This window comes from Mercenaria mercenaria, chromosome 8 (assembly GCF_021730395.1).
Source record: "Mercenaria mercenaria strain notata chromosome 8, MADL_Memer_1, whole genome shotgun sequence".
Lineage (NCBI taxonomy): Eukaryota > Metazoa > Mollusca > Bivalvia > Venerida > Veneridae > Mercenaria > Mercenaria mercenaria.
In genome coordinates, this window is record NC_069368.1 from 1,114,253 (window position 1) to 1,244,713 (window position 130,461).

The 130,461-nt window shown below is 34.0% G+C and overlaps 2 protein-coding genes across 9 annotated transcripts; both read right to left on the reverse strand.

Annotated features, from left to right (window-relative positions):
- Positions 1-15,134: 15,134 nt before the first annotated feature.
- Positions 15,135-87,178, reverse strand: LOC123523218 (protein amalgam-like). Of its 7 annotated transcripts, none has more exons than XM_045300927.2 (7): positions 87,042-87,178; positions 23,498-23,631; positions 22,653-22,881; positions 21,936-21,956; positions 20,796-21,089; positions 20,016-20,045; positions 15,135-18,741 (listed from the first exon to the last, which is right to left on the reverse strand). In XM_045300927.2, exons 1-7 carry the CDS (start codon positions 87,100-87,102, stop codon positions 18,617-18,619), a joined length of 894 nt encoding a protein of 297 aa, XP_045156862.2. In that variant the 5' UTR covers positions 87,103-87,178; the 3' UTR covers positions 15,135-18,616. The 7 variants fall into 7 exon arrangements, with proteins under 7 accessions (XP_045156862.2, XP_045156860.2, XP_045156857.2 ...); XM_045300925.2 differs by lacking the exon at positions 87,042-87,178 and adding an exon at positions 62,485-62,641; XM_045300922.2 differs by lacking the exon at positions 87,042-87,178 and adding an exon at positions 55,221-55,651.
- Positions 34,557-39,699, reverse strand: LOC123528851 (uncharacterized). Of its 2 annotated transcripts, XM_053549232.1 has the most exons (6): positions 39,553-39,699; positions 38,750-38,849; positions 37,257-38,387; positions 36,702-36,818; positions 36,161-36,263; positions 34,557-35,824 (listed from the first exon to the last, which is right to left on the reverse strand). In XM_053549232.1, the coding sequence occupies exons 1-3, from the start codon at positions 39,565-39,567 to the stop codon at positions 37,687-37,689; spliced, it is 816 nt and encodes a 271-aa protein (XP_053405207.1). In that variant the 5' UTR covers positions 39,568-39,699; the 3' UTR covers positions 34,557-35,824; positions 36,161-36,263; positions 36,702-36,818; positions 37,257-37,686. The 2 variants fall into 2 exon arrangements, with proteins under 2 accessions (XP_053405207.1, XP_053405208.1); XM_053549233.1 differs by lacking the exons at positions 34,557-35,824; positions 36,161-36,263 and having other exon boundaries at positions 36,700-36,818.
- Positions 87,179-130,461: the final 43,283 nt, after the last annotated feature.

Below are 130,461 nucleotides of genomic sequence, written 5' to 3' on the forward strand. Positions count from 1 at the left end.
GACAATAACATGTAAATATGAAATAAATATCGTACGATGTACAAAATGAACCGACGTCTGACATTTCTCTCCTCTATAAAGAATATGGATACATATTGATACTGTCGCATGTATATATTATCTCAACGACATTCACGATGTAACAGAGTGACGAATGACTGTATTCTTATCGTTTAAATTATTTGATAATGTCTGAAAAATGTCTATCATTGGGTTTATATTTCAGATGGGTATATCTGTCAAATAAGTGCCACTGTTGTTATAAGCACAAAATGTAGTTTCTGTATTACGATAATATATAAATAAGTATCGCATGATGTTCCAAATATTACAGTCTTCTATAAAGAATATGGATACATATTGGTACTGTCGCATATATATGTTATCTCAACGACGTTCACGATGTAACCGAGTGACAAAAAACTTTATTCTTATCGTCCAAACAATTTGATAATGTCTGAAGCAATGACTATGAAAGATCTGGAGCCATATAGACTGAGGAAACTATTCTGGAAACTTATAAGTCTGTATGGTTTCCATCAGAGGATAAAGTGGAGTCACGTAACACATAATCAATTGATGTTTGACAGAAACTTGGCATATCAACATAATCTGTTGAATGAAGGTTTATGGCTGGAAGCTACATCCTAAACTACTAAAGAGCAAAATCACTTGATAAAATTATGAGTCTTGTTACACTTTATATGTATAAAAAAAAATGTGATATAGTGGATATCTGTATGCTTCAGTATAGTTAGCACAAGATCCTAATATCTTCGACCGAGTGCCCACCACACGTATTTTTTTACACGGAATATCATGCACAATGTCACGACGTTGGAACACCTTAAGTAGAAATATACCTCAAAGAGATTTAAAAATTTCTGTTGCAATTTTATATGGTTGTCATACATTTGATTCATGGCATGTATATAATATAGGGATAATAAGTGTTTATTTTTCGTGTTATAACATCTGCAGAATCAAGAGGGATTAGTTGATGCCCGAGTCCGATTTGTCGAGGGTATCAACATATCCCGAATATTCTGAAGATGTCATAACACGAAATGAACACTTGCTAACGCTATTCTAGCATAAAACGTGTAAAACTAATAAATCAGTATATCATCCTTCAACGTTATTAAATTTCTACGAAATGCACGGGAATGTCTGCGTTGTTTTATCAGATTGACATCATTTCATTTTGAATTATCCGTTTTGGGACCGTAAAACGTTTACACCTTGCCACAGAACGTGCATGTATAAAAAGATGTTAACATCTCGTGAGCGCATGGATCTTTTTGTTAACACACGTTTACTTTCCTGTCATTTAAAACAACACCGAAAAGTGACAAAAATAGCAGTTTTATTCTAGAATATACATTTATGATTTTATTGACTTTCATTTTAAACAAGGAATTGCAATCATAGTTCAACTTCAATAATTAAGAAAGCATGGCAGAAATTTGAAATACAGTTACATATGATGTTTAAAATGGACTTTTAAGCTACCTTAGAATTGAATGAAATAGGACGTCGCTTGAGCACTGAATTAAGAGATTTTCACTACACTTTAATTTCATTTCTGTCGTTGGAAAGCTAGTGTGTCATGCCTAAAGACATAATACGCGTATTTTACACTTAAATATTTTATCATTAGATATAAACTTTAAATGTATAAAATCATCATATACTGGAGGTCCTTCATAGCGAAGTGTTTCTCATCGCTGACCTCCACACACATGCTATTGAATAATATGGTTTTGAAACCTCGTTTTAGTTGTAGAATATTTCGTGTGAAGAAACCGTTCATTGATAGTTTGATCCAGGTGCCATCTACTCCTAACGTTATCCAAATAATGATAAACAAAAAGAAAAAAATAACAGTCATCAAATTGGCTAAATATATAAATTAACCACAGCTTTGGCACTTAGATGTTATGCAGAAACAGTCATTTGCTGAAAGAACTGCCGGATTTTTAGTGGTTTTGTATACATGTTCGCGTTTATTTCATGTTAACATGAATGTCATGTAGTCATTGTTCATTTAATTGCAATTTTGAACTTTTAACATCAGATTCATTTAACGACCCAATTATTACAGATTACAGAACTGACAATATTTTTTCAAACATGTCACGGGATTGTATGATGCCTTCTGATTCTTTCCAATGAGAAAAAGTCGATCAACATGTTCTAAACGTCAACTTATGTTGGATATTTGAAGCATTTCTGGCAGAAAAGTGCCGTCTATTGGATAAGACAATTCTTGTCACAAATCATATGTTGAACTTTACTGATAAGGCGCTGATGAATTCCATCTAAGACAGAATTTAAAGTGTCTGAGATCTTATTTTCAATCTCGTTTCAATTATTTTTATGTTGCTTTGGTAACAAATCGTTGACAAGATGGTATTGATTGATGTGTCACAATAATTTGAGCCGCGCCACGAGAAAACCAACATAGTGCGTTTGCGACCAGCATGGATCCAGACCAGCCTGCGCATCCGCGCAGTCTGGTCAGGATCCATGCTGGTTGCTTTCAAAGCCCATTGCAATTATAGAAACCATTAGCGAACAGCATGGATCCTGACCCTGACTGCGCGGATGCGCATGCTGGACTGGATCCATGCTGGTCGCAAACGCACTATGTTGGTTTTCTCATGGTGCGGCTCATTTGTATTGCTTCAGAAGAAATGTTATTAGCTTGTGACAATTCTAGTCAGCTTTTCTTAGATTAATGAACTCCATAAGATCAGCAATTCTACAATTGCTAGACGTATGGAACCTCAAATTAAATTATTTGGAAAACCATTCGAAGGCATAGAACGTAATCAGCAGACACTGTTTGATAAAACAAGGCAGTCTGAAAGACAGCTAAATCTCCCGCCACTGTTATGGATAGTGAAATGGTAAACCTTTGACCTTTAGCTGTGACCTTGACCTTGAACTGATATGTCTGACTCATGAGCTCTTGATGAGGTGATCATTTGACCCAAGTTTCATGAAAATCCTTCAAGGGGTTTAGGAGATACAGAGCTAAAACCTTTGACCTTGATTGTGACCTTGACCTTGAGTTGACATGTCTGACTCATGAGCTCTTGATGAGGTGATCATTTGACCAAAGTTTGATGAAAATCCTTCAAGGGGGTTAGGAGATACAGAGTGGACACAAAATGGAAGGCTCAAACCTTTGACCCTCAGTTTTGACCTTGACCTTGAGCCGGCATGGCAGACTCATGGGTTCTGCACATCCTCTTGATGAGGTGATCATTTGACCCAAGTTTGATGAAAATCCTTCAAGGGGTTTATAAGATATAGAGCGGACACGAAATGGAAGGCTCAAACCTTTGACCTTAAGTTGTGACCTTGACCTTGAGCGGACATGGCTGACTTATGAGTTCTTCACATCGTCTTGATGATGTGATCATTTATTCCAAGTTTCATAATTATCCTTCAAGAGGTTTAAGAGATATAGAGCGGACACGAAATGGTAGGCTCAAACCTTTGACCTTGAGTTGTGACCTTGACCTTGAGCCGACATGGCTGACTTAAAGGTTCTGCACATTGTCTTGATGAGGTGATCATTTGATTCAAGTTTCATGATTATCCTTCAAGGGGTTTAGGAGATAGAGAGCGGACACGAAATGGAAGTCTCGAACCTTTGACATTGAGTTGTGACCTTGACCTTGAACCGACATGACTGACTCATAGGTTCTGCACATCGTCTTGATGAGGTGATCATTTGACCCAAGTTTCATGAAAATCCTTTACGGGGTTTAGGAGATACAGAGCGGACACAAAATGTTACGGAAGGACGGAAGGACGGACAGAGACCATTCCTATACCCCTCACCACTTGTGGCGGGGGATTAAAAATAAAAGGTAAGGGTAGATTTTCCGGAAGCAAAGAACACTCCAAACACGGTCACAGTGCCATGCATCGCAAAGTAGGCCCGCAACAAAGAGAAACGGAAATGGAAAAATATAGCAGACGGATTGCCTTAAAAATCAAACAAGAAGTACATTTTAATTACATGCAAAACACTGGCACCAGAACAGAAAGAAAATGCCTCTGTACATGTTATACCCTACCCCTAGGTATTCTATAAGAACCATGGTCATGAACGGAAAAATATACTAACCCGTTTCAATCGTACCATTACCAACTTTTAGTAATGTTGAGCGCAAATAACCAATCTGCGCTATTTACCAAACGCGCAGCGCATATAACAAATTTTTGTACGTTGGTTATATGCGCAACGATTTACCAATCGTTGCGCAGGATAAATTTAATCTGCGCGATTTACCAAATGCGCAGCGCAAATAAAAAATGTAACTTTATATATCAGAAATTTGCATTTCGTGTTTGATAAATCATGTAGTTGGTCAATTTATTAATAAATATAGATGTCAAATGCTGAATATCTTGGTATATAAATTATGTGTCATAAATTTGTTTCTACATCAGTAAATTCACGGCAGTCGGTCACCAGGTTTCAATACCTCCGATCTTATACAAGATGCAATAAAACCCAAACATGCGTGAAGGTGTGATTTTCTCCAGCTTGCACACGTCGTCCTCTGGTATGTTTAATGCTATTTTTATAATTTTCTACTTCACCCGAGCACACACTTAGCAAAATATCGTTTTTATTATATTGAAATATCTTGAAATTTCACAATAATATTCTTTTTACCAACGGGAGCATATCTCTCAACATGTCTAAGATAAAAGATGAAATAAAAAAGTCACAGAATTAAAAGAAAATTCTTACAGATCTTATCTATATTATTATTTTATAGTATAAAATCGATAGAATAAAGAGTAGGCCTAATTTTCATCAAAACGTAAACGAAATTTTATATTTTGTAGCTGCACAAGATATGTGTTTGGTGCCCTGCGCTAAATGAAAATCTGGAAATTACTTTGATAATTTAAATATCTTTTATAAATCATATTAACTTTTACTTAGATTTGCGATTACAGACTAAAACTATAGTTTTTTACCAATCTAAAGGGATCTATAATGTTACACATGTAACTTGCGTGGGAGGTCGGTCCTGCGCTAATAGCAAAGTTTGAAATTACACTGTATTTCAAATATATTTCATTCATAAAACATACTATTTATGTAACTTTTAAATGAATACTGTAAAAGAATGATTAGAAAAAGAGTGATTTCTGTCATAACGAGAACGAAATATTACATTTTTTATCAGCGCAAGATGTGTGTCTGCGCAAATAATAAATCTGGAAATTACTCTGATAACTTGAATATCTTTTATAAATCATATTAACTTTTACTTTGATTTACGATTACAGACTAAAACTATAGTTTTTTTAACAATTCTTAATGGATCTATAATATTACACCTGTAACTTGCGTGGGAGGTCGGTTCTGCGCTAATAGCAAAGTTTGAAATTACACTGTATTTCAAATAAATTTCATTCATAAAACATACTATTTATGTAACTTTCAAATGAATACTGTGAAAAAATGATTAAAAAAAGAGTGATTTCTGTCATAACGAGAACGAAATATTACATTTTTTATATGCGCAAGATGTGTGTCTGCGCTAATAATAAATCTGGAAATTACTCTGATAACTTGAATATCTTTTATAAATCATAATAACTTTTACTTTGATTCACGATTACAGACTAAAACTATAGTTTTTTTTACAATTCTTAATGGATCTATAATGTTACACATGTAACTTGCGTGGGAGGTCGGTTCTGCGCTAATAGCAAAGTTTGAAATTACACTGTATTTCAAATATATTTTATTCATAAAACATACTATTTATGTAACTTTCAAATGAATACTGTAAAAAAATGATTAGAAAAAGAGTGATTTCTGTCATAACGAGAACGAAATATTACATTTTTTATCTGCGCAAGATGTATGTCTGCGCTAATAATAAATCTGGAAATTACTCTGATAACTTGAATATCTTTTATAAATCATATTAACTTTTACTTTGATTTACGATTACAAACTTAAACTATAATTTTTCTAAATGGATCTATAATATTACACCTGTAACTTGCGTGGGAGGTCGGTCCTGCGCTAATAGCCAAGTTTGAAATTACACTGTATTTCAAATATATTTCATTCATAAAACATACTATTTATGTAACTTTCAAATGAATACGGTAAAAAATAGAATAGAAAAAGAGTGATTTCTGTCATAACCGCGCGGGTTACAGAATTAAAATTACATTTGTCTTTGCAAAAGCTACAACTCTAGTCTGTAACCATAAAACAAAATTAAATTTAGCATGGTTTATGAAAGATATCCAAGTTATCAGGATTATTTCCAGATTTTTTATTAGCGCAGGGCCGATATCCCGCGCAGGATACAGATGTAACAAAATATTCATTTGGCAAAAGCTACAATTTCAGCCTGTAATCACAAAACAATGATAAAGTTAGCATGGTTTATGAAAGATACCCAAGTTATCAGGATTATTTCCAGATTTTTTATTAGCGCAGGGCAAACACATCTTGTGCAGATAACAAATGTAATATTTCGTTCTCGTTATGACGGAAATCACGCTTCTTTCTATTTTTTTTTCTACTCCCAAAACATTTTTATGAAGTTACATAAATAGTATCTTTTAGAATTGAAATATGTTAGAAATATCGACGTCAGTTCATAATTTGCTATTAGCGCAGGAACAACATCCCGCGCAGGCTACGGATGAAACATTATATTCAGATTTTCAAAAGCTACATTTTTAGATTGTAATCGAAAAACGAAGTAAAAGTTAAAATGGTTTATAAAAGATATTCAAGTTATTGGAGTAATTTTCGGAGTTCTATTAACGCAGGACACACATCTTGCGCACCTACAAAATGTAAAATTTCGTTCACATTTTGTCGAAACTTATTAGTTATTCTACCTGTCTCACTATAAAACATTAATAAATGATATAAGTATAAAAGATCTGTAAGAATCGTCTTTTAATTTAACTTATTTTTGTTTTTTGTTTTTAATCTTGGCCATGTCAAGAGATACGCTCACGTTGGTAAAAAAGAATTGCGCTTTTTCAATATGATGAAAAAAGCGATATGGTGAATTGTGGTAAGTGTGTGGCAATTCAGTCTTTTATGTAAGTCTCCTTTATGTTCTATATCCGGTATAAAATGACTGCGTGTGATCGAATGAAATAAAAATACTTTAGTTATAAAAAGAATAGAGAGGACGATGTGGCTATCAGAAGGAAATCACACCTTCACGCATGTTTAAGCTTTATTGCATACTGTATCATACTGCAAATATTGAAACCTGGTGACCGACTCCCATGAATTTACTGATGTTGAAATAAATTTATGACACATTTTTAAAACCGAGATTTGCAGTATCAGTCTGTAATTGTTAAACAATGTAAAAGTTAGCATGGTTTATGGCAGTTATTCATATTATCAGAGTAATTTCCTGATTTTCTATTAGCGCAGGACACATCTTGCGCAGCAACAAAATTTCGTTCACGTTCTGGCGAAAATTACTCTTTTGTACTACAAAACATTAAAAAATATCAATACGATCTGTAAGAAATGATCAATATATATTTAAAATATCGGTGTCATTTCAGGATTTGATATTAGCGCGGGAACGACATCCCGCACAGGCTACGGCGTTTAAAAGTTAAAAAAATAAAATAAAAAAATAAATGAAAAAACTTGCGTTATTAAATATACTTTGGATATTTTGTATCATTTTAAAGTTTTTTAACACCTATTACAAATGACTCTTAATACCGTCGTCAACAGAAATTTTTAGTCCATAAACTACCAGGGACGTGAGCATCTCATTGAAATTACCGCATAAATACGCTCATTTACTTTAAAAAATGTTTTTCTTGTTCTTTACAAATTAAGCACAGTCAATTCACACATTTACGCGTGCCTGATCACCGTCAGTTTTAAAATCAAACTGTTTTATTTAGGCCTACAGGTCTAACCCTCTAATGATATTCAATTTTACCGGGAGATATCATCCATATGTTAAAAGCGCAGACTCATTTACCAAACGCGCAAGACAGTTACCCTGCGCATATAAGAAATATATAAGGTTGCCCGATTTACAAATCGTTGCGCAGATAACAAATTGGTTATTTGCGCTGCGCGATTTACCAAATGCGCAGATTGGCTATATGCGCGTAACAGTAACATCTCGAAACCGATAAAGCGGGACAGATCTACCTATCATAAAAATCAATAAAACCAATAATCCGATATCATCGCTACCGGACGAATTCGTTGATTTCCGTACTAACTGTTGCTGTTGTAGTAACACGGGGGAAAATCGATAATTAAGAGCTTTAGCATTATCTGATGCATTTACAGGCGGGAGGTTTACTAAACGATATACTTGAATTTAATGAAGTTTAGATAATTATTTAAGTGAAAATCGGAACAAGTCGAAAATTTATATAATACTTTATTAATACATGGAACATCATGCTAACGTATATCTATGTACAGAAAAGAAATATTTACGCACAAGAAACTGTCTGTAAATAAAATAAATATTCAAGAATATGAATGTTTTTTCTAGAAAATTTAGAAAGCGTATATACTTCCTCTATACGCGCTTTCTTTCACATATTATGAACATTAGAATATAAGCTTTTGTTTCTAAATATTTTCAAAATTCTGAAGCACTAACGTTTTTCGATTTTCATCGTAAAAGGTAGTAAAACAGCAAATTCTCATGTATTTCCATAACATAAAGTTTGCCGGTAATTAGTTTTGAAACCTTCATAAGATAAGAAATATAGCTTTTTTCAAGATATCTAAAAAGTATTTTTGTTGCCGAACGATCTGGCGGCCGGTCGCTTTAAAGAAAAATATGTATAGAAATAAGACTTATACTTTTAAAAGGGAATACTTAAAGCTTACCATGCTAGACACTATTGGTTCTTCCTTTGCAATCAGTGTAGATCATGATCAGCCTGCATATCCGTGCAGACTGATCATGATCTGCACTGTTTGCCATTCAGCCAGTATTTTTTTTTTTTTTGGGGGGGGGGGGGGGGGGGGGTTGGGTATGCACCCCTTTTTCATAATTAATAGTACTGTCCAAATTGAAAGATAGACAAGTTCATTATTGTAGTTTAGCATGGTAAGGATTAAGTTTTTTATATCGTGCCTAAATAGAAATATCATATTTGAGCGACTTGAAGTACTGCTGACAAATACTACTACCATAGTATACTTGAACTATAAATATATTGTTACAGGAAAATTTTTTTAAAAAATTAAATAACTTCATCAATATCTCAATTTTAGAATAGCAGACTTATCTAAGAAATAACTTAAGATTTTTCGTGAAATTTGGGCTCGGATCTTTACTCAGTAAATATGTACGGAACAACTCTACTAACGATCACGGTGAATTCTAAATTTGTACTGATTCCTCCTACTGTCATACGATTCATGAAGTAAGGGTAAAAATCGTAAATAAAAATCCTGAAAGAAAGGGGAAAGACTATATAAAGACAGAAAAAAGTGAAAGACATATATTACAGCACAAAAACCATAAAACCATAAAAATACCTATCACTTATAGTAAGTGCGGTAACATATCTTTTATGACCCGGTGTAACAGCCCAGTTTTTCCCCCAGTCAGTTCTTTCCCCGGGGAAAAAACTGACTAGTCAATTCTTTCCCCCGGGGAAAAAACTGACTAGTCAGTTTCTTTCCCCCCTAGTCAGTTTTTTCCCCCCTTAGAATTAGTTTTCTGAAAGGGGAAGAAACTGACTAGTTAGTCAGATTTTTCCTTGGGGAAACAACTGACTAGTCAGTTCTTTCCCCCTAGTCAAGTTTTCCCTTCAAGTACTGGTTTCTTTCGATATTGTTATTAGGGATACAAGTGTCTATTCATTTTCCATTTAAATTTCAGATGAAATAGGTATTGTTTTTCATTTGCATAAACCTATATGTTTCTTTTTTTGTAACTTTTAATCATGTTTTTTTTTTTGGCAAATCAAATTTTTTAACTTCTGTTTGATTGCCATTACTATTCAATATCTGTCAGGTGCGGGAAAGAAATTGACCGGTCTGTTCTTTTCCCCCTAGCATATACTTTTTTCTGACCTGTTAAGTGGGAGAAGAAATTGACTGGTCAGGTCTTACCCCTTACCTATCAGGAGGGGGAAGAAACTGACTGGTTAGTTCTTTCAACCCTAGCCTGTACTTGACCTGTCAGGTGGGGGAAGAAATTGACCGGTCAGTTCTTCCCCCCCTAGCCTGTACTTGACCTGTCAGGTGGGGGAAGAAATTGACCGGTCAGTTCTTTCCCCCCTAGCCTGTACTTGACCTATCAGGTGGGGGAAGAAATTGACCGGTCAGTTCTTTCCCCCCTAGCCTGTACTTTATCTTCAGGTGGGGGAAGAAATTGACCAGTCAGTTCTTTCCCCCCTAGCCTGTACTTGACCTGTCAGGTGGGGGAAGAAACTGACCGGTCAGTTCTTTCCCCCCTAGCCAGTACTTGACCTGTCAGGTGGGGGAAGAAACTGACCGGTCAGTTCTTTCCCCCCTAGCCAGTACTTGACCTGTCAGGTGGGGGAAGAAACTGACCGGTCAGTTCTTCCCCCCCTAGCCAGTTCTTGACCTGTCAGGTGGGGGAAGAAACTGACCGGTCAGTTCTTTCCCCCCTAGCCTGTACTTTATCTTCAGGTGGGGTAAGAAATTGACCAGTCAGTTCTTTCCCCCCTAGTCTGTGCTTGACCTATCAGGTGGGGGAAGAAATTGACTGGTCAGTTCTTTTCCCCCTAGCCTGTACTTTATCTTCAGGTGGGGGAAGAAATTGACCAGTCAGTTCTATCCTCCCTAGCCAGTACTGGCTCTGTTAGGTGGGGGAAGAAACTTACTAGTCAGTCCTTTCCCCCCTAGCCATTAATTTACCTATCAGGAGGGGGAAGAAATTGACCGGTCAGTTCTTTCCCCCCTAGCCAGTTCTTGACCTGTCAGGTTGGGGAAGAAATTGACCGGTCAGTTCTTTCCCCCCTAGCCAGTACTTGACCGGTCAGGTGGGGGAAGAAATTGACCATTCAGTTCTTTCCCCCGTAGCCTGTACTTGATTTATCAGGTGGGGGAAGAAACTGACCGGTCAGTTCTTTCCCCCCTAGCCAGTACTTGACCTGTCAGGAGGGGGAAGAAATTAACCGGTCAGTTTTTTCCCCCCTAGCCTGTTCTTGACCTGTCAGGTGGGGGAAGAAATTGACCGGTCAGTTCTTTCCCCCCTAGCCAGTACTTGACATGTCAGGTGGGGGAAGAAATTGACTGGTCAGTTCTTTCCCCCTAGCCTGTACTTGACCTATCAGGTGGGGAAGAAATTGACCGGTCAGTTCTTTCCCCCTAGCCTGTACTTTATCTTCAGGACCAATGTGATGATGTCTTTAGGCAAGGCATCATAGCTACCACATGCCTCTACTTGAGGTTTGTTCCATCTGGAGTGAGTGTTGAGAGCGTTTACGTAAGTCATAGGACTTACTTTCTTCCTCCACTTGATAGGTCAAGTACAGGCTAGGGGGAAAGAACTGACCTGTCAATTTCTTCCCCAACCTGATAGGTCAAGTACAGAATAGGGGGGAAAGAACTGACTGGTCAATTTCTTCCCCCACCTGACAGGTCAAGTACTGGCTAGGGGGAAAGAACTGACTGGTCAATTTCTTCCCCAACCTGATAGGTCAAGTACAGAATAGGGGGAAAAGAACTGACTGGTCAATTTCTTCCCCCACCTGACAGGTCAAGTACTGGCTAGGGGGGAAGGAATTGACAATTCAATTTCTTCCCCCACCTGACAGGTCAAGTACAGGCTAGGGGGAAAGAACTGACCGGTCAATTTCTTCTCCCACCTGACAGGTCAAGTACTGGCTGGGGGGGGGGGGGGGAAAGAATTGACCGGTCAATTTCTTCCCCCACCTGACAGGTCAAGTACAGGCTGGGGAGGGGGGGGGGAAGAACTGACTAGTCAATTTCTTCCCCAACCTGATAGGTCAAGTACAGAATAGGGGGGAAAGAACTGACTGGTCAATTTATTCCCCCACCTGACAGGTCAAGTACTGGCTAGGGGGGAAAGAACTGACTGGTCAATTTATTCCCCCACCTGACAGGTCAGGTACTGACAAAGGGGGAAAGAACTGACTGGTCAGTTTCTTTTCCAACTTAATAGCCTATGCAAAAACGGCTTGGGGGAAATAACTGACCGGTCAATTTCTTCCCCCACCTGACAGGTCAAGTACTGGCTAGGGGGGAAAGAACTGACTGGTCAATTTCTTCCCCCAGCTGACAGGTCAAGTACAGGCTAGGGGGGAAAGAACTGACTGGTCAATTTCTTCCCCCACCTGACAGGTCAAGTACTGGCTAGGGGGGAAAGAACTGACCGGTCAATTTACTTCCCCCACCTAACTGGTCAATTACTGGCTAGGTGGGAGGAGAACTGACCAGCAGTAATTTCCTTACCTTAGAAGAAATTGAAACAGGAAAAAGGCCAGCAATTAGAAAGAATATTTAACAGAAATTGAAGTAAGTTCATTTAAAAACATTTCTTAATTTACACAAAATATGAAACCTATTTCTTATTTTATATGAAATTTAAATGAATACAGACTATTGGAAATAAAAAAGCAGTCTAGTTAAGAATAACCAATATAATACCCGTTCCAATTCACTAACAGGAGAAATAATTGACTAGCCAGGAAAATCGAGAAGGGGGGAAAGAATTGACTAGTTAGTTTTCCCCCCCCCCCCCCCCCATAAGAATGATCAAAAGTAACCAGTTGCAATTGGGGGGGAAAAAATTGACTAGGGGGGGAAAGAACTGACCAGTCAGTTTCTTCCCCGGGGAAAAAATTGACTAGTCAGTTCTTTCCCCCGGGGAAGAAACTGACTAGTCAGTTTTTTCCCCGGGGAAAAAACTGACTGGGGAAAAAACTGACCGTTACACCGGCTTGAAACAACACTGACCGGATATTGTTTACCCCTAGGCAATATTGTAATACACAATAAAAGTCAAAGGGTAATTTTAAGATATTTGTTACAATAAAATAATTTTATGCTTAATGTGATTGTGTGCAATCTTGAGACTAAAACAAATAATAGATATCGCAATTTTATAAAACGAATGATTAAAGAATGTACCAAAAAACACGCATTAATTTAAGAATACAGAAAAATATATAAGTAGGTTCGGAAAGAAGCAGAATTATCAGTTCATCAAGGCTATCTTTCAAATTAAAGTTTGGTCATATCATGAATAATAAAAACTGATTTTTTGGGTTTCAAAATTATCAAAAATTCCCATATGAAGAAAAAAAAGATGACCACGTCGGAGATCGAACCAGGACCGCCACGGCAATAAAAAAAGTCTCCAGATCGATCGGCAAAAAATAATATACGTATCTGGAAATTAATCATCGCTATATTTCTTAAGAATACTTTGAAACTCAATTACTGACAGACTATATTTTATGGAAACACGTGAGAAATAGTTGCTTTAAGTATTTTTTGCGATGAAAATTAAAAGCATTTGTATATTAAATGCGAATTGAACACTAAATCCTCCATAGCATTATTTTAAACGACAGCGGATCTAGGTTTCGGCGTTTCTGAGTTCAACAATTAATTTGTTTTAATCTGTCTAATTACAATCTCAGATTTTTTTTCAATGTGAAGCTGCCTACAATTCATACACCGACAAAGTCAGACTAGCAGACGACAATATTTTCCGTAACAGCTTCCGAGTACTTACGGATAACGGCGGAAAAAGCCGGAATTTTTTAAGAAATGTTCACTGTACACACTAAAATGCAAAAAGGACCAAACAAACCATTTTAAAATTTAAAACAAATCACACATAACGAAAATTGAATAATTTTTCTACATTTTTAGGGGTATCGATTTTTTGATTATTTGCCGAAAATATCTCATTTTATCTGTTATATTTGAAAAAGTCAGTTTTTTTACCCGTTTCCTACAGAGTCTATATGAACTGAGGTGGGTCTGTTTAAAGTCAAAAAGGACCAACCAAATATTAAAATATTTTTTTCAAAAAATATTCCTAATATCCGGAATAAATTAAACTTTAATTTGTGGGGTATCGAATTTTTGATTTCCAAATAGAACTTTTTCTATTTAAGTTTAAGTATTTTTTTCCTTCTTTGTTTATATAGGCAAATTTATCGATTTTCCGATAGACCGATGTTACTAAAAGTTGGTAATGATTTCTCAACTTAAACGTGCGGTTCGGTGAATGGGTACCAAGTATATTGAACAAGCGATTATTTATCTTCCATCGTGCACCAGTCGCATTGTCTCAGTATTCCATATTGCTGAGATTATCAACATATTTTATGCTTTCGTCATCGTTACAGAAAAATCTTGCGTGACCTTCCCTAATGAATATCCGGTCTAGAGGTCACGGCAGTGTGCACATGTTTGGCGAAATGTAAACAAACAAAAACAGAATTTAAAAAAAAAATCACAATTTTACATTAAAACTCGAAATGATGAATGAAAGTCATCTTGTATATGATCTTTAATTTGAAATCGTACATTGTCTGCATCTGTTCGTTACCCTTATTCATTTTGCACATTTTATGCTACATTTTCACCATTTCAGCGAACACGTGTATAAAATACGATTGACATACATTTTCACAACAGCCAATCAGAATGGTTTGTAACCCTAGAAGGGAACTTCAAAAGGGAAAGTGAAGCAAGTTTTTTGTGTAACGTTGAAATAACAAATAAACTATGCCGTTGTTTTCTAAGATAAGTTTAAATTGAAGAAATGTGACCGGGTACTCAAATGAAAAAAATTACCACTTGTTTGATATCCATAGAAACACTTTTTACCGAACTGCGTGTTTTAGGTATGAAATGCGCGATTGAAACGGGTTAGTATATTTTCCCGTTCATGACCATGGTTCTTATAGAATACCTAGGGGTAGGGTATAACATGTACAGAGGCATTTTCTTTCTGGTCTGGCGCCAGTGATGCAAAATACAAAATGAGGGAGGGTGGGGGTGTTTGGAAAAGTGGAAAAAGAAAAGGACGAATATTCAACAGGGAACACCACGTTTTATATACTAAGGAATGTATAAATAAAGACAAAAGTGCATCTGAATTCTTTTAATAATTAACAATATTCAGCTGAATATATTTTAACAAATAAATAAGGTATAACATATAATAAAATGAATAAAGCAAAAACTCTGCAACGTTTCCGTTTTATAAAGTATACGTTTCATTTTGCAAATCTATCTTTTATTTTTACAAGAATATCAACGCTTTAGATATCTTCAAGATATCCGATAGTAGTGAAAATGTTGTAGGACAACTGAATGGCAGAAGATATCTGAACTGATTTTAATCAAGATTCTGAAAGCTACCTGTAAAATAGTTCTAATCAATTGTTTTCAATATGCTAATTATTGTTTATAAACTCATTTCTCCAAACTTAGACCTCTGGTCGATCGGCTTCTATTCTTGTATATTATATATATTTACAATTAATAGCGACATGACGAATCTATATAGCTCCCCAGAATTTCACAGTTCAAAAAGGTAGCAATTTTAGTTTGAGTCATCCAAGAATACTCTATGAAGATTCAGAGGAGAACATTTTTGTTCAAGTTTACAGTACAGTCAAATAAAGACAAAAACTAGCCCCTCTTCTTGTAGTAAAGTTTTTAACAAAACATAGGGACTTGAATAGTTGTGATAAAGGGTCAATGAAAGTATATTTCTATGACAGAATTATTAAGAAGGGCTTGTAGTGTCTTGCAAGAAGAGTTTTAAAGTGACCACGCTTTCAAGAGTGGGTTTTAACAAATATAAATCATTTGAACATTCTTCGTGAATGGTCACCTAACAAACATTTCAATGACATTATACTTAACTTCGGACCATTAGTTACAGAGCGGCTATTTGAAGATATGTGTATATGTAGCCGAACGGAATCGATTTAATATTTTTGGAGAGGATCATCTTAGGGGCATCTAGCAAACACGATATTTGGGTAAAAATAGGAAATAAAGGGACAGACGGGCGTCAGCCAGTGAATTTTTACAATGAGATAACAAGGAGACCTTGTGCTGAGGTTAGGCCTCAGAAGTTCTGAAGTTTTAGAAAGAAGTCCTTGTGCACATATCGGACACTCGAGGTTGATATCAAATTTTGAATGTTTTTTCAATATTGCATTATTACAGAACAGAAAAAAAGAACAACACAAATTAAGTTAAAAACTGTCATTACATTATGAATTAAAACTTACTTTTTTAACAATTCAAAACTGTGATAACTGCCTAATAGCTTTATTGAAAACAAAACAGTCAGTCAGTAAAAAAACATGCGGAACAATGTCGGGTATTTTCAAAGCATGATACACCTGGAACTGAATTCAGATATGGAACTAACAGAACTGGTTATGATTAAATCAACTGTCATTATGGTGATATTACGTTCGATAAATTCAGATAATTACATACTAGTTTCTATTCCCCGTTATGTAACAATGGTACCGGAAACGTCAATATTTTACCATACACTGACGCTTATCGGGTGCGTGACATAATTTAATGTGTGACGTTGCATTTATTATTTTATTCAGTTCAGTATTGTCATTCTTATTCAGGCTATTGAATAAATTAATTAATTTAAGTTATTAATTCATCCTTGTAAGCAAACATATTTTTTAAACACAATCTATTCTGAGAGCTCAGACGTGTTGCAAAAAAACCCCTCAAAAATACATAGTCTACAAATAATAAAATTAAGTAATATTCTAACACAACCAGAGTTGGTTCCCTATTAAACAAAAATGTCTAAAAATATACGTACATGTAAAAATATTATTTTCGAAGCAGGCACTTGCATATTGCATCCAAAAAGCATGAACATTGATAACTCTTATGTACATTAATAGGTAGATCTTTATACAAAATACCAAACACAAAGTATTTTAAATTGCCTGTTCATAATATACAGAATAAAAACTAACGGCATAGTATGAAAATGTGTCTGAAAGCGAACATGTGCCTATCAAACATGCATACTTTTAACCTGACTTACTTGAAAGGGACTCATTTCTTACTTTTTCTGAAGAACTATAAGACATATTTGTGTTTTGGAGGACATGTATTATGTTCAACTGCAACGATACAATTGCAATACAATCTGAATACATCTTCGTAGCTTTGCATGTTTAGAAAAAATAAGACTGGTCTCGTGGATAGCAATATAGTTACACAACATTGCAAAATGTTGTTCTTCCCTCTAACATTAAATAAAAATCACAACACCATTTAACGTGTCTTATACAGTCATATATACATAAAAGAGCAACATGTTCTTAACAAAAAGTGATATTAAGCTCAACAGTGTGTGTTGAACTCTGATAAAACACACTTAAAGCTGTTTTCAAGCAACTGCAAAAAATGAAACAACATTGAAATTAGGCTGAGGATGTTAACGAATATGAATGCAGTAAATCATACTGAGGTAATCACGATAAAAGTAATAGAAATTAAAATTGATGGTGCTCAAAACTGGACATTATTTCCTGAAATGATACATGTAGTCAAAAAGTAAACACCGATATGAATAATATAAAACTTCAGACAAAAACAAAAACAACAGAACTTTAAGTGTTACCTATTTGCAGCCTTAAAGTTTACATAATACATAAAACATCATTTTAACTTACAGTATTGCATGTTATTTTAAATGATATGTTAAGAGGTTTTGAAATATAATGGTATAGGTGAATGATAAACGGATTATGTAATGGACAGCTGCAAATGCATCAAGACAGCGTGCATTCGTTTGACACATCAAATACATAGAATAGAGATGATCTCGACTGTCATTAATATGGTTCATAATTTCAAGCACTTGGTCAAATATTTCAATGCCAGAATTATTTTGGACATGTCTTACTGACACAGGCTACCGGTATTAAAATAAACAGTCGTAAGTGACGTCATTACAGTCATCTTAAAAGGTTAAAAACATCATGTACATTATACAGTATTAAAACATTACCACCAGGAGATACACTTCAACTCATTAACGTTAATATTTAAATCAATATCTAACATATATCACATCGTTTTTGTAGAAACTAAAGAATCGTTTTGAGATAAAATGATATTACATTACATAAAAACTAAAAACTTGATCAAACAGTATTTGAGAAGCTTCGTCATTATGCAGCCATTTTCGAAGTCAATGCTACAGGATATTTCATTGACAACAACTCTCCTACCACATCTAACACATGACGTTCCTTAGGGTTGAAAACGTTTATATCAATATATAATATATAAGTTTATGTAAAATGCATAAAGGCACTGTCCATTAATCAAACAATAAGTGTAGTTTTGTTTTCCCTTTTCCTCGCTGCATACTACCATTTTCGAAATACTCCCATCTTACAGCTACAACATTTATCAATTATTATAGATGATTTATGATGGAACGATAACTCGCTAGCCGCTGTGTGTGCGTATTGTATAGTTCAGTAAGTGATTTCCCCGTAGCTAACGCATTGTCATAAAATGTCTTTAAGTATAGCTTTTCAAGATTTTTTCGTTTATTCACTGCTGTGTGATAAAGGATATAAAGTAACACAGTGTAGTAATACACGAAACCTGTAAAAAGTTCCAACACGAAGCACCGCTGTTCTGTTTTGAGTAAGATGAATCTAGCTTTTCTGTGTTATCTGAAACATAAAAGAAATTTAAAATCAATGTTAAAGTATAACCATTAGTTTTGCGTTGTGTTGAGAAATGAACTTTGTTCCAGCCAATTGTATCCCTTTAATCTTTAATATTTAAAGAAAAAAAAGGAACTGCTGAATGACTATTTCCCGTTCTGCAATTTTTGTTCAAAAGGTGGTCAAAACGGATAAAATGCGAACAATTCAGTGAAGAGAGACGATAGTGGTATGCTTCCTGCACAAAACAACTCTTTTTACTGTCGTCTATATGAACTTTGAACCAAAATCTCTTTGACTGTCCGCACAAACATAACTGAATAGAAAATGGGAAAATAAAGAAAAATGGAAAAAGCAGCTATATGTTTATTAAACTTTGCCGTTTCTTTTCTGCCCACTATTTTAACATTGCTTTAAATATTTACATAAATACAATACAGTTTTAGATTTATTTAGAAAAATAAGAAATTACAAAACAGAATATTTTAAAGATGATTTCTTAAACACTTAATGCCTTCAATTTTGTATGCAGTTTGAATGATTGTACATCACCTTTGTACCATTGCATAAAGACATACAACAAAATATGGTTATTTTTTTGCAATCTGCTGCACTTCCGTGTTAATATAAATGTCTTCATTTTGTAAAGATTCAGAGTCTTATACCATATCCCATTCAACTCAGGCGGGGCAATATCTGTAAGGTGTCTTTCTGCTTCTTTCTGTGTTTTCGTTAGGTTTAACGTCATACCGACACAATTATAGGCCACATGGCAATTTGCCAGCTTTTCATGGTGGAGGAAGACCCGGGTATCCTTGTGGGCATTATGTCATCACAGGCGGGCACTTTGGTGGAACCACCGACCTTCATTAAGCCAGCTGATGACTTTCACTCACGACGAATTCTACGACTCAAGTGATGCTCGAACCAACATCGTTGAGGACAATCCCCTTATGAATATCTTCACCAATATACTGAATCGACCATATTAGTGTCTACTTGCCTGAATACCGTCTGACTGTTAAAGTATTTTTTCTTCTGACAGAAACATGTGATAATGAGCAAAGAACTGAACGATATGCTAAAACTCAGGTGACGATAGCTACCGATGTGATAGACAAATGATCACGTCTTCAAATGATCGACGACAAGATTCCTGAACTCAAGAACGAATGATCCCCTTATTAAGCAATATGGCCCTATACGGGGTAAGATTACAGTGTAATATGACAATTAACAAATTACTGTAAACAAACTCTAAACAATTTCTATTTCTTTACCTCTCTTTGGATTCTTGTAATTCTTTTTATCTGCAAAATGAAAAATAAACATATTCACAAAATTCATATATTCTGAGTGAGATATAAAACAGCGATTCTATTAAAAATAAACAGTTAAGGAATACTTGAAAAATACTCTCAGGATTTTTAAGGACACACAATTCATTTCTTGCGTAGGGATTCTTCGGCGCAGGCCTACAGTTTTGTTACATCAGAGGGAAATTTTTTGAAAGTTTTTGCATTTCTTGACATGATAGAACTCGTAAAATATTTCAAGAGTACATATTGAAAGAAAGCGATACGTTTACATGCGTTTTCAATTGATGTATACAGGGTATATAACTGAGTCAAATAAGTTAAAATACTTAAATGCCAACACTTATTTGCGATCCACGTTAACCGAGATTTGAGTGTATATACAAAGATTGAACCAGTTCAATAAGTAGGTACAAGGTACAAATACATATATTTGTAGACCGATAAATATATAGGTCGATGGAATTCATACGATAATTTACCAGACCAAATACGGCAAAACGCCTAACAGTACAAACGAATGTACATGTACATCTACCAACTCAATAAATTGGTTTTATCCCTGCTTTATGTATAGTCCGAACTGCACACCATACCGAGACTGGTTCAACATTTGAATATAAACTCAAACCTCTATTATCACATCCTACAAATCAGCTATTTTGTGATACACGATAAAGAGGTTTGGGCATATATGCACTGCATTTTTTTAAGCAATACAGTTTGAAATGGAAAGACACTTACCATTTAAGATATGAACTTTTAATCCATTAGCTGAATGTTTTGTAAGGCGGCACACATAATGACCTCTATCACCGATTGTTGCTCTTTCAATTATAAGTTCACTTATTAAGGATCGCCCTGGAAGAGGCTTTTTGTTTATTTCGACTAAGCGGCCCTGCCAACGAGGATTCATTTCAGTTATGATTTCTCCGTTAAAGAACCAGTCAACGCCATCCGGCGTCTTTGTTGTCCCTGTAGCATTACATGTTAAATGTATATTCTCCATTATACTCACATACTGTGTACCGTACAATTCTGAAATTGGTAAAATAATTGGATAAATTTTTACACATCTACAGAAATGGACGTATACTCACGTACGGTGTACCATATAATTCTGTAATTGGTAAAATAATTGGATTAATTTTTGCACATCTACAGATATTGACGTATACTCACGTACGGTGTACCGTACGGTTCAATTATGAAACTAGTAAATAATTTGATGACTTATTTACATAACTACAGCAATGGATCGTGCACAAATCATGTCATATTTTTATCCATTTCGACAGCTGTTAATACTACCAAATATACAGTGTTTTTTTTCAAATTCGTTTAGTATGTAATCATTTGTTTTATGTTGATATACCGACAGGCAGACCAGTATGAGACAATTCCCTGACCTGTGTTTTAGCAAGCTGAGTTTTGTGTTCGATTCTTACAACTATGGTGTGATCAAAGGCATCACAGCTCTCGTTGACGTTGACAAATAACATTTTATTTATCATGTTTATGGAAAGTGCAAAGAGCAGATTCACTGAATGATACTGTAGAAGTACAGATTATAGATTCACTGAATGATACTGTAGCAGAACAGATTATAGATTCACTGAATGATACTTTAGCAGTTCAGATTATAGATTTACTAGTACTACGCAATTGAAAGTAGTATTATATACAAAGACAAGAATGAATATCCAACAGGTAAAGCCACGTTCCAAAAAAATCAGCCTCCCCAAAGCGCAATCCACAGCACGCGGACGCGCTCAAGACCAGCACACACATAAAAACACATGCACAGACAAACACGAAGCAAACGCGAGGAGAAAACAAACAAATAAAAGAACACAATTATCCTTGAGAACTAAGTAGTCTTACCTGGTTTGTATTTTGCCGGATCTGCAAAATATAAGGAAAGGTATATTTTCAAATTTGAATTAATATCGCATCAATTATGAGTGGTAAATCCTACTAGGCAACTGACAGAGAAATACTTACAGTTGACACTGTGCTCTTATATAGAAAAAAATCTTCCTCATTAGACTTTGTATATGTATGAAAATATTCATCAAATTACACATTTTATTAAAATATATCATTTTATAATTGCGGTAGATTCTGGCGATTCTGTGTTATGTTGCGTTATCAATGTTGTATATAATAATCATTAACATCATTGAAGCTGCAAGACTCAAGATTTGCGTCAATTGTTTCCAAATTTAGAATAGGGTTTCTTAAACTAGAAATTGCAAAATAAAATAAAGTCTGTTTTATGAACATTAACATAGAAAATAATACTATTTTAATCATTAAAGTTTGAAGAAAACTTTCAGAAAATTCCGTACGTTTTAGGAACCTTTTATCTAGAAAATAATACTAGTAGTTCTTGAAATATGAAGAAAAGATATATAAAATAATTCAGCTGTATGCTGCATATAATACACATTAAAGTATTTATTTAAACAAAACTGACTCGTTGTCTACAATGTCTTATATCTATTAGTTTTGTTAAAAAAGATAAGAAATTTTGATATTCATCTTAGGTGTATCTCTTAAAGCCCAATGGATGTGTATATATTACTGACTTATACCTACCCAAAACATGCAATGTTATGTTTTTGGTGTATTTTTCTGTTGCACTAACTTGACACTCGTAAATTCCGGCCTGGTCTTCTGTAATGTCCTTAATAATGAGTTCATATCTGTCTTCATCGACTTCTGTGCCAGTAATAGCCTCTGTTTCAATTTTTATATTTCGACTCGGCGTGAATAACCTTTTCCCTACTGTTAAAGGAAATTCTTCAGTTATTTTTCTCCACACAACCTGGAATCAATTTATTATGAAATATTAACCGTCTTGCAAATAATTTTAAGTTGATCCATTACGAAAAGGAAGGTTCGGTATGTTTAAAGAACGAACAGTGGCCGAGTGTTGAAAGGCTCTTACAAGTTTGCCCCCTTTTGTGTAAAATAAACACATTTTTACTCTCCCAGTACCTTCTACAAAGGTTACAAAACAGAGAAAATATAAAAGATTGACAACATGTTTCTGTCGTTGTACGGCGTATAAATTATTTTTGGTGTGTTGATAATTAATGCGAGTTCCTAACAGTATAATGGTAACATAGATCATATTAGTTACAGATACATATATGTGCTTGTTCAATGGCACAATTACTGAAAAGCTCCGCATTTTTTCCGTGTTCGACGGTAGTAATTCATATGATGCTATCCAAACTTAAAATTGCTGATAATATGCCGAGATCCCTCTAATCCCCAATGAAATATTGTACAAAATAATTTTGATCGGACATGCTTTACCTAGGTAGTAACGCTTTATGGATAGCCAGATCTTCCAACAATAAAAACTTTTGAGCGTAATGACATCAAGGAGGGTGATATTATAAATAACTTTAAACACACAATATTATAAAATTTACCGTTTTTGTTCCTAAGTTATGGATCCGACATCTCAGATGTGCTGTTTCTCCTTTTTGGACGGTAATACTTGTAGGTACAGGCAGAAAACTCGGGATAGGAGAAGGAAAGTGTCGGTAGTAATCTTCTGTCGAATCTGAAGTGGAAATAATATTAGCCGTAAAACTTTACGTTACATGCTGAATTCAGTCTGTAAGTTCTTCATATTTAGGATTTTTCACCTAAAATCATGATATAAATGGCATTGAATGAACGTAAACCAACTGTAAAAATATTATAATATAATAGTTAGTGACCTATACTTTTCTGCGGCCACTGGTAATATGATCTGTCTTGTTTGCATAGACATCTATGTTACGTTCCAGAATATACAGGTTTTAAAGTCTTGCTAAACACAGCGTAAAAATAACTCACCGCAACATTAATTGATAAGAATTATATTGATTTTTTTTAAATTGCAGCACTGATAGAACTCTAAACATTAACGGGACTTAGTTATTTTACATAATAACCAGGAAAAGCAACACTTTGTCAGCAGTTTTTTAAGGAAACATGTATTTGCCAGCTAGAAACACTGCTAATTTATGTTGGTGTCTTTTCAATGTAATTTAGAGTACATTTACACCTCATTGCGTATCTGGCAAGTATTGTAGATATTGTGTTTCGTATTCCATACACAAAATGCATCATTTGTCGCAAACGGATGGGTCCGCAAACCCTCTTGAGATTTGAATTGTATGACTGTATAGAAAGCCTATTAATAATTTTCGTTTCAAACAAACTTGTCTACATGAACGGTTATATGGTACAGTTGTGACATTATGGTAGCTATGGAGCACATCATGCAGTTTTGCCATAAACCGTTACATGTAAACATATCCACTAAACTTCAAATTTGTTCATTCATTTTGTGGCTATTCTCTCCAAGACTAAACTTTCTAAGATTGCGACAATTGACGTGAAATCAATTGACTGTGTTTACATTAGGCTATTCATATGTGAATTCGTTTAAATTGCAAACAACTTCTTGATCAACTGTTTGATTCATCCATCATGTATCACGGTTTACCTTGATTTCAATGAAGTGTAAGACAATATCATTGATATATTTTGTAAATGTTCAGAGTTCGGGGGCAGTAAAAGCTGATTTATGATTTATGTCAGCTATTTATCACACTAAAGTTAAAAATTACAATTTTTACTCTTCTAGCAGTTTGATTTGTATTCGTACAGCTTAAGTAAAAGAAATGGGATGGTAAGGGTAGATCTCCTTCAGCACAGCAAGTACAGCTTAAGTATGAAAGCAGCATATATCTATATATATGTGACATAAAAATTATGATGGCATTTGGAATTTCCTTTGGCGAAAAGAGGCTTTGGTTTTATAACAAAATGTCTTTGAATATAAGTATATAACACCATCCTTATAGACCTGTATATTGATGCATAACTTATCCATAAATGTTCCCATATATAAATCTATCCATTATTAGCTATTCTACTTTTATTGATAAATAATCAGAGGGTTTATTCAATATAAAGAGAAATGATTTATCTTACCAATATTGTATTTTAAATGAAAACCTACCAATTATGAGCAGATTACATAATTTCAAAGCATACAAACGTTTTTGCTATCTATACAGTGTCGTTTTACAATGATAAAAGGGTTTTAGAAGTGTATAATCAACTAGAAAACTAACCCTGATGCCTACTCTCCCTTGTTTTTAATAAAAATGTTTTGTTTTGGTTCAGTAGATATTGATCGTTCTAAATATGTATGTAAACTTGCATTGTGTGTGTGCTTTTAATGTAATGATATTGTTCTAATAAAGTATCATCTATATTGCACTGTAACGTAATTGGTCATATTGCCATTCTGTAATGTAATTGGTCATATTGTCATTCTGTAATGTTATTTGTCATATTGCCATTCTGTAATGTAATTAGTCATATTGCCATTCTGTTATGTAATTGGTCATATTGCAATTCTGTAAAGTAATTGGTCATATTGCAATTCTGTAATGTAATTGGTCATATTGCCATTCTGTAAGTAATATGCCCTATTGACATTCTTTTAAGTAATTAGTCCTATTGCCATTCTGTTATGTAACTGGTCATATTGCAATTCTGTAAAGTAATTGGTCATATTGCAATTCTGTAATGTAATTGGTCATATTGCCATTCTGTAAGTAATTAGCCCTATTGCCATTCTTTTTAGTAATTAGTCCTATTGCCATTCTGTAATATAATTAGTCATATTGCAATTCTGTAATGTAATTAGTCATACTGCCATTCTGTAATGTAATTAGTCATATTGCAATTCTTTTAAGTAATTAGTCCTATTGCCATTCTGTAATGTAATTAGTCCTATTGCCATTCTGTAATGTAATTAGTTATATTGCAATTCTGTAACGTAATTGGCCATATTGCCATTCTGTAATGTAATTAGCCATATTGCTATTCTTTGCCCGACTTTCATTTCTGCATTCAAGTTTATGTGCCTTGGGATTAGTAATACTTTTTTTAGTTCTAGTTTTTATTGCTTTGATCGAAGAATATACAATATGCTATATGTAATGTCATTAATTGAAAATCGAAATATCTACTACTATTAAAATACCATTTGCTGGATAGTAATTATGTATTTCAAAACAATTTATTTTCAACTCATAATAAATTGACATTTGTTTTTTGAGTCAGAATATTCTAATTAGAAAACAACTGTCTTCAGTTTTTCAAATGACAGATTTGTTTACAACATTTTAAAAGCATAAACGATGATCACATCAGTTACAACTAATGTTTTTGTATTAAGTTCTACGAATTTACATATATGCGCATGCATGAGCGCGTTTTGCCTTTGATATAACGTAAATATAAGAGATTAATGTCATCTTATAGAATTCGCAAAACAGAATGTTACGGCTGAAAAATCGATATAGTTACTGTCCATCCATTTGATCTTACTGCACTCATAATAGTCATTTCTTTTACATATAATCAAAATTCAAGTTTGAGTTTTTGAACAAATTTATGATGACTAATTCTTATGCAAAAGAACTTATGGTATCATTGCAAACTCTAAAAATTACGTGTCTCTCGAATTACTGATTGTACTTAAGTTGCCATTGTAACATTGTTCATTAATTAGGAAATAATGTATAGAAAAACGGTATTTTAACGTTATTAATGCACGAAAAGAGGTCATACGTCCGCGGAATAATTTCACGAGGGCGTAAGCCCCAGTGAAATTTTCTTGGGATGTATAAACGATCTGAGTGTATTAATTTAAGTAAAACACGATTTTGCTATACATTATTTCGATTCTAATGTGCTCTTTATATAAAACAGTAGATAAAATATAGCAGCGCTCTTTCTTGGTCGCAACACAAATATTGACGCCATCACACGTTAACGTGACGTCATTTAAGCGTTAGCGTGATTTAACAGAAACAAGCATATTAGAATTGTTTAATAAATGTTGCCTGTCCCTACAGTTCACAGTGTCTCAAAGTTCAACAACTCTTAAAATAAGAGTTCATCCATGGTGCTGTTGCAATCCTAAAGACAACTTTTCAATTGTCTATATTTATTACTTTAAACTGTTTATACGCTATCTAGGTTCAAGCTGAGTAAACTTATTTGATAACATGAAAGCAAACACTTCCTATTTACGGTTTATAAAAGACTTGTTGGTATGATAACATCAATATTTCATCTCTCCGTCATTTGTTACGATACATCTTTTCATCGTCTATGAATTATCTGGTAAATAGTTAAGTGGTAATGTTTTGAGTAATGTTTTGAGAAATGCTTTGAGTACAACAGACAAGGCTTCTGCGAATACCTCTCAGCAAATTGTTTAAGAAATAATATATCTCATTCAGTGATTTGTCGTTGAATAAATTATTGTTTGGAGTTCAGATGCGAAGGAATTATATCACGAGGGCGCAGCCCGAGTGATATAATAATACGCATCTGAACGACAAACGATGATTTATTCAAGAGCAAATCACTAAATGAGATATATTATTTCGATTCTAACACGTTACCAAGGATTTTTAATTAAATCCTTGACGACATTCATTAAATAGTTGCCCGGTCTCAATCGGTTTCTTTTCCAGCGCGCCGCTATGCCGTTTGACGCCATGACGTAATAATTGTGACGTCAGAACAGTGATTTGTTGTATAATAATTCACTGTTTTCTGCCTTCTTTGTTTAATACGAACATAATCGGATCGTGTTAGAATACACCCTTTTTGCAGTGTTTATTCTTTTCTTTTCAGTCAGTAAATTAAGAGTGATAAGTAAATTATACTTTCTAATACCATATAATTGAAAAAATGATTGCACATTATGGTAATAACTTAATTTCTCTATTCTAATGTTACTGTCTACAAGTGATCAGTTCGTAGTACGTGTTAAATGTAACACCGTATTCAATATTGAACATATTTATATAAACATTTTAACATTTTAATGAAAATCTGGTATGAAAAATAAATAATGCACAAATAAAGCCGTGATAGGTGATGGAAATTAAAGATAGAACAATTATCATTTTAAATCACTAATCGACAGTATTCGAATAATTTTCCACACTAATCTAGAGAAACGTAGAAAAATAATCAAAGAGAATAACTTATTGCACTGTAACGACAACTGTCACTGATTGATTAGATACCTAAGAGAAATTTATAATTAATATTGAGATGCTGTAGCTTCTACAATACTAATACTCTTTTTCTCATGAACTTTTTTTTCCCGAAATACCTATCAGGTTATTTATACGCCAGAAACCTCTTACAGCAAAATAAGCTCATCTATTGGCAAAAGTAATTCCTATGACAATTTGAATGTTGAGCTGTTCTGTAGGCGATGATGAATTCCTTATTAGAAATAATTGAAATGTCTGGTGCCGTATGGACAAACGTGAGATGTCAAAATAATTTGTGTTGCTTCATACACCACGGTTTAATTTCCGTCAACTTTTCAGTAAACAGAAATTGAACACTCCCTAATCAGCAATTGTAAGATTTTTTCAACGTATGAAAGGATCAGACATCTCGTTTATCAAACGGCTAAGTGCACATGCACTTAATATAATTAGATATCTAAGATTTGCCATTGTTCAGTCTTTTACGATGTTGTTGTTGTTGGCACGAATTTGCAAATGTGTAGTGTGCTTCAGATTTACGTCTTGTTGTTATAAAATAAAAAAGCCTTTGCACTTGATATGATATTATGCATAGCATATATATAGTAGTAATGGAGGATGATGTCGTAACTGGAGTGGCATAAAAAGTGGCAGGTGGATGTATGCACGAAAGAGAATGTAAGGACATAAGGAGAGGCAACACCGCTAACAAAAAAGACAAAGTACATAACATATAAATGGAAACAGACAAAAAGCACATTGAAATAGAGACACCGCCTTTGAACAGCCAGATATCTGCATAACGAAAACTGAGGGGTGTGGGGAGGGCATTTTTGGTATGGTAACCTTATACTTCAACTATCATTAATGGCAACATACCAGTCGTAAAGTAAACATACACATACGGTTAATCCGATGTAACAATACACCAATGTATTCAATAAATAGTCTCATGTCAGAGCAACAAGAGTATAACTTATAAGGACACGACTAGGCAGGCAAGCTGAAACACGTAATCCACTCCCTCTGTCCGTTTTTGAAGAACGTAGGAGAAAAAATGCATGAAAGAGTCTCACACTTATGCTTTAGTTTTGCACTGTATCCTCGTGTGATAATTTTTCTAACAAATATGCTTTTAGATAAACATAAGTATGTTGAATTTGAAGTAGTATTAAACACCGTATTATACAGAACAATATTGCATAACCTAGAAGTATTTAAATTGAAATAGTAGTAAGTCAATATCTAACAAGCAAATTCGATGAATTGGAATCCCCCGCCGAAAGGGTCAGAGTTGAGGAACGGCAAAAAAATATATCCAGCAAAAAGTTAAGAATGTTACCAAGAAGCAAATAATTTCATTAGTCAAAATCAAATTAAAAGAAAATGAATGGTTTGTTTGGGTGGGGCTGGGGGGGGGGGGGGGGGGGTGAGGACACAACAGTTTACATGTTGATTATAAATATTGATAGAAAATGAAAAATGAAAAAAAAAAAAAATGGTGGGGGTGTGGGTGGGTGGGGTGGGGGGGGGGGGACCAAGGTAAGGTGGTGACCAGGTGTAGGTACACAACATCACATGTTTATAATAAATGTTCATGGAAAAGAATGAAAGAAGTTTAATGAAATTCTTCCAATTGGTTGGTTTGTTATGTACAGATCTGTGGATTTTTAAACAATTAAAGGGCAATAACTATATGGAAAGTTGACCAATCGAAAAAAAACTTGAAGGGCATCGTCGCAGTATCTTGGTTCATGTCTGTTTCAAGTTTGATGAAATTCTACCTGCTAGTTACTGAGAAATGGCTGCAGACGGACATTTTTCATTAAATCAAGGGCAATAACTCTGACGGAAATTGACCTATCAAAAAAAAAACTTGACGGGCATCAGCACAGTATCTTGGTTCATGTCTACTTCAAATTTGATGAAATTCTACCTGTTAGTTACTGAGAAATAGCTGCAGACGGACATTTTTTATTAAATCAAGGGCAATAACTCTGAGGGAAATTGACCAATCAAAAAAAAAACTTGACGGGCATCATCGCAGTATGTTGGTTCATGTTTATTTCAAGTTTCATGAAATTCTACCAAGTAGTTACTGAGAAATGGCTGCAGACGGACGGACGGACGGACTGACGGACTGACGGACGGACTGACGGACGGACAACGCCATTTCAATACCCCCCTCCCGATTTCATCGGCGGGGGATAAAAAGATGTAGAGAAATATACGTCCACGATTATATACCTAAAGACGGTCAGGCATGAAGAAATAAACATCGTCTTGTCATATGATTTAATTTTTTACGTCTTTTAAAGTTTATTGACTGTTGATTCTGCTCTCACACAGACGGATTATCACATACGCATCGCATAACTACGTTTAAAGTCTTTTAAACAACTATTTATATATATAATATTTACATCTTAATGCTAAATCGAGGACTGTTCATAAAACGTATAGTGATGAAAAAATATTCATATTAATTGTTGTCGATCCCCTTCAGCGGATATTTTTACACAGGTGTGGTTCACGTCGGTGGATGATACACAATATATTTGATAATTGCAATATGGTTGATTACTTGGAAAATAATCTGATCGGAAAATATGTATTAACTGGCGTTTGATAAATATTATTATTACCTCATTGTATGTTGAAATATGTTTTAAATATCGTATGTATTTGAAGCTTTTTTTTTTAAGTTCGAAATTCTATTGTCTATTGCTCGTGGTTCTGCTTTTTTTTATGCAGACAAATACATCAAAAGGGAAATTAATCATTTTAAAGTTTTCACCAGCAGTGATTTCAAACCCAATGTACTAGCACATGAAAACGTTTTCAGACACAGGATTTTTGCAAGTTTACGAACATTTTCGTTGCGGTACAGAATCTGTATACACATATATAACTTATGTCTATAACGATCTAAATCCCAAAATAGCAAACCATCATGAATAGAATTGTATTGAATTGTGGATTCAGAACAAACACACCATTTTGGCAGGAGCTGATTCTTTGTTGAAAATCGAAATGGATTTATCACATGTAACTAAAACTAATTTATTTGATTAAACGCCTATGACATATTCAATGACGTTGTGTATAATAATAATAAAAATAATAATAACAATAATAATAATAATAACAACAATAATAATAATAACTTTATCTAAACAAACAGTCATGACCGCACCCTGCCCCTTGAGGTCATTTTACCCCTACTGCCGAATACCAGTGCTTAAAACCTCACATGGTACGCCCAGACGGGCTGCATATAGAGGTTCAAACACCCTGGTTAATGATGCCATTACTTATTCTTTTAGAAAAAGAAATACTACACACTACCCTACCCATAGAGCCTGTACCAGCAACATGAATCACGGAAGCTTTAATACACATCACAAAAATATTTTTGTAAAGTTTAAATCATTCAAATGAAAGTTTACCTAATATATAAAGGTCCATGTACTTAATTTTTTGCTATTCCCCGAATTTCAATTGGAGTCTTTAATTATATTACCGCTTATTTTATGTTAATAATTTTAATTATTTGACATCGAAAGTACCAATTGTCAAAATAAACCTTCAGAAAGACAAGATCCTGCCTGTTTATCAACGAAAACACAGGATACCAGCGCTACCAGAAATTATTCTAGGTATTCCTGATAAATGATGCTACGTCGTCACTTCCGGTTAATCAAACGCACATAGCTACCAGAAGCGGGCATGTACAAAGCACCATTACAGTTAAATGTAGGTATATCCATTTTTTGTGGTGGTGGTGGTGGTGGTGGGGGGGGGGGGGGGGGGGGGGGGGGTGTTTAACGTAGGTCATATGTAGGTCATATGGCGACTTTCCAGCTTTGATGGTGGAGGAAGACCCCAGGTGCCCCTCTGTGCATTATTTCATCACGAGCGGGCACCTGGGTAGAACCACCGACCTTCTGTAAGCCAGCTGGATGGCTTCCTCACATGAAGAATTCAACGCCCCGAGTAAGGCTCGAACCCACATCGATGAAGGGCAAGTGATTTGAAATCAGCGACCTTAACCACTCGGCCACGGAGTCGGTTTTGTCGTTCTCAATTAAACTTAGGACGGAAGCAACTGTTAAAAAGTATTCACGCATGTCAGAGCTATGATTTGGCACGAAACTGTATACAAACTTCAGAAATATACCAATACAAGGATAAAAAGTCTATTTCAAACCTGATGAAAACCGGGCCGTGACATTTTTCATTCGCTACAACGTCTATCCAGTAATCTTTCTCATTAACATTCCCACCTTAACAATCCCTGAGTTTGGACTAGTATGTCCAGAAAGTATGTCCCGTGACAGGAATAATGGAATGATAAGTCGATGGCGCTGACGTTTATTTTCATGAAAAGGCTTGATTGTTAAACGTATCCCATATGTATTAGTAACCGTTCTCATCAGTGTTTTCACTTCAGTATATCCGCAGTTTACATAGAAAAAATATGTGGTTTAACACTTTACAACTTCATTCAGCTCATTATGATCACGTTTATTTCTGAATGAATCGCGGTTAAGTGGGAATAAAATGCGTTGGAATGTCAAGTTCGCAATCCACGCGTATGGTTTTCCCAAGTAGAATTATTCATATGTTATATTTCTATCTTTGTTTTCTTTTCAAATCACGTTGTTGCTGTCAGTACATTTAAACAGATAATTTTGAAAACAGTCAACGTAGTCTAGTAGTAGATCGCCCACCTCGAGTGAGGGAGGTTGTGGGTTCGCTCCTTGGTCACACTTAAGACGTAAAAAATAGTACCAGTATTTATTACTCTGGGCATTAAGAGAATAGTATTTGGACTGTGTTAGTATAAAATGGTTGGATAGGATGGACAATCATGTCAAGTGTCTTCAGCGTGATATTGCAATGAGACAAAACTAAAAAATTGGGCATAGCGCTCAAGACTACAAGGAGACGACTGAACAAAAAAGTTGAATAAAGATATTAAAACCCGTCAACCAATGTCTTGTCTGGAAGTCTGGACACAAAGCAGTCTTTCGACCGGGAACGTGGCTGATCGCGCATTCCGGTCTTTGTAATATTTCAAAAGGCAAACCTGTAATAATTAGAAACCATTTGAGGTCTAAAAAGTTAATTTAGAAACTCTTAGTTTATTTAAGTTATAATAAATGATATATATTTAACCCTGTACATTTATGGCTTATTCCAAACGTTCGGAGACTAGACCTATCAGAAGATTGCACACAAATTGAATACATTATTATCATAAGGATTATGTTAATTAGAGTATTTTAATCAATTGCCTGATATTATCTATTAGCTTATAAGTATTTTGCGTGGCTAATTTATGACCTATATCCATCGATTTGTAGCCATCTTCAACATAAATTGTTGCTCTAGTAAAGTAATAATATGTTCTTGTGTTTTATTAAACGCGATAATACGGATGTATGCATCATAAAATAAACGATTAGTAATTTTTTTCACCAAATGATTCAGCAAATTGGAGATATATAGCTAAATATTATGACAAGATATGGCGACAGTCTTTATGCATTCATTTAAGCGGAAGTGATAATAAGAAAATATGTCTAAATGTTTTCGACATTGTCATTTTACCTACAGGTATTTTTTACTAAACAATTTCTTATTCAGTTGAAGTCGAAAGAGGATTTTAGAGCAAGGGTAAATCAAACACATATGAATGTAGTATTGAAAACGTATAATGCTGTGTCTAAAACCGTTTTTATTTCCACTTCAGAGGAAGTAAAGTAAAGTAAGTTCTTGCCTAAGGCAATAGATGTCCCTCTTTGCGAACACAGCTTTACAATTAAGAAATCATTTATAGCAAAAGAGTGCTTAAATACTATTTATGCACGATGTGTGGTTATACGTCGCAGCCCGAGTGAAATTATTTGAACGACGTATCACCACCCGAGTGTATAAATAGTGTTAAAACACACTTGTGCTATAAATTATTTAGATTCTAATGCCCTTAATCTAAAATAGATAAAATATAGAAGTGCTCTTTCTTGGTCGCAACAAAAACGTTGACGTCACCGCACGTATATGTGACGTCATTCTAGTGTAAGAGTGTTTTAACAGAGGCAAGCATATTAGAATAAATATTAAAACTTCCTGTTATTGATATAAACAAAGTTTACAAAGATTTCACACTTGTAAAATCCATTTTTTGTTGTTACTTGAAGCACTTGGAAATAAATTTCCAGACTTTATTTAATACCTCTCTATCTTTGAAAATTTTAGGTTCAATCTCTATATAGCTGAATGAGACATGGTACATATGAACCGCGCCAAGCAGAAATATGTCTTGACGTAATTTTGTGACATTTTTAGGTTTTCATTGATTATTATTCTGCACTTTTTACTGTTTATAAAAATGTAAACCTTTCTATAGGTATATTACGTACATTTTTGAGCATTTCAGTCCAAAGACGTCATCTTGAATAAAAAAATACACAATTAACGTCAAGAAAACGTTAACAAAAATGTCAAACAATTAAAAAGAAGTATTGGATTTATATGTTTATCTACTGTATTATAGTGATTTTACAACGGTCATTTAATATCATATGTAAAGACAAACACTTTCTCTGAAATATAAGTATTTATTTTTATACAAATATTTGTTGTCATGGAAACGACTGACTTGCGAATAGAATTATGCAGCTTTCAAGACATTTTAAGTACTTTTTACACCGGTAAACTTACAACATTACAGTTTTAAATTTTTTTTCCACTTTTACAAAAATATCCTACGAAATTTCACTTAATTATTACAAATTTGTTATGATTAAAAGAAAAGCAGTTTTCTATGTAAACTTAGTAACATCAGTAGCATACAACGGTAGTGAAAAGGAATTATTTACATAAAATTTAAAGCAACATATAGAAATCAGATTCAAAACATTTTTGTTTAGAACAATAAATCATTAAATGCCGTCCCTTATAACAAGCAACATATCTGAAATAGCACACTTATTTATCCGTTCCCATGGTAACAGCAGTGAAAGAAGTCCGTCATCCGGTATTTCAGTATGTACTTCAATTTTCAAGTTTACACTGTTTATTACCATAACGATATATAACCAAATTAAAAATCTCATTTTTACACATTTGTAAACACTTTGTTCACGAGACGACAAACGTCTAGCGTTAAAAAGCTCCCATTTAAAGACATTGCTTTTCACATGTCCACTATTCTTGAGCTGGTACTGCACAGAATTCTTCCTGAAACTGAAGTCTCACAAGCGGGCGAACCTGGCTGTAAAGGTAGCGCTGTCGCTCTCGGTTAAGTCCAGCTGGCATTATTTCTTGGGGAATGTCACATGAATCCATAGCAAGAAGGTTTGTTTTACAGACGACAAACCTTGTCTCCTCTGTGTCAACCGCAGACATTTTCATAAATACGGCTCCGGGGTCTGTTGAAGTGAACCGGAAGTAGTGGTACTTGGATATATTCGGAACTTTTTATATCTGTCGCCGAAGAAAGCCTTCCACTGCCTCCATTTCCATGTATCCCTGCCATACACAACTGAGACGTTGCTACAGGATGACAGATCAACAACATCCGCTACGTGTTGAAGCGTATCAACATCCTCCCTACGATACCTCTGTTTAATTCTGCCAAAACCGGCGTCAATCAAACATCTGTAAAATGCGACAGTTATCATTCAGTTACTGCTTTAATCTTTGAACATATCATACATACATCATAAAATGTATCATTATAAACCAACAGGCCGTTTAGGGTATGTACAACGGATCAAGCTAATAAGGTAACAAGGATAATCCCAAAATGTTTATTTATAATGATGAATAAAATTCTTTCGTAAATACATTTAGATAGCCGTCTTTTTAAACATAAATAGTATTTCTTTGTTAAAATCTGTTTATGAATTCCTATGCACTCTTAAAGAATATCACCCTAAGTATAAAGGAATGTCACTTTGACTAAGTTTTTAGGTAATCTGTAAATTGTACTACCTAGTATGGCCAGGTAACTGCATCATATATTTGATATTATCGTGTCTGTTCGTCATAGTTCTCCATGAGAGGTAGGCAATCACGTAGCGGTTTTTATTTTGACCTGAAATACAATTTTCACAATTATTATCCACATCAAATCAATCATCACCCGCATTATCAAATCATCATTATCATCATCATCATGATTATGATGATCATCATCATTATCATCAACATTATTATTATGATCATCATCATTATAATCTCATGAGTATGACTTATCTAACATTATGAATAATTATCATTATAACTATTTTTATCATTATTATCATTTGCATTGTTCCATTCACATGTTCATAACCATTGTTTATTTAACTCGTAACTGCCAGTTAATTTATGCTTTAACCTAATACCTACACAAAAAAGAAAAAGGTTACTTTTACTATTAGCGGTCAGAGAATGAGAAACAATTACAATTTCCAAATTTATAATATTTCAATGAAACGGGTGTCCTGTTTTCGATCTTTTTTTTATTCTCTGAACAGTAATAGACACGTACCAAAACAGTTATCAGCATGTATTGTGCAATCTCCTCCCTGGTGACAAAACGTACCAAAGGCGTGGTCCAACATGGAGATCACAGAATCGGGTCCATGTGCCAATTGTCCGTCTACACCTTGAAAATGAAATGGAAACTTGTAATGCAAAGTTGCATTATAACTATTATATTTATCATATTTAAAACAAGCTGTAACAAATTTACAATATGTCTATAATGTTAAAATCAATATGACACGCATGCGCAGGACCTAGTCATCACGAGCATATATACTAGTAACATGTAATGTGCCTGCCCGGTTCGTCTGGTAGGAAGAATAAAATACTTTTAACAACCACACAGATAAAGGACTCGCTTCCCGAACAAAGCATACAATTTTTGCCTGATTTTTGTAATTGCATGCATTACACTTAAAAGTAACCGTTTGTTTGGAAGTTGTCAGTTACATGCGGAGAAGTGAGAAATACTGGTCAATCAAGAAACATGGATTACGTTTTATTAACAAACAAAACAAATGTTACTAGTACTTAATCATGTTAATTTGAACTTACACACCTATTGTCTGGTCTTCATCTATTAAATAGTTGTACTGGCGATATCCATCTATTCTGAAGCCAAACATCTGCACCTTGCGTGGCTGTATAAAGAAGGTAGGTCCTTTCTCTCTTGCGTGATGAGGTAATTTCACATATTGACTAAAATCAAATGTATAATGGACCTTGCTGTGATCTTGTGAGCTACCTCGGAAAAGAGCCGTAGATTCTTGTACACATTGCTGATACACCTCTCGCTCTGCACGTGCAGACAAAACGTGCTGGTGATAACTAGCAGTGGCGTCTAGTTTGTCATCTTCACTTCTAGCCATAGATATGGTATCGCGAAAGTCCTCACATGTCTTGCATACATCGTCTCGCGGATTCATGATTTTTATATGAGGGACACACTGATTCCATACATTTTTAAATGTTGACTTTCCAACGTGAACCTAAGGCTTACCACTTTCTACACAAGCTTCCATATATTCTTGATGAATCATGATCGTAGTTTTTGATGCAGGTAGATAAATGGGCGGTGTATCATCTCGGCCTCTTGGTGGTGATGGCTGTGGAAGTCCCTCTTCGATTGCATAGTTTATTAAGTACTGCACTGCATCTTTGATGACGTCAGAGGAAAATGCATTTGACGGTCTTCTTCCTACTAGACCATGAACCCGCGGTCCTACACCCTTTGTGGAAATGTGTTTCTGAATACGCTTCACAGTGCTTTTCCCCATGTCATATATCAAACAAAATGCTTTCTGGCAAACCGTTTTTCCTTGGAAATTGTATTCAAAGCGCACTCGCTGTCGTTCTCCCTCCTTGCACCGGTCAGTACCAAGTTTTTCTCGCAAGTTTCCCATGACAAATAACTCTTTATTGTCTTTTGACATCTCTCTCATTCTAAGAATATTGTCTAGAACAACTCCTACTGTAACACCTTTGAAACAACAAAGTTTACAGCCACACCCCTCTTGAAGTTTATGTTTGATAGTTGCGAGATCTCTTTGGGGGTCATCTTCGTCAAACTCATCTGTTTGGTTTAGATGTGTATCATCGTTGTGTTCATCACCAGCTGTATCGGTTTGAACACTAGCTGCCATGAAGTTTTCCACCAGGTTTTCCACGGACATTTCATCATCAGCATCATCTTAAAGTAATCATGGAAAATAGAATGTTAAAGCTTACTTATATCTTAGTGATGTAATTTCATAACAGAAAAATATCGGAGATAATTAACACGTTCATTTTAATTCTTTCTTCTAAATATATCATTTTCATCTAAGTAAGATTTAATTTATTGGTATTATTAGCTAAGGTAAATACTGATGATGATCATGATGCACACAAACGCGCGCACATACAGCGTGTGTATGTATATAGAGCTATAAAGAAAATTTATAAAAACATTGTTTAAGTGAACTTTAAAAACGTGTGTGTCGTTATTATAACCTGCATCTTAGCTATACATAAAAACATTTAAAAAGTCAATAATAGTTTAACAGTCACTACCATTTGTAGTTCCAGCTTCTGCAAGTTCCTGTGTACATTGGCTATTTGATGTACTAGATTTACTTCCCAATCCAAACACTTCAAGTAAATCTTCTAAATCCTGAATGGAGAAAAAAAGAATGGAATGTGTGGAGGTTGAATAGTAAATAAAATGAATAGTTATAATTTATAAAAAAAAAACAAAAAAAAAAAAACACGACGTGAGACAGACTCGAACGCGAGTCTTAAGATTGCAAATCGGGTACGCTAGCGCTGCGCCATTCCGCCCAAGACAATTTTACTTGTTGCATTTATTGTATAAATAATTACACCTTATGAAACTAACACATACCATCTTTAAAAATTGTACAATGATGTCATCGGCAGAGATCTTTTTACATATGTTTATGTACAAAAAGAAATGTGATGTAGCCGACAGTGCAAGCTTTTTGACTTAAATAAATAATAAAAATTGGACAAAATAGATCTAAATCTACAAACATTGCCAGAAACATTCGCATACAATTAAATCGAAAATTGCAATACTGTAGGGCTTATCTTGATTAATAATTTACGAGAACAAATGTCGTTTCAAAATTGTTACATGTAGATCTAGATTCTTTTTCATTATTTCATTCAATGCAAAATATAGCTTGATGACATCACAACAATCGATTCGACAGTGACGACACACTTGACCTTCACCACTTTTTATAGCAAGGGATTTCTCATATTTTCATAATAAAACTGCTTATAATACTGAATAAATTTTCAAATATATGTTACAACATTATCAACATGTAATATTATAGACTGAAACATACCTCAAACGTATCCATGTCAAATATTAAATTGTAAACATGTCAAAGCATGGGCGTCGCCATTTTGAAATCGCACCTGCAACTTGTGACGTCGTTTCTCGATTTCGTCATAATGTACGTTAAGACATATTTCTGCTTGGCGCGGTTCATATCATACAAGCCGCATGACTTTTATCCATTTATTTTACGGAAACACTTGAAATCGGTTGGACTTGTAAAAATGAAAACACTAAATTGTTTAACATTGGTATGTGTCGTATTATACCTTTTTATAGAGATAGTACCTAAGTTTTTCAAATCATAAGTTTAAAGTTAAAGAGCTTTGAAATGAAGACAAATGTCCATATATTTCTCAAAAACAGAAATATAGACAATATTTTAACCAGAAGTGCGGACTTATGAGCATTTAATATTTTCATGTTAACGAAAATTTTGTGATCAAGGAAATGTAACTCTTCTTGAACATGGAGAGCATAAACATCAAAGAGACATAATATAGTCAATATTTTCTAATTGGGTGCATTTGATTTAACATTCAACTTCGATCTGGATTGCTAAATAATGATCCATGATACTGTGTGCTAAAAATTTAGAACATCTGGAACAGTCTATTAACAGCAAAACTATGCTTTAGCAGAATCTAAATAGTTAAGCTCTAACTGGGACTCGAACCCAGGACCTCTCACACCTAAGGCAGACACTCTACCACTTCCCTATAACAGCAGTAGCTAATAGCTATGCAGTTTAATTGCTGGATTACATTGCGTGAACTGGAACAATAATCTGTGAACTCCGGATTATCGGCGTACTCGCTTTGTTACCTAACGGCAATTTTTGTGTAAAGAAAAAATATAATCTAAAGCTGCCAACGTCATAATCGGTCAAATCTGCCCAAATTTCTCTGACGTGTTGTTCAGAGTATGAACTTACTAACTGGTAGTACCAGTGAAATATTACTTACACTGAATCTTTTATATGTGCCCTTTTTGCAGCTGTCGAACGGCAAAGACGGTGAGTTTTGTCCAAATATAAGTAATTATTTTACCAGTTTTGAGAGGATTTCAACTGATGAGAAATTACAGTTACAAACTAAATACTTTTCTGCAACACATGGAGTCATTAGCATTCACTGTCAATCAGTATTATGACTAAGATCGACTGTCATTCATTCATTTCAAAGTTTCATATAGACAGAGTCCGTTGTTTACATTTTTATCGTAACCGGTGCACTTGTAAAAATCACTTTAGTTTGAAAAATCAAAGTATGCGAAGAGCTATGGTACGGTCTCTACTTTTTACCACTGAAATATTGTCCGGATACGTCATGAATTTGTCCAACAACAACAAAATCAAATGAAAGTTAATCCCAGTAATGAAGTCAAAGGCAATAATTGGAACAAACAATCAATTAGAAATATGCAAATAGTCATTCGCAATTATTCAGAAAATCATTCATGAATATGGGTGAGGTATCAGTTTATTCGTAACAGTCAATATTTGTTTTCTCTTGATTTATAAGTTTGGGAGAAAGCTTTTAAAATACACCCATAATTATTCCCCTTTTTTCGTAAGATAATAATTTTATGTTTTAAACAGCTTGTCAGCTTGAATCAGCAAAAGAATATACATAATTTTCTTACCAACAAATTGTATCAAAATAACTACATATAGTATACATAATCCCCGTAGACACCTGAACATGTTTTATTCCAACACTTAAAAAAGTATCATGTAAATCCAGAATTTCGCATGTTTTGTTAATCGTTGAAATAACTTATTTGTAAAGATGCATCATTTGAACTGAATATTAATATCCAAAACAGCTTACAGGCATTATGACAGTTGTATTTATCGATGTGTGACATATAATTGCTCTGCTTGAATAACGTCCAAATAAATTATAAATCGTAGGTAAACAAACTTCATTTTGATTTAAGCAATGGATTTATGTTCGTTGTATTGTATACCTAGTCCATGTCTTTTGAAAGATGTACAATGAATGCGTAAATCAAAACAAAGTTTTGTGAGAGTTTTTTTCCCTCTCAAAACTCTCATAATAAAACGATTCTTACATACAGTTTGCAAAACATTTGTTGTTACAGTAATACAATATTGCATCCCAACGTTGTTGATAACGCTACTTCATCTTTTCATTATCTATAAATTAAGTGGAGAAAGTAATTAAGCGTTAATAGTTTCATTACAACAGACAAGGCGTCTGCAAATATCTTATATTCCATTAAGTGGTAATAGCGATTTTTGGCAGAGTTTATGATAAATGTCGGTAAAATACAACGCTAGAATTTCATTTTAAGCATAACAGTACTATGTTGTATGTTTAGATGAGGAGCTTTCAACTCAAGTCTAAACTGTGTGGGGAATCTCGTGACTTCCAAAGGCAGATTACACGGAAAAATGGCCGATAATTTCTCCGATTCGTCAGGAAAATCAAGATATTTCTATTGATAAATATTTGTTTTAGATGTTCTACTATATCCTATCATATGCCCCTTACCTTCCAATTTCCTCCGGTACCAATACTTTGTTCCATTCACCTATATTTTCCGAGAACACTTGGGAAGTTTGAATACATTCGCAGTTTTTGGGATGACAGTATCCTCGGACCGACACAATTTTGTCCAAAAAATACAAATTACTGAAGTAAATGACAGTACAATCACATGTAAAGTTAACCATGTATCTAGTCCATCATAAACATGTAACGAACTGGCAACAAACAGAGCTGCTAAAAAGAGAATGTCGAAAATGAAATGGCGCTGAACACGTACACAGTCTTCAAAGGCGCTGTGCACGTACAGGAACAACTGTTCTATTTTATGCTATAGAAATACTTCTGTTGCCACGAGGCTTCTGTATTTAAACGTGTTTATACATATTTATACTAAACAGATGTGTAAATAATTACTTTAAGAAGTTCTTTTGCTGCGACTGTGTACTACATTTTATGTTTAGTGTTATGGTACACTTTACGGAATGACATTTGCATAAATGATAAAGTAGTTGTAGATCTATTTGTAAGTACTATTTTTATAAATTGTATTTGTATTTCTTTACATGCAAGATATATGTAAGCTTTTATCTGAGAAAAGTGAACACCGTTGAAGTTTGTTTACGTTATATAATTATTGTGTCAAAGGATAAAGTCGCATTTTCTGGAAAACAGGATCTACGAAAGTTCATGCATGAACGGCACTGAAGCAAACATGCTCTATTTGTCCGGATAATTTAATTCTGAACGTTCATGAAAGAATACGCAAATGAAAATAAAGAAAAAACTTTTTACAATGTCTTTATATGTTGACTGCATTTTTACCGCATTTTATTACATAAACGCGGTATTTAGAGTAATATACATTGCAAGGCCCATTGTTCAAATATAACAGAGTTGTGGAAGTGGCCGGGACAAATAAAAACCAGGTCAGTTCTGCCTATTTTGCATTGTTATTTCAGTACCGGAATCTGATCACAATTACAAATGCTGGAGAAAAGTCAAAATAAATGTATAATATTACATTGACTATAATGTGTAGCTGGAGAGGTGCCCAGATGCGCCCAGAATGTAGTACAGGGCGTATGCGTACCAAACAATATTCCGACGAAGCACGCCACCGAACTCCTAAATTATGTGTCTATTTCGGGCAAGTAACGCCTATGCAAAAGAAAATAAATCGAATAAATCGGTTTCCTTATGCACAACTCGAAGGCATAGTAGATTCACTTTTAATATATGTTTATAAATAGTGTTGTGTATTCCAATGTATTCCAGTATATTCTTTTACATAGCTATGGCCGAGTGAGTAAATCAGAGCTTTCTGTCAATATTCTCTGTTGTGTTTAAACAATACAAACATTTTGTGTGCTATAATCTACCCACAGACTACCCACAGACTTAGCCTGAATCTTTGTGATTTCAAAAAAAAAAAGTTATCTGGCATCGGTACGTGAAACAACAGTGACGTATTAACGCTGAGACGTCACACTATTATTAATAACGAAGAACAATGATATAGTGTGTGTAAATACAGAAACCTCGCGGAAACTTTAGTGTTTCTAAATATAAAATAGAAGAGTTGTTCCTGTGCGTGCACAACGCCTTTGAAGACTATGTACGTGTTCAGCGCCATTTCATAGAATTCGACATTCTCTTTTTGTCTGCTTTGTTTTTTGCCAGTTCGTTACATGTTTATGTTGAAGAGGCTACTTGGTTAACTTTTCATGTGATTGTACTGTCATTTACTTCAGTTATTTGTATTTTCTGGACAAAATTGTGTCGGTCCGTGGATAACGTCATCCAAAAAGCTGCGAATGTATTCAAACCTCGCAAGTGTTCTCGGAAAATATAGGTGAATGGAACAAAGTATGGGTACCGGAAGAAATCGGAAGGTAAGGGACATATGATGGGATATATTAGAACATCTAAAACAAATGTTTATCAATAGAAATACCTGGATTTTCCTGACGAATCGGAGAAATTATCGGCCATTTTTCCGTGTAAGCTGCCTTTTTAAGTCACGTGTTTCCCCATACTGCTAAAATAAAATCTTCTTCTTATTCTACTTCTATGTAACTGAATGCAAAATGAGTTTACATTCTTTAGTAATAAAACAAGGAAAATATCAGAGAAAGCCATACTCCAAAAACGCAGCCTTCCCAAAACGAAACTCGCAGCACGCAAATGTACACACTACCAACACACACACACTCGCATACAAAGCAAATACACGTGGACAAAACGTACAAATAAAGGAACACAGTGGGATGGTCAGTGGCAAAAACACCACTGGGGAGCTTAAACCGGTTTATGGTGCGCGCCCAACCTACCTCTTATCCCCTATTTTCCAAAGACACGAGACGGTGTTAATAAAAGTAATCCCCGTCAGATGAATCTCTAACAATGGAAACAAAAAGGCATGGCATGTAAAACACAAAAATGCTTCTGTATAAATATATAAAAATCAAACCTTAAGAACCAAAAACGTACGTATTCAGTGCATTTGTAGAAAACAGAGGATCAAGAGAAATACCCTTAAGGGCCAGACGAAACAGGCCAGAAGACAGAAATCAAAACAGTTCATTCCTGGTGGGATCTACAAACTGCTCATCATAGAGTCCTCTCCCTCTTCCGTCAGACACAGTCAAAGAGGGAAGCGTAGTGTCCAATTGTAAACGAGCTGAACACTTAACATGCGGTATGTCTCAAAGCATTTGGGTCGTAACCTCTTTTAATAAAAACCAAATACAGTTGGAAAACTTAGTCGGCTTTTCTGACATATTGTTACTGTCAAAAGTAGTCAGTTAATGCGTCCAGTACGTTTGTTTTTACACCCTATTTAATACTGAACTCAGTTGTACGGAATATGTAAGAACAGCTAAAACAAATACCAAAACGATGAACCGATAGAAGCCAGTATTAGACACAAAACAAATATCATTTCAAATATTAACCAATTGTTTTGTGAAGGAAAGATTTAGTAACAATACCCCTTAGAGCAAGAAGAGGCGTGGAACAGAAACGTCGAGCAATAATCGAAATACATAGATCACCCCACAAATCAATAGTACAGTGTACAAGCGCAATATTGAAGTCATTTACTTGTTACAGTTTTTCCCCTGATGTTTTTTTATTTGTACTTTAGGCACCTCTTACAGCAAAATATCTCATTTATTGGCAAGAGTAATTCCTGTGACAATTCAATTGTTGAACTGTTCCTGATTAGGTGCTGATGAATTCCTTACAAGAAATAATTGAAATGTCTGAGGACGTATGGGCAATCGTGTTTATATGTTGCTTTCATTACAAACCGTTAACAAGATGGTGTTGATTGGGGCTTTCCCAAAAGATGTCTAAATTATTTGCGATGCTTCACACACAATGATTTAATTTTCCATTACCATTCCAGTAAACAGTATTAAACACTTTCAAATCTTTAGCGATGTAAGATGTAAGATAGAAACAGGCATCTCATTCACGTGAACTAACGAAAAATAGATCTCTGAGAACTTGTCTTTTTTTCAGTCTTTCTGGAGGCGCAATTAATGATTCAGTGCAAGCCCTCTAGAGCAAATATGATCGGCAAGACTAAAATGTGTTGAACAAAGGTAAGATAGTACAACGTTTGGCATATATAGTGTGTTTTCAGATTTATTTCTGTTTGTTATTACATAAGATATCGGCGTTTGATATAATCATAAGGTAAAATTTGTATAAACAAATCTTTTCCGACCTTTTGTAAAGATACATTTATGAAGTAGACTTGTAAGGAATGAGGCATGATATATTAATCAAAAGTCAAATATATCATCTTTTATTCAATCTGGAATTAATAGCCTGCTATGTTTCCGAATATATCGAATACATTCGTTGTGTCTGAACTCAAAGTAAATTATAAAAACAGAACTGTAACGGCTGACCAATTAGACGTAGAAATTAATTTCCTTACTTTGATTTTTTATTTGTTTTTAGTTTTCATGACATCCAAATGGTTATTGCCATGACTTCTTTTCTTATTAAAGAATTGTTTTACCAAGTTTCTTTCCTAAAAGCCATTGAACACTGTCTGAGGGAAAACAATCCGGATATACAAAGTAACGAGAGCTGCGTACACTTTTTTTTAGTTTTTCGTTTATTTTTAGGCTCATTTAGATCATCTGACATAACAAAGAAATGCAACATAAATAACATAACAGTTATTTTTCAAGTTTTTCAAGTTGTTCCCACTGCAATTTGCTCTATACATCATTTATGTGAACAGTTTACATTTGAGCTAACATTAATGAAATGTATGTATATCCCATTAATTACCGCAACATTCACGAGTTGTGTACAAAATACAATAGATTTAAATGATACTCAATAAAACACTCCAGAAGGCATTAGAGATTCCAGAAAGAAGCATGTGTATAAATAAAACTGTTCGTTAGTTACATCGCTTCCTGTACGCAACCTATTAAAATGTCCGGAACACGCCGGCAGTTCTATTTAGTTGCTTATGTCGGCTGTAAAGATTGAACTCACTCCACTTATTAGAATTAGAGAAGAAAATTAGATCATTCCATCATTATGATTAACAAGAATCTGTGATAATGGTAGTATAAGTGATGACTTTGGAAAGAATGGAATCAGAAAAACATGTATTAACCGTGCTAAACAAAAACATTACCTCATTGTAAAGAAATATTTTGGGTTCCTATGTTAAACATATTGCACTAAGTAGAGGCACAGTAAAACAGTTATACGTTGTTCCTATGTTTAACATACTGCACTAAATAATGACACACTAAAATAGTCAAACGTTGTTCCTATGTTTAACATATTGCATTAAGTAGTGGCAAAAATTGTTCCTATGTTTAACATATTCCACTAAGTAGTGACACACGCTTTATTGTAGAATATATACATCTACTTCAGTGTTTTCACTTCACTATTTCCGAAGACAATCCAAATCGCAAGCGTATACACAGAGGTTATCATTGCCAAAATATGCTTAAATGTTTTTTTGCAATTCCCCTTTAGCGGGCAATTGTGTAGGTTTAACTAATAGATCGCGGATGGCGTGGGTATGAAGTTCGTTGTTGCACTGAGTTTCACCAACTGGGATATTAAGTATTGACAATTTCTGATAGGAATGGCATAAGAATACATAAATCAGGACATCTATCTACATACATTCCAAGGACTGACCGTGTATGACAGTTTTATAATGTATTATTATTCATAATTCACTGACTCATTTTCATGTGTTGATATAATTGATATAACTAATGTGACTTTTTATATAATTAGTTAATTCAACATCGTCATTAAATTTTGAACACTGACGTTTAACAATAATTGACAATTTAGTTTATTCAAAAGTTATCCATGTCAATTGAATAGTAATGTTAATATTTTATCACAGTGATCTAAACTTCTATTTCAAATTATTTACAGCTTTTCCATTTTACTGACTTTTTTCATAAATGCATACCGCCAATAATCAAAGAGCTAATGTCACTTCTTATTTACAATCTCGACATTAGTATGTATAATAGCTCGGTGTCATTGAGATTTATTAATGTGCACTACATCACTACTGACAATATTGCCGTTTAGTGTGATTTATCTTTTATGTACTTATGTTTTAAATTCGCACCACCTATGTATATTACACGATGTGCTTTTCACGAGATGTCTATTGTGATTTTTGTCTCAATAAAACCAATCACATCTTTAAAGATATTATACCAGTCAAATAACTCACATTTAAAGTTTTGTAAGAATAGTTTTATCCTGTCTTTTTTCCTATGTATGTAACCCAATTGGACTTCTGGATGAAAATATACATGTGTAGACTCGACCGTGCTGTACATATTGAGGAAAATATTTTTTTCTGCAGTTTCTATGGGACATCTTAATATGGAAGTAAGGTTACAAACTTGCATTTCTATAATGACAAGACAAAGACAAAATAATGAACTTGATGAAAGGGGCTTCTATGACCAAGTGGTTTAGGTTGCGGACTTTAATCAGTTGCCCTCACCGCTGAGGTTTCGAATCGCCCACATGAGTGTAGAAATCTTTCATGTGAGGAAGCCATCCAACTGGCTTATGGAATGTCGTTGGTTCTGCTTATAACTGAAAATGAACGAGGTAGCACCTGAGGCCTTCCTTCGGCACGAAGGCTGAAAAGTAGCCAATTGACATATAATTGTGTTGCTGATACGTTAATCCCAACAAAACAAAAACAACAATCACTAAAACAAACAAACAGTTAGAAATACGCAAGAAAACTATTACAATGTTACTTGCGAAAGTCATTCATGATTATTCAATGTTACGTATGAAGCGACAGCCTTTACCTGTTCTTTATCCAATTTATAAGACTGAGCATTAAAACACAAATATTAACTAGAGAACATTGATTTCACTTTTCCAAAGTCAAGAATTTTCTTTTTAATTAAAGGCTACTCGAATATCAAATGGCATGTGAATCAAAAGAATCAGGAACAAATATGAAGAATTATCTTACCAACAACACCGCCAAGTAACAGAATAATGATCATATAATATTTCCGAAAACACCGGAACATTTTTATATTCAAACACTTATATTTCTATCAAGTTACGTAAAGTCTTCCATTTCCATAATTTTCATATGTTTAATCTACCAGTAAAATAACTCATTTTTTAAGTTATATCATTTCAATTGTATATACATACCAAACTCGGCCTACGTTTCATTTGTATATATTTATCGATGTATGACATATAATTGCTATGGTTGACTAACGCTTAAATAACTTATGTATAACGAATAATACTGAATGATTTACTCTCCCTTTTTGATGTAAGCAATGAGTTTAAAGCAATACTGAGGCGCAGTATAATATATAAATCTGGTGTAATAAAAACTGTATAATTAGTCTATGTGTTTAATACCATCGTAAGTGAATTAAAAGCTGAATGTGTAAATCTAAAAATATTAAATACTTGCGTGGCATATTTTCACTTCGGAGCCCTGCAAAGTGCTGCCCAACAAAAACAGATTTTCATCAATATATACCATTCAGTTAAAAAATAAGAGTGGACAAACAAATATTTTTTACAATACTAAACGAATTTCTGCAGATTATTCTAATACTGCAACATTGATGTTTTTGCGAAATAGATTTATTTTGACAAAATGTTTATTGCTAATTTGGTAGAAAAATTCAAGAGTAGCATAAACTTTCTCACAAAACTATGGCTTGAAGTACTTTTTTAGGGCAAACAAGTAGAAAATGAAATTCCGATTCAATTTTATTCATAGCACATGATTTGCAGAGTCGTTGTTCCCGAGGTATATTGTTGTATCTTCATGTTTTTATATATAACTGATGGGCCGATACCTGAAAACTAGAGAGAGACAGTAAATATTTCCGCTCTAGTATGACTTTGGGATATTTCTCGCGCTCAAATGTACGCTTTAAGAGACAGTATGACTGTAAACGCGTGGAATTATTTATGTCATAATACCACGACTGAAAATGACTACCAATTATGCGTTTTTAGATCAACATTAAAGTATTTGTGTTAATCAATTTGTCCCTCCATACATACGCAAACACTTGCCCTTCCAGAATACCTTTTACACGGACTGCCCAATTTCTACCCCCGTATGTTACATTATTTTCGGCATCGTTTGTCAAACGGAGAATCAATAATTTTCTTCAATATATCAGGATAATTATTTTACGTGCGACGGTACCCTACCCAGTTCCCCCAGACAGAGCCAATAAACGTGTTGATTGTCTGACCACTAATATACGTCGTAGGAATTTTGCATGAATCTTTTCAATGTCAGTTGCGGTATGCACTCCCTAGATTTCTGAGCAGAAGTTTAAGACGGAACCGACTAATATATCGAAAAGATGGATTTTTCTAGATAGCGGAAATTCAATCTGTTGTAATATAGAAAACAGGTTTTGTAATGAAAAAGTGGCATGTTGGGCCTTTTGTTTGTGTGTGTGTAGCCGTTTCCTTTTTTATATAGACTGATACCAACGTATTTAGACGAGCTTGCGTTCTCTAGTTTTGTCCATAGATGTATATATCAACTGATGTTGGTCGACCATTTTAATATTTCATAACTTTGAATTCATTTACATTAATTTTTCACACCCCAAGTTTAACGTCTCTACGTCCTTAAACATTGACGCTGATGATTCAGGTGTACGTGCAAATAAGATCATATCGTTGGCATACAGTATTAGGAATAGTTTCAAGTTATAAACGGATACAATACCATCGAAATCAAAATTAGTATTTTTAATATCACTCACGAAAAACATTAACAATAATGGGGAACTTGAGTCTCCCTGTTTTAATACAATTTCAGAATTGAAAATATCTCGAGACGTTTGATTTGTGATTTACATATGATTTCACTGTATTATACATAGCACACAGTGCTTTTACAATTATTGCACTGACATTTTCTCTTATTAATTAAGAAATAATGTATAGAAAAACCGTATTTTTACGTTATTTATACACGAAAAGAGGTTTTACGTCCGTAGAATAATTTCACGAGGGCGTAGCCCGAGTTAATTATTCTTTCGGCGTATAACCAATTGTGAGTGTATAAATAATATAAATAAAAAATATATAATAGCGAACAGTGCAGACCATGATCAGACTGCATGGATGTGCAGGCCGATCTTGGTCTGCCCTGGTCGCAAAGGCAGAATCACTTGCCGCCAGCAGGCTAAAGGTTAAGCAGATTACAATTTACTTTGATATTGTTTGATTTTACTAATTGCTGTAAACAATCTAACTTTCATCACAAGTCAAATGTGTTAATAATATCAAAAATTCTATAACTCTGGCAAGTACAAATATACAGGGCCTATTTATAACGAAATGTTAATGGTAAAATATGTCTCTCAATAAAAAGTACCATTAATTCAGTATGGATCCATTTTGTTTTTGCTCTGCAATGGGTAAATTTTTACATGCAGGTTGGAATATAGTTATTCTGCAAGTTTCATTATTATTTTCATTTTCTAGCCAGTCTTTAGTTAACTTTTGCCAATTGCCAGTCTTTCTAACATTAGCGTCTCTATGGCAGACATCGTATATTAACTAAAATGTTTGACAAACGTCAGGTGTTAAGATTTGTTCTTCAAAGTCTCAAGTAAGGAATTGTACCATTTACCATGTTATCTAAATGATAAAAGTCCCCGACCGGCAAAAGTATCAACATGATTGGAATTCAACATTAATAAATGCTTGACGCACTGTTTCGGAAGAAAGCGTCTAATAGGTTTTACTTTCTTTTCACAGAACTAAGGATTATTGAACAATGCACGTGTATCATATGGGATACACTTTTATTCTAACTGTATCGACTCGTCCTCTATATTTACTTTAACCATATTATACAGAACAATATTGCCTAACCTAAAAGTATTTAAATTGAAATAGTAGTAAGTGAACATAACCGGTTAGTATAATTCATTTTCCAGTTAATATCTAAAAAGATGTAGAGAAATATACGTGCACGATTAATTATCTGAAGACTGTCAGGCATGAAGAAATAAACATCGTCTTGTCATATGATTTAATTGTGTACGTCTTTTAAAGTTTATTGACCCTTATTGACTCTATAAAATAAATAAAATTGAAAACTGTACTCACGTAGACGGGTTATCACATACGCATCGCATAACGACTTTTAAAGGCTTTTAAACAACTATTTAGATATATAACATTAACATCTTAATGCTAAATCGAGGGCTAAGCGCGAAACTATTGTATCTTGTTCTTTATTTATATAGAGTTAAAATAGCTTCCCGCTCAGCCCACGAAATATTATTAATGGAAGTGACCATATTTATTGAACTATTGGCTGCTCATCAAACGTATAGTATAAAGAATTTCTTAGTATTAATTGTTGTCAATCACCTATAGGCAATATTTTTACACAGATGTAGTTCTGTGGATGATATACAATTTATTTGATATTTGCAATATGGGTGATTACTTGGAAAAAAATCTGATCGGAAAATATGTATTAACTGGTATTTGATAAATATTATCATTACCTCCTTGTATGTTAAGGTATATTTTAAATCTCGTATGTATTTGGAGGCCCTTTTTTTAATTTTGAAATTCTATTGTCTATTGCTCTTGGTTCTGTTTTTGATGTGTACAAATACATAAAAATTTTAATTTTACACCAGCAGTGATTTCAAATCCAATATACTTGTACATGTAAACGTTTTCAGTCATTTACTTTTCAAGTTTACGAACATTTTCGTTTCGGTACAGAATCTGTATACAAGTATATAACTTATGTCTATAACGATCTAAATCCCAAAATAGCAAATCATCAGGAATAGAATTGTATTGAATTATGTATTCAGAATACGGAACGTGCTAACAAACAAACCATTTTGGCAGGAACTTTATCTAAACAAAGAGTCATGATCGCACCCTGCCCCCTGAGGTCATTTTACCCCTATTGCCGAATACCAGTGCTTAAAACCTTACATGGTACGCCCAGCAGGGCTGCAGATAGAGGTTCAAACACCCTGGTTAATGATGCCATCACTAATTTTTTCCAAAAAGGAAACACTACACACTACCCTACCCATAGAGCCTGTACCAGCAAGTACATGTTGCAAAATTTAAGTAAACACAGAAGCTTTCAAATTTCAATTGGAGTCTTTATATTGCCGCTTATTTCATGTTAATATTTTTAATTATTTGACATCAAAAGTAACAATTGTCAAAATAAACCTTCAGAAAGACAAGATCCTGCCTGTTTATCAACTAAAACACAAGATACCAGCTACCAGGAATTATTCTAGGTATTTCTGATAAATGACGTTACGTCGTCACTTCCGGTTAATCAAACGCGCAGAGCTACCAGAAGCGGGCATGTACAAAGCGTCATTACAGTTAAGTGTAGGTATATTCATGTTTTGTCGTTCTCAATTAAAATAAAGGCGGAAACAACTATTAAAAAGTATTCACGCATGTCAGAACACGAAAATTGTATACAAACTGCAGAAATAGAACAATACAAGGATAAAAAAACCTATTACAAACCTGATCAAACCAGGCCGTAACCTTCTTCATTCGTTACAACGTCTATCGAGTAATCTTTCTCTTTATCATTCCCACTTTAACAATCCTTGAGTTTGGACTAGTGTGTCCAGAAAATATGTCCCGTGTCAGGAATAATGGAATGATAAGTCGATGGCGCTGTCGTTTATTCATGAAGAGGCTTGATTGGTAAACATTCCCATATGTATTAGTATCCGTTCTCATCAGTGTTTTCACTTCAGTATATCCGCGGTTTACATAGAAAAAAAATATGTGGTTTAACAATTACAACTTCATTCAGCTCATTATGATCACGTTTATTTCTGAATGAATCGCGGTTACAAAAATGTAAGTGGGAATGAAATGCGTTGGATTGTCAAGTTCGCAATCCACGCGTATAGTTTTCCCAAGTAGAATTATTCATACGTTATATTTCTATCTTTGTTTTCTTTTCAAATCACGTAGTTTCTGTCTCTACATTTAAACAGATAAGACGACTGGAAAAAAGTTGAAAAAGATATTAAACCAGAACACAAAAACAAATATTTGAAACCAAAACCCGTCAACCAATGTCTTGTCTGGAAGCAAAAAATTCTTATGTTCGGACACAAAGCAGTCTTTCTACCGGGAACGGGGCTGATCGCGCATTCTGGCCTTTGGATGACTTCAAAAGGCAAACCTGTAATAATTGTTATGTTATTATATTGTCAAGAGAAACCATTTGAGGTCTAAAAAGTTAATTTAAAAACTCTTATCTTCTTTCAGTTATAACAACTGATATATATTGAACCCTGAACATTTATGACTTATTCCTAACTTTCGTGTATCTTTACGAAGACTAGACTTTGCAGAAGGTTGCACACAAATTGAAAACATTATTGCCTTAAGTATTATGTTAATTAGAGTTTTAAAATCATTTGTCTGTTATTATCTATTAACTTATAATTATTTTGCGGAGCTAATTTTTGACCTATATTTATCAATTTGTAGCCATCTTCAACATTAATTATTGCCTTAATAAAGTACGAACATGTTCTTACGTTTTATTAAACGCGATAATACGTATGTGTGCACCATAAAATAAACGATTAAGTAATTTCTTTCGCCCAATGATTCAGCAAATTGAACATATATAGCTAAATATTATGACAAGAAATGGCGGCAGTCTTTATGCATTCATTTTAGTGAAAATGATAATAAAAAAATATGTCAAAAACATTTTCGGCATTGTCATTTTACCTACGGGTAATTTTTACTAAACAAGTTCTTATTCAGTGGAAGTCGAAAGCGGATTTTAGAGCAAGGGTACATCAAACACATATGAATTTATTGTAATTGTCTTTGTCTTGAAAAGGAAGTAAACTAATAGATATCTCTGCTTGTAAGTTTAGATGTCATTCCTTGCGAACACAGCTTTACAATAAATATTAAAACTTCAGTTATAGATATAAACAAAATTTACATATATTTTACATTTGTAAAATCAATTTTGGTTACTTGAAGCACTAAGAAATAAACTTCCAGACTTTATTTAATATCTCTCTATCTTTGAAAATTTTAGGTTCAATCTCTATATAGCAAATTGAGACATGATATATATCATACAAGACGCATTACTTTTATCAATTTCTTTTTTTTCCGATTTATTTTACGGAAGCAAATGAAATCGGTTGGACTTGTAAACGTAAACATTAAATTGCAAAACAATAACACGTGTCGTAGTGTACATTATTTACCACTGACATACTGTCCGGATACGTTAAGAATTTGCCCAATAACAACCATACCAAATGGAAGTTAATCCCAGTTATGAAAAGGCAAAGGCAATAATTGGAACAATCAATCAATTAGATATATGCAAATGGTCCCTCGTAATTATTCAGAAAATCATTCATGTATATGTATGAAGCATTAATTTATTCGTAACAATCAATATGTGTTTTCTCTTGATTTATAACTTTGGGAGAAAGCTTTTAAAACACATCCATAAATATTCCCCTTTTTTCGTAAGATAATAATTTTATGTTTTTAAACAGCTTGTCAACTTGAATCAGCAAAAGAATATACATAATTTTCTTACCAACTTCATATCGTATCAAAATAACTACATATAGTATACACAATCCCCGTAGACACCTGAACATGTTTTATTCCAACACTTAAATAAGTATCATGTAAATCCAGAATTTCACATGTTTTGTTAATCGTTGAAATAACTTATTTGTAAAGATGCACCATATGAATTGAATATGAATATCCAAAACAGCTTACAAGCATAATGACAGTTGTATTTATCGATGTGTGACATATAATTGCTCTGCTTGAATAATATCAAAATAAATTATAAATCGTAGGTAAACAAACTTCATTTTGATTTAAGCAATGGATTTATGTTCGTTGTATTGTATGCCTAGTCCATGTCTTTAACACTGTTTTGAATGAAAGATGTGATTAATGCGTAAATTAAAACAGAGTTTTATGAGAGTTTTTTTTTCTCTCTGTCAAAACTTTCATAAAACATTTCCTGCATACAGTTTGCAAAACATTTGTTGTTACAATAATACAATATTGCATCTGAACGTTGTTGATAACGCTGTTTCATCTTTTCATCATCTATAAATTAAGTGGAGAAAATCATTACGCGGTAATAGTTTCATTATAACAGACAAGGCGTACATTCCATTAATTGTTAATAGCGGTTTTTGGCACAGTTTATGATAAATGTCGGTAAAACTTTTGAATAAATACAACGCTAGAATTTCATTTTAGACATAACTGTTGTATGTTTAGATGAGGAGCTTTCAGCTCAAGTCTTAAATAAATTCTTCTTCTCCTTCTTCTCCTTCTATGCAACTGAATGCAAAATGAGTTTACATACTTCAGTAACTTAGTCGGCTTTTCTGACCTATTGTTATTGTCAAAAACAGTCGTGTATAGCATCTTAGATTCAAAATTTCCCTAAAGCATCTATCTGCAGCTAGCCACAGATGGATTCACAGTTTCCTCATGACTTTCTAATTCTATGTAAGTAACCTTTTGAAGGTATACCTACACATAAGGATTTTAATAGTTTTATGTCAGTGATTTAGTCATCTTACTTAATATTAGGTTTTAGAATATGTAACTGTATATAGATCAAATTGTCTCTTATATTTCTGTATAGAAAGGCATACGTATTTTTGAAATATTGTAATGCTTTATTATGCTCTACGTATGAAGAGACATAAATAAACTATTTGACTTGACTTGACTTGTACGTGTATTTTTACACCGCATTTAATACTGAACTCAGGTGTACTGAATATGTAAGAAAAGCCAAAACAAATACCAAAAAGATGAAGCCGGTATAAGCCAGTATTAGACGTAAAACAATTATCGTTCCAAATATTAAGTAATCGTTTTGTGAAGGAAATGGTTATTACGACTTAGTAACAACACACCATTAGAGCAAGAAGTGGCAAACGTCGAGCAATGATCACTGCAGTACAACAACATATCATAGATCAATATTGCAGTGTACAAGGGCATAGTTAATATTGTAGTCATTTAGTTGTTACAGTTTTTCCCTTGATGTTTTTTTTTAATTGTACTCTAGGCACCTCTTACAGCAAAATATCTCATTTATTGGCAAGAGTAATTCCTGTGACAATTCAGTTGTTGAACTGTTCCTGATTAGGTGCTGATGAATTCCTTACAAGAAATAATAGAAATGTCTGAGGACGTATGGGGCAATCGTGTTTATATGATGCTTTCATTACAAACCGTTAACAAGATGGTGTTGATTGGAGCTTTCCCAAAAGATGTCTGAATGATTTGCGATGCTTCACACACAATGATTTAATTTTCCATTACCATTCCAGTAAACAGTATTAAACACCTTCAAATCTTTAGCGATTGTTAGAAAGCACAACATAAGATAAGAACAGGCATCTCATTCACGTGAACTAACGAAAAATAGATCTCTGAGAATTTGTCCTTTTTTAGTCTTTCTGGAGGCGCAATTAATGATTCAGTGCAAGCCCACTAGAGCAAATATGATCGGCAAGACTAAAATGTGTTGAACAGAGGTCAGTTTGTACAACTTTTGACATATATAGTGTGTTTTCAGATTAATTTCAGTTTGTTATTGCATAAGATATCGGCGATTGATATAATGATAAGGTAAAATTTGTATAACCAAACCTGTTCTGACCTCTTGTAAAGATGCACTTATGAACTAGACTTGTAAGGAATGAAATATTAATCAAAAGTCAAATATGTCATCTTTTATTCAATCTGGAATAAACCGCATGCAATGTTGCCGAATATATTCGTTTTGTCTGAACTCAAAGTAAATTATAAAATCAGAACTGTAACGGCTGACTTATTAGACGTAGGAATTAATTTCCTTACTTCGATATTTTATTTTCATTTTTTTATTTTTATTTTTTGGTTTTTATGGCATCCAAATGGTTATTCCATTGCCTTATATTCTTATTAGGGAATTATTTTACCAAGTTTCATTCCTAAAAACCAGTGAACACCGTATGAGGGAAAACAATCCGGATATACAATGTAACGAGAACTGCGGAAGCTTAGTTTAGATTTTAGTTTATTTTGAAAAGTCAAGGCTCATTAAGAGCAGCTGACATAACAAAGAAATGCAACATAAACAACATTACAGCTATTTTTCAAGTTTTTCAAGTTGATTCCTCTGAAAACAGCAATCACTGCAATTTGCTCTATACGCCATTTATGTAAACAGTTTACATTTGAGCAAAAATTAATGAAATGCATGTATATTCCTTAAGTTTAATTACCGCAATAAGCATTAATGCAATGCATGTATATCCCATCAAATACCGCAACACAAAATACAATAAATTTAAATGATAATCAATAAAACACTCGATAAGGCATTAGAGATTACTATGGTAGTGTATAAATAAAACTGTTCGTTAGTTACATCGCTTCATGTACGCATCCTATTAAAATGTCCGGAACACGCCGGCAGTTCTATTTAGTTGGCTATAAAGATTGAACTCACTCCTTATATTGAAACTAGAGAAGGAAATTAGATCATTCCGTCATTATGGTTAAAAAGAATCAAGATTAAATATTCAAGATTATGGTTAAAAAGAATATGTGATAATGGTAGTATGGATGATGACTTCGAAAGAATCGAATCAGAAAAAAATGTATTAACCGTGAAAAACAATACCATTACTTCACTGTAAAGAAATATTTCGGGTTCCTATGTTTAACATATTGCACTAAGTAATGGCACACTCAAATAGTTAAACGTTGTTCCTATTATTAACATATTGCACTAAGTAGTGGCACACTAAAATCTTTAAACGTTGTTCCTATTATTAACATATTGCACTAAGTAATGGCACACTCAAATAGTTAAACGTTGTTCCTATTATTAACATATTGCACTAAGTAATGGCACACTAAAATAGTTAAACGTTGTTCCTATGTTTAACATATTGCACTAAGTAGTGGCAAACGTTCTTCCTATAATTAACATATTCCACTAAGTAGTGGCACACTAAAATAGGTAAACGTTGATATAAATTGGCTTGATTGTAGAATATTTAACATATTCCACTAAGTAGTGGCACACTAAAATAGGTAAACGTTGATATGAATTGGCTTGATTGTAGAATAGTTATATACATCATTAGATAATCGTGTACTTAAGTGTTTTCACTTCACTATTTCCGCAGTCAGTCAAAATCGCAAGCGTATACAGAGACGTTATCATTGCCAAAATATGCTTAAATGCGTTGTAATTAAGAAATAATAAATATGTGCCTATATTTTATCAGTTAATAAAATATGGGCAGGAGTTCGGATGCGTTATAATTAAATCACGAGTGCGTAGCACGAGTGATTTAATATTCGCATCCGAACGACTGCCCATATTTTATTAACTGATAAAATTATTGGAACATATTTATTATTTCGATTCTAACCACGTAAATTCTTCGCATTTTACAGCACTACATTTTAGCGCGATTGTCATTCGGCTGGCCATATGCTATTATAAAAACCTCCCCACGATTGGAAAGCGTTGCATCAAACGGAATTTTCCGATATTCAGTAAATTTTAATTAAAGTATTAAGTAGTTATTGCCGTGAAAATGTTATTTTCAATAACATCAAAGGTCGGATATAGAATCAGAGGTAAATACTTAATTCAAGGTTTATATATGCAGTTTCTAAAAATAGTACACGTCACCTACATGATGGCACTGAAACATACACGCCAGAACATTGCGGCGGCATATAAACACGTAAAAACTTGAGTCTGGAAGATTGGAAAATTAATTATAATTTATTTACTGTCAAAGTAGAATCTAGTTGACATTTGTGGTGCCTACAACGCAGAAATTGTAAATTACACACACGACCAGACATACATGCACTGGTGTTGAAGTTGAAACTTACCGGGCTGAAACATATTCTTACGGTAAAATATAAACAAATAAATTCATCAGTTAGATATTGTTTGTTTCAGAAAATTTGATGTACTTTTTATTACTACTACATAACACTGAAAAAGTCGAGTATTTAGTCGGTATATAACGGAAGCAGAGTAGAATCTCAGTCGTGTTACAATCGTAGGGCGGAATGGAAGAGCTATATTTTATCGTAGATTCATGTATAGGCGATTTCGCTATATGTTTATATAGCAACTGCTGCGGATCGTGTTAGAATTTAGAAATAATAAATATGTCCCTATATTTTATCAGTTAATAAAATATGGGCAGGAGTTCGGATGCGTAATAATTAAATCACGAGTGCGTAGCACGAGTGATTTAATATTCGCATCCGAACGACTGCCCATATTTTATTAACTGATAAAATTATTGGAACATATTTATTATTTCGATTCTAACCACGCAAATTCTTCGCATTTAACAGCACTACATTTTAGCTCGATATATCATTCGGCTGGCCATATGCTATTATAAAAATCTCCCCACGAATGGAACGCGTTGCATAAAACGGAATTTTCCGATATTCAGCAAATTTTAATTAAAGTATTAAGTCGTTACTTCTGTAAAAATGTTATTTTCAATAACATCTAAGGTCGGATATAGAAATCAGAAGTAAATACTTCATTCAAAGTTTATATTATGCAGTTTCTAAAAATAGTGCACGTCACCAACATGATGGCACTGAAACATACACGCCAGAAAATTGCGGCGGCATATAAACACGTAAACACTTCAGTCTGGAAGATTGGAACATGAATTATAATTTATTTACTGTCAAAGTAGAATCTAGTTGACATTTGTGGTGCCTACAACGCAGAAATTGTAAACTACACACACGACCAGACAGATGCCGCTGGTGTTGAAGTTGAAACTTACCGGGCTGAAACATTTTCTTACGGTAAAAATATAAACAAATAAATTCATCAGTTAGAAATTGTTTGTTTCAGAAAATTTGATGTACTTTTTATTACTACTACAAAGCACTGAAAAAGTCGAATATTTAGTCGGCATATAACAGAAGCAGAGTAGAATCTCACAGTCATGTTACAATCGTAGGGTGGAATGGAAGAGCTATATTTTATCGTAGATTCATGTATAGGCGATTTCACTATATGTTTATATAGCAACTGCTGCGGATCGTGTTAGAATTCTCCTTTAGCACGCAATGATGTAGGTTTAACTAATAAATCGTGGATAACGTGGGTATGAAAAACTGACAATTTCTGATCAGCATAGCATGGAAATACATGAACCAAGACATCTATCTACATACATACCACTATCTACTTTTCCTTTCGGGTACATGTTCCAAGGAATGACCTTGTATGACAATTTTATAATATATTATTATTCATAATTCACCGACTCATTTTCATGTGTTGATATAATTGATATTACTAATGTGACTGTTTATATAATTAGTTAATTCAGCATCGTCATTACATTTTGTACACTGATGTTAAACAGTAATTGATGTTTTACGTGCTTGAAGGTATGCCTCATTATGCACATTACAATTCAGTTTATTCAAAAGTTATCGATGTCAATTGAATAGTAAAGTTAATATTTTATCACAGTGATATAAACTTCTATTTCAAATTATTTACAGCTTTCTTATGTACTACTTCACTACTGACAATATCACCGTTTAGTGATTTATCTTTTATGTACTTATGTTTAAAATTCGTTTTTTTTTTATTTTTTTTTATTTTTGAGTTTAACGCCGTTTTTCAACAGTATTTCAGTCATGTAACGGCGGGCAGTTAACCTAACCAGTGTTCCTAGATTCTGTACCAGTACAAACCTGTTCTCCGCAAGTAACTGCCAACTTCCCCACATAAATCAGAGGTGGAGGACTCATGATTTCAGACACAATGTCGTTTATCAAATAGTCACGGAGAACATACGCCCCGCCCGAGGATCGAACTCGCGATCCCGCGATCCGTAGACCAACGCTCTTACCTACTGAGCTAAGCGGGCGGGCTTAAAAATTCGTACCACCTATGTGTATTACACGATGTGCTTTTCACAAGATGTCTGTTGTGATTTTTGTCTCAATAAAACCAATCATATCTTTAAAGATATTATACCAGTCAAATACCTCACATTTAAAGTTTTGTAAGAATAGTTTTATCCAGTCTTTTTTCCTGATGTATGTAACTCAATTGGACTTCTGTACGAAAATATACATGTGTAGACTCGGCCGTGCTGTGCATATTGAGGAAAATATTTTTTTCTGCAGTTTCTATGGGACATCTTAACCCTATGGAAATTAAGGTTACAAACTTGCATTTCTATAATGACAAGACAAAGACAAAAAAATGAACGTGATGAAAGGGGTTTCCATGGCCAAGTGGTTTAGGTTGCGGACTTTAATCAGTTGCCCTCACCGCTGAGGTTTCAAATCATCCACATGAGTGTAGAAATCTTTCATGTGAGGAAGCCATCCAACTGGCTTATGGAACGTCGTTGGTTCTGCTTATAACTGAAAATTAACGAGGTAGAACCTGAGGCCTTCCTTCAGCACGGGAGGCTGAAAAGTAGCCAATTGACATATAATTGTGTTGCCGATACGTTAATCCCAACAAAACAAAAACAACAATCAGCAGAACAAACAAGCAGTTAGAAATACGCAAGAAATATATTACAATGTTACTTGCGAAGGTATGAAGGGACAGCCTTTACCTGTTTTTTTATCCAATTTATAAGACTGAGCATTAAAACACAAATATTAATTGGAGAACATTGATTTCACTTTTCCTAAGTCAAGAATTTCCTTTTTGATTAAAGGCTACTCAAATATCTAATGGCATGTGAATCAAAAGAATAAGGAACAAATATTAAGAATTATCTTACCAACAACCTCGCAATGTAACAGAATAATTATTATACAATATATCCGAAAACACCGGAACATTTTTAAAATCCAACACTTAATGTTTTATCAGGTTATGTAAAGTATTCCATTTCCATAAATTTCATATGTTTTATCAACCAGTGAAATAACTCATTTGAGCCGTGCCATGGGAAAACCAACATAATGGCTTTGCGACCAGCATGGATCCAGACCAGCCTGCGCATCCGCGCAGTCTGGTCAGGATCCATGCTGTTCGCTAACAGTTTCTCCAATTCCAATAGGCTTTAAAAGCGAACAGCATGGATCCTGACCAGACTGCGCGGATGTTTTGCAGGCTTGTAAGATCCATGTGTCCAAATCCACTATGTTTTTATCATACAGTGTACTCATTTGTTAAGTTATTCTATTTCGACTGTATTTACATACCAAACACGGCCTACGTTTCATTTGTATTTATTGATGTATGACATATAATTACTATGGTTGACTAACGCTTAAATAACTTATGTATAACGAATAATACTGGATGATTAACTCTCCTTTTTATGTAAGCCTTACTGATGCGCTGTATAATATATAAATCTGGTGTAATAAAAACTGTATAATAGGTCTATGTGTTTAATACCATCGTAAATGAATTAAATATTGAATGCGTAAATTGAAAAATATTAAGTACTTGCGCGGCATATTTTCATTTCGAAACCCTGCAAAGTGTTGCCCAACAAAAAGCAGATTTTCATCAAGATATTACATTCGATTGAAAAAAAAATTCGGCAATAAGAATGGACAAACAAATATTTTTAACAAAACTGTAGTATTTGTCCAAACGTATATCTGTAGCTTATTTTCATACAGCAACATTGGTGTTTTTGCGAAATAGATACATTTTGACAAATTGTTTATTACTAATTTGGAAGAATGATTCAAGAGTATCATAAAGTATGGCGTGAAGTACGTTTTTTATGGCAAACAAGTAGAACAGGAAATTCCGATTCGATTTTGTTCATAGTATATGATTTGCAGAGTCGTTGTTTCTGAATCTGCTAAATTTATGAGGATGTGGTTTACAAAGTGCGTCAGATTTTGGGTCATGGCTATTTTCAGTTGTATTTAATAAAGTTATTAAACGTTTTATTAAAGGATGTTATGACCCATCTGTTTTTAGACATAACGCATGTTTGGTGTTCAATCCTTTTACAGTTGGATGCTATGCTTTCCTCCTTGATTGTGTCCGATGAAACAGGTGAATGACTCTATGATAGGTAATTCTTAAATCAAACCGGGACTGGGCTTTTTTGATTTCCGTCTTCTGGTCTGTTTCGTCGGGCCCTTAAGGATGTTTCCCTTCTTGCTCTGTCTTCTGCAAGGACATTTGGTGCATGCGTTTCAGGTTCGTAGGGATTACATTTGTATAAATATACAAGAGCAGTTTTATGTTTTACATGCCTTCTCTTGCCTTTGCGTATGTTACGTATAACTTTTATAACTTACACTGTCCTGTGACTTTGGAACATGATGGGAGTAAGAGTGAGGTTTGGTACAACCGCTCCCCACCCCACACCCCTCTCCCCTATTGTGGTTTTGCTACCGACTTGCAAGGCGGTGTCCCACTGTGTTCTTTAACTGTTTGAATGTGTATGTTGGTCGTGTGCGCGCCCGCGTGCTGGGTTTACGTTTTGGTAGGCTGTGTTTTTAGAACATGGCTTTCCCTGTTGGATATTCATCCTTGTTTGTATACCTTTGTAATATTTTGCCAAATTTGGTTGTAAGGATACTAAATTGCTTATTCTTTATTCTTCTTTCACTTGGAAAGCATGTCTGGTCTTTTTTATTCTATTATAATATGTCCGTGCTCGTACAAAACGATTTTCGTCAGATCTGTCCGTATCATACCGGTTTCGATGCATTCTAAATGGTCATTTTGCATTATAACATTTCTCAGAAAACCAAGGTTTATTGGTTTGTTTACAACAATTATTTCTATTAATACGTTCGGATTTTATATAACAAGTATTGTACTACTTTATTGTCCATCTTATTAATAAGTTTTGCCAAATACCAAAATATCAAACCATGGTCGTTCAATTAACCGCTGCAAATACTGTAGTCTGCTTTTTCATATGATGTATATTGTCTTTAAATACCGTATGGCGCCGTACTTGTCATATTATTTGTTCCTTTTGAGCAATTGAGAACATTTAATTTTATTATAAGAGTATTCATTTAAAGCCGGTGCTAGGGAATTGGGTGTTTCATATCTTATTACATTTCAGTAACAGACTCAGTCAAACCGAGTCTTCTATTTCGTCTGCTTGTCTGTGTTCCATGCTTCCAAAGAATATTTTCATAATATAAATAAAAGCTGAAGATAACCGGTAAGTAAGAGTATTCATTTAAAGCCGGTGCTAGGGGTTGGGGTGCGTCATATTTTATTACCCCCATGGACAGACTTAATCAAACCAAGTTTGGAATTGCATTTTACGCTTTCAAAATATTCTAACAGCATATATTCAATAAACTGAAAACAGCCGGTTTGTTTCACTAAATTTCGGCTTTTCTACTTTTCTGTTGCATACCTAGAAAAAAAGATGCGTAAGAAATTAGACGAATATCCATCAATGCATATCTGTCTAAAGACAGATATTAACAAATATACTTCGTTTTGCTATTTAACATGATACCCTAAAGGAGCGGTGGTCTAATGGTTAAGGTATCGGCCGCTCAACACGAGGATGTGAGTTCGAGTCCCTTTCGGGTTCACGACCATGACCTCTCATATGACACCAGTACTAGTTTTCACAGGAAGCGGACTCGAGAGTGGCTCAAATTAACTTAAAGCTTTCATCACAATCGAGCTAAAATAAATTAGTATAAACTAAACTTAACTAAACTAATATCGTAAGTCTTTCAACGTTTACTTTCCACTTTCCTTTAACTTACGATAAAAAGTTGAATGACGAAGTAGGGTTATTACAAGCGACATAATTTTTCATTCTTACCCACTTACGACTCGTCATTTACTTGGTACCTGTTAAATCAAGCGCTTTTTCACACAGAAAAAAAATAATATAAATTAAGGTTTTTTTTTTTTTTAAATTGAAGTTCCTTTTGTTTGCTAACATTTTTTTGTTACGTTCTGTGCTTCCAAAATGATCTTACCTATAAATTTTATTTACTATCACAACGGGTGTCTTTAAATGCCGTGTGGCGGCCGCAAAATTTCTCGCCGTACTTGTAATCCGTGTTGTCATATAGTCTGTTCCTTTCGGTCCATTGAATACATTCAGTTATATTCTAAGTATAGTCATTTATGGCCGATGCTACGGGATGTTGGTGTGTCATATTTTATTACCTTTCACTCAGTCAAACCGAGTCTGCTATTTTGTTTGCTTGTTTGTGTTCTATGCTTCCAAAATATGTTATATAACAATGTAGGGATAATACACGTTTTTTTGTGTATTAACGTCTGCAGAAGCCCGCGGGATTGTTTGTGACCGAGACCGAAGGTCGCTATTCTTGCATAAAAATATATTTCACGGCGATTTATGTATTGTTTTCATACGTGATGACTTGACGATTCCGGTACATTTTTTATTTACCATTCCAGTTGTTCTTGGAAACGGTAAACATGTTTTAAATATCCGTATCCAGGGCCCGGAAATAAACAACGCTCTCAAAAGCGCCTCCTGAAGGTTTTTAAGCGATTTTTTATCTCTCATTATTACAAACATAAAATTACCAATAATTGTTCATATCATTTCACAATTTGGTGGACTCGATCACAATTTCAAGAATAATAACTTTGCATTCGAGTTATATTGAGTACGGACACGCAGTTGGAGTACGGATAAGTACAAACGTAGTGTCAAGTTTCCAAGCTGTTTATATAAATTCTTAGAGAAATTAGATAAAAACATACCGACTGATACTTACCAAAATCATAAATATAATACCTAAAAACGAACAATAGCACAAGTTACACGCGATACTTATTTATTCACAGTTATTTACAATAACTGAACAGACGCTTTGTAAAGGGAGTGAACTCTAAGAGAAGCTAGGGCGTACATTGATGGGGGCAGTACGTTTGGGGTTGGAAACAGATACAGCTAAACATACTATGGATTACATTGTATTTATAATGCTACAAGATGAGGTTGTTAAGGAAGAAACAAGACGCAGATGCCAAATATCAGTGTGCGTAAAAATACATACATATATCCCTGGCAAAGCATTTCAAAAATAAAAATCGGGTATTAACAGCATGTGAATTGCCTTGTTTGCACACGATTTTTCTCCCGTTAATACATGGGCGGATCCAGTGAAAAGGTATTTTTATGCAAGAATAAAAGACAATCTGACTAAAGTACTTGATCTTCTAAACGAAGATCTGAGGATGACCTATTCAAATTCATCTTTCTGTATAGTACGTCTTCAGATCCAAAGCGTAGCGTTAATGGGAGATGTACTTTAGTCAGATTGCAACTAAAGATTACTGATTAGTATCACTTATTTTCGACTTTTCTATTGTATACCTAGAAAAATGATACAATTATTCATCAACACGTATCTGTCTTAAGACAGGCGTGAAATATACTTCGTTTTGCTATTTGATATTGTACGCCCTGTTTACCTTACTGTAACGTACGATAAGAAGTTGAATCAGCCATTAAGAATTAGGGTTATTACAAACGCATCATAAAATTCTTTTTAAGCAGCTATCAAAATATCTGGCTTTGATATGAAAATGGCATTAATGTAAAACTGCCAAATACTTTTTAATTGAAATGATAATAATTATGGGAATTGTACATCAGTCGTATGCTAAAAAAATGACGAAGATATTATTTAAAAATCTGTTTGTGTTTTTCTGATTTTAATATGAGTATAAATACGGTGCAGCGATATATGTAAATATTGTAAGATATTAATTCAATCTAATAATAATGTTTTCGTCCAAAATAAAAAACAAGAATTACTTATTAAGTTGTTTTATGAATAACAAATATACTTAATAATAAATTTCTAACCTAAGTAATACTTAAGTAAATAATCAATTTCTTATACTTATACTTAAGATGCTTTATGAATACGGCCCCAGACCTAATTAAAAGAAGTTAATTTTGAATAAAGAATTTTAAATCAGAACTAGACTTGTTCCCCAAACAGTACAATTTGGCAAAAACAAGTTATTTATTTTGGAAAATCAACTGACATGGATTTATCAATGATGTAAAGTTTACCTAAAACTCAAAAGCATGACATGAAATGAGACTTTGTTTAAATAATATATAAAAGTATTGTTCACTATGGCATGTGAAACGCTGCAACATTCCGTGTTGAAAAATATAACTTATTATGTCCATAATTAAACAATATTTATAAAAAAGATATAAATAAGAGCAATGTTTATGAAAAAATGTTTATTTGATGAACCTGTCGAAGACATACTTATTTTTTGAAATTATTATTCATGTTCAAACCTTGGTCATTTCAGGCCATTTATATTCAAGTAACCAAAGTTATGCGATCCAATATTAGGTAACTTACCATACAGCTTGGACACTGAACAGACTTACGTTAAGACCGAGAGAATTGAACAGCTATTGAGCATTGTCTCTAATTCTATTTGTGTGTTTTTCTGTTGTTTTTCTTTCATTTTACTTCTGTTTTTCAGTTTTCGGCAATGTTTTATTTCTTCAGATAAAGTATAAAATATACTACTACGTAATGCATAAATATTACCAATATTTATCATATATAAATTAAGTTAGACTGCAATGATATATGTATCAGGCTACACACATTTCTAGGTCAATTGATTGTCGTTTATATATTAACCTTGTTGAATTCGTTTACTTAGGTATAGGTATGTTTTTTTTCAGGCCCCATATGGGCAACCCCGTTTATTCTTTTACACATATATTATAATCCAATATACAAAAGCAATGCAATAGAATGCAAACAACATAATGTCATATACATTGTATACCTATATAAAGTGAATAAATATAAATTTGTTTTAGTCATATTTATCAAATATACATCGATTCAATTATAATAATAATTTCATATGTATGTAGAAGGAAAGTTTTCTTCAAAAAGGAAGATGGTGATGTTGATTGATGAAAAAGGAAAGGGATAAATAAGAGAGGAAGAAAAAGGGGGATCGTAGTATGGTGGTATATTTCTGCCACGAGATAGCTAGGTAGCTATCTCGGTAAGGTGTTAACTTCCAGGAAATATGTGCAGTTTTTATGAAAACATTTCAGCAATAATTAATACTTTTTTAGATATTATTTGTTTTTATTTCCTGAAAACGTTTTAGGGCATAATTTCGCGTCAGTGCTTGGAACTGCCACGAGATGCTCGGTAACTATCACGATAATATTTTTAAACTTTCCAGCAAAGTTGTGTATTTTTCTGAAAACATCATTACAATAAATTAGTTTTTCTTTTCTTTTCATTTTCAGGATACTTTAGGCTATTGCGATAAATTTGTCAGAAAAATTCAAAATATCAAGGTAATTCTTGACAGTATCGAGAAAGCTAACCTATCTAATAAATGGCAGTTGTGGGCATTTACACAGAAGATATCGAGAAAATAATATATATTATCGCAAAAATATTTCCAGGGAACCTTCCACTATTGAGATAATCTTTTCAGAAAACTTCGCTTTATCAAGATAATTTTTGAAGTATCGCGATAGCTACCTAGCTATCTCGTGGCAGAAATATGCCACCATAGGATCGTTTCCTTTTATCTTGAAAAACTGTATTCGATTTAAAAAGAATGAAATTTTGGGGTGGCTAAATTTCAGTTAAAAAAGACCATTTGGATCCATGTTTGTCTAATCTGTCTTTCAATTAAGCTATTTCTTTTTCCAGTGATACTCGCAAATACAGAGAGTCAAAATAATGTTTGAAAATTGGAATTGTAGATGGTGATGTTGATTGATGAAAAAGGAAAGGATAAATAAGAGAGGAAGAAAAAGGGGGATCGTAGTATGGTGGTATATTTCTGCCACGAGATAGCTAGGTAGCTATCTCGATAAGGTGTTAACTTCCAGGAAATATGTGCAGTTAGTATGAAAACATTTCAGCAATAAATAATACTTTTTTTAGACATTATTTTTTTTTATTTCCTGAAAACGTTTTAGGGCATAATTTCGCGTCAGTGCTTGGAACTGCCACGAGATGCTCGGTAACTATCATGATAATATTTTTAAACTTTTCAGCAAAGTTGTGCATTTTTTCTGAAAACATCATTACAATAAATTAGTTTTTCTTTGCTTTTCATTTCCAGGAAACTTTAGGCTATTGCGATAAATTTGTCAGAAAAATTCAAAATATCAAGGTAATTCTTGAAAGTATCGAGAAAGCTAACCTATCTAATAAATGGCAGTTGTGGGCATTTACACAGAAGATATCGAGAAAATAATATATATTATCGCAAAAATATTTCCAGGGAACCTTCCACTATTGAGATAATCTTTTCAGAAAACTTCGCTTTATCAAGATAATTTTTGAAGTATCGCGATAGCTACCTAGCTATCTCGTGGCAGAAATATGCCACCATAGGATCGTTTCCTTTTATCTTGAAAAACTGTATTCGATTTAAAAAGAATGAAATTTTGGGGTGGCTAAATTTCAGTTAAAAAAGACCATTTGGATCCATGTTTGTCTAATCTGTCTTTCAATTAAGCTATTTCTTTTTCCAGTGATACTCGCAAATACACAGAGTCAAAATAATGTTTGAAAATTGGAATTGTCTTCCTGTATTTCATTCTAGAAATGAAAAACATGCATAATGTAATAACAAAATTAATTGCGCTTTTCATTTTAGGAGTTCATATACAACCAAAACGGACATCTTCAAAATTGACCGTATAGAGGATTTTTTTAGTTTTGAAAAAAAATGTTTATGTCTATTCCATAAAGCCTGCACGTGTTGGCACTGCCAATACAAATGCTCGGTTGTTTCAATGTTCATGTTGCAGAAATCACACAGATTACTGGAGACCAATCTACATGTATTTAAATATTTGTTTGTTGGTAAGAAACGCATAAGAATCTATACTGAAAACTTTGAAGTGTTGTATCAATAATAGTTGTAAGCGGTACTGTATATATACGCTTCCAGTTAATGTCACTATTTTCAAAAAAATCTTTCCATTTGTTTTCTGCTTTTTTGTCTTCAGTGGGCATACATTTTATTTGAATCTTATATAATATTTGATTAGGTTCATCAATGTTTTTTTTATTAATTAATGTATTGTCGCTATTATCATTAAAGACAATTTTGGTCATATATTTCATGCTGCTTTTTGGAATACTCTTTATTAATTTAAAATAGTTAAGGTAATCATCTAACATTTGTTTCGCTTCATTAAATCCGTAAAAACATTTCTGCCGAAAGTCGAACGACTGATTTATATATTTTATATTCTTATTATACCAATTACTCCAGTAAATTGTTTTGTTTAGCATTCGTATTTCCGAGTTATTCCATATAACATATCTTCTCTTATTTGGTTGTATTCATGACTACTCTTAAACAAAACAATTAGAATATCTTTTAAGAATACGTTTTTATTGCAGATAAGATCTATGTCATTTTTATTTAAGTTACATTAAAAACCTGAGCACCAAACTTTTCATGAGCATTTACATAAAACAGTTTCTAGGGACCTTTATTCTGGTCGCATATTAGTCGTTTTACCCAACAGGCTTTAATGGAATGCAAAAACAGTGTTAATTTTAACCCTCCAAGAAGAGTGGGTTTCCGGTGTTGCCATTGTTTCAAACAGTTTTTGAATTCTTGTAATTTCGGCTTAAAGTTTAATGCTATATTTGATACCTTGTCATTATAAAATGTCATACTATTTTTTGATGTCCAAATGAAATCTTTTTTTTGTTGCGTACTTCACATCTGAGTTTTTTTATGATCCTACACTAAGTACTATTGTCTCTGTTATATTAAGATTAAGTCCCGAAACATTGGCAAAATTAGTTATAACATTTATTAATCTCTCAAACGATTCTTTATAACCGTTATTAATACATTATTAATATAAGTTGCATCATCTACAAAAAGTGTTTGCTTAATGTCAGTGCTTCCTATATTGATTCATTTGATGTGTTCATCTTCTTTCATATCATTAGTTAATAATTCCATGCAAACAATAAACAACGAAGAAGAAGGAGGGCAGCCCTGCCGAACACCACGTTCAATTTGGACACTTACTGATAAAAACAAAACATTGTTAATAATCAGACTGGTGATATCACTATGAAAGAGCTTTACCCATTTTTTGAATGACTGTCCAAAATTGAAGTGCTTTAAACTTTGCATTATAAAATCATGGCTTAAACTATCAAATGCCTTTTCAGAATCTGAAAACAAGAGAAGACCAGATAAATTTTGTTTATCGAGGTATTCTGTCATTTCAAAAATAAGGCGCAAATTGTCTCCTATAGAGCTACCCTTCATGAATCCAGTTTGCTCATAGGAGTGTCTAGTTCGGTATCCATGTGTATGTTGCACGATGAACACCAATCAAAATGGAAATAACTTCTACTTAAACTGTGATTCATATTTTATATTTTCATGTTTTCTTGTTAGATTCACGTTATCTTAATTAATCCAGTGTTCCGTTCTCTTGAAGTTAGAAATCAAGCCAATAAAGCTATAAAGCGGTAGTTTTAAACAGTAAATATTCTCTAAAGTTGAGACAGATAGCAGTTTTGGAATGTAGTCTGCAAAGAAAGATAGGGCTGATCAAACGAAACTGTAACACTATGGGGTTACAACACTCCTACCATATAACAGATGAACTGCATTTCAGCCAAATTATGATGGTTTTTTATAGTATTTTTTGTTGTTGTACAATGTTTATATTTCAGAAGTTAACCAATGACCATTTTCCATGTGATACACGTACAAAAACTACATTGTAATACAGAAATACTAAATTTATTTCTTTTCTTTGGCGTTATGACGCGCACTAGTTAAAATATAAACGATGGAATTATTTTCAAGAAGTTGTTTTACTACAGACAAAGAATTTGACGAATCGTTTACAGCAAAACATAAACGTCTTGTTCTTGAAGGTTGTGGTATAAAGACATATTGCGTGTAGATTATGGTAAGCATTTAATTTACTAGACCATGCCAAGCATGTCGCCATTTTAAAATAACTTAGTCACGTGATTTGCTTGGTTGGAGTTTTGTGCACGGATATCTGGCATAAATATTGTTGCATAGAAATAAAATAACACTGTTTATATTTCTTGTTTCTGCATTATTTCATGTGAGAAATCTCACAAGTCCATAACGTACACACATAAACCAATCCAAACAAAGTAAAAACATTAAAATAATTCCTATGTCAGTAAACCAAACAAATACTTTAAACACCGGCTAATAATTCTGATAGAAAACTATTGACGTGAACACTTTAGAGACTACATTGTTATATTTAAAATATACAAGCATTTTGTTTTGACCATTAAAGTCAAATCTCTGTAATGTTCATTTCAATAATTTTAGTGATTCTTAAAATGGTAATATTAAAATGAAAAGACACACATATTTACAGCATAACAGTTGACAATATTCGGCCGAACGTTGTTTCAGAATGCAATTATTATACGAGTAATACAGACACATTTGTACACATTTGTAAAACAAATGATATATTTCTATTGAATATTCATCATGGCTTATTCTAAACTTTCGTCTGTCATTATACAGGAAACAAGTTTGCAACCAGACTGATAAAGTACGCAGAAAGTTAGTGTTATTGATGCCACAGATATTATTTCCAAAGTATTAGTTTTAGTGTAAGATTTCAGGAAACTTTAAAAATCAACGTAGTCTGGCTATCAGACAAGACAAAGTAATATATCAAAATAATTACGTTATAAATATAATAGAGGTATTCAATTATTCTGAAAGCAAAATGATAAAGGCTAAACAAAATTAAACTAATATATGAGCTACGAGGGTTGATCCAAAAGTAATGTCACTGTAGCTGTAAAATCGTGTATAATGAAAGGAAATAAATTAAAATCATACCGAAGTACTTATAGGTATTTGCAATATTGTCTAAAAATATCAATAAGATATGTTGCATAGGCATACTTACAGCGATCGCCGCACGTCACGGACGTTATTGACGTCCGAAACGACGTTTCTTACTGACTGCTATCAATATTCATTCGTTTTAAAAGTGTAGTCGTTGATTTTCTATACAGCGCTCATGTCTGTTCACACATTTATGGAAAGTAGCAACATACCAGTCCTTTGAAAGAGATGAAAATACATTTTTTGAATGATCAAGGTCCTGGAAATGGACCCCTCGGAGTTTATCTTTCAGATGAGGAAAAAACGCAAAATCACACGGCGCCAAAACCACAGGTTTTCCGGTTCTCTGGCAATCCTCTAGTAACTCATCGCCGTCCCTGAAACGCTCATACCACCTGTATACTAGTATACTAGTCTCCTGTTCACTGTTTTGGTCTATATGTGTCTTTATCGTCTGCACGGCCTCTAACGGTGATTTTCCTAATTAAAAACAAAAAGGCAGAACAGCGCGCTGCGGTGTTTTGTCAGAAATCGACATATTTGTTCTCAGTATAAACAAACGTTAACACTGCATAAATATTTTCAACGAGCGATGGCGCCAATAAAATTTCAACAGCAAACTGCGGTGATACGTGATGTCAGGTGGTAAAAAAATCATATGATTCAGCGCGTTATTTTGATAAAGATCAGTGGCTGCATTTAACTTTGATAATGAACCAATAATATTTTAGCGTGCGACAACATAGCGTCAGTAGTATTATTTTTAATTCATGTGCATTTTAAACGAAAATACGCCCGAAATAAACATTTTGCCATGTTAACAGAATTGACTTTTCGTACATTTTGATGTATTCTTATTATCATACTCAGATGAATAAGCGCACCATGGAGGCAGTGACATTACTTTTGGATCAACCCTCGTACATTCAACAATTTTCCACTATCAACAACAATAGTTACTGCCCGGATAAAAGCAATATTATTGCGTTATGTATTTTTTGATATATGTAGTCATCTTTTGTAAAAACAGAATGAAATGTACGTTTTGCATCATATAAACAAGCATTCATTGCATTATTTACCAAATGATTCTGCAAAATGAAGACAATAAGAAGTAAAAGACATATAGCAAAGTAGTGTTATGAACAGACAAATTATCATAAAAGTCGAAATAAGAACAAAATATCCATGATAACTTTGTATTCCTTGTCCAGTTACCTGGACATTTGAAATAATAAGATATCCACTGGAAGTCCTAACTAAACACTACAACTTAACTTATAATCGGCACTGGCTTATAGGAAGTGCACCATATCATACACGAACATTTTGCAATATGATAGATGTTTCTGTTAATGTCCTAATAATCATTCCACTGAAATATTCCAAAGCTGCTAGCCCATAACCATCTGCCGCATACTAAAGGATTAAAACATTACAGAAATCGATACATATCATTTAATTCAATCTCCTCATCTAGATTAATTTAATGCTTTTCTCCTTAGAAACAGCTTCCAAGTAATGACCATGCACTGCCATTTGACGAGGTATTATTATTCATTGACTGAATTTTATCTTTTGATATATTATGACTGTTAGCTTAGGTATTACCAAAATGAGTTTTGGATTAAATGTAAATTAAAATGGGTATTTGCGTGGGAAGGTAAAATGTTGAAGAGGATTTTTTTGTGCTGGACAAGAGGGAAAATGGATTAGAAAAAGACCGCCACGTATACAATGTGAGTATTACTATGGATGTTCGTTCATTTTCATGTGCACTTGCGACACAAAAGACTTTGATGACCATATTTATACACCAATGCTTCCCATATGGTTAAGTTGGAATTCAGTGAGTCAACCGATGCAACGTTCCGAAATTCAAACTCACGCACGGTAGGTTGCAATTGAACCGATACCGAGCGACTTCCTAAGAATGTTCTTAAAAACAAAGACTCCAGACTGTCAGATAAAGTACTGACTTTTTGTTGCCGTGTCTTCGTTCTCCTTAACATTTCTTACGAATGATACTAGGTATGTTTATCTATCAAATGGCAACGTACGATTACTGCATCAGACGTATGAAAACCACTCATCTTGTCTACAATTTTCCTGACGTGTCGCTGACTTTTCTTTTTCCTGTGCCAGACATCTCCATCTTCTTTATCCGTTTACGAACTGTCTGAGTTGGCACTTTACACCGAGATCCAGTTTGGACTGTTGCTTTCTGCGACGGATCGAATATTGTCAAGTACGGTCTCCCGCCAGGATCAATTCCAAACATAGTACCATTTGCTCCTAGTGTACTTTGGTTACAAGGAATCTTTAAGACAATTTTTCTTCCAGTTTTAGACTAGCGCAGGAATCGATTCCTTGCATCCTTCTTCCGTTGTAAGACTGTGTGCCATGACTGCTATACAGTGGTTAAAGATATCATTATGGTCACTGTCTGTCTCCTTTAATATACGCTGCTGTTTTAAAAGTTGCCATCTTGTTATCGTAGTACCAGTCATCATTGCTGTTTATTCTAAAATCAGCTGGAATGTCACTAGAATTGGTCTTGCAAAAGTAAGTCTGCATAGGCTTCAAGTAATTTTCACAAACGAGATAGTTGCTCCAGTTGTAAGCGTGGTTACTCCATCTTAGCATTTCGTTCAGTACTCTTTTCTAATTTCGTGTCGGATGTATTCCAACACTAAACATCGTCAGGAATGGTTTTTCATCTTCCAGTTTCAGTTGCTACTTGGTTCGTTCGAAACCTGATGCAAAATACCTTGTTTATTCTCCATTCTTTGCTAATTGTACCCAAGATTCTAGGTTCTCGTAATAGAACACCTATGTCCCTTTCCAAAGAGTTAGAGGAGAGAGGTTTCTTTAGCATTCCATATCTTTATGTGATTTGATGCAGGCAACACGCAGCTTTTATAGTAGAGAATACTTGATTTTCTTAAATATAATTTTTGTCTTTGTCATGGCTGTAATCGGCTGCATATTCTCATGTGTGATAAATCTTACTTTGCTAGAAACTCCGGAAGAGGTACAGTTCAATGTAAGTACAGTCTCAACGATAACTAAGGACAACATTTCGCGACAATTGTTACGGTGTCGCTCGTGCGGCTTGTTGATTCATTTATTATAGTAATAAAGCATTGATTCTAATTTTCATAACTGAAAAGGTGAGTTGTGAAGTTTCCACTTTTCTCTATTTTAATATGCGGAAGCTATATAAGCTATTTGCAGCAATTTGGAAAATAAAACGAACTAGATACAAATGAACTTATGTAAGCTACATAAATGTTGCAAGGTCTCAACGATAACAGAATTATGTAACAACGTCTTACATACAGTGTTGCAAAGTCTCAACATCATAATTACCATTTGAAATGGTAGAAAACACATATGTACATTTTCTCCTTACGTCAAGACCATTTCTTGGACACTTTCATAAATGACTTGATGATGTCTGAGCAAGGTACAACAATTGAATCAGTATGATAAATGTATTTGTCGTTCACAAGCTGAACTATCATTTTACATTATAGTCCTACTCAGGCTGAATTAAAAGTCGCATTCAATCATATTATAATACAATTTTAGCACGAATTAAAACGTAAAATCTCTAAAATAGAAACAAGTATCTTCAGGTGTTCTCTATAAAAATACTTTCATTTATTTTAAATAAGATGGAATGTTGCAATATCGGGGACTCCTGCACAAAAGTGTGTTAGCTGAAACGTGTATTATACATGTTATGCATTTCAATGTTTACATTTTACGTTACAGAGCGGATAGAGAACCTGAAACAAAGTTTATGGTTTAAATACTTAGAACAATAATTTTATAATTGTATACTTTACTGCATTTCTTTCTCCCTCGTCCTACTTTAAACACGTGCATTTACTGAAATATTTCACTATTTCGCATTTTTTTCATCTCCCAATTTCCTTTTAAGACTGAAATTCATGAAACTTATGTATTTACTAAGATTCGCCATACTTCTACAGCTCATTGCATCACCTATTTGCTTCGATTCATGAAAGTCCTGCAATAATTCGAATCTCTTTTACTTTCGCATTTTACTGAATTCTTTAAATTGAAATTCATGGAAAGATAAGAATTTACTTTAATCTCAGACAATTTTGCATTTTACTGCCTCCCTTTCTGTAAAAACAAAACAAAACGTGCTCTTCAACTATCTCATTAAATAATTATTAATTTCTTCCCTCCAGTCTATTTTCGCAGTGAAAGTATTTATTCGTGATAATTTCGCAATTTTATTACATCTGTTTACTCCCCTCGCCTTTTTAAACTCACAATTAATCAAATCGTATGAATTTACTGCAATCCCGTATAGTTTTACATTTTTCCTTACTTCTTGTGAAAAGATTTTGTTTCGTTGCAATAATTCATGCGCGGATCCAGATGATGTCTGAGTAAGGTACAACAATTGAATCAGTATGACAAATGTATCTGAAAAAGGGGTATATTCACACCGTATAAAGGCGATATAGCAATAGCAAAGGTACTGGCATGCTTGATGTTATACATGAAAGTTTCAGAACGTCAATGCTGGAAGATATTGCTGTTATACAGTGTGGGGGACATTTTCTGCTGTACCTCTCATATATGGCATAGTAAGTACAGCAGTCCATGATGATTGGAGCTGAACATGATTTCAATGATACTCTGTCATGATAACAGTGGAGAAATCTGTTTAACTGGCTTATGAGATTACGTAAGCAGCTATTTAAAACCTGTTTCAAAAGTATCTGCAAAGTCAAACCTTTCCATGCAGTCTCTTTCCATGGACACTTAGACGTCTAGCGAAAGCACTACAAAAACACGTTCGCCCTCCTCGGCTGCAAAGTTGGTCATGTGACCGCTTTCCATTGAGGAAAGAAAAGGCTCAGTGTCCACTTTCTGGTCCAAGGCGGTACCTCTCTGTGTTTCTTTATTTGTTTGTTTTGACCTCGTGTGTTTGAATGTATTAAAGTATGTAAAAGGCAGTAATGATAACCATGCAACTATATCAAGACAGTAAAACGAGAATTCTGTGTATCATGCATTTTGGCAGCCAAAAACTATCTAACGCGTACTACAACATGTGCGTCGAGAAAATAAAAATAAAAGGTTCTCTCGGTTTAAGAAACTTTATGGAATTGTTTGAAGGAGAAGGGACTAACGAATAAAATGGGTCAGCGAATGACACTGTTTTTGCTTTGATACATTTGTAGCAGAAAAAACTTCATTTAATTTTTTCACAAGACGGCATGTCTGCAGAAAGGGCATGATTTTTGTCAAACTTTGAGTGAGTGAGTGAGTGAGTGAGTTGGGTTTTACGGCGAATCGACACAAAATGGTCATATATCGCCGAGAAGAAGTCATATTGCAAACGCCAACCGTAAAGCATAAACAGTGATGTAAAAATGTAAAGCATACCTAAAAACATCCATGTAAAAATGTAAGTGAGTGAGTGAATTGGGTTTTACGGCGAATCGACACAAAGTGGTCATAAATCGCCGAAAAGAAGTCATATTGCAAACGCCAACTGTAAAGCCTAAACATTGATGTAAAAATGTAAAGCATACCTAAAACATCCATGTAAAAATGTAAAGAACACTATGAATAATGTAAAAAAAATCTAAAAGCATCCATGTAAAAATGTAAAGCATATCTAAAAACAGTAATGTAAAAATGTATGTACGTGTGTGTTAAAATATCAGCTGCAAACATAATAATATTGCAAGATGTAAATAAAAATAAGAAGTGTTAGATCTTTTGATATATTCCTATCTGCTTTAAAAACGATAAAATATTTCCAACTGAAACATTGTCAAATACTTCTCTCAAAGATTGAACGTCATGATATGTACTGCGTTGTGTAGCAAAGTCCACACAGTCGATTAAAATGTGTTTAATAGTTAGCGGTGTTTGACATGGTACACATTCAGGTTGATCTTCTTTATTCAAAAGGTAAGAGTGAGTCAAACGGGTATGACCTATTCGACAGCGAGAAAGAACAACTTCCTCCCTGCGAACAGATCTGTTCCCTTGGTGCCATTCCCCTAGAGTAGGTTTGATATCATGAAGTTTATTGAATGAAGCACGGTTCCATGACGACTGCCATTTAGATAAAATGTATTTGTTTATATTGGGCTTAAAATCGGTATGTGGTAATTTCAAATTAGATTGTGAAAATAAAAGGGATTTCTTTGCTGCAATATCAGCATCCTCGTTTCCATGAATACCAACATGACTAGGAATCCAACAAAATATGATAAACCTTTTTAAAGATAGTTCATGAAGCCTGAGAAGAATATTTTGAATGAATGGATTTTCCATATTTCGGTTTTGAATTGACTGTAAAACAGAAAGCTAGTCGGAAAAGATAATAAATTTTTCTGCACTATTTTTTTATATAAAATTTAGAGCTAAATCAATAGCTTTGGCCTCGGCTGAAAATATTGTTGCATTATTTGGCAAACGTAATTTTGATTGATGAAGGAGGCTGACAGCAGCAAAGCCAACCTTTGATTCATCTTTTGAACCGTCTGTGTAAATTGCAAAATAGTCATTGTAAGTTGACTTGATTTCATGATATTTGGACTTAAATATTTCAGGGTTTGTTTCAGACTTTCTAAAGGCAGTTTTCAAATCGAAAAGAACTGTAGGGGTATGAAGGGTCCATGGTGGTGTATCTGGAATTGAATTTTCTTTAATACCATCGAATTTGAAGTCAGTTTCATTCATAGAAGATTGTATGCGAAATCCAAACGGTTTGATTTGTTTTGGTTTTTCCTCATATGAATCGGAGTACTTTGGTTTAAAAATAATTTCATGAGCAGGATTGGATTTGTTGGCAGCCACTCTTAAAGCAAATTGCAGTGAAAGTTTTTCTCGGCGTGTGTAAAGAGATGGTTCGTTTGCTTCAGCATATAAACTTTCAACTGACGATGTTCGGAATGCACCAAGAGCAATACGAAGACCTTGATTATGTATGGTATCTAACATTTGTAAATAAGATTTTCTTGCGGAACCATAAACAATACAGCCATAATCTAGCTTAGATCTAATTAAAGCCCTATAAAGTCTTAATAAAACCGTGCGATCGGCTCCCTAATCAGTATTTGAAATTACCTTTAAAAGATTTAATGACTTCAGACATTTGGCTTTCAAGTATTTTATATGCGGTACAAACGAAAGCTTTTTATCAAAGATAACACCAAGAAATTTTGCTTCGTCAACAACGGGTATTTGTGTACCATTTAGGAAAAGCTCAGGGTCACAATGATGTTTCCGTAATTGGAAAAAGTGGACATATTGAGTTTTTGATTGGGAAAATTTAAACCCATTTTCCATGGCTCAAGTTTGGACTTTATTCAAACACTATTGTAATTGGCGTTCAATCGTACGCATATTTTTTTGAACGATAACATATCAAAAAATAGTCAACATGTAATGAACAGTCTGTCCCTGGTAACAAACATTTCACAATATTATTAATTTTGATGCTAAAAAGTGTGACAGATAAAATTGAACCTTGTGGAACTCCCTGTTCTTGCTCAAAAGGGTCAGAAAGGGTATCACCAACACGTACTTTAAAACTTCGATCAGATAAAAATTGTGATATAAATGTTGGCAGACGACCTTTTAACCTATGTCGTTAAGATCATTCATAGTACCATATTTCCATGTAGTGTCGTAAGCTTTTTCTAAATCGAAAAATACAGACACTAGATGCTCTTTTTTAATAAATGCATCACGAATAAAATTTTCCAGTCGAACAAGATGATCGGTTGTGCTGCGTTGTTTGCGAAAGCCGCTTTGAAAGTTTGTAATTAAACCTTGTGATTCGAGGTACCAAAATAGTCTAGAATTCATCATACGTTCCAGAGTTTTACATAAACAACTAGTAAGAGCTATCGGTCTATAATGACTTGGGTTCGTGCTATCTTTTCCGGGTTTTTGTATGGGAATAACAATAGCTTCTCTCCAGGAGTCTGGAAAAATACCAGTTTTCCATGTAATATTGTAGATTTCAAGGAGAAGGTCTAAAGATTCTTGTGGTAAGTGTTTTAAAAGTTGATAATGTATTTGGTCTGGACCAGCTGCAGTATCATGACATTTGTCTAAAGAGTCAATTAACTCTGTGATCGAAAAAGGTTTATTATAATCTTCTCATTATTTGAATCAAAATTCAGAGGTTTGCTTTCTTTAGTTAATTTAATGTTTTGAAATCTTTGGTCATAATTATGTGAGAAAAGTTTTTTGAAAAAGCTTCACCAAGAGTATTAGCAATGTCTTCTTTGGTAGATGCAGTAGTCTGGTCAGATTGTTTAAGATGAGAAACATTTGAAGTTTTTCCTCTTCCACTTATTTTACAAATCATTTCCCACACTTTTTTAACCGATGACTTAGAATTAAGTTTAGAAACGTATGAATGCCAGGAGTTTTTCTTTGCTTGTTTTATAGTTCTGCGAGCTTTTGCTCTGAGAATCTTAACTGATTGCAGATTGTCTTTTGTCGGTCGGATATTAAATTTTTTAATGGCCGCTCTACGTTTTCGAATGGCGGTCTTACAATCATCATTATACCATGGTTTATTTTTTGATTTACCATTTTTTGAAGTTTTTGGAATGGACTTGTCTGCAATATCTGATACAATAACAGAAAACCGATCAATAGGATCAAAAAAATTGGCGAAATTCTCCAAAGACAAATCATTTTTGCATAAATACTGATATTGCTGCCAGTCAGCTTTATTAAATTTAAAATAAGAGGAATCAACTGATGTTTGCCGAACAATACTTGACAATATAATCGGGAAATGATCACTCCCATGTAAGTCATCTAGCACCCTCCATTCGAAGTCAAGAAAAAGGCTTGGTTGACAAATTGACAAATCAAGAGAAGAGTAGTGTCCTATAGCAGGATGTAGGTATGTTTTGGATTTATCATTCAGTAAGCAGAGAGAATTTCTTTCAATAAAGGTTTCAATAATTTGACCTCTAGCATTGCTATCAGAACAACCCCAAAACGCGTGGTGACCATTGAAATCTCCCATCAGAATAAACGGTTGCGGTAGTTGATTGATCAGGTTGTCAAGATCTTCAAGATTAAGTTTAAATTTAGGAGGTATATATATTGAACAAAATGTTATTGGTCGATCCATAGTTACATGCAATGCAACTGACTGAATGGTAGTATTCAAAACATTTTCTCTATGCGGATGTGCATTTATTTATTAAAATTGATGCGCCACTAGAAGCCTTTTCTGAACTTTTATTGATAAAGTTATACGTTGAATAAGTTTTAAAGGATATGTTGTCACTTTCTTTCAAAAAGGTTTCACTTAAACACATCAAAGAGGGATTATATTTTGATAGAAGAAAGAGAATTTCATTATAATTAGCTTTAAGTCCACGGCAGTTCCACTGGATTATTTTATTCGACATAAATATGTTCTGTCTGGAAACATGGTATTCACACTATTCAGTCTTCTCAGGAGAAGACATCCTAGTAATCTTTTTCTCCGTTAAAGGTTTAGGAGGTATGGCAGGAGGCTTAGACGAACGTCCATCCTCCTCGTCCTCCATATCTACTTTGAGACCTCCGTTGCAGATTTGCTAGGGTCGTAACACGTCGCGAACGTCCTACCTCCCGGATTGATGGAAGATATGGAGTCCGACATGTGCACTTTTATGTGTCGCGTACGAAATCTGCAGTGCGAATTTTCCGTTCGGTCGATTGCTTGTACATGGCGCCAAAGTTCTTACAGGCAATCAACTTGGTATGCGACATCTTGTCCAAAAATACACTGTCGTCTCCGGGAACGTCAGGCTAATTCGTTTTTATAACCTGCCTCCGTTGGAAGTCTTTCTCCTTCACGAGATAATTGCAACATTTGTGAGCATAGTTGCTCACCTTGAGCATCTGGTTTAAGGTTCGCTTCTGCTAAGGGATTGGCCGAATGCCAACTGAAAGAGTGTACATAACTTTGTCTTTCGTGTTAACACGTGGTTTTTAAGTTCAGGTCCGAGTAATGAGTTGATTCGGCTGACGAAACATCGCATTTCAGTTCGAGCATTCGTAGTTAATCTGAACGTTTCATGTCCATTGACAAATGCAGCATTCCAATTCCATAAAGTAATCTGTTCGCGCTTTCTCTTCTTTCTGCAGTAACGAATATACTGATGTAAACAAAGTTTTATACGGGCGGGAGAAAATATTTTCCCTTTAATAGTTATTTTCCTTCGAAAGTTTCACTTATGCTCCTTCCAAAAGAAACGAGAAAAAGCGTCACCCGAGGCGAATGAGCTAAGTATTTCAGTCTGAACTCCAGCTGTGCTATCTGTTCAAAGCCAAATAAGCTATGCAATAGATGCGAGTATCGAGTTTGAATGTCAGGTATTTGAAAACCAATTTCCACAGACTTGCAACTGTTCCGTGTCCAATGCTCAAACACGAAATATGGTTAGAAAATATTATGTTTGATTCTAATTGAGTGATGTAATACCAATGTTGCTAAAACTAAATTAATGTGTAAAACAAACAAAGACAAATATCAAACGGAATGCCACGTACCAAATACGCAGCCTCCCCAAAACGAAACCCACAGTACGCAGACGCGTACTCCACAAACACACATACACATACACGCGCTCACACACAAAAAGCCAACATATTAGGTTAAAAAGAACAAACAAAAGAACACAGTGGGGCACCGCCTTGGAACGGTCAGTGGCAAAAACACCACCGAGGAGCTTAAATCGGTTTATGGTGCGCACTCAACCTCACTCTTACCCCCACCATGTTCCAAAGACACGGGACAGTGTAAATAAAAGTAATCCCCTCCAAGTGAATCTCTAACACACGTAATTGAAACAAAAAGGCATGGCATGTAAAACACAAAAATGCTCGTGTATAAATATATAAAAAGCAAACCTTTAGAACCAAAAACGTATGTACTCAATGCCTTTCCAGAAGACAGAGCAACAAGAGAAACACCCTTAAGGGCCCGACAAACAGGCCAGAAGACAAATATCAAAACAGTTCAGTCCTGGTAGGATTTAAAAACTGCTTATCATAGAGTCCTCCCCCTCTTCCGTCAGACACAATCAAAGAGGAAAGCGTAGTGTCCAACTGTAAACGGGTTGAACACTAAACATGCGGTATGTCTCAAAACAGTTGGGTCGTAACCTCTTTTAATAAAACGTTTATAATTTTACCAAATACATTTGGAAAATTACCATGACCCAAGATCTTACGAAGTTTGTAAACAACATCCCCATAAAAAACGGGTTTAGAAATACCTTCTCGTAGAAGTGTCTTTAAATTACTATTGAATTTTAAAACTAAATCAGAATTACGATAGTAAAATGTAGCAAAGTATTTACGCAATTTGTAACGGTAGCCTTGTTGAAGAAGTTTACTTGTAATATATTGATTACGTTCATTGAAATGTTTGACATGACTACACGCTCTGGCAAACCGAATTAATTGAGAAATATATACCCCATAAGATGTAGCCTGAGGTACATCCCCATCCAAATGGAGAAAATTTACAATACTAAAATTCAAATAATCCCCTTTGTCATAAATTTTGGTATGTATAATATTGTCATAGATAGAGAGATGTAAATCTAAAAATGAAGCATCGGTATCTGAATTGTTAGTTTTAATTAACTGAAGCTCCCTAGGATAAATAGTACTCACCAATTGACCAAAAAACGGATTATCCATATTAAGAATATCATCCAGATAGCGTGATGTATTATTAAATGCAGTTATAATATCTGCCTGCGTATCTGGAGAAAGGCTCAACATCAAGTCTCTTTCATAACAATATAAAAACAAATCTGCGACAAGGGGTGCATAATTTGTTCCCATGGGAATACCAACAACTTGTCTAAAAACTGCATTCCCAAACCTGATGTAAATGTTGTTCAATAAAAAGGAAAGGGCTTTACAAACTTCGTCACAGGTCCACATTGTATAATGTTTAATAATATTGCTAGTAAAAAAAGCTTTATTAAAATTGCAAGCGAGAAATGTAGCATTCTCTCTGGCAAAAGTCTTTTGAACTAGGGCACTTAGTTTGTCATTTATTAAGTTATGTGGTAAAGTGGTATACTAAGTAGAAAAGTCGTATGTACTGACTGTAGATACCTTGTAATTATTAATTTTAAACTTATCCAGGATTTCGCCAGAATTTTTAATTGACCAAAATAAGTGTTTACCAGAGTTTTCGTATACTTTATCGCAGTATCTTTCCACGTGGGCTTTCACAGCAGTTAGACATGATGTTAATAGTTTTGAAATATTTGTAGTTGTACAAGAGCTTGAATTAGCGATGAAGCGGGCTTTATATGGTTGTTTATGCAATTTAGGAATCCAGTACATGGTTGGTAGTTTAATTTGTTGATCATCTATACAAACTTTTAAATTAGAAATTTCAGTGATGTGATCAGTGACCAACTTATTTTCAACAGAAGGACTCAATGTATAAGTTTTAGTGCTATTTAGTTCGTTTTGTAAAACATTAATATAATGTAGGCGTCAAATGATGATAATATTGTTGGTCGCCTTGTCTGCTGGAACTAAGACATACTTAGAATGAAATTCTTGGATTTCCTTTTTCAAATGTCTTAAAGTAAACTTGGGTTTTGATGGAAGTAGGTGTTCATTAGTTTGATAAAATTTTATTTGAGAATCAACAATGTTAATAATATTTCGTTTCCAAGACGTTAATGCATTGGGATCAGCATTCTCACGACGACACCATTTAACACAAAAAGTTTCGATGGATTCCGCAATCTGACCACGACAAGCATCAAAATCAATAGTTGAAGAAATTCTATATTTAGGTAAAGTTCAAACTGATATGCTTCATAATGTCCATCACTGTGTGGTTAATTAATTGCGTTGATGTTTTGTTTTATAATGAAAGCTTCTATTTTAAATTAAATTTTACGCCGTGTTTGATAACGAGATTCCACAAAGAATGCTACAATTCCTTTAGTTACTCATATTCCTATTAACAAATTACGCAATGTACTCTTTGCACTAAAATGTTAAACGCACATGGCTATCACTAAGTTTAACATATTAAATTTATTTTTAATTATTTTTTTTTATTCTGAAAAGCGATTAGATGTGCAATCAGATGAACTTTTAAACGAAAACATTAAATTGTCAAACACATTTTTCTCTACACATGTCCAATTTGGTCGAAATATCAAACAAATGAAAGTTTATCACTATAACAAAAAGGAAAATACATTCAGACTTATTCAGAAGATCACTCATAAATATGTTTGAAGCATTAATAAATTCGAAACTTTCAACAAATATTCATTGACAAGTTACAGGAGGAAACTATATTCTATTCTCCATGACTTATTTTTAATGGGTAGAAAAATAATGTGTAACATAAGAATAACCAACAAACTATAATAAAAATGGTCTTACCAACTTCGCAAAGTATTAGAAGAAGTAATATGTACAGTCTTCGAAAACCCAGGAATATCATTTAAATTCCAACATTTAAATTAATATCACTACGTAAGTTTCCATTTCCATAAGTTTCATATATTTTTCGAACTGGTGGAATAAATCTTTTATAAAGATATACAATCTTAACTAACTATACCTACCGAAACAACTGTCTTCTCTATCATTTCAGTTTATCGTTGTATGATCTGCTTGAACTACGCTATAATTACTTATGTATAATTAACGAATTATATTTTATGAATTATAAAAAAACAAAACTCCTTTTGATGTAAGCAATGAATTTCAATCATCAGATTCTGTATTTATATACCTATGCCATTTTTTACAATTGTATGTGAACGGTATTTTGAACGCGTATATTGAAAAGGCGGCATATCTTTACATCAAAAGATTGAAACATGTGGAGCAACAACAATATGTACGGCTAACCCTTACTTTGCTAAATTTCTATCATGAACTTGTCCATCTTTCAATTTGGACAGTACCATTAACTGTTAAAAGGGGTGCTTACCAAGAAGATACTGACTGAATGGCGAACAGTGCAGGTCATGATCAAACTGCACGGATGTGCAGTCTGATCATGATCTGCACTGGTCGCAAAGGCAGAATCAATCGTGTCCAGCATGATAAGGGTTAAAAGAAGACTTGGAATCGTTGGGAGAAAACTTCCCCAAGGACGGACACTGGTTCGGCTGAGAAAGGAAAACGGTAGCGTACGTCCCCTCCTAGTTGTAACTTCAATGATGAATAGAAAAGTAACTCAAACTGTTTTGTTGTAGTTTATCTGTTTTAAAAACTTAATAATCATGCTCAAAATGTATGATGTCTCCTCATGACGATATGTCTAAACAAGACTTATCCATCTCCCACAGTTTTTTTCTTATTTTTGAAGAGCTTGGAAAACGTATGAGTACAGCAGTTGTAATATATACTGCTAGAAAGTGAAGTTGACATAATTTTGAACTACGTTTTTAAAGTCGTCAAAATTCACAAAACAAAATACCTCTTACATTCACAGAAATCTGATTATGTATTTATGCAATAAAATAGTTCTACTGACATTAAATGTCTGTATATCTTAAACTTTTGCATTTATAAAAATCGCTTGAAATTGTTGAATTTCTAACAAAATGCCGACTTGTGACAGAAAAATGAATCGTGGTATTATTGAAGACTCAAGTATGTTGGTAAAAGTGTTCTTTTTTCTTGGTATTACTTTGACAATGTATCAAGACAATTGTTACGGTACTCTTTCACTCAGAATTTTATACATGTGTTTCGGACTCTTGGCTAGTCTTGGCTAGACCTCCCGTAGGCCAGCTTGCCAGCTTGGTGACTTCCTCGAATTAAAAGAAAATCGACAACCAATGCGAGGTTTCGAGCCCACAGCGATGAGGGCAAATCATTCGAGGTCAATGACTTTAACCACGGAGAAACCCTCTTCACATCTGTAACACTATAAACATCGTAAAGCGATCATTTCTCTTGGAAGAGAAATTTACCGAGACGTTTATTCAGTGGGAAAAGAAAAGGACGATTTAGCTTTCAAGTTTTAACGCGTATAATAAAAACAGAAAGACATAGGCATTTGAAACCGCTTTCGTGATTGAAACACTATGCAGAAAAGCAAAAGCTATTTCCCACGCAACTTCAATTTCTGGCGTGATGGTATTAAAATCTCAGCCGTAAATTAGTACCACTAACAGTCGTTATTTCATCACTAGCTGTTTTTATACTACTTTGCACAAGGAACGTATTGAGACCGTATTTGCAAATAAAATCAAATTAAACATAAATCTAAAAAGATCGCTGGAAGTATCGATTATTCAGTGTAATTTAATAAAACTGTTTACATATATCAGTAATTTTCAACAGCCTGCAGTTATCATACCAGTGTATCTTTTCATTAAGACCTCCAGGTTTTCTCAAACAAGAAACACTTGAAAGGCACTGTTCAAATATTCTAAATGCGTGTATATGACTTATATGTAGTGATGGGCAAATCGGTTAGATTTGTCAACAGATTAATCGGCATAATCGGACAAGCCAACCGATTCGATTAATCGGCTATAATCGGATAATCGGTTACTCTAGTTGCATATCTATAAGTTCACCTCACAATGTATGTTTTATGTCATTACTTAAGAAATGAACCTCACAGACATCAAATATCCTATTTCTATTGTATCCCTTCATAGATATGAGTAAGTATATATAACAGCACAAAAGTAAAATATTTGTGAAGATAGTAACCTTCAAATCAGGTACTGTCTTAATTTCATCAGGGACTTATCCAGTGATACTATGTTATTAAATTAAAATTATTTGGAGCAAAAAAAGTATTAACGATTTATTAATTCTTAGTTAACGATTAGAATGATTTCAATCCCACAAAATCAAAAAAAAAAAAAATGAAAATACTTTTGCTAATATGCTTGCGTAAGTCTTACGGCATGCTATGCATACTGCCATACTAATGTCAAGAGTTTAGGCTGATGGGTTTCCCGGCTTAATTTTGTAAAAGCCATATATCTTCCAAAATCTAGGTGATCACAGATGACATCAATTTCTTTTGACACTTTGGAGGTAGCCATTTTTACGTAGAGTAGTTTCCCTTGGCGTAATTGCCCCAACGAACCGTAAATACCAGAAAGAAAAAAAGTCAGAAACAATTAAACTATCCGTTTGGGTGACAAGTAATTAATCGGTCAGGGAAAAGTGAAGTCGGCGATCGCGCTTATGAATGCAACGCCGACGATTATTCGATTGTCGCCGATTGTCGGCCCACCACTACTTATATGACTAATAACTCTGTATTATGTGTCATTTTTTTTCAATTATTCTGTTATAGCATTTATTTTATGATTTATTTTCATTTATAACAGCAGATGTACATATATAAACAATACGAAACTGGTCCACATTTGGGAGTAGCTTCTTCATTAGGAAACCATCCAACAAGCTTACGGAAGGTTATGTGCCGTTTAACCAAACCGAAACAAAACAAAAAAGGTCAAAGTTACGTAATCGGTTTCTCGCACCATGTATTCAGCTCTTCGCATCGTTATATTCCCTTTAGGTCGAAGAGTAGATATCCCAAAATGCGGACGTATTAAAATGCAATACTATATACTAATAGGTTGCTAGACTGCTGCTCTGCCAGGCTGCAAAATTGCTAGACCGCTAGGCCTAGGCTTTTATTAAGCCTATTCTTGAGTGGCAATGTAATGTGCAACCTCCTCATTTCCCCTAGCAATTGCGTAAGAGGAATTCTCTTGTGTAAAACAATCTTTGGATGGATTCCATAATCCCAAAGGACCAGACAACAAAATACAACACTATGTTTATTTACATTTCAGATTTTATTTTACGACTCTTACAATATAAATGATTTTTGTATACAGTTGAATGAGTACGTCAGTGTAGAATAATTCGTCTTAAATGATACATTGCAACTGCACTTTTAGATAAGCAGAATGTCTTTTTTGTAATTCGTTATGATATGTGCGCTTAAATGACAAGGTGAGCATTGTCCAAAATAATGATGCCAGCATAGAGACTGATTTACTACACTAAAAATGGCTATTCAAGTTTCTTTTTCTTGCCTATGACATACATTTTGTCTTCTTTTTTGTCTGTGATAAAGTGTATCTCCATTTCTGCAGAATCAACACATTTGGTGACTATAAGATATCGCTATGTTCAGATAAGCATCCGATAATAATAAAAAAGGCGGTGCGTCTATTAGTACTGACTTCTTCCTACATACATGTCAGAAATCCGTTCTTGCAATTATTGTCTTGCATATCGATGTTTCAAATTAAGAATATTACCCATTTAAGGAAAACATTATGCATTCCAACATTGAAATTATTTGCTTTGATAATTCAGTTAGCCCTTGAAAATATCGGCCAAGTGAAAGGTTGCATTATTTCCATGATGGTAGCCGAGAACATAAGCTTTAGTTTGGTTATTTGCTTTTGGTTTAACAGTATTTAGTTATGTTACATGGACTCTGTACCAGTACAAACTTGTTCTCCTGGGTATTCGTAAATATTCTATTAAACAAATTATTTAAAAAATGGTGATGATATATGAGAGGCGGACTTGAAGATTTCAGCTGGAATATTGTCGATGTCCGAGCTTTTATTATTATTCTGTGAAAAGACAGCTTCCCAATTTTTTAAATCAAAGTTTCCTCCAATTTCTTGGTCATCATTATTCGAGGATGCACCGCTGAACATATTCTCGAAATAGGTGAACAGTTCTTCAATTGTCAATGAATCTGCAAAATTTGTATATGTTTTTAATATTTTGCCAAAATGTCGATGGTTGTGAGGATGCTAAATTGCTTTTTTTAAATCCTCTTTTTACTTGAAAAGCATGTCTAGACTTCTTTTTATTCTAATGTAATATGTCCATGCTCATGCAAAATTTGAACTATTTTCATCAATTTCATCCTTATTATACCGGTTTCGATGCATTCTAAATGTTTGTTTTGCATTATAGCATCTCTCGGAAAACCACGATTTATGGGTTTGCTTGCCATTATTATTTCTATTTCTACGTTCGGATTTTCCGAATATGACATGCGCATTTGTACAAAATGTGTAAAGTCTTGTACTAATATATTGTCTATTCTCCTTATTAATATATTTTGTCAAATACAGAAATATCAAACATTGACCGTTCAATAAGTCTCTGCAAAAACCGTAGTCCGCTATTTAACATGATGTATAGTGTAAATGATTATCATTTCAAGATACCAATATACATTTAACATTTTATTGTAGAACTCATTGAAAATTCTGTGTTGTCTAACATGTCGTTGTTTAAATCTTACTTGTCGGAGATAAATTCAGTAAGATTTGTAAATGTTTTGAATGCAACCCTATCGTAAGGATATACATGCAACTACATCAAGACAGTAAAACGAGAATCATGTGTATCATGTATTTTGGCAGCCAAAACCTATCTAACTCGTACAGCTTGAAAACAGTGCGCGATAGTTACAATATGTGTGTCGAGAAAATGAAAGAAACGGTTTAAGAAACTTTATAGAATTGTTAGAGGGACAAGGGACTAACGTACAAAAAGGGTCTGCATATGGCACTGCTTTTGTTCTGATACATTTGTAGCAGGAAAAACTTCATATTTATTTTTTCACATGACGGCATGTCTGAAGAAAGGGCATGATTTTTGTCAAACTTTGAGTCCTCGTATTTTGCTAACGCATGGATGGAAACAATTGTCCACTTTAGGATAACTCATATGACCAGAAGACACATTTGCCCAAGATAGAGCAAAATCTGTGACAAAACTGCCCGTATTGAGTCAGGTAGAGACATGCCTGGAATGAATTGTCAATTGTTCCATGTCATTTAGGTTCCTAGGGTCGTAACACGTCGCGAACGTTCTACCTGCCGGGTCGATCGAACATGGAGTCCGACGTGTGCACTTATATCTGTCGCGTACATATGGGATCACACGAAATGTGCAGTGTGAATTTTCCGTTCGGTCGTTTGCTTGTACATGGCGCAAAAGGTCTTACAGGCAGTCAGCTTGATAGGCGATATCTTGTCAAAAGACAAGTCGTCTCAGGGAAATCTGTACTCTGCTGGAACGTCGCGCAAATTCGTTTCTGTAACTACTTTTTGCACGAGGTAATTGCACCAATTGTAAGCATAGTTGCTCACATTGAGCATCTGGTTTAACTTTCGCTTCTGCTAATGAGTTGCTCGAATGCCAACTGAAAAAGTGCACATAACTTTGTCGTCCGTCTTAGCAAATTTGGTTTTTAAGTTCAGGTCCGAGTAATGAGTTGAGTCGGCTGACGAGACATCGCATTTCAGTTCGAGCATTCGCAGTTAATCTGAACGGAAATGCAGCATTCCATAAAGACATCTGTTCGTGCTTTCTTCATTCTGGCAGTAATGAATATGCCGGACCCGTAAAACCAGGTTTTTTTTACCCTGGATTCTTTTTCGGCGGGGAAAAAAATTTTCCCTTTAATAGTTAATTTTCCTTCGAAAGTTTCACTTATGCTCCTTCCAAGAGAAACGAGAAAAGGCGTCACCCGAGGCGAATGAGCTAAGTATTTCAGTCTCAAAGTTCTCTCTGTTCAAAGACAAATTACCTATGCACTATAAATGTGAGTATGGAGTTTGAACAACAGGTATTCGAAAGCCAATGTCCTGCTTCCATTTTTACAGACTTGCAACTGTTCCGTATCCAATGCTCAAACAGAAGGTATGGTTAGAAAATTGGCTTTCAATTATAAGTCGGCACTTGTGTTTGCCAATGTGTGTGCTGTCATTTGCACCATCATGTAGCAGCGGGAGCATGCCAAGTATCATTTTCCTTTTCAAACTAAACATGCATGGTTATGAAAACATCCATAGCATACTCTAGTAATAATGAAATAAGTGACCAACAAGACTGACATCATGTTTTATGCATTATTGTGGTAAATAAATACATTCAATGGTTAAATGAGTGATGCACAACTAAGAACTAAGAACAAGTAGCTTGTAACTAGTACCAAACAACACTATATTCCTTATGCTAAGGTTGCAAAACGTTCCGTCACTCTAGTTTCAACAATTTATCATTGATCTTGGTTAGAGACCACCAATTGTTTTCCCATAGACTTACATTGTAACATTATGGCGTGTACGGCCTTCCATACATCGAAACAGGTATATCTAATTACAAGTTTTTCAAGAACAATCTTAGTTCTACCAAAATATCGGACGAAAAACATATGAATAGTGATACTTTATTTAAGTAATTTTCGTGTGAATGAGATGACCCCCTGTTTACATCATTGACATGGCGGGAGAAATTCGTTTGATAAAACTTTTTTTCAATACACATAAAATGTAGCAAATTTTGTCAAAATGTATAATAAAATACTGTAAATGCAGTGAAAAATATCAATTTTGAAACAATAATCACTTCCTGGGTTTGTTTACATGACTGACCAATCAGAACGCACAGACGTTACCTTATTCCCAGGTATACGCTTACCTCATTCCCAGTAAGTTCCCTGTACTTTTTTGAATTGGTGGTCTCTGACCTCTTATCATAGAAAAACATGAAGAACAAATGGTACATTAACTGGCTACCGCATTTTTTCGCGATCTGCAAAGACTTTTAACATGTTTAAATGTTGAGTTCTGCTCAACCCGGGGCTAGATGAGGGCGTGGACGGTAGCATGTATTTCCAATACCGTCCATGAGCAGGTTCAATCACACCTGCAACCTGTGCTGTTAGACTATTACTGTGTATATACATGGATGGACGAAAACACAACCTTTGCTGCAAATATTGAGATTGTATACTGCATTACGTTAAATAATCTTCAAGTCATGTCATTCGTTGATGATGGAATCATACACAGATTCAACAAACAAGTGGATCATAAGAAATATTACAGGTCGATGCCAACATTTCAGTTTAATGAGAGAAAACGACATGTTTAATTTTACCGAGATCAATAATGCTGTTGGTGATAGACAAACCCTCAAGACACATGTGTACTGTTTACAATAAATTTATATAAAAATTGAACCTTTACTTGTTCTTTTTTTATCAATACCTAACGAGTTAGATTGAAGCAAACTATTCAACTCTCGTTATCCTACATGATTTTCCCTTACACGGCTAAATACCCAAATATTATCGGTGTTTGATTCTAATTGAGTGATGTAATACCAATGTTGCTAAAACATAATTGATGTGTAATGCTCAAGCTGATATTCCTCATGACGTCCATCACTGTATTGTCAATTAATTGCGTTGATGTTTTGCTTTATGATGAAAACTTCTATTTTAAATTAAATTTTACGCCGTGTTTGATAACGAGATTCCACAAAGAACGCTACAGTTCCTTTAGTTTCTCATATTCCTATAAACAAATGACACAATGTACTCTTTGCACTAAAATGTTAGACGCACGCGGCTACCACTAAGTTTAACATATTAAATAGTTTTTGAATTATTTTTTTTTTGTATTCTGAAAAGCGATTAGACATACAATCAGATGATTTTTTTAACGAAAACATTAAATTGTCAAACACATTTTCCTCCCCACATGTAAACTTTGTTCGAAATAGCAAACAAATGAAAGTTTATCACTATAACAAAAAGGAAAACACATTCAGACTTATTCAGAAGAGCACTCATAAATATGTATGAAGCATTTAATTAATTCGAAACTTTTAACAATTGAGAGAAAACGTCCAATACTCAAATATTCATTGACAAGTTACAGGAGGAAACTATATTTTCTTCTCCGTGACTTATTCTTAATGGGTAGAAAAATAATATGTAACATAAGAATAACCAACAAACTAATAAAAATGGCCTTACCAACTTCGCAAAGTATTAGAAGTAATATGTACAGTCTTCGAAAACCCAGGAACATGATTTAAATTCCAACACTTAAATTAATATCACTACGTAAGTTTTCATTTCTACAAGTTTCATATATTTTTCGAACTGGTGGAATAAATCTTTTATAAAGACATACAATCTTAACTAAATATGAGCCGCGCCATGAGAAAACTAACATAGTGCGTTTGCGACCAGCATGGATCCAGACGAGACTGCGCGGATGCGCAGTCTGGTCAGGATCCGTACTGTTCGCTTTCAAATCCTATTGCAATTAGAGAAACCGTTAGCGAACAGCATGTGTCCTGACCAGACTGCGCGGATGCTGGTCACAAACGCACTATTTTTGTTTTCTCATGGTGCGGCTCATATACGTACCGAAACAGCTGTCTTTTCTATCACTTAAATCGCTTTATGATTTGCTTGAACTACGCTAGAATTACTTTTGTATAATTAACGAATTATGTTTAAAGAATTATAAAAAACAAAACTCTTTTTGATGTAAGCAATGAATTTGGATCATCTGTACTTATACACCTACGCCATCTTTTTATACTATTGTATGAGAACGGTATGTTGAACGCGTAAATTGATAAGGCGGCATATCCTTACATCAAAAGATTGGAGCAACAACAATATGTACCAGCCGGGTAACCCTTACCCTGATAATTTTCTATAACGAACTTGTCCATCTTTCAATTTGGACAGTACCATTAACTGTTAAAAGGGGTGCTTACCAAAAGAATACTGACTGAATGGCGATTCGTGCAGTCTGATCATGTTCTGTACTGGTCGCAAAGGCAGAATCAGTCGTGTCCAGCATGGAAAGGGTTAAAAGAGGACTTCGAATTGTTGGGTGAAAACTTCCTCAAGGATGAACATGGGTTAGGCTGAGAAAGGAAAAATACGCCCCCTCCCAATTTTAACTTCAATGATGAATATTAAAGTAACTCACACTGATTTGTTGTAGTTTATCTATTTTAAAAACTTAATAATCATGCTCAAAATGTATGATGTCTCCTCATGACAATATGTCTAAACAAGACTTATCTTTCTAACTCTGGTAGACACTCGATGCTTTCTCGTCTCACATCTTTATCTGTTCAGTCCCTTAAAAAACTCGACGGAGAAGCGGACCAGTATGTTATTCAAACAGATCCTTTTTAAACTGTATCATATCTTATTCAAAGTTATACGCAACATATTCTCCGTCCACATATCGACACTCAATCTGACCATGACAGACATTTCCTTAAGATATGTTTTATAAATAAAGGTATTGACTTCATCGATGTACCTAGTATATTTCGGGATAAACGTGTCATCGATTCTGTGCCTAAATATTTCAGAAACTCTGAAGTTCTGATTATCTGTTATAAATGTAAAACACCTGTAAGAAATATTATATTCAATTACAATAAAATCGTATCAGACCTAGATGTATAAACGAATACTCCAACTTCCTGTGATTGTAAACACTCAGAATTTTGCTACTCAGATGCAGGCCATGTCATCACTGGTAATTTTGATATTATCTAAGACAAACGTATTCGTAATTTATTTTTCAAAGGGCATAAATACAGAATTCCTTCAAATATCGACTTTGATGCATGTCGTGGTCAGATTGCAGAATCCATCGAAACTTTTTGTGTAATATGGTGCCGACGTGAAAATGCTTATCCAAATGCATTATCGTCTTGGAAACGTAATATCTTTAAAATTGTCGATTCCCGTATTAAATTTTATAAAACAAATGAGCACCTACTTCCATCTAAGCCCAAGTTCACTTTAAGACATCTGAAAAAAGAAGTCCAAGAATTTCAATCTAAATATGTTTTAGTTCCAGCAGACAAGGCGGCTAACAATATTATCATCATTTGACGCTTATATTATATAAATGTTTTACGAAACGAACTAAATAGTACCAAAACATATGCACCGAGTAATTCTGATGAACAACGATTGATCAATGTTCACATCACTGAAATTTCTAATTTGAAAGTTAATATAGATGACCAGCAAATTAAACTTCCTACTATGTACTGGATTCCAAAATTACATAAACAGTCATATAAAGCTCGTTTTATCGCTAATTCAAGCTCCTGTACCACCACAAATATTTCCAAGTTATTAACATCTTGCCTTACTGCTGTGAAAAGATATTGTGACAAAGTATACGAAAACTCTGGTAAAAACTTACTTTGATCGGTAAAAAATTCTGGCGAAATCCTGGATAAATTTAGAATTAAAAATTACAGGGTGTCTTCAGACAGTACTTACGATTTTTTCCACTCTTTATACGACTTTACCTCATAACTTAATAAAGGAAAAACTTACTGCCCTAATTCAAAAGACTTTTGGCGGGGAAAATGCTACTTTTCTCGCTTGCAATTTCGATAAAGCATTTTTTACTAGTTGCATTGTAAAGAATTTTACTATGTGGACCTGTGACGAAGTTTGTAAAGCCGTTTCCTTTTTATTGAACAATATTTACGTCAGGTTTGGGAATGCAGTTTTCAGACAAGTAATTGGTATTCCCATGGGAACAAATTGTGCACCCCTTGTTGCACATTTGTTTTTATATTGTTATGAAAGAGATTTTATGTTGAGCCTTTCTCAAGATACACAGGCAGACATTATAACTGCATTTAATAATACATCACGCTATCTGGATGATATTCTTAATATGGATAATCCGTTTTTTGATCAGTTAGTGGTACATATATATCCCAGGGAGCTGCAGTTAAATAAAACTAACAACTCGAATAATACTACTTCATTTTTAGATTTACATCTCTCTATTTACGACAATTTCATACATACCAAACAAAATTTATGACAAGAGGGATGATTTTAATTTCAATATTGTAAATTTCCCCCATTTGGATGGAGATGTACCCCAGGCTACATCTTATGGGGTATATATTTCTCAGTTAATTCGGTTTGCAAGAGCATGTAGTCATGTTGAAGATTTCAATAAACGTAAGTTATTTATTACAAAAAAGCTTCTTAAACAGAGCTACCGTTATTATAAACTACGTAAATACTTTTCTAAATTTTACTATCGTAATTCAGATTTGGTTTTAAAATACAATAGCAATTTAAAATCACTTCTGCGGGAAGGTATATCAAAACCCGCTTTTTATAGGAATGTGGTTTACAAACTTCGTCATGGCAATTTTCCAATTGTATTTAGTAAAGTAATTAAACGTTTTATGAAAAGAGGTTATGACCCAACTGTTTTGAGACACACCGCATGTTTGGTGTTCAACCCTTTTACAGTTGGACGCTACGCTTTCCTCTTTGATTGTGTCTGGCAGATCAGGTGGAGGACTCTATGATTAGTAGTTCTTAAATCCCACCAGGACTGAGCTATTTTGATTTCCGTCTTCTGGCCAATTTCATCGGGCCCTTAAGGGTGTTTCCCTTGTTGCTCTGTTTTCTGCAAAGGCATTGAGTACATGCGTTTTAGGTTCTTAAGGATTGCATTTTTATATTATATCTACAAGGGCTTCTGTTGCCTTTACGTATGTTAGGGTTTCACCTGGCGGTGATTACTTTCATTTACACTGTCTTGTGACTTTGGAACATGATGGGGGTAAGAGTGAGGTTAGGTGCACCATAAACCGGTTTTAACTTCCCAGTGGTGGTTTTGCCACTGACCGTTACAAGGCGTTGCCCCCACACGCCCCCCCCCCCCCCCCCACGTGTTCCAGCATTTGTTTGTTTTGTCTTTTTGTGTTCATTTTTGTGTGTGGTGTGCGAGAGTTGTTCGTGTGTGTCTTTGGGGTGGCTGCGTTTTTTGAACATGGCTTTCCCTGTTGGATATTCTTCCTTGTTTTTTATCCATCTTCCAAAGTTTTTTTCTTATTTTTGAAGAGCCATACATTGTGTAAATACCTCTTACAAATTCACAAAAATCTGATTATGTATTTATGCAATAAAATAGTTCTACTTAAATTAAATGTCTGTATATCTTAAACTTTTGCATTTATAAAAATCGCTTGAAATTGTTGAATTTCTAACAAAATGCCGACTTGTGACAGAAAAATGAATCGTGGTATTATTGAAGAATCAAGAATGTTAAATGTTCTCAAATACACATACTAGTATCATAGTTAAAGTTATTACGAAAGTGATAGTAAAGACTGTCTATTAGTTTTTTCTTGAAAGGAACTCACCAGAGCCTAATCAGTAAAATTTAAACAGGAATTCTGAAATGATGTACTTTTTGATAAAATAGTGTTCTTTTTTCTTGATATTACTTTTCTGTAATACTTGTCAACGATAACCTTTGACAATGTATCAAGACAATTGTTACGGTACTCTTTCACTGAGAATTTTATACATGTGTTTTGGACTCTTGGCTAGACCTCCAGTAGGCCAGATTGCAAGCTTGGTGACTTTCTCAAATAAAAAAAAATCGACAACCAATGCATTGTTTCGAGCCCACAGCGATGAGGGCAAATCAATTGAAGTCAATGACTTTGACCACGGAGAAACCTTCTTAACATCTGTAACACTACAAACATCGTAAAGCGATAATTTCTCTTGGAAGTGCAATTTACCGAGACGTTTATTCAGTGGGAAAAGAAAAGGACGATTTAGCTTCCAAGTTTAAACTTCGTATTAAAACATAGAAAGATATAGGCATTTGAAAGCGCTTTCGTGATTTAAACTCTATGCAGAAAAGCAAAAACTATTTCCTACGCAGCTTCTATTTCTGGCGTGATGATATTAAAATCTCAGCGGTAAATTAGTACCTCTGACAGTCTTTATTTCATCACTAGCTGTTTTTATACTTCTTTGCACAGTGAACGTATTGAGACCGTATTTGCAAATAAAATCAAATTAAACATAAATCTAAAAAGATCGTTGGAAGTATCGATTATTCAGTGTAATTCAATGAAACTGTTAACATATATCAGTAATTTACAGCAGCCTGCAGTTATCATACCAGCGTATCTTTTCATTAACACCTCCAGGTTTTCTCCGACAAGAATCACTTGAAAGGCACAGTTCAAATATTCTAAATGCATGTATATGACTTATATGACTGATAACTCTGTATTATGTGTCATTTGTTTCAATTATTCTGTTATAGCATTTATTTTATGATTTATTTTCATTTATAACATCAGATATACATATATAAACAATACGAAACTGGTCCACATTTGGGAGTAGCTTCTTCATGTGGAAACCATCCAAACGGAAGGTGATGTGCCGTTTAACCCAACCGAAACAAAACAAAAAATTGTCAAAGTTACACATATATGTACATATCTTCCCATTACATGTAGCATACTTGGAGGTCATGTGGACTGACCAAGCCAATTCAAATTTTTTATTAGAAATTCCTTCATAAGCATTCAACACACCAAAATATAATAATAATACACTCGGTTGGATTGAGTCTGTTTATGAGTTGTTGTTATATATGCCCCCTGACCCCTACCCTCATTGTCCTTAGCACCAAAACTACAGTGTTTTTTTGTCTGTAGAATTTACTGCCACTTGCAAAACTGTTGAAGAGGCGATAACCCTAACACGATGCAAGTATACATATTCAGGGTGAGATAATTATTATAATACTTTAGCATTGCGTAATCGGTTCCCCGCACCATTTAATCGTCTTTTCGCATTATTATATCCCATTTAGGTCGAAGAGTAAATGGCACGATAAAACGATCCCAAAGTGAGGACGTATTAAAATGCAATATTATATACTAGTAGGCTGCTAGGCTGCTGCTCTGCCAGGCTGCAAAATTGCTAGACCGCTAGGCCTAGGCTTTTATTGCGCCAATTCCTGAGTGCTATTGTAATGTGCAACATCTCTCAGTTCCCCTAGCAATTGCGTAAGATGAATTTTCTTGTGTAAAAAAATCTTTGGACGGATTCCATAATCCAAAAGGTCCAGACAAAATACAACACTGTGTTTATTTACATTTCAGATTTTATTTTACGACTCTTACAGTATAAATGATCACTGTAAACACTGATACATTGCAACTGCTCTTTGAGACAAGCAGAATGTTTCTATTTTTGTAATTCGTTATGATATATGCGCTTAAGGTACAAGGTGAGCATTGTTCAAAATAATAATTCCAGCATAGAGATTTATTTCATAAAAAAGTGGCTTCTGCATGATGCTGGTGAATATTCAAGTTCCTTCTTCTTCCCTTTTTTTTCTGTGATAAAGTGTAGGTCTATTTTTGCAGAACTGACACATTTGGCGACTATAAAATATCGCTTTTTTTAAAAAAAAAAAAAAAAAATATTCAGATAAGCATCCGAAAAGAACAAAAAAAAGCGGTGCGTCTATTAGTATTGGCTTCTTTCTACATACATGTCAGCAATTCGTTCTTGCAATTATTGTCTTGCATATCGATGTTTCAAATTATGAATATCACCCATTTAAGGAAAACATTATGCATTCCAATATTGAAATTATTTGCTGTGAGAATTCAGTTAGCCCTAGAAAATGTCGGTCAAGAGTAAGGCTATATTATTTCCATGATGGAAGCCAAGAGCACAGGAAAATGTTGTATGTTTGTTTGCTTTGGCTTTAATGCCGTTTCTCAACAGTATTTAGTTATGTTACGTGGGCCAGTTAACCTACGCATTGTTCCTGGACTCTGTACCAGTACAAACCTGTTCTCCTCAACTAAGGACCAACCTCCCATCATGAATCAGAAATGAAGAACGAGTTATTTCAGTCACAGTATCTTTTATCAAATCGTCACTGAGAACATACGCTTATACTATACTTGTAAATAAATGTTTCTTAAATACACCAAATTTCTTTGTAATTATTGATTCATTAAATATGCATTTGTCATGATCACTATATACTTAATGATAACGCGTGGGATGTTAATGTGTTAACTGGGTTCTCTCCAGTTATATGTAAAATGTAATCATGTAATTTATACAAATTTTGAACTACAGCAAAATTTCAGTATATCAGAATAGACATAGAAACGTTATAGTGCCGTCACCTCTAAAACAATTAGGGTAATTCGAATTCTTTGACAACGCCCAATTCATCATTCATATAATGATAATCACAGAGTGTCACAATCATATATATATGATATATAACAGAACATGCAACAAATAATCCATTTTATGAGATGACACCTGTCATATACGCCACATTTAACTGAATATCTGTTTCTCGTATACAAAATATATTATTATTATTAATATTATTATACCAGATTTTTAGCGTCCTTTTCATAACTAACACTTTCAAAGGTGCTTTACATGGTGCAAATGCATCCTGTGATAGTACAGACACAGAGCGTTCTGACCAAATGTACAGAGCGAGAGAAAGCCCCCGTGACATGGAGGGAAAAGTCCTTTTATATACAGGTCTGTCTGGCTAACTTAGACCACCTCTTTTAGAATAGACAGTCGGGTTCTTAGAAGTGCCTGGCGTAAAGCACCAAATACACGCGAAGCCGTCTTTCCGGGGAATAACCAGTACTGGCCTCCTAGCTAGGTGGGAGAAACTCAAGAGCAACTCAGAAATGTCCAATGCCTAGACCGGGCTTTGAACTCCAGACCTCTGGATTGACAGTCAAGCATTAACCACTAGACCACCGGACCACCGTTGTTAATATTAGCGGTAAATTTATTAGCACACTTGTGTCTAGGATTTCACTTTAGTAAATAAAATGAGAATCTAATTGTTCTAAATACAATGAAAGCAACCAATGTTATTAACTTAAGCAAAAACATCTAAATGCAAATCTAAACATATCTCTTGTACAAGTAAATTATTTACGTAGTACATTTGTACTTTTAAACCCATCAACAACTGGAAAATGTTCTGAATTTAGTGACTTTATTTCAGTTATACATAAATGGCACCCCAAAGTACAAAGTAAAAAATAAAGTTAAACTTATTTCGTAATTTGTTTAAGAGTTAACGATTTTTTAACATAATGAATTGATAGATAAATATTTTTTGTTTCAGTTAGGTGTAACGTCACACCGAAACAATTAAAGGTCATATTGCGACTTTCTTGTCTTTGATGGTTGAGGAAGACCCGATACTCCATTACGGGAATTACTTCAGGTACAGACGGGCCCTGGTAGAACCATCGACCTTATAGAAAATAAACTTCTCACCACCATAAATAAACATATCGGCTGTAATATGATGATCAAAAATAAACTATAAATCCGTGTGCTTGTCTTTCCGATATTTGCCCATGATTAAAGAGGCCGATGATTGAAAATTTCAGAAAGACAATTTAGCTCTTAATCTATACAGAAAGCTAGGCCTTGTCATAAATTTATATAAGGAGTACAACGTTGCTGAAGACGCACATTCATTAGGATGTCAATTTCTTTCTTATCGCTTGTCTTCTGAAGACCGTATTCACTCAGTCAAATCAGAACTTTGTCTCTTTTCTCATTCCGCTTGAGAACACTTTTCATCAAACAACTTCCGATGTTGTCGTGTGAAAAATTGGATTATTCGTTCGCATGGTCTGTCCAGTAAGAAAAATTGTTCTTCCTTGCAAAGTGATTGTACACGCTGTCAGATGTGAACATCGATGAGAACGTAAGGCGAACGCAAATAATAAGTCCTAAACATTCTTAAAATGCGAGTTAATATAATCTCAGCTTTTTAATTGATAAGTGTCATTTAACCCGTTTTGCATTATTATGTTTGCGCAATCTATAGGTAACACTTGAAGGCGGTATTATAACTTTATTTATTATATATCATATATTATAAATTTATTCATATCTATAAATGAGCCGCACCATGAGAAAACCAACATTATAGTGCATTTGCGACTAGCATGGACCCACAGCGGCCTGCGCATCCGCGCAGTCTGGTCAGTATCCATGCTGTTCGCTAACGGTTTCTCTAATTGTAATAGGCTTTGAAAGCGAACAGCATGGATCATGACCAGACTGCGCGGATGTTCAGGCTGGTCTGGATCCATGCTGGTCGCAACGCACTTGTTGGTTTTCACATGGCACGGCTCAAATAAGTAGAAAGTGTGCAAATGTCGTTTTAACCTAGTTCGAGACTCCGAGTTTCACAATATTAAGCATGGATTAATTATAAAATATTACAACGAGCCACTGACAGAACATAGATAATGAATTCTGATAATATAATTTATGCATTAAATATTGTGCAATTTTTGATAAAGTGATTTCAGATTGATGTGCCGATAAACGACAATAATAAATCATATTCATTACCGCTATCGGTCCACATCTTTCCATTAACTTAAGAAACAGTCATTTTTAAGAAGATAGATGTCACATAAAATAAAACATGTGTATAAATCTGTATCTCGAACGTGTCAGCAATATCTAACAGTCATAGTTAGAGCTTGACACATCTGACTATGAACCCGACTGTTAATGGCACTTGTTTGGTGAATGGAAAGTTTTAAAAATGTTTAGTAAGGCAACAATGTATGATTAGATATTGCATGAGTTACTTTCATATAAGTATTTTACAGACTGCACGAATTACACAAATCACATAGAATTAATTTAATTCATCTGGTATAGCCAAGGAGGGACTTCGAACTTCAATACTTCAGACTTAAAACGTTTAACTTCCTTACACCTTTCTATTTAGATTCTATGTTCTAACTTCATTACTGCTAATTTCTAGCTGTCAGCTTCATTATTTTTAATTTTACATTCCAACTACGTTACTTCTGATATTTCTAACTTCCAACTTCATTACTTCAAACTTCATTACTTCTAAATTCTGACTTCTTTACTTCTGACTTTCGACTTCTTTACTTCTATATTCCAAGAACAAGGTTACTTATAACTTACAAATTCATTGTTTTTAACTTCCAATTTAGTTACGTTTAATTTCTAGCTGCCAACTTCATTATTTCAAACTTTATATTTCCAACTTTGTTACTTCATACTTCTAACTGCATTACTTCCAACTTTAACATCATTCCTTCTAACACCAACTTCCATTTTCATTACATCTAACCACCTTACTTTTTGCTTTTACTTTAATATTTTAACTGCCAGCTTCATTTCTTCAAATTTTCAACTTTTTGTTTTCTTCTAACTTCCTTACTTTTAACGTCAAACTTCATTATTTTATTATTTCCAACCTCACTTATTCTAATATCTGGACGCCAACTTCATTATTTTTAACTTTTAAATTCCTACATCGATACTTCTTACTTCAATACTTCCAGCTTCAGCTTCATTGCTTCTAAGTAATGACTTCCAAATTCAGTGCCTGTCACTCCTAACTCTTCCAACTTCATTACTTCTAACTTCCAGCTTCCTTACTTTTAACTGCTAACTTTATTACTTCCAATACGCGAGGAAGTAGAAAGTGTATGAAGGAAGGAAGAGAAAAAAGAGAAATCCAGTTGGAGCTTAAGGTAGTTCTGCACGTTTGGATCGATTTTTTTTCTACAATGTAGAATTTGAATAAACTCTGATTTTTCAAACTTCAGAATATACTTAGAAAATTCAGCAAATACAAAAGATAGGGTCGTGTGCTTGACTTTTTTGCTAGACTGATCTGAAAAATGTAGACCTCACGCAATATTTCATAATGGGAGTCTATGGGAAAATCATAACTTTCATAACATTTTTGTGAATAGAATTGTTTCTACATGTAGATTTTGATGAAACTTCTCAGTTGTAAATAAACACATGGCCTATAATATGGTGAAATAAAATTTATAAGTCCGTATGCTTATTTTTTTAGATATTTGACGATGATTAAAGTGAACTGGACATTTTACGCTAATTTTTAGACATAATTTTGAATTATTTAACGTGTCGTATGTTTCGATATCATATTTTGACTTTAAAAATATAGAAATAATGCCATTGTAACAAAATTACTCACGGATTGCCATTAATTCATAAAATGATTTTCATTTCCGTATGCCAAATCCAGGCTTTATTCTACGTTTTCCGGATAAATGACGTTACGCTATCACTTCCGGTTTATCAAACATACACGGCAAAAGTGAAATGTTGCAGGCTCGGCTTGACTGAGCCTGTACAAGGACGGTAGTGGAAATGAATGCTACTGATCGTGCCCTCTAATCCCTAGTTGAGCAGAATTTAAAATTTGCACATGTTACAAGTACTTTAATACAATTTAGATGGTGTACATGGAACCTACAACGACACAATGAATGAAATTGCATGAAAGGCGGCGCATGGTCACCAGTTAAAATAATGGGCTAAATCTAGACGGGAAAACGGTGGGCAGAACTAAACAAGCAGGATTTCGAGAGGAGATGCGAGGTTACTGAACCTGCATATCACAGAAACTGTTTAAGGCTAATGGAGGCACTATATCCAAAGAATGATTAAACTACTAGTATACAAAGATGTAAATGAACAAGTAGAACTACCAGTGCCAAAATGTTTAAGCTGAAAAAACTAAATAGTATCACTAACAAAACACAAAAGTCAAACTGAACGATCTCAGAAGATAGAAACATAAGAAGTCATGAGCATGGGAGTTAAAAATCAGAAATATTGAAGTTAGAATTCCCGTCCCTGCAGGGCTTCCATATCGAAGGTCCTGTCCAATCTAAAAAGATCCTTTGTATCTAAAGGTCTTTCTCACTTTGAAACAAATAGTTTGGGTTATCCTTTAGAAGTAGAAATAGACAAACAATACAAATATGTAACTGAAAAGTGAAATAATCACATTGAATTTTGTGTCTCGCGGTTGTCAGTTATCATCCCCTGTAATTAAACAAGACTAAATCAGTGGCGGGGAAAAGAATAATGAGTGTTATAGAACGTACTATTGTTTATTATGGCAGTAAATATAAATACTTGTAATAAATGTGTACACGGGTTCTGAAACCATTTTTCTTGTGGGAATAATGACTATCTAAAAAGTGTTCGTATTTACAATTCACAATTGAATCAAAATCATAATATTATGATAGGCAATCTTATGATACACATATTCTACGTTTTAGCCTATTGATTTAAAATTAGATTGAAACCTAAATACTTTAAGATTCAGATTACTTTACTGTTATTAAGGTAGATTACAGCGGTATATAAAATTGCATTCCTAAATTATTCAAAGTGTGTATCTTTATTATCATATTAAGAAATTATTAAACCTATATATTTTTCGAAAGGCCTCATAAATATTACACAAAACTGATTTTGAATCTCGTAGCCTTAAAATAAGTCAAGAACAACTCTGCTTTACAGCTAAGGTCGACCCCAATTTCTGTACAACGGTAACAAGCTGAAAAAAGGCTACAAACTGGACAATGGTTAAAAGCTGTACAGCTTTTACCAGCTGGACAACTGGAATTCAAACTGGACAACTGTTACGGACTTGACAGCAGTTACAGACTAGACAACGATAGAATTAGGCGAGTTACACGATACAGTAAGAACCTACATGTTTGATCATTTAGGTTCTCTGCTATAACTTGTGAATTACCTTGCAAAGGTTTCAACAAAATGTGTCATTTCATGTGGAGCAGAATTTCGAAGATAAAAAGAAATAATTTCGAAATCCACATGAATGTAAACGGTTTTATTTTCAGTACCTAATAGAACATTGCTTTATAATTTACATAAGCCTGCAAAGAGGGAACGTATAATTACAACCTAATGCATTTAAAATCTAGATATTTGTATGTAGAAAACCATGCTATTTCAAGGTATTTGAACAATTTCTGTTTCATATTAACTTTTTTTTTTCATTTTATGGTTTGAGAAACAAATTGAAACTAAGGAAATATATTTTAATACTCGGGATAGTAATGAGATTCAAATTCCTTGACGTATTTGTCTGCAGTTCATACGACTGATTAGTAGAGGTTTAGACAGTAATAACTCTTAAATCTCGGGAGATTTCTCATATCCAGTCGCTTAAGACACATGATGGATTAGGTTTTACGGCACTAAAAGGACATTCCAATTTCTACAGTCTAACCATTCATAAATATGTTTATATACTGCTGGGGTAAACAGTCAAAACTATACTTAGCATGTCAACTAATTTCATGCTTCGGCAAATACTTGATTTATTTATTGAAGTGTACTTACCTCGACTTTTACTCTTACATCTTTACCTCTCATTTTTTGGAGTTATTGTCAAATAAAAGAAGCACATATCATATTTACATAAAACTTACAGCGAGTGACCTTAGTACAGGTAGGATTCATGTAACTCCAGATAATATATATGAGTATATATATGCAAATGTTGAACCAGTACGAATGTGTAGTACAATTCGGGCTCGTATATAAAGCAGTATCGAAACTAATCTTATTGGGTTAGTGGACTTGCTGTGGCATGTGCGTGTTCGTTTGTACTGCTAGGCGCTTTGCCGTAATTGGTCTGGTATGTTGTGGTAGTGATTTAGTTCGTATTAATTAATTCTCTCTACTATATAATAATTTATAATGCGAACTTGTATCCTGACGGATCTCACGTATGGGAAAGTCAACTGTTCTGAATATAATTATATCCCTTAACGCAAATTATCTATATATATTCAATGTATCCTCGAGATCCAGTTAACTTTCAGAGAAAGAAAATATAGCTTCTCTGGTCCCAATCAGTTATAAAAACTAAAAAGTCACTACTGATTTGTGAGACATGAAAACAGAGACTTGAGTATATATATATGCAAATGTTGAACCAGTACGAATGTGTAGTACAATTCGGGCTCGTATATAAAGCAGTATCGAAACTAATCTTATTGGGTTAGTGGACTTGCTGTGGCATGTGCGTGTTCGTTTGTACTGCTAGGCGCTTTGCCGTAATTGGTCTGGTATATTGTGGTGGTGATTTAGTTCGTATTAATTAATTCTCTCTACTATATATATATATATATATATATTATCTTACCTTTTCGCTAAACCAGGAAATAATTTACATATCAAATTAGCTTACCTTCTTATGTAAGAGAATTTATATAACCCGCTAAATAATAAATAGGTTTATAGTTTAATATATTAGAGTCTCGTCATTGTACAATTATTATCATACTTACAAATATAAAATTCATAAAAAAATACAATTCATTCAATATAATGAATTATAACAGACTATTAAGTAAAACATTAAAATACGCACTATTATGCATTCCTAAAATTTCAACGTCATAACCTGACTATATAACATGTTAGCTATAAATCTAAAAGATTAACCTGTTAGAACAGAATCAATATATCTTAAACAGTGATCTGCCCCTGAATAAAATCATTGTTTGTTGTTCAGATTCACATTATTATATTCTTCGGGCTATACCCTCGAGATATAATTCTTTTGCATCGGAACTCCAGACAATGAATCCATTCAATGACAAATCACCATATCAGATATATCATCGCAATAAAAGGAGAAATAAAAGAAATTGTCCTTGGTTACAGAATACTAAGCAAAACTACCACTATAAGATGATAAAAAAGGTTATATTCCTGAAATACCTATGGAAAACAAACTTATATACCTATGGATACAAAATATTTGACCTTAATTGGGGTTTATGCAGTGATCTTGACAATAGCATCGTTGGAGAAAACAAAAACAATTTTTTTCATTATCAGCGAATGTACTAAAAGCGGGGTTAATCTCAGAAGCTTTAGCTTAAATTTTCATAAGCGTTACAGTGAAGTATTACATGTAACTCATTTTCAACAGATTCCCAACGAACTGAACAAGTCCTATTCTCAATGGGGATGTTCTCATACCGACAAGTTTTAAGTCTGATGGGAGCAACCCCGCATCTAAATTTAGCCGCCCTATGTTTAAAAGGCATGCACATTTTCAAGTAATTTTCAGATAAAAACTCTTGCTTCCTCAATTTGTAAGTCCTTAATTTGTTTTCCTGCTCTACCGTATTTCTTCCCATTCATCTCTATACTCTGACATTGAAGTTTCAATAACTTTATCACAAAAATAGTTTGACGACTGTCTTTCACACTGACTGTAATGTTCAGTTAATCCTAATTTGTCTAAACATTTTGTAGACTCAAATTGCCAGTTTTTTCCCCAGGTAAGAGGATTCATATAACAAGCGAAACAGGTCATATCAATTACCTTACCGATTTAGGTATGGGTATTCCTATATTCCGCAAAACGGACTATATTAATTATTTTTAAAATTACCGGTTATAATATGCCCGGCCGGTTGATTTTTTACACTAACAACTGGCTGTAGTAGAAGGCTCTATGCTTAAATCCGAGATATTTAACAGCACATTTGTAATTGTTTTTTTTTCTATACCGATAATTATAATAAATGCTTCCGAAGTCTTAAAATATTTAGGAAAAAACTTACTACAGATTTAATTGTTAAAAACTAGGTAAATCTATCAACCAACTTTGTTCCTGTATTCAAGTCGGAGTGCTTCGTTATCTATTTAGGGTTGCTCGCAAAACTGCAGGAACTCACTTTATTTTGGAAAATCACTTTTTTGATTTTTTCTAAGTATTTAGGGTAATATTTCCAATAATTTTGCTGTATAATTAAAATGCAACATAATTGTAACTCAAAATGACAAAACATAATTCCCGCAATACTGTAGTAAGTTGAATTACTGCAGTCTTGCGGGAACTGGTTGTCATTTGTCATTAAGAAAAGACGACTTACTGCTATATTACACTGATAAGGATTTTGAACTGTGTTAATAAAACTCATAAATTGCTTCTTATAGTAATACTTTTAACATATTTTATGTGCAGGAATGTGGTTATCGAAATGTAATTTTCAACTCAATGCACTACGCGTCTACTACAGAAATGCTTCCGATAGTTTTTCCATACAAATTTAACAGTTTATAATGGCTAAAATTCCTTTTATACATATACAATAATTTAATAATCAATGGTTAACAATGGCTTTTAGCAAAAAGTAAAACTGATCAGTAATACGAATATTTTGCTCCCCTCTAAACAAAAGGCTTTCTGAAATTTTACATTCAATTTAGCAGTCCATTGTAGTGACAGTCTATCAAATCTGACCAACTCAGTATCAATTATATATAAAATTTGACTCATTTTATGGTGATTATGCCAGTAGCTTAATTGGTAAAGAAGGTGTCTCTGAGTAGGGACACTACACTATATGTTACTTATTTTATATCATTCAGTTGTGAAACATGTTTTTTATGCTTCAATATATTTCAGAACTTATTATCTGCCAAGACATAAGTGGAATATTTAGGCTTTGACGAACTAATATTATGTTAACGGTATACGAATGAAATAAATATGCCATATAAATAACAGTGTGTACTTGCAGCAGTGTGCACAATGCCAAGCTTTATAGTGCTGCTTCACTGGAGTATCACCCTGTAGACATGTGATATGATACCCCGCCAAGTCACATTATACTGACACCGAGCTGGCAAGTCCTTGAACTGTCTTCTTAATGCTGAGCACTAAGCGGGAAGTTACTAGTACCATTTCTCAAGTCTTTGGTAATATATGGCTAGGATGTGAACCCACGACATCCTACACTCGAAGCTGGGGCTCTACCACTAGACTACGTGAGGCAAGTAGACTGCGAAAATTTTGCATGACATTGAAAAATTACCTGGCGCTCTTGTATTTTTCGTGCCAGTAAATCAATCTTACATAGCAATAATTTACATGTATTACTATAATATCTAAACTGCAACTAAAAGAATGTCTAAGTGAACTGACAATGTGGCTTTTGGTCTTACAACTGGCCTTTTTTAAAACAAAAATGATTTTTTCATTTTCATAACCAGATGGCGAAGGAAAATACATGCTATGCTCAGCAGAATTTTTGATGTTTCATTTGTTGACAGATATATACTAAGTATTAAGTGTTCTTCTCTGTAAATTATACAAGAGAATGTTGAAAGATATGGAAATTGGAGATCTTACCACTTAGGCCTCGACACTAACATTTTCCAGTGATGTCCCCCCAAGCCCCCACACCTTTAGAACAGTTTGAAAGGATGAAAATTTAATAGTATCAACCAAACTTTATCACTGCCAGCAACTGTCAGTTTTATATTCATCACAAAATTTACACGTTACAGCTGTTTCTTCATTACATACCAAGCAATCAAATTCTCTTTTTCAGTCATTTTGTTAATTCCTAGTCCTCGTTTTTCTTTCTTAGGTGTAATGTGCAACAAGAAGTTCTTCTTTTCTGTTTTTTTCCCCGTTTGTTTCTACAAGTTTTAATTGGTTCCCTAATATCCTGGCTTTACTGGTTTGGCTTATCAGAATGGCTTATCCTATTATTTGATATTCTGTCGTTGCTTCCCGTCTGAAGGGAAGGGACAGCGACAGGCTGTCCCTTAACCTCCTAGTATTTGGACTACTTATAATAAATACCCTTGATAAAATTCAACATTTTTAATACTATTTTCCCAATTAGTAATGGCAAAAAGTATTTCAGTACATGACTTAGAGATCTTTTAGATATCTTATATATCTAACAAATTTTGGTCTGTGCCACATAAAACACCAGTAAAGTGATTTTTTTTTACAATTTTTCAAATAGGTACATTGTCTGATTCAAGGAAACATTGAATATAATCTGATACTGGATATGGACTGTTACCTTGTTGTTATTGAAAATATCAAAATAGGTATCCCGCGAAACACTCATTAGTGGGTACTGAGATACCAGCCTACATACAAAACCTAACCAAAAATTGCTAAGTGGAAAAGACACTTTTTGTGAAAATGCAAAGTAGAGTTATGGAACCTGTACAATGTAAGCAGTTCTTTACAGTGCTTAAGTGTGTGAAGTTTCAATCCATTCCCACAAGTGGTTACTTACATACTAGCTTAATTACAAAAACAAAACCAAATCAGGACGCCGACGAATGGGTGAGTCCAATAGCTTTACCTTTTCTTCGAATAGTCAAGCTAAAATGTATATACAATTTATGTCAAACTGTGCCCCACTGTGTTCCTTTGTTTGTTCGTTTTGTCCTAATGTGTTGGCTTTTGTGTGTGTGCGCGTGTATGTGTGTGTGTTTGTGGTGTGCGCGTCTGCGTGCTGTGGGTTTCGTTTTGGGGAGGCTGCGTTTTTGGTACGTGGCATTCCCTGTTTGATATTTGTCTTTGTTTGTTTTTTTTTTGCTTCTATATCTGATTTGCATGTGTACACTGTGATGCCGGGCTCTCCTAATTTAAGTATTTTGTGCCACGTTAAACAAGGGTTCAACAAGATCCACTCTCCTTCTTGCAGATACGAGCAGAAATTGGCTCTGAGCATGTGGACCTTGCTGCAGTACTTGTCCTGCAGGATTAGTTTTTACCAAATACTAGTATATAAATAAATCCATAGAAAAACAGAGCCGTGCAGAAGCCGGATAGCTAAAAGATGTTAAAGGAATCGCAACTCTACAATCCGTCCCTCTTCCATACTGTACCGTATTATTGATTGCATTACGTAGACCACGGACGATCAAGAAGATTAAAGTGTGTACGGTTTTAAGGGACTTCAATAAAGACGCTGTCTGTCAAATACTCTCATTACAAAAATCATGGATATTTATACCAGTGTACTCATTTAGTTAAGAAGATAGACTACAGGACTATGATTTGAAAGTTCAATACATGTCGCAGCCTTGTCACACAACGCTGTGACATAATAATCGTGATGGACAAACAATGATTTTGTTCCATAATGACGCACAGTTTTAGTCTTCTTTATTTGATAGGAAAATAAATCAGATTGTCCTAGAATGTTTATTTACAGTTAGCATTCTTATACAGTTGTTGCTAGAAGTATAGGGGTGTGGTTTTATGCAAAAGTAAATAATTATTCCAGAATTAGCACTCAAAGAGGCATAGAAATAATGCAAAAATTAGAACAGTGCAAATGTAACAATTCAGACAGTTAATATTCACTGAGTTGTTTTCAGATTCCTCAGTTTATATAAATAAAAGAAAAAAAAACAAAGTTAGAAACGCATAATTTTCAGTTTTAATTCTAATGCAAAAAGTAGTAACTGATATCAATGGAAATAATTTGTAGTCCAGAATACTGCAAAAGACTTGTAACTTTAGATACAACATTTTTGCAGTAAACATCAACAATGCATGTGAAACAGATCAGGCCGCAAAAGAATAGTAAGTCAAGTTACAACACTTTTGCGGTTATGACTTGACTGCTTAATGTTAGAAAAGTCATGCAATGTAGTTGTAAGTAAATGTAAGTTAAATATCTCGGATAAGTTAACTATATACATAAATGAAGAATTTATTTTTATAAGCCATTTAAATTTTTCCAACATATCTTCAGGTTTTGTCAAAAAAGCTGTTTCTTGTCAAATAAGGAAGTTTTTTGCTTTTCCTGAAAACTTTTCAAAAATGCAATTACCGCAGTCGATATGTAGCCTGACAAAATCTTAATTGTAGCTTTTAATCAGAGATTCATCTTCATACGTATAACAACATTACCAGCTTCTTAATCAGCCTTCTTTAACAAAGAAACAGGTTATAAGATTAAACATGTCAACGAATCATGTCCGCTAGCATTTTTAGTAACATATTGCAATCAGCTATAGCATTTTTTCCGAAGTTTGCGTTTAATATTTCCGTTTTGACGGACATCATGAAAACAAGTTTTATTTTTTTCTTTGGGAAAAGAGTGACAAGATATCAAATTTGGAATCTTGTGAAATATTGCCCTCTTTATAATTTGAAAACTATTTTATGCAAATTTCAGTGTTTTATATGCACTGTATGTGCTTGTTTTGTTTTAAATTATGTCGGGTTTAACGTCATACCAACAAAACTGTATGTTATAAGGCAACTTTCCGGCTTTTGCCTATGTTTCTGTGTAAGCATTATTTCAGGTTAGGGCGGGCAACTGTGCAAAAAATGCAATTTTCCGTAAGCTGATTGGTTTTTTAATTTATTCAATTATGTTGCTTTTATCTGATTTCCAGTTAAACAGTTCTATCGAAATAGGTTCGGTGTGCGAAAAAACGATTTTGTCGGCCAATCTAATGTTGGAAATAAGATCCAACACCATCCATTCACTTTTAGGAATTCTGGCAAATTCAAATCTCCAACCCTCATTTTAATCTCAGATAAAAAAAAACTCCGTCGATGATGGAGAAGAGAAACTGCTTGTTGTTGTCGGATATATAAGTATATTTGATTGTACATGTAAACAGATTGTATATTACGTCTTGAAAAGATGAATGTTTGAGGATATTCGAAAGAACATTTACCTCAACATAAGAATATGTTTCTAATATCTATTGTTTTATCCTTCAGTCCACCTTATTATTTTTACTCGACCTCTATAAACAATACAAATACATACAAATGCTACTTTTAAATTGAATGTTCATATACAATTTGCCATTCGTCTGAGTTTGTAGGGTAAGTAAGGAATGGTCTGCGACCATTTTTATGACTATGGCCGTAATGGTAAACGGGGTTACCCTGTCATGGGGGACTGAAACGTAATGGGAAAACTTGTCCATTCTAAATATTTTTAGAATTGCAAAATTATTAAAATAAACATAATACAACTCATTAAAATACATGATAAAATCGTAAGTACGCATACCCGTACAAAAATGAAAGCCCAATTTCCCTGTTACATCGTAAAAGACTATAAAATGAGCCGCATCATGAGAAAACCAGCATAGTGGGTTTGCGAGCAGCATGGACCCAGACCAGCCTGCGCATCCGCGCAGTCTGGTCAGGATCCATGCTGTTCGCTTTCAAACCCTATTGCAAATAGAGAAACCGTTAGCGGATGCTCAGGCTGGTCTGGATCCATACTAGTCGCAAACCCATTATGTTGGTTTTCTCATGGCGCGGCTCAAATTATTTTACTAGCAGTGGGTTTAGAATGAAAAATCAAACTCGAGAAACAACTTTTGCGGTAACGAGGCTACGAGTTGATGAGATATTGTCTGAATGACTAACTGTATTACATGTACCAAAGGCAACTCATGTCAATGTTATAAAAGTCATATTTATGTAATAAAAATAAGCATTGCAAGTATTTTTATGGTAAGAGTAGAAATGTAATTCTTATTTTTCACATTAGTTTAAATGTTTATGAAGAGATTTTGTTGATTTTAATTAGATGGAAATAACACACGTGTGTTATGGGATATTTCTTAACCTTTTTTGCTTATAAATCTAAATAGTTTGTTAATTCGCTGAAGTACTATATGTGTATATAAGTATACTACTATACTCAGATATTGCATAATCTGAGAAAAAGGAAGACTATAATATTTGAGAGTGGAATGTAGTTTTCACATAACGATTTATTAAGTGCCGATGATAGGATTATACATTAAATTCAATGAAAAAACATTTTACAAAGAACTGCAATTATATTAAAATAAACCAACAAATACTTAAACGTTAGAAGCGGCACACCTGTTTGGAGGACCTGTAGCCATTATTCGTGTAACTTTAAGGAAGTGTGTGGAAAAAAACTGGTTTTGCTTTTGTTCGGTTTAATGTCACACCGAATCAAATACAGGTCATACGGTGGCTTCCAAGCTGTAATTAGTTTATACATAATTTATTTTAGGCCGATTGTGAAGGAAGTTCTACAACTTATATTAATCACTCTCGACACCTCATTCTTGACGGAATCCATCGCCACGAGGGTATGAAAGAAGAGGCCAGTTTCCCTTTTAATGCTGAGCGCCAAGCAAGGGAGCTACTGGTACCATTTTTCATGTCTTTGGTATGACGCTGCCGGAGATCGAACCCACGACCTACCGCACTCGAAGCGGACGCTCTACCACTAGGCTATCAAGCTGTAATTGTGAAGCAAGACCCCAGGTGTTCCTCCAAGAATTGTCTTTTCACGGCCGGGAATTTGCGTAGAACCACACGCATTACATAAGTTAAATGGACGGCTTCCTCACGTGAAAAACTTGTATATCCCGAGCGAAGCTTCGAACCTGACACATGAAACGTTGCTAAATAGTTACTGAAAGTGTACCATTTCATATTAAGAGATTGACTTGCTTATGAGCCATTAGAATAAGTGAAATAAATAAGAAGGTATATAAAGCTATATCCTTGTTTTAATAACAACCAAAACTGCAAGGAGCTATAACGGGAAAATAACCAAAATAACATTTTAAAACAAAACGAACGTTAAATATGGCTTTGATTCTATTTATGACTTTGAACATTCGTGTCATTGTAACCTTGTCTTTAAAAGTACCAGAGTTTATTTATTTTAGAAAAGAAGAATCCCTAAGGACACAATGTGATTTTATTCTGCAAATCCTTAATTGCCAAACTACATCTCCGAGCTAAAAGGTGTTAATTAATAGAAATTAATCGCAGTGTACTTTTTGAAATTAAATTAAGAGATGGTTTATACAACCAAACTGGCGGTAATTTTGTATTGTTACTACCTTGTAGGGGAATAAATAGATCACTTCTGCATAATTGATTACATGTCATCCCTAATTAGAACTTATTCATTGGGATTACTGTTTTGGCGGGAAGTATTCTCCAAATACAACTCAGGTCAAGGTATTGACAACATGAGGCAAACAATTGTTTATAATTTCAAGGCTCATAATGTAAAAAGGCTTTTTAACACAACTCCATACCAATAGAAAAAAAAACAGACACGGGAGAGTACCGAGAAACCATATTCCATTAAAAAAAAGAGAACAATAAAAAATGAAACTTTGTACATGTACATTCACACACATACACATATACATACATGCACATGAATACATTTACACATGCACACACCTATACATGTAAAGGCATTCGGTCATTACATAAATGTCTCAACAATTTCCTTAATAAACAAACATATCCGGACCATTCCTTGACGAGTTTTAGCAAGTTTTTATGTTTATAGTTTTTTTGTGTTTTTTTTTTTTTTTTTTTTTTTTTTTTTGGTGTTGTTGTTTTCTGTTGCTCTGAGTATCAGTTCAAGTATAATCTGTATTGTTTGTTTAAGAAATAATTCATAACATAACAGTATATCTTTTATGATAAAATTTAGTATGATAGAATTGTTTATTGGCCCATGTCTGGCGCCAAATGGTAGGTCCTCACGCTCGCCAGGACAGTAAATGGTAATACGTCTTGCAGAATAGTTCCATTAAGGCGCAAATGATGGTGAATTATTCTGCACAGCTAATAACCAACTCCGAGTGGAGTGTGTGTAAATCAATTAAGGCAGTTATGCTATGTGACATTTCGTTTTCAACATTTTGAAAGCGCCATTTCTCGATGCGTACATGGCGCTGAATAACAATTTTAAGTCGGCGTGAAATCAACACAATATCGTTGTGATAATTAAAGCATTGTAAGTCATATTAGAATATTGTTTATACATGGGTTGTGCAAGCGCAATATTTCTCAAAATTCATAAGTAATTATTCTTCATTTACTAGTTTGTATATTAAAAGTTTTTTTATGTTTTTGATTGTATTATCACTGTTTATTGTTGTTTATGTCTGGGCTGTGTATAGTCCAAGCATGATATTTCTACATTTGTTCAATGACACCAAATATGCAATATAAATCAATAAAATAATTCTAAACTGACACTAATGATGAATTATAATAAGGTTGTTATAATAGTAGCTCGAGTGGATTTTTCCAGATCGGATCTCAGAGGCGCGCAAGCGTCGAGTGTGATCAGACCTTGCAAAATCCACGGGAGCTGAATACAAAATCCCAGATATAGCTACTGTTATAATAACCTTTTATTATATACCTCCACCTTTTGTTTGTTGTTTTGTCATCGAGCGAAATCTTCAATGTTTGTCGGTGTTAAAATAGAACTAGTGAAGTTTTTATGTGCGGCATTTTTAGAACTGTGTCAAGGCATGCATGTAAAATGAAAGTAGACCGGCAACCTACAATATTAAAGGTACAATACGGATTTTTTTCTCATATCAACATATGAAATACAAGCCTTATTTTTGACAGAATTTATATAGACTGCAATATAAATCAATGAACTAATTCTCAACTGACACCGAGAATGTATCTATATATATAATATATATATATATATATATATATATATATATATATATATATATATATATATATATATATATATATATATATATATATATATATATATATATATACAGTCGAACTTCGATGGCTCGAACTCGAGGGTCCCGTGGAAATTAGTTCGAGTTTTCCGTTGTTCGAGCTATCCAAATGGCGGCCATTTTGAATTTGGGAATTCAAGGGCATGATGTGTTACAAACCTTACATCGTAATATATTGTCATATTGTACCTAAATGTGTGTATGATACGATGATGAATAAAAAACGAACGCTGAAATATGCTTTATTATTAATTTTCAAACATGACATAGATACGAAAAAAACACACACACACACATATATAAAACACTGATATGATTATAAGAATTTGGTGAAGACAGCATCAAATGAAAAGCAAACCTTTATGAATCATAGTCCAGTGCAAATATTATCAAATATATTGCTTTCAAGTAGCCGACTTAGATATGCCCCCGTTTCCGGGTCCTTTTCTAAGTTGCTCAGCCATGCTAAAGCAGTACGAAAGATGACATCGGATCTCCCGTTCTTATGCAGAAAAAATCAAGACAGTTATTGCTCAATTATTTTAAATAATTCTATTCGTATAAATCAAAGCCCATTGATGCATTACAGCGAACGAAAGTCACTTTATTTAATTTGTATGCCGTATACCGACGCTAATTACATAAGCGTGTGAAAATTACGCACGCACCGGTTAAAGGGGAAGCTTGCCGCATGTCAGGCAGAGGTGTGAACAACTTTGTAAACACAAGCCATTCCGGCGACAAATTGTCTGTTCGACTGAATAGGTGTAATTATCACTGTATTTAAGCCGAGGGGACCACCAAATGAGTTCGAGAGTTCGAATTTTCGAAGTTCGAGCGATCCGAGGTAGAACTATATAGAATGAAGAAGGAATAAATTCGGGACCGGGAGAAGAGTTCGAGCGATCCCGGGTGTTCGAAAGATCCGAGTTCGAGCCATTGAAGTTCAACTGTATATATATATATATATATATATATATATATATATATATATATATATATATATATATATATACATTTGTATATATATATATATAATAGTATTTTTGGATAGAAGAAGTATGCAATCGTTTACAACATATCTTTTCCATAGCTGAAATACATCTAAAATAAATCAATTAAAACAGAAATATGCATACATAAAGTTAAGCTAAATTACTGACAGAAGAACCTGCATTTAAACTGCTAAATAAGCAAGAAATCACTTTTCCATTTTCACGATCACAGCTTCCTATTTCATTCAAATTGATTGTCTTTAAGGCCAATTCGTATCCCACATTATCTCAGTCATAATCAACAACTGTCTCTTTACTTATTCTGCTAGAGTACATTCATCGTTGGTCGATTTCCGCTGCTGTTCTGTAGAAAAGATAACTCCATGTACGTTTTTGTTAAGATCATAGACAGATCTGAACTGTTTTATGGTTAGAATGCATTGCAGCGTTTTGCTGTGACAAACACACATTAAATACTTAAATAAAACACACATTAAACACTTAAATAAAACTAACAACTCGGATACTACTGCTTCATTTCTAGATTTACATCTCTCTATTTACGACAATTTTATACATACCAAAATTTATGACAAGAGGGATGATTTTAATTTTAGTATTGTAAATTTCCCCCATTTGGATGGGGATGTACCTCAGGCTACATCTTATGAGATTTATATTTCTCAGTTAATTCGGTTTGCAAGAGCGTGTAGTCATGTTGAGGATTTCAATGAACGTAACCTATATTTAACAAATAAACTTCTTCATAAATATAAAGCTATATCCTTGTTTTCATAACAACCAAAACTGCAAGGAGCTATAACGGGAAAATAACCAAAATAACATTTTAAAACAATACGAACGTTAAATATGGCTTTGATTCTATTTATGACTTTGAACATTCGTGTCATTGTAATCTTGTCCTTAAAGTATCCGAGTTTCTTTTTTATTTTAGAAAAGAAGAGTCCCTAAGGACACAATGTGATTTTATTCTGCAAAACAACAAAGACAAATATCAAACAGGGAATTCCACGTACCAAAAAACGCATCCTCCCCAAAACGAAACCCACAGCACGCAGACGTGCACACCACAAACACACACACACACATACGCGCGCGCGCGCACACACACACAAAGCCAACACAAGAGGACAAAACGAACAAACAAAGGAACACAGTGGGGCACCGCCTTGGAACGGTCAGTGGCAAAAACACCACTGGGGAGCTTAAACCGGTTTATGGTGCGCACCCATCCTCACTCTTACCCCCACCATGTTCCAAAGACACGGGACAGTGTAGATAAAAGTAATCCCCTCCAGGTGAATCTCTAACACACGTAATGGAAACAAAAAGGCATAGCATGTAAAACACAAAAATGCTCGTGTAAAAATATATAAAAAGCAAACCTTTAGAGCCAAAAACGTATCTACACAATGCCTTTTCAGAAGACAGAGCAACAAGAGAAACACCCTTAAGGGCCCGACGAAACAGGCCAGAAGACAGATATCAAAACAGTTCAGTCCTGGTAGGATTTAAAAACTGCTTATCATAGAGTCCTCCCCCTCTTCCGTCAGACACAATCAAAGAGGGAAGCGTAGTGTCCAACTGTAAACGGGTTGAACACTAAACATGCGGTATATCTCAAAACAGTTGGGTCGTAACCTCTTTTAATAAAACGTTTTATAATTTTACCAAATACATTTGGAAAATTACCATGACCCAAGATCTTACGAAGTTTGTAAACCACATCCCCATAAAACAACGGGTTTAGAAATACCTTCTCGCAGAAGTGTCTTTAAATTACTATTGAATTTTAAAACTAAATCAGAATTACGATAGTAAAATTTAGCAAAATATTTACGCAATTTGTAATAACGGTAGCCTTGCTGAAGAAGTTAACTTGTAATATATTGATTACGTTCATTGAAATGCTTGATATGACTACACGCTCTGGCAAACCGAGTTAATTGAGAAATATATACCCCATAAGATGTAGCCTGAGGTACATAATCCTTAATTGCCAAACTACATCTTCGAGCTAAAAGGTGTTAATTAATGGAGATTAATCGCAGTGTACTTTTTGAAATTAAATTAAGAGATGGTTTACACAACCAAACTGGTGGTAATTATGTGTTGTTACTACCTTGTAGGGGAATAAATGGATCACTTCTGCATAATTGATTACATGTCATCCCTAATTAGAACTAATTCATTGGGATTACTGTTTTGGCGGAAAGTATTCTCCAAATACAAATACAACTCAGGTCAAGGTATTGACAACATGAGGCAAACAGTTGTTAACAAATTTCAAGGCTCATAATGTAAAAAGGCTTTTAACACAACTCCATACCAATAGAAAAAAAACAGACACGGGAGAGTACCGAGAAATCATATTCCATTCAAAAAAGAGAGAAAAATAAAATAATAAAAAATGAAACTTTGCACATGTACATTCACACATATACACATATACATACATGCACATGAATACATGTGCACATGCACACCCATATACAAGTAAAGGCATTTGGTCATTACACAAATGTCTCAACAATTTCCTTAATAAACAAACATATCCGGACCATTCCTTGACGAGTTTTAGCAACTTGGCTTGTCTCGTCTAGAGCATTCTTTCTAACACATGTTTAACATATTTAACAATTTAAAAACGATAAAATCAGGAAACGATCACAATTGTATAACCAGCAATTTATAAAAGATCTATCAATTGTTTACAAGTTTTTATGTTTATAATTGTTTTTCTTTTTTTGTTTTTTGTTTTATTTTTGTTTTGTTCTGAGTATCAGTTCAAGTATAACCTGTATTGTTTGTTTAAGAAATAATTCATAACATAACACTATATCTTTTATGATAAAATTTAGATAAAGTATGATAGAATGGTTTATTGGCCCATGTCTGGCGCCAAATGGTAGGTCCTCACGCTCGCCAGGACAGTAAATGGTAATACGTCTTGCAGAATAGTTCCATCAAGGCGCAAATGATGGTGAATTATTCTGCACAGCTAATAACCAACTCCGAGTGGAGTGTGTGTAAATCAATTAAGGCAGTTATGCTATGTGACATTTCGTTTTCAACATTTTGAAAGCGCCATTTCTCGATGCGTACATGGAGCTGAATAACAATTTTAAGTCGGCGTGAAATCAACATAATATCGTTGTGATAATTAAAGCATTGCAAGTCATATTAAAATATTGTTTATACATGGGTTGTGCAAGCGCAATATTTCTCAAAATTCATAAGTAACTATTCTTCATTTACTTGTTTGTACATTAAAAGTTTTTTTTAATGTTTTTGATAGTACTATCACTGTTTATTTTTGTTTATGTCTCGGCTGTGTATAGTCCAAGCATGATATTTCTACATTTGTTCAATGACACTAAATATGCAATATAAATCAATAAATTAATTCTAAACTGACACTAATGATGAATTATAAAAAGGTTGTTAAAATAGTAGCTCGAGTGTTTTTTCCAGATCGGATCTCAGAGGCGCGCAAGCGTCGAGTGTGATCAGACCTTGCAAAATGCACGGGAGCCGAATACAAAATCCCAGATATAGCTACTGTTATAATAACCTTTTTGTTATATACCTCCACCTTTTGTTTGTTGTTTTGTCATCGAGCGAAATCTTCAATGTTTGTCGGTGTTAAAATAGAACTAGTGAAGTTTTATGTGCGGCATTTTTAGAACTGTGTCAGGGCATGCATGTAAAATGAAAGTAGACCGGCAACCTACAATACTAAAGGTACAATACGGATTTTTTTCTCATTTTAACATATGAAATACAAGCCTTATTTTTGACAGAATTTATATAGGTATATAATAATAATCAATGAATTACTTCTACATTGACACTAAGACTGCAATATAAATCAATGAACTAATTCTCATCTGACACCGAGAATGTATCTATATATATGAACACTATAATAGTTTTTTGGATAGAAGAAGTATGCAATCGTTTACAACATATCTTTTCCATAGCTGAAATACATCTAAAATAAATCAATTAAAACAGAAATATGCATACATAAAGTTAAGCTAAATTACTGACAGAAGAACCTGCATGTAAACTGCTAAATAAGCAGGAAATCACTTTTCCATTTTCACGAACACAGCTTCCTATTTCATTCAAATTGATTGTCTTTAAGTCCAATTCGTATCCCACATTATCTCAGTCATAATCAACAACTGTCTCTTTACTTATTCTGCTAGAGTACATTCATCGTTGGTCGATTTCCGCTGCTGTTCTGTAGAAAAGATAACTCCATGTACGTTTTTGTTAAGATCATAGACAGATCTGAACTGTTTTGTGGTTAGAATGCATTGCAGCGTTTTGCTGTGACAAACACACATTAAATACTTAAATAAAACACACATTAAACACTTAAATAATACTAACAACTCGGATACTACTGCTTCGTTTCTAGATTTACATCTCTCTATTTACGACAATTTTATACATAACAAAATTTATGACAAGAGGGATGATTTTAATTTTAGTATTGTAAATTTCCCCCATTTGGATGGGGATGTACCCCAGGCTACATCTTATGAGATCTATATTTCTCAGTTAATTCGGTTTGCAAGAGCGTGTAGTCATGTTGAGGATTTAAAATGAACCTAACCTGTATATTACAAATAAACTTCTTCAACAGGGCTACCGTTATTATAAATTACGTAAATACTTTGCTAAAATTTACTATCGTAATTCAGATTTGGTTTTGAAATACAATAGTAATTTAAAGACACTTTTTTTATGGGGATGTGGTTTACAAACTTCGTAAGATTTTGGATATTGGCAATTTTCCAATTGTATTTAGTAAAGTCATTAAACGTTTTATTTAAAGAGGTTATGACCTAACTGTTTTGAGACACACCGCATGTTTGGTGTTCCGCCTTTTACAGTTGGACGCTACGCTTCCCTCTTTGAATGTATCTGACGGAACAGGTGGAGGACTCTTATGATAAGTAGTTCTTAAATCCCACCAGGACTGAGCTACTTTGATTTCCGTCTTCTGGTCTGTTTCGTCGGGCCCTTAAAGACACTGATTCTGGTATGCCTGGTATGTGGCCTATGGAGATGATAAGGTCTGCGTATTGGCGATAAGGGCCAATACACAAGTCGGGACCATTGGTAGACTTGCTTCTGTTTATCATAATAAGCTACTGTATAGCTACTGTGCAGTAAATAAATTGCAGGTGATATTTCTCACCTTTATAGCAAATCAGTTCTCACCTTTATAATGAGTTTAGAAAGCTTGATTGAATTAGGGCTAAATAAAAAAGTGATAAGATACAACAGTGTTTTTATCATATTTTAATAAAGTAAGTTTTTTAACAATTACATCTCATTATTGCTGTTTTCTTTATTATCAAAAATATAAAAAATGCATTCAGGCACATAGCTTTCAGAAGAAATAAATTATTGTGTATTTTGAACAATGATATATCTTTATTGCTGGATTTTATTATACATAAAAGAAAGTTAACATTATTTAGACAACACAAGAGGAATTAAGCATTTTAATATATAACATCCTTCTGTCTATATACCTTCTTTATCTATTAAAAATGCATCTGAACGCTTCTTTAATTTCTGATAAAATCCAGCAATTATCTTTTTTCTTTTCTTTTTTTTTATTTTGCCACTTTTGCTAAAAATATTATAATCATTGAATAAACAAACTTGTAATTTCTCTTATTAAGTTTTGAATAATTATTTTATAGTGAGAACTGCTTTGCTATAAGAGTTATAATTTAATTGGCCAGGACATTACTCAACATGACTGAGCAATCAAAATTAGTATCTTATCAATTAAAATAATTTTGTGTACATTCTGAAAAAAAGACTTAAAAAAAAAACAGCATTTCAATTAATAAAATGCAAAACACAGGAAATAACCAATTTACCTGTAGGCAATAAAATTTATGATTCTCTGACAATGATTAGGCTACATGTCAAGTCTACAGGGGTTTTATGGACCCTTATCAGACTTGACCAGACAGGATCTTGTATATTGGGGATTAAAAAGTCTGGTATTTTTTTTTTGGGGGGGGGGGTCACTTATATAGGAGATTTTCTTTGCCTTTAAGGGTGTTACTCCTGGACAAGTATATAATACATAAAAAAGAAAAACATCCAATGGGTTTCCTCTATCTGTATTTCTGTCTACCTACCGGTTTCATATCATAATCATCAGGGCAGACATATAAAAAATGACATTTGTTATATGTCTGCCCTGATGATTATGATATGAAACCGGTAGGTAGACAGAAATACAGATAGAGGAAACCCATATATATATATATATATATATATATATATATATATATATATATATATATATATATAAGCATTTTTGTGTTTTACATAAACTAGAAAAAGTGGAAACTCCATAGGTCGCTCAACACGACAAAAACGATCGTTGATCGTGTGCGCGTTTGGGGAGGCTGCGTTTTTAGAACGTTATTCTTCCTTGTTTTTAGGTAATGATACAGATTTAACATGATGATTTGGTGACGATGCATTTTAGCTAGCATGTATGTACCATACCTAAATATGTCAACAGCCACGTACATTTCTTTTGCATGGTTTTGTTTAAAGAATACTTTTTTGCAACGCTTAGTCCACGGCAAGTTGACTAGTCCAGCTTCTTCAAGAATGTTAAGTCCGTTAATGGTTTTTATAGTGTGCTTCTGCAGTCGTATATTCATACCTCCTCGTATACCATAATGGACTGGACTGGTTGCGGACACTTTAGAAATCATTCATAAGGAGTTATGAATTTCTTGTATCATGATAGTCCAATGTATGATAACATGTAATGTTATATGGGATGTCATGGCGGAACTCAACAGTTTAAGCTAAATCTGCTGGAAACAGTCTAGACAAAAGGTGTTATACCAAACGGGTTTAAAACATTCTACATATAGAATATCAAGCTCACCTGGATTCTTTGCATTAAGATAATGAAATGAAGGAAACAGAGCAATGCACAAAGTTCGAAATTCTAATGCACGCCTCTCAGAGACTTAATTCTACACTGTGCATAAAATAATGGCTTAGTAAAAAATTTAGGTTTTATAGATCAAGGGGGATTCCATGGCTAATTGGTTAAAGTCGCTGACTTCGAATGACATAGCTTTCACCGGTGTTGGGTCGAAACCTCGTATTGGATGCAGAATGCGTCATGTGAGGAAGCCATTAAGCTGGCTTACGGAAGGCCGCGGGTTCTATCCAGGTGCCCGCTCATGTCTGAAACAATGCTTGGAAGAGGGTATGGTGTCTTCCTCCGCCTCCAGAAAGCTAGTAATGTCGCCATGTGAATGAAATTATATCGAGGTGGCTCTAAACCCAATAGAAAACGAAACAAACCGACGGATCAAAGATCAGCTAAGTGATTTTTTGAGAGTGAGATGGGAGTTGGATATCCTTGTTGCTGAAGAGAGAAAAAAAAAGAATCAAATATAAAAAACTATCTAAATTGTAAATAGAAATATAGCGGGTAGGTAATTTAGAGAAATAACATGATGAAACTGGAATTATCCCACATCCGCCGTACGAATATTTAGATAAATTATATCATTTTTATAATATATTTCGATAGTTCGAAAATTTTTGTTTGCTTCCACCGTTAGAAAGCTGGAGAAGCCGCCATATGACCTAAATTGTCCGAGGGTATCGGAAATCTTTCCATACGAAACAGACTTAACTGATACCTAGTTGTTTTAACATAATAGCGTGGTTTAAAATATTATATGTCTAGTAGCTATAGAATTCGTTACAAATATAAGTGACTGAGAGTGTGAGAAGTGGTGTATAAAACCTTCAGCCTCGCTTACATGTAGTAACTAAATTTATAATCTCATTAAAAAATGTTAATATATTTAGTGTTATAGGATTTATTATCAAATTTCAAAGCCTGAGAGTATGAGAAGTGGTGTATAAAACCCAGTAACTAAATTTCTCCTAAAGCACGGGAGGTAATCTACTCTGTTATGTTTAGGACATTAAATGCACAGTATTCTTCCCTAGTTCAAATAAAGTCCAAAATACGGAGAAGGCAATATCATATCAGGTTAATAAGGCGGATGGTTTACAACTTTCACCTTTTCAGAAGCTAAAAGTGACTTGTGAGAGGAGGCGTTGTCGTGTATAGGGTAGCCTCGTTACCGCAAAAGTTGTTATTCTCGAGTTTGATTTTTCATTCTAAACCCACTGCTGGTAAAATATTTTTATAGTCTTTTACGATGTAACAGGGAAATTGCGTTTTCATTTTTGTACGGGTATGCATACTTACGATTTGACCATGTATTTTAATGGGTGTCTGTATTATGTTTATTTTAATAATTTTACAATTCTAAAAATATTTAGAATGGACAAGTTTTCCCGTTACGTTTCAGTCCCCCGTGACAGGGAAACCCCGTTTACCATTACGGCCATAGTCATGGCGACGTGGTAAAGTGTCCGCCTTAGGTGTGAGAGGTACTGGGATCGATTCCCGGTCAGGGCTGAAGTCTTCTCAGGTTGTTCCTAATCCTCGTAACGTACCCGTACCGTACATCCATATTCGGAAACAATCGGTTTTGTACGGAGAATGGCGGAAAAGTACGGAAACCGCAGTCTATTTTTAGAAATACATTTCACGGTTATAATGATAATACAAAGAGCTATAAAAATAAATTGTATTTTATACTTCTTTGGATGATAATATAATAATTTTAATACATCATGAATATTTAATAAATTAAACGGCAAATATTTTTACGTGTTCCGCATTTTTTTTTAAATTTCATAGTCGTAGGTAGAGCTCTATTGGTATTTATTTTTAATAGAACCTTTAACATACATTTGAAATTTGTTGAAAACCCCATACGATAGTCAGTTACATCTATGTGTGAAACATGAAAACGGCGTTAACCTTAATTTAAAGTAATTATATTTAAATGTAACGAATGAGTAAAAAAATACAAAGTTTTTTATAACTTTGATAGTTTTGGAGTAGTGTTGGAGTAAGCAGCCTATCGGATAAGTGGTGGAGTAAGCTGCCTACCGGTAATTCAAGGGCCATAATTCCAAAGTACCTGGACCGATTTGGTTAGTTTGGCTAGTTATCGAACTTGGCCGAGGACTTATTGGCAAACACATTTTATTCAAGTCTGGTGAAGATCGGATGAGAAATGTTCGACTTAGAGTGCGGACAAGATTTGTGACAGACGGACGGACACACACGCACACAGACAGGTGTAACCACCACACAGTGGTGTGGGAGACATAAATAGTGATCTTCACTTTTATACTTGTTAAATAATATATTTACGACTAAGTATTTTGAAATCTATTTTTTAATACCAACTACTCGAAATCCGAACATGGGACGTTGGTGGTGACGTCGATTTCTTATCATCCTTTTTACCCATCGTCGGTCCAGAAATATGGTGAAATATCAAACAAAATGAAAAAATTAAAAGTGTATCGACGATGCTGAAAGACTACACAATGATATTGATTGTGTTATGGATTTGCTTATTTGTAAATTCTAAAAAATGTGACGGTTTTTCAAATGAATAAAAACATATAATGGGGTAGAAAGATTTGTTTTATTGAACGTTTGAAATGTTATTACTGAGCACCATCAAGTTCTAAACGCCGGTCAAATTTTAAAAGTGCACTTTTGTACATTAGAAACTACTGGTAAATTATCGAGTGTTGTTTTAGAAGATTCATTAACTGTAAATAAAAGAGATAATGTATTTACGGTTCTTCTCTTATTTGCCGCTTAGCAAGAAAAAAATCCAAACTCGTCATACACTCTGTAAATGATTGTTACACGTTTAAAAATGCGTAAAATATCATTAACGGAATTCCGTTAATGCTTTATATAGAGGATAATTGTTGG

Coding starts and splice junctions, on each gene's coding strand:
- LOC123528851 (XM_053549232.1), bottom strand. Junction 38,388..38,749: donor AGAAGCTGGAACTACAAATG/GTAGTGACTGTT, acceptor GATTACTTTAAG/ATGATGCTGATGATGAAATG.
- LOC123523218 (XM_045300922.2), bottom strand. CDS start 55,284: ATGTTCAGGTGTCTACGGGGATTGTGTATACTATATGTAGTTATTTTG. Junction 22,882..23,497: donor ATAACTTAGGAACAAAAACG/GTAAATTTTATA, acceptor AATTGATTCCAG/GTTGTGTGGAGAAAAATAAC. Junction 21,957..22,652: donor CATAACATTGCATGTTTTGG/GTAGGTATAAGT, acceptor TATATTTTGCAG/ATCCGGCAAAATACAAACCA.